A 144,179-nucleotide genomic window follows, 5' to 3' on the forward strand; every position below is an offset into this window, starting at 1 on the left:
ACAGATTAGAAATATGGATTTCACCCTTTGAGAGTGAAATTTACAGCAAATCCTCAATGAAATCCGCATGCAATGCAGTTGTGGGATTAATCTCCCCATTTCCTCCATTGTCAGCTGATACGATTCTTGCACTGCACTCGCATTACACCGGTATAATGCGAGTGCAGTGCGATGTTTCTCTCGCACCCATAGACTTGTATGGGTGCAAGTGAAAACGAATCGTATTCCACCCGCAGTATGCTGCGTTTTCTCTGTCCGATTAGGGTCCATAAAGTAACATAGGTCTGGGTGGAATGCGATTTTTTTATCGCATTCCACTCGCTCCGCATTACTCGCCGTGTGTGCTCAGCCAAATAAGAATTTGATCCCCTACCAACCATTAAAGAGTTCTGGCTCCCATTAATCAGTCAGACTCTAACCTCTACAACATGGGCAAGAGCAAAGAGCTTTCTAAGGATGTCAGGGACAAGATCATAGACTTGCACAAGGCTGGAATTGGCAACAAAACCATAAGTAAGACGCTGGGTGACAAGGAGCCAACTGTTGATGCAATAGTAAGAATATGGAAGAAATACAAATTGAGTGTCAATCGACATTGATAATGAGTAAGGTGAAAGATCAGCCTATAACTACATGGGGGGAACTTGTTAATGGTCTCATGGCAGCTGGGTCCACTGTCACCAAGAAAACCATTGGTAACACATTATACCATAATGGTTTAAAACAGGGGTGGGGAACCTTTTTACTGCCGGGGGCCATTTGGAATTTCCTACTAACCTTTGGGGGCCGCACAACATTATCAACTTGAAAAATAACCCAGCTATATTTGGTCAAACGATTAATTAACTCACCCCTACTGTGGAGGCAGGAGCTGCTTCTGTTTGGTGTGACTGTGATGTTCGGTGATATTGATCATCTTGTTTCTCACAGCTGCTTTTCTAGGTTTGTCTCGGTCTGGAGATGCTGGGGGCATATAGATCACAGGAGGGGCTGGGGTGCATAAATTACAGGAGACACTGGGAGTACACATCACAGGAGGGGCTGGGGCATATATATCAGTAGGGGGGCATGGACAGCCTTGGCTGTGACACAGACAGCACTAGGTGGCTGCACGGACTGCACTAGGTGGCTGCACGGACTGCACTAGGTGGCAGCACGGACTGCACTAGGAGGCAGCACGGACTGCACTAGGAGGCAGCACGGACTGCACTAGGAGGCAGCACGGACTGCACTAGGAGGCAGCACTAGGGAGACACAGAGACGTCTGGGGGAGCATAGACATCAACAGGAGGGCACAGACAGCAGTAGCAAGTTCAGAGCACTGGGGGGGTACATAGTACTGAGGGGTGGCACACAGCACTGGGGAGCACGGACAGCATAAGGGGGCACAGACAGCACTGACCGTGGCATGGACAGCACTGGTGGCAGCATGGACAGCATTAGGTGGTGCGGACAGCACTGGGGGGGCATAGACATCACCCAAGGGGTACAGACAGCACTAGTGGAGCACACACAGTACTAGGGGGTACACACTGTACTAGGGGGTACACACAGCATTAGGGGGTACACAGCATTAGGGGGTACACACAGCATTAGGGGGGTACACAACACTGGGGGGTACACACAGCATTAGGGGATACACACAGCATTAGGGGATACACAGCACTGAGAGGTACACACAGTACTGGGGGATACACAGCACTGGGGGGTACACAGCATTAGGGGTACACAGCATTGAGGAGTACACAGCACTTAGCGGGGGGGGCAGCGATGGGTTGCGCACTCACAGTGAGGGGGAGGAGTCACACACACAGCAGGTCCGGGAGGCTGGTAAATCTGCTGCAGCTCTTCTGTGACATATCGCAGTGTGCTGCTTACCCCGCCCACCAGAGCACACTAGCACAGGCCGGGGTTAAGCCTAGAATGTATGGGCTGCAGTCAGGTCATGGAAGTCAGGATCTGGATAGAGCCCGTACATTCTAGCATCTACCCTCAAGCCATCAGGCAGTGAGATTTAAAGGGCCGGCAGCCGGGAAAAGCGCGGCTGCTGCCAGAGCACAGCGGTCCCTGGGAATGTGCCTGGGGGCCGCATAAAAAGTCGTCACGGGCCGTATACGGCCCGCGGGCCGGAGGTTCCCCACCCCTGGTTTAAAATCATGAAGTGCCGGCAAAGTCCCACTGCTCAAGAAGGCCCATGTGCAGCCGGCACGTGTGAAATTTGCAAATGACACCTGGATGATTCTGAGAGTGATTGGGAGAAGGTACTGTGATCAGATGAGACAAAAATTGAGCTCTTTGGCCTGAACTCAACTCGCCGTGTTTGGAGGTGGAAACATTATGTTTTGGGGATATTTCTCTGCTAAGGGCACAGGATTACTTGACCACTTCAATGGAACCATGGATGGAGTCATGTACCATAAAATCCAGAGTGACAAACTCCTTCCCTCTGCCACGACATTAAGAATTGGTCGTGGCTGTGTCTTCCAGCATGACAATGACCCAAAACATACAGCCAAGGCAATAAAGGAGTGGCTCAAAAAGAAGCACTTAAGGTCATGGAGTGGCCTAGCCAGTCTCCAGACCTTAATCCCATAGAAAACCGATGTAGGAGCTGAAGATCCAAGTTGCCAAGCAACAGCCTCAAAATCTTAATGATTTAGAGATGATCTGCAAAGAGAAGTGGACCAAAATTCCTCCTGACATCACCTCATCATCAACTAAAAAAAAACGTGACTGCTGTGCTTGAGAACAAGGGTTTTGATACAAAGTATTAAGTCTTGTTTGCCAACGGGATCAAATACTTATTTCTCTCTGCAAAATGCGAATAAATGTATATAATTTATACAATGTGATTTTCTGGATTTTATTGTTAATAATCTCTCACTGTTAAAATTAAATCGACCCTTAAAATTATAGACTGTTCATGTATTCGTCAGTGGGCAAACTTACAATATCAGCAAGGGATCAAATAATTATTTCCTTCACTGTATGGTGAAATTTGCAGCAAATCTGTGACTAAGGGGGGCTTTACACGTTGCGACATCGCTAGCATCGGCTAGCGATGCAGAGCGCGATAGCACCCACCCCCGTCGCACATGCGATATGTCGCGATTGCTGCCGTAGCGAACATTATCGCTACGGCTGCGTCACACGCACTTACCTGCTCGGCGACGTCGCTGTGACTGCCGAACTATCCCTCCTTCAAAGGGGAGGTGCGTTCGGCGTCACAGCGACGTCACTAATCGGCCAGCCAATAGAAGCAGAGGGGCGGTGATTTGCGAGACATAACATACCGCCCACCTCCTTTCTTCCGCATTGCCGTCGGGACGCAGGTAATGAGATATTTGTCGCTCCTGCGGCTTTAAACACAGCGATGTGTGGAGCTGCAGGAGCGACAAACAACATCGTACCTACGGTCGACCCAACATTATGAAAATGAATGACATTACACAGATCACCGATTTGCCGCTTTTGCGATCGTTTATCGGCACATCTAGGATTTACACGTTGCGATGTCGTTACTGGCGCCGGATGTGCGTCACTAACGACGTGCCCCCGACGATATTTCGGAAGCGATGTCGCAACGTGTAAAGCCCCCCTAAGTCCCCATGTAAAACATACATTTTTTTTTTAATCCTAAACTATTGTAGTGGTTGACAACCATGAATTAGTCATGGAGACGAGACTGAAAAGCACCAGGTACGTGCTGTGCAGTCCTATTTTTGCATATGTGATGCCGCATGGCACACTTTAAATAAAAAAAATATTGTAGTGTAGGACTGCCTCAAGAGATTTGCCGTGACGTGGTGAGGTAGCTCGAAAAATTGCAATTTTTTGCCAAAAATCTCATTTTCTTTTTCGCTCCTAATTGGGAGACCCAGACAGTGGTGTATAGCTACTGCCTCTGGAGGCCGCACAAAGAACTACACTTAAAAGTGTAAGGCCCCTCCCCTTCTGGCTATACACCCTCCCGTAGGAGTACGGATTCCTCAGTTTTAGCTTTGTGCGCAGGAGGTCAGACACGCACGCATAGCTCCATTGTTTTTAGTCAGCAGCAGCTGCTGACTATGTCGGATGGAAGAAAAGAGGGCCCATACAGGGCTCCCAGCATGCTCCCTTCTCACCCCACTGTATGTCGGAGGTGTTTGTAAGGTTGAGGTACCCATTGCGGGTACGGCGGCAGGAGCCCACATGCTGATTCCTTCCCCATCCCTTTTTACAGGGCTCTGGGTGAAGTGGGATTTACTGGTCTCCAGGCACTGAGACCGTGCTCCATCTACAGCCCCTGGAGAAGATGCTGGATGGAGCGGAGTACATCAGGGACATGGCCCTGCTTCCTCAAGGTACTCTGTGTCCCCGTGCATTTGGCGCTCACACCGCAGCATGCTGGGTGTTGTAGTGCGCCGGGGGACATCAGCGCTACGGCGCTTGTGCCATGGCCTCATTCAGCTTCGCTGAAGCAGGCACACTTCTGGGAATCGGTCGCGCCGGCCGCTGGGACTGCGGCGCGGCTGGCACTTGTGGTGCGCCGGGGACTTCAGCGCGGCCCGCGCTTTTACGGCGGCCGCGCTGATAACTCGAGTCCCCGGCTTTTGCGGCCTGCTTCCGTTCGTTCCCGCCCCCAGACCTGCCAGTCAGGAGAGGGGCGGGACGCTGGCCACTTCTGGAAATCGGTCACGCCGGCCGCTGGGACTGCGGCGCGGCTGGCACTTGTGGTGCGCCGGGGACTTCAGCGCGGCCCGCGCTTTTACGGCGGCCGCGCTGATAACTCGAGTCCCCGGCTTTTGCGGCCTGCTTCCGTTCGTTCCCGCCCCCAGACCTGCCAGTCAGGAGAGGGGCGGGACGCTGGCCAGTGCATCAGCGCCGAGGGCTGGAGTCGTTTTTACATACTCCAGCCCTCACAATCGGCACAGAGGGGACACTGTTTCCCGCACTTTTGTTTGGGAACTCCCACGGACCGCCCCTCTCCACAGACGCCGGCAGCCATTCCTGCTGACACGCTGAGCTGGAGAGGGGAGCCGGGGAGACCCAGACAAGGAATTCTGCGCCTCTTACCCGCTATTCAGCGGGCGGTAAGCAGCCCTCAGGGCTCACCCCCTCTTGTGCCAGTAGTATTCTTAGTATTTTGTTTCTACAAATACTTGGTATTACATAGCGCTGGTCGCCCTTTGGCTATAGACTCTCTCACATTGCAGAGAGCCAGCAGCATGTCGTCCGTAAAACGCAAGGGTGCCAAGGCACAGACATTATATGCTTCCTGCACCGCATGTGGGACTTTTCTACCAGCAGGCTCCACGGACCCCCATTGTGTGCAGTGCTCGGCCCCTGCGGCGCTTGCACAGTCGGGACCTCTGCTGGACGTGACCCAGGGTGTACCACCTGTGAATGCTGTCCAGGTGACAGGAACTGAGTTTGCAGCTTTTGCTGACAGAATGTCTCTCACTATGTCACAAATTCTTGACACATTGCGAGCTAGGCCTGTACTTCAGGCCACGGACACTGTGCAATCATTGCCCCCTGGTCCCCCTCAGCTCCAAGCTCCGGGACGGGCATATACACCTCAGGGTGAAGACTCTGACTCGGACGATGGCCCCGGGCAGCCTAAGCGGGCTCGCTATGACGGGCCTTCACATTCATCTCAATGGTCAGGATCCCAGCGAGATGAATCTATGGGTGATGAGGCGGACGTAACTGATCAGGATTCTGATCCTGGGACCGCTCTCAATCTAGATACACCAGATGGTGACGCCATAGTTAATGATCTTATATTTAACATCAATAAGATGTTAAATATTTCCCCACCAGCTCCTCTTGTAGAGGAGTCAGCTTCGCAGCACGAGAGAATCCACTTCAGATACCCTAAGCGTACATTAAGTACTTTTCTGGACCACGCTGACTTTAGAGACGCAATCCAGAAACCCCACGCTTATCCTGAAAGGCGTTTTCCTAAACGGCTTAAAGATACACGCTACCCTTTTCCCCCTGAGGTGGTCAAGGGTTGGACCCAGTGTCCAAAAGTGGATCCTCCAATTTCCAGGCTTGCAGCTAGATCCTTGGTTGCAGTTGAAGATGGAGCGGCACTTAAAGATGCCACTTAAAGATGCCACTGACAGGCAGATGGAGCTCTGGCTGAAATCCATCTATGAAGCGATTGGAGCGTCATTAGCGCCTTCTTTTGCGGCCGTATGGGCACTCCAAGCTATCTCAGCCGGGCTTGCGCGAGTCGACTCAGTCACACGTGCATTTGCCCCGCAGGTAGCACCATTGACCTCGCAAATGGCGGCATTCGCGTCGTACGCGATTAATGCTGTTCTTGACACTACAAGCCGCACGGCAGTGGCGTCAGCCAACTCCGTTGTTTTGCGTAGGGCCCTGTGGTTGAGACATTGGAAAGCAGATTCTCATTCCAAGAAGTGCTTAACCAATTTGCCTTTTTCTCGTGATCGATTGTTTGGAGAGCGTTTGGATGAAATCATCAAACACTCCAAGGGTAAGGACTCATCCTTACCGCAACACAGACAAAACAAACCCCAACAGAGGAAGGGTCAGTCTGGTTATCGGTCCTTTCGAGGACCGGGCAGGTCCCAATTCGCCTCGTCAAAAAAGACTCAAAAAGACCAGAGACGCTCAGATTCTTGGAGGTCTCAGTCACGCCCAAAAAGGACAGCCGGAGGAACCGTTGCCAAGACGGCGTCCTCCTGACTTGCGGTCTCCGATTCCCACACCCGCGGTCGGTGGGAGGCTTTCCCACTTTGGCGACATTTGGCTGTCACGCGTCAAAGACCGTTGGGTGAGGGATATTCTGTCTCACGGGTACAGGATAGAGTTCAGTTCTCGTCCGACAACTCGTTTCTTCAGAACTTCTCCACCACCAGACCGAGCCGATGCTCTGTTGCAGGCGGTGGCCGCTCTAAAGGCGGAAGGAGTGGTGACCTCCGTCCCTCTTCAGGAACAAGGTCACGGTTTTTACTCCAATCTGTTTGTGGTCCCAAAAAAGGACGGATCGTATCGACCCGTCCTGGATCTAAAGTTGCTCAACAGACACGTAAAAGTCAGGAGGTTCCGGATGGAATCCCTACGCTCCGTCATAGCCTCAATGTCTCAAGGAGATTTTCTAGCATCAATAGACATCAAAGATGCGTATCTCCACGTGCCGATTGCACCAGAGCATCAGCGTTTCCTACGCTTCGTCATACACGACGAACACCTACAGTTCGTAGCGTTACCTTTCGGTCTGGCAACAGCCCCCCGGGTCTTCACCAAAGTCATGGCAGCAGTAGTAGCTGTTCTGCACTCGCAGGGTCACTCGGTCATCCCGTATCTAGACGACCTGCTTATAAAGGCACCCTCTCAAGAGGCATGCCAACACAGTCTGAAGGTGGCACTAGACACTCTCCAGAGTTTCGGGTGGATTATCAACTTTCCAAAGTCTCATCTAACCCCGACCCAATCTCTGACTTATCTTGGCATGGAGTTTCATACTCTCTCAGCGATAGTGAGGCTTCCACTGGACAAGCAGTGCTCGCTACGGACTGGAGTGCAATCTCTCCTTCAGAGCCAGTCGCACTCACTGAGGCGCCTCATGCATTTCCTAGGGAAGATGGTAGCAGCAATGGAGGCAGTCCCGTTCGCGCAGTTTCATCTGCGCCCTCTACAATGGGACATTCTACGCCAATGGGATGGGAAATCGACGTCCCTCGACAGGACTGTCTCCCTCTCTCAAACTGCCAAGGACTCTCTGCGTTGGTGGCTTCTCCCCACCTCATTGTCACAGGGAAAGTCGTTCCTTCCCCCGTCCTGGGCAGTGGTCACGACGGATGCGAGCCTATCAGGGTGGGGAGCGGTGTTTCTCCACCACAGGGCTCAGGGGACGTGGACTCAGGAAGAGTCCACCCTGCAGATCAATGTTCTGGAAATCAGAGCAATCTATCTTGCCCTGCGAGCCTTCCAACAATGGCTGGAAGGCAAGCAGATTCGGATTCAGTCGGACAATTCCACGGCGGTGGCATACATCAACCACCAAGGGGGAACACGCAGTCGCCAAGCTTTTCAAGAAGTCCAGCGGATTTTGACGTGGGTGGAAAGCAGAACGTCCACCATATCCGCAGTTCACATCCCAGGCGTGGAAAACTGGGAAGCAGACTTTCTCAGTCGCCAGGGCATGGACGCAGGAGAATGGTCCCTTCACCCGGACGTGTTTCAACAGATCTGTTGCCGCTGGGGGACGCCGGACGTCGATCTGATGGCGTCACGGCACAACAACAAGGTCCCAGTTTTCATGGCACGGTCTCACGATCACCGAGCGCTGGCGGCAGACGCCTTGGTTCAGGATTGGTCGCAATTCCGACTCCCCTATGTGTTCCCACCTCTAGCATTGTTACCCAGAGTTCTCCGGAAAATCAAGTCCGACTGCCATCGAGCCATACTCGTCGCTCCAGATTGGCCAAGAAGGTCGTGGTACCCGGATCTGTGGCATCTCACGGTAGGCCAACCGTGGACACTACCAAACCGTCCAGATTTGCTGTCTCAAGGGCCGTTTTTCCATCTGAATTCTGCGGCCCTGAACCTGACTGTGTGGCCATTGAGTCCTGGATCCTAGCGGCCTCAGGTTTATCTCATGAAGTTGTTGCCACAATGAGACAGGCTAGAAAACCATCCTCAGCTAAGATCTATCACAGGACGTGGAAGATATTCTTAGCGTGGTGCTTGGCTCAAGGGTTTTCTCCCTGGCCATTTGCATTGCCAATTTTTCTTTCCTTCCTGCAGTCTGGGTTGGAAAAAGGTTTGTCGCTTAGCTCGCTTAAGGGTCAAGTCTCCGCGCTATCCGTATTCTTTCAGAAGCGCTTGGCACGGCTTTCTAAAGTACGCACTTTTCTCCAAGGAGTTTGTCATATCGTTCCTCCTTACAAACGGCCATTGGAACCCTGGGATCTGAACAAGGTTCTCATTGCTCTCCAGAAGCCGCCTTTCGAGCCTTTGAAAGAGGTTTCCCTTTCTCGGCTTTCACAAAAAGTAGTTTTTCTTGTGGCGGTCACGTCTCTTCGAAGAGTGTCCGAGCTAGCGGCGTTATCTTGCAAATCTCCCTTCCTGGTGTTTCACCAAGACAAGGTAGTACTGCGTCCAATTCCGGAGTTTTCTCCCAAGGTGGTTTCTTCCTTTCATCTCAATCAGGATATCACTTTGCCATCTTTGTGTCCGCATCCAGTTCACCAATTTGAAAAGGGTTTACATCTGTTGGACCTGGTGAGAGCACTCAGGATTTACATTTCTCGCACGGCGCCTCTACGCCGTTCTGATGCGCTCTTTGTCCTAGTCGCTGGTCAGCATAAAGGATCGCAAGCTTCCAAATCCACCCTTGCGCGGTGGATCAAGGAACCAATTCTTCACACATACCGTTCTGCTGGGCTTCCGATTCCATCTGGACTGAAGGCCCATTCTACCAGAGCCGTGGGTGCGTCCTGGGCATTGCGGCATCAGGCTACGGCTCAGCAAGTGTGCCAGGCGGCTACCTGGTCGAGTCTGCACACGTTTACCAAACACTATCAAGTGCATACCTACGCTTCGGCAGATGCCAGCCTAGGTAGACAGGTCCTTCAGGCGGCGGTGGCCCACCTGTAGGAAGAGGCTGTCTGACAGCCCGTTCATGTGGTATCTTTTTACCCACCCAGGGACTGCTTTTGGACGTCCCACTGTCTGGGTCTCCCAATTAGGAGCGGAAAAGAAGAAGGGAATTTTGTTTACTTACCGTAAATTCCTTTTCTTCTAGCTCCAATTGGGAGACCCAGCACCCGCCCTATTTGTTCTTAGGGTTTCGTTTTTCGGGTGCACATGTTGTTCATGTTGTTTCTTAAGTTCTCCGATCTTGTTATCGGATTGAATTTGTTTTTGAAACTGTTATTGGCTTTCCTCCTCCTTGCTTTGGTACTAAAACTGAGGAATCCGTACTCCTACGGGAGGGTGTATAGCCAGAAGGGGAGGGGCCTTACACTTTTAAGTGTAGTTCTTTGTGCGGCCTCCAGAGGCAGTAGCTATACACCACTGTCTGGGTCTCCCAATTGGAGCTAGAAGAAAAGGAATTTACGGTAAGTAAACAAAATTCCCTTCTTTCAATAGTACAGTTTGGAATGTTGGTACTGTGCACACTTTGCAAAACACAATATTTTGAGTAGAGGTTGTTATTGTAGTGGTTGACAGCTTTTTTTTTTTATTGGGGAGAGGGAGCCTCATTTCAGGAAATTGTGGTTTGTCACAGACCATGAGATATTGACAATTCTTTTAAATATATTTCCGACCCTAAATACACTGTTGAGCCATGGTGCATTGCAGAAAGGCCAAATATGATGGATAAGATCGCTTCAAACTCTCAAAAAAATCAAACCTACAGTTTTTTTGCAACTTCACCATAAATTGTTGTTACGACGTACATACAGATCCAAGAAAGAAAATATATTAAAAGCTTCGTCCACAGGAGATGTATATCACCAGAATTAAAAAGGAATGTAAAATGCCATTAAAATTAGGCCTCGTGTATTGCAAAATAAAAGAGGCAAAAACCAGTTGAACATTTCAAAAAGACAATTTTTTTTTAGAGCTGTTAAAAGCAACTGTAAAGATAAAACCCGAAAATATGCCTGAATGGAAAGTGCCTGGCAATCAACTGGTTAAGGGAATGTCGTCACAAAACCTAGTGTGTGAAGTGTAACTATCATGTGTCAGCCGCTAAAATCTCCCTCCTCGCCATAGAACTTCAAGAGTACCAACTGCCATCTCCAATCTCTATCACCAACCACACATTTTGCATGTAACATGAGAATGAGGAGAACAGGAGGAATATTAGTCTGCTCCATCACTATATAAAGAAAACTATTCAAGAATCATGCAATTTTCACACTGGTCATAAAGTCTTACTAGACCAATGCTCAGACTGCGCAAAGCCGGCCCCCGGACAGACTGCGCAAAGCCGGCCCCCGGACAGACTGCGCAAAGCCGGCCCCCGGACAGACTGCGCAAAGCCGGCCCCCGGACAGACTGCGCAAAGCCGGCCCCCGGACAGACTGCGCAAAGCCGGCCCCCGGTCACACTGCGCAAAGCCGGCCCCCGGTCACACTGCGCAAAGCCGGCCCCCGGTCACACTGCGCAAAGCCGGCCCCCGGTCACACTGCGCAAAGCCGGCCCCCGGTCAGACTGCGCAAAGCCGGCCCCCGGTCAGACTGCGCAAAGCCGGCCCCCGGTCAGACTGCGCAAAGCCGGCCCCCGGTCAGACTGCGCAAAGCCGGCCCCCGGTCAGACTGCGCAAAGCCGGCCCCCGGTCAGACTGCGCAAAGCCGGCCCCCGGTCAGACTGCGCAAAGCCGGCCCCCGGTCAGACTGCGCAAAACCGGCCCCCGGTCAGACTGCGCAAAACCGGCCCCCGGTCAGACTGCGCAAAGCCGGCCCTCGGTCAGACTGCGCAAAGCCGGCCCTCGGCCTTTCTTGTTACAACTCCCCCTCTGTTCATCCATGTTCTCTCGCCTCCTTTCAGGTTTATAGACAAATGTACTTAGCATGTGACTATGACAACTACGCTCTCACACCTGTGTACTATACCGGTGTGTTATCTATCAGACTTCATCATTTTTTGCTCTCTCTATTACTTTGCTTTTGTTTCAAACTAGTACAAATAGGTTTGAATTAAATATCAAAAAAGCTGAAGCCTTTAAAATCTCCTACAAAAAACGTTTTTGCAAACTTGACAAGAAAAATAAATTACAAAAAAAAAAAAATAAAAAATCTTGGGTGGACATACAGTACAGACCAAAAGTTTGGACACACCGTCTCATCTCTAGAACAACTGTTGCGAGGAGACTTTGTGCAGCAGGCCTTCATGGTAAAATAGCTGCTAGGAAACCACTGCTAAGGACAGACAACAAGCAGAAGAGACTTGTTTGGGCTAAAGAACACAAGGAATGGACATTAGACCAGTGGAAATCTGTGCTTTGGTCTGATGAGTCCAAATCTGAGATCTTTGGATCCAACCACCGTGTCTTTGTAGAAATGGTGAACGGATGGACTCTACATGCCTGGTTCCCACCATGAAGCATGGAGGGGAAGGTGTGATGGTGTGGGGGGGCTTTGCTGGTGATACTGTTGCAGATTTATTCAAAATTGAAGACATAGTAAACCAGCATGGCTACCACAGCATCTTGCAGCGGCATGCTATTCCATCCGGTTTGCGTTTAGTTGGACCATCATTTATTTTTCAACAGGACAATGACCCCAAACACACTTCCAGGCTTTGTAAGGGCTATTTGACTAATAAGGAGAGTGATGGGGTGCTACGCCAGATGACCTGGTCTCCACAGTCACCAGACCTGAACCCAATCGAGATGGTTTGGGGTGAGCTGGACCGCAGAGTGAAGGCAAAAGGGCCAACAAGTGCTAAGCATCTCTGGGAACTCCTTCAAGACTGTTGGAAAACCATTTCCGGTGACTACTTCTTGAAGCTCATCAAGAGAATGCCAAGAGTGTGCAAAGTAGTAATCAAGCAAAAGGTGGCTACTTTAAAGAAACTAGAATATAAGACATATTTTCAGTTGTTTCACACTTTTTTAAGTATTTCATTCCACATGTTTTAATTCATAGTGTTGATGCCTTCAATGTGAATCTACAATTTTCAGAGTCATGGAAAAAAAGAAAACTCATTGAATGAGAAGGTGTCCAAACTTTTGGTCTGTACTGTAGAAGTAAGAAATCATGAAATAAAAACTTTGCGTGTGCCATGTTAGTGCTGGACAGACCATACTCAGACGTGCGCATAGCTTGTATACTCATCATCTCAATTATTCCGTAGCTTTAATTCTAGAAGTAGTTTAAACCAAACTCCAGAAACCATTAGCAGATCTAACAGCGTGGAGTATAAATACTGAAGTTCAAGAAATATCTGACAGGTACGTAGGGTTATAAAAGTCTACACGTTAGACTTGGGTGCGGAGCTGAGGGGGATCTCGTTGAGCTCAGTCCGCAGACACAGATACTCGCCAGTCACTGCCATTAGGCCGATGCACACAAACATCAGCAGCCACCAAGTGATCGTGCTGGGAAAGTGAGCGTTATATATCCAACACGCCAACATATGGAAAAGATGGACTGTCACAGTGAAATCCAGGCACTGCTTTCCCCTGCGGATAAAGTAAAGTAGTCCCAGCGCACAGGTTAAAGAGTTTAAGATGAAAGCCATCATTGTGATCCTCCCGTGCACAGAAGAGAAGCCCAAAAGTTCATAATTAAATAGCTGGTCAAGGGACGGGCTGTAGTGAACCAACAAGTCCAGTAATGCGATCCAGAGGCCCAGGCAGCCATAATAGACGAACTGCATCAATGTAATCTGAGAAATGATCAGGACGGGATCCCACACGTAGCTCCGGAACTGTCCGGCCATTCTCATAGTACAGTCTATACGCTAGGACGCAGGTGACAACCTCAGGAAGCGGCTGCTGGAAGAGAAAGACACAGTGTAAGAGCCATATACGAGAGGGTTATTCTCAAGATCTTCAATGGATAAAAATGCAAAGCGATTATAAAAGCAAGCATCTTACATCTTAAAAATCCTCTCTGTTCGCAAAAACATTTTGTAATTTTATAGTTTCCTACTGTTTTTCTAAGTTACTGGCCACCTCTGCAGTCTATCAGGGTTGGCCAGCCTCCTAGGAAATAAGCACAGCACTTACATCTTATGGAAGGCCTACTGATGAAAAAAATAATGAAACGTGCGTGGGGAGGCAGGGATGGACAGACTTCTACAATAACTTCACACTATATGTTTTTTGATTCAAACTTTTTTGCATTGATTCTGTACTCCTACTGAGTTCTTGCTTCCTATTTATGGCCTGTTCAGGAATTCGTTGTTACAGACCTAATACATTGTGTATGGGAAAATGCTAATTTTATAATTGGCAATACTGTGTACCAATCTTACTTTAGATAGGAATTGTGTTAGCGAGCTGTCCGGTCCCTGACATTGTGCAGCTATTGTATATGAATGTATTTATCTTGCAAGAAAAATTGTGAAAAAAAAATGTTTTTTCATGTTTTAACTTATTCAAATAAAATTGTACTTTTTAGGTCCTATGCTTGTGTATCTTTTGATAATTTCATTGACTTCATCTTATAGGCCAATTAATTCAATTCAAAGATGTCCAATGTTAATTATGTTCAAGATATTGCAGCCTATGGCCATTGTAACCTGAGGGACTGCTCTACTGTATTGGGTGCTTTACACGCTGCGACAGCGCTACCGATATATCGTCGGGGTCACGTTGTTAGTGACGCACATCCGGCGCCGGTAGCGACACCGCAGCGTGTGACCGAAATGAGCAACGATCAACGAGCGCAAAAACGTGTAAAATCGTTGCTCGTTGACACGTCGTTCATTTCCTTAATATCGTTACTGCTGCCGGTACGATGTTGTTCCTTGTTCCTGCGGCAGCACACATCGCTGTGTGACACACCGCAGGAACGACAAACATCTCCTTACCTGCGTCCACCGGCAATGAGGAAGGAAGTAGGTGGGCGGCATGTTACATCCCGCTCATCTCCGCCTCTCTGCTTCTATTGGCCGGCTGCTTAGTGACGTCGCGGTAACGCCGAACGCACCTCCCCCTTGAGGGAGGGATTGTTCGGCAGTCACAGCGACGTCACTGAACAAGTATGTGCGTGTGACGCTGCCGTAGCGATAATGTTTGCTACGGCAGCGATCACCACATATCGTTACGACGGGGACGGGGGCGGGTGCTATCGCACGCGACATCGCTAGCAATTACTAGCGATGTCGCAGCGTGTAAAGTACCCCTAGTTCTCTGCACTATTTTAAGACACTATTTTTCGTTTTTCATTTTAATGAATTGAAAAGTGACAAACAAATCACGGTATTCTCAATAGTATGTGGAGTAACAATACAACTAAGAAGCAGAGAAAACATTTTAAAGGGAACCTGTCACCACTTTTTTGCCCTATAAGCTGCCGCCACCACCACCGGGCTCTTATATACAGCATTCTAACATCCCGTATATAAGAGCCCAGGCCGCTGTGACAACATAAAAAACACTTTATAATACCTGCCTAACGGTCGCGTGGTGGGCCTTATGGGCGTCTCCGTTGTCCAGTGTCGGCGCCGCCTCTTTCGGCCATCTTCGTCCTCCTTCTGAAGCCTGTGGGCATGACGCATCCTACGTCACACACACACTCGCCGGTCCCGCGCAGGCGCACTACAATACTTTGATCTGCCCTGCTCAGGACCTGAATGCCGGCGAGTGTGGATGACGTTGGACGCGTCATGCACCGCAGCTAGAGGAGAACAAAGATGGCCAAAAGAGGCGGCGCTGGGACCGGACAACGGAGACGCCCATGTGGCCAACTGCGCGACCGTTAGGTAAGTATTATAAAGTGTTTATGTTCTCACAGCGGCCTGGGCTCTTATATACGGCAATGGTAGAATACTGTATAAAAGAGCCCGGTGGTGGTGGCCGCAGTTTAGAGGCCAAAAAAGTGCGACAGGTTCCCTTTAAGTCATATTGAACAGCAAAGCAACCTATTGTCCTATCTAGCCCCAGAAAGTACCAAGTCATACTCGATGGATCAGAGGGAATGGCTGGATACTTTTTGCATACATATGTATCCTCATAGCCTTTACATCCAAGTAGACAGAGTGTATTTATATGTAGTGAATTACTGCAAAAACTACTGGTTACATTCCATAGAAGGATCCATATCTTACCTGGCATCAGCTTCCGCTTGTTAACGAAACTGGCAGATATGTAACAGACCTTAAAAAAACAAAACAAAAAACATTAGTTTCCTGAATTTTATGCTCATTCCATGGATATAGGTTACCATGATTTGCCCTATACACTGCAAACACTCGCAGGTTCAAAACCCGTATGTGGAGTAAAATCTGGGGTAAATCACTTTGAAATGTTGATGATGATTTTTTTTTTCCAATTTCACTACTGGAGTGGTGCTTCTAATCTAATCCCCTGACCCCCGTCTTATACTTACTCATTCTCCCCATCTTCCTTTGGTATTGTCGCTGGTCGGTCTTTGGCAGTTTGTGACCTGCTGTCAGCGTCAGTGTTTCACGGACTTGTCAGAACTCAATACAACTCTATGAGAGCCTCGTTCTGGGTCTCATAGACTTATATTGAGAGCTTTTGACGGAATTTCTGACTTCAGGCCAGTCAAACGTTACAGTTACAAGATGGCGCTGTGGGACCAAAGTGACCCCCGGGGTAGGTGACTTAGATTAAAAGCACCACACCAGTACTGAAAAACCCCAAAACAAAACGCTGGAGTGGGGCTTTAATGAATCAGGAACATCAGACTCCAACAAGCTCCTTGTCAAGATCAGCAAGAATATCTCCAATCTTGATGAATCAAGGCCAATGTGTAACATAAAAATAGATGTGAAAAAAATATAGACTAAATTTGAACCTTCCTTTTCACAATTAAACAAAGAAAAATAAAGCATACATGCTTATGAATATATTTGAGTATAGCTGCATCCAGAAAAGTAGTAGATATAGGAAAATATAAAATTGCTTAACCTAAATGTCGAAATGCTAACCTTGCGGGTATTTTTACATTATAAAAGGAAGGTGTCATTTAACTACAAGTCGTCCGTCAAAAAAACAAGTTTGGCTATGTAAACAAAAAGAAAAATGTATGGCTCTTGGAAGAAGAGGAGGAAAAAATGAAAACTGTCTGTGTCTTTAAGAAGTTAAAGAGGAACAACTCCCTTCCTTATTAAATGATTATACTAAAAATCACAAAAGCGCTAACTTACTGATCCCAGAGGGTCTGAACGCAAGAACTACCAGCAGTGCTGTGATCAGGTTCTGCAGCCCCCTCTTGATCAGCGCCGCTCATTGCCAATTGCACTGATGAGCATGGCCGAGTACAGCGCTTGGTTTCTGTGTCCCATTGACTATACCTGGGCAAAGTGTGGGCAGCGGGCCACATCCGGCCAGTCAGCTGTTCCACTCCAGCCTGCGGATCGAGACCGCTGGAGGGCTGAAAACAGTGGCCCACGAATGCTGGAGGCGGTAAATACATTGGAGGAAGACAGAGCTGCTGCCGCCTTCTTCCGTGCACTGGAGACTGCAGCACAGCACCGGAGGAATGGGAGCAAGGTGACTATGTGTGAGCCTGTACAAAGGGGGCTATGTAGGGGCTCATACTGTATATAGGGGGTTATGTGTGGGATTCATACTGTATATAGGGGGCTTATACTATATAATGGGGGGCTATGTGTGTGGGGGTTTTCTAAGTGTGAGCTGTACAAAGGGGGCTATGTGGGGGCTCAGACTGTATATAGGGGGCTATGTGTGGGACTCATACTGTATATAGGGGGCTTATACTATATAATGGGGGGCTATGTGTGGGGCTCATACTGTATATAGAAATCTATTTAGGGGCTCATACTGTATATAGGGGGCTATGTGGGAGCTCACACTGTACATAGGGGCTAATACTGTATATAGGGGGCTATGTGGAGGCTCATGCTGTATATAGGGGGCTGTGTGTGGGCTCATATGGTATACAGTGGAACCTTGCTTAACGAGAACAATCCGTTCTGGGACTGTGCTTGTTAACCAAGTTACTCGTTCAGCAAAGCAAGATTTCCCATAGGAAATCATTGCAATGCAGACAATTCGTTCCACAACTTGTTAAATGTCCCATCCTGGTCCCCTATTGTGTCATTGCACACATGCACTAACACACACAAACACACACACGGGCTGTGTATCGGGTTACCATAACGACGAGGGAGGAACTTCCGCTGCCAGAGCCCTGACGTCAAAGGTAGGAGCCGCTTGCCTCTGATTGGCCAGCGTGCTGCCTTTGACTAGCGGTTATCAGAGAACAATAGAGAAGGGTGTTCAATTGCCGCGCCAACAGATCACTCACATGTTAAAAATAACATCAAATCTCAAATCTATCTATTTTTAACCTGACGGTCCTGAGGAAGGGAGCAGGTGCTCCTGAAACGCGTAGACCCATATGCAAATAAAATGACATTGGTCTTCATCATCTGAACGAGTGATCTGTTGGCGCGGCAATTGAACACCCTTCTCTATTGTTCTCTGATATCTGCCACTGGGTGGCTGCAGCCGTGGATCGTGGTTTACATGCACATATAGTAGTTGTGACTGTCACAACTACATCAGGTGAGCAAGTTTACTCCCCTTTCCCCACCCCATACATATCGGGGTAAGACCCTATTTTGCGCTTATTTGACCACAGCTCCTTTCTATATTTGAGTAGCGGTGACAGAGGAAGTTCCTGCTTCGTCGCTATGGTTTCCGATGCACAGCCTGGAGTGGAGCGGCGAACTACAGGACCCAGGAGGCCGCGATGGAACTTAAGGTACACATATTATGCTCACCTTACCTTCCGTTTCATCGCCGGCCTCCTGGATCTTTTAGTTCGCCGCGAGGATTCCTACCTCGTCGCGATGTACCGGGGAACTACAAGAACCATGAGGCCGGTGGTGGAACGGAAGGTAAGGTGAGCATAATACTGTATGTGTGTGCGTGCGTGTGTGTTTGTGCATGTTTGCGTGGACTGCAAGTGCGGGTCAGAGCGCGGTGGATGTACGGAACCGGAAGTGTGTGCGGTGAGGATTTTGCTCGTACAACAAAGCTTTCTTGTAAACAGAGTTACAAATTTACAGAAAGCTTTGCTTGTTAAGCGAAATCCTCGTTAACTGGGTTACTCGTTAAGCGAGGTTCCACTGTATAGAGGTTCATACAGTACATATGGCCTATGTACTAGCTCATACTGTATATAGGGGGCTGGGTGTGGGCTCATACTGTACATAGTGGCTCATGCAGTATATGGGGGCGTTACCATATTTAATTCTGTTCGATATTAAGTGATAATATTAATAGTGATAAATTAATGTTAAAAATAATCATAATTAATATGTTAACATGAATATTGAGCAGAATTAATTTCACCAAATTGGTTAGACTCCCACAACAGTTACCTGTCTCTCATGTGGCCCCTCGGGATAATGAATTGCCCACCAATGCCATAGACAATTAATGGATCGGGGGCTGAGCATGCAGACCTCTAATCTGTTTAGGGAGGGGGGGCAGCAAAGCCTGATCTGGTCATTGCTCTTGGTCCTATTGGTTGAACCCTCAGCAATAGGAGTGCTTGTGATTTTGGGAATAACCCTCTAAATCACACTTTTCTCAGTATATAGAAGCCAGGTATTTGTTCTAGATTTATCCTCCCCCCTCACTATAATATCACTGTAATGTGCATAAATGGAGTCTTAGGCTATGTGCGCACTAGAGATGTGAAGTTTCTCAAGAAACTTTCTCGAGAAACTTCTGGGAGTGAAAGATTTCCGGACCTCCGGAAAAAATCCGCGTCAAATCCGCATGCGGATTTGCCGCGGATTAGCCGCGATTTTCCCGCGGGTGGTTCCCTGCGGATTTTTGCAGGCTGTACTGCAGAAATCCGCAGGGTACCCGCGGAAATAATGGACATGTTCATTTTCTCGAGAAAGTTTCTCGAGAAAATCCGCATGCGGAAATTTCTCGAGAAAAATCCGCACCAGTGCGCACAGCTTTTTTTTTTTGCCATAGAAATTGCTGGGAAATGTCTGCACAAAGATTGCAGACATTTCTCAAGAAATTTCCGCGGCAAATCCGTGGGCAAATCCGCGGGTAAAAAGCTCTAGTGCGCACATAGCCTTACAAAGGCACGAATGTTGTGATCCGATCCCCGCTAAAGCGATCTCAGATGTTCAGAGTTTTTCCAAGAATTAAAAAAACCAAAACCCTCTGCATAGTGGTTCCCCAACACTCGCGTGCTTCCACTGGTCTTGTTCTGCAGCATTGATGTGCTGTGACCGCTGCAGCCAATCAATAGCCTCAGAGATCGCAGAGCAGTTGGGGCGTTACCAGGTGGGTAATGATTATTTTCACATTTTCTGCTCAATTTCTTCGAATCCTGGACACCTTCTTTAAAAAGGAGGTTTCCAGCAGAAAAAAACAAAAATGTACTATTTTGCAAAGAGCTCAAACTGATATAAAAAATAAATAAATATAGAGACGTCCACTCAGCGCCAAAGACGGCAGGAAATGCAGCGCGCTCCCCAATCACTGCGGCATTGCCAAGAAGGGCTCAGGAAGATCAGGGGGCACTGGGTGGGAATAAAAATGTGGGCAGAAATTGAAAACAACACCTGCTGGGCAGCCTCCTATCAGGGTGTAAGCTATACTGGCGTATGCTGCAAATAAAAGCAGAGATGCAGTGTAAAGCATGGGGGACAGCACAGCAGCCTCAATAGCTAATGTGACAAATAAACTACTTGGGAATTCGCGCTCTCTACAGGGCCCTGGTCAGACACTCAGCACATTTGCACTGATGGGTAAGGTGGAAAGGAAAGTGTGACCTGACAACACCGCACGCCGGTAACCAGGGGCACAGCACACAGCAGGCCGCCCGTAAGGTACGGTCCTTACAGGCCAGGACGGCGGCTCCTCACCATAATGTCCCCGCAGCCTCCTGTCAGCCGCTCCAGCGTCCTCCGTTTCCAGCCATCGCACCGGCCACACGAGTGCGTCACTTCCGCCCTTGCCGCCAGCTACAGCTCCGCGCCGGAAATGACGTCAGCCAGAACACATCGCCAATACTCCAGAATCACGTGTACAGTCCTCCCCTAATTCCTGACAATTCACCGGAAAATGACGTCATAGCATAACAGGAAGTGACGAGGACTGGCAAGTGAGGCTGACAGCTCGGACTGTTCCGCCCGTCTTGGCTCTTCCACTTCCGTCTTCGCCTGCGCAGCGGTTCGGCTTCTCCTCCTGGACGCGGTGGATGACGGGAAGGCGGATCCAGGAGGAGGCGGAGGCTGAGTGCTGCTTGTGTTGTTGCCGCTTCCTGGGTTCGGGGTTATCCGGAGGACTGGCAGCTGGAGCCGGACACTGGTCCATTACCACGTCCCCAGTGACGGAGAGTCGGGACTGTCCCGGGGACCGACATGAGCGGCAAGTCCGAGCGGTGCGGCCCGGGAGAAGGGGGCAAGGTGAGATCCGGCTGTTTACATCTGTGACTCCGTGTACACAACATGGCAGCTCTGACAACTTGTGCCCGTCACTTCCCCCGGGTCCCTGGTGCTGTCCCCGGACTCACAGCTGTGCACTGGGGCTCCAGCAAGTAAAGTGTTAATTTAAAGGGGTTGCACAGCACTAGGAGAGCAGCGCCGCCCCTGCCTGCAGGCTGTGTGTGGTACTGCAGCCCCGTTCACCTCCCTGGCTCTGTTGCATTGTTTAGCTCCATATCAGTGTCTCTGACCCGGCTATGTGACCCACCAGTGGACTGTGACCACGCAGGGGCCACTCTGTTACCGGCGACATTCTCCTGTGTCTTACACCATTGTAAGAAATAGACGGCCATGTATAGAGCTGGGGGTGACCAGGCCGAGCGCGGAGGTCTGCAGCCAAGAGCCCCAATCTACATATAGGGGACCCGACCCAGATCCCACTGCCTGAACCACGGCCGAGAATCTGAGACCGCCGACAGTAATGCAGCCAGGTAAGCTTACTCTGCCGGGATTCACAGAAAACATTTAGAAAAGCTGGTTGGGTACTATACGGCGGGCTCAAGAGACCGATCCCCAGCGGATCCTATCCCCTCCCCCTATAAGCACATATGTACGGAGGCATCTATCAGTCCAGAGATGAGGGGCAGGGAGCAGCCGCCAGGGATCAGGCTCGGACTAGTCCTGTGACACACAGTCCCCGGGCTGGAATGTAGGACTATGCCGTCTCTGAAACTCCACAGTGTTCCAGAATGAAACAGAGCTGATGTCTGATCTGTGCTGTCCAGCCCACAGGCTGCTGTCTGGGTCCCTATGGTAGGCCTGCAACACACATCCGTGCCGCCGGTACGTGTTTGGGACTTTTTGACACGTACCGGCGGCATAAGCACACGTGCACCAATGTTACCCTATGGTAACAGGCACACACATGTAAAGCCACATGGAACATGTGTCCGTTTGGTTTGTACGTGTGCGCGTTTTTTTTTACACGGATGACATGTCCGCGTGTCGCCGGCATCACGCAGACACGGACCCGCTAAAGTCAATGGGTCTATCTCTGCACTTACGTGACACGGACCATGTATGTGTGCTGTCCGTATGGTCCGTGTGGTTTTTTTTTTTTTATAACGGTTAAACGGCTCAAGACACACGGACATGACACGCAAGTTTCTCACGCATACACTGACGTTCAACACGCACACACAGCAAGCATACGCCATCACACTGATGTCATATGTACCGGAGAAACTGACATAAAAAACGGAACGTGAGACCTGTGTTTTCTGCGGATGTGTGTTTCAGGCCTTATATATACCCTGGACTTTTACCAGCAAAGACTAATCAAGAGTTTTATTTATTTTAGAAATTCTGCATGTTCCACTTTTTGCAGTGCACAGGATAAAATCCGCTGTGGAAATTTGCAGCATGAAGTGACATCTCGCAGATGTCAAATCCACAGTGCGGTTCAGCTTCTGCTACAGATTTTTTTTCTGTGGATATTTTCCAAAATTTCGGCCTCCTTCGGTGGTACTGTAAGGGTTTGGCTGGACGGTGCAGACAATGGTTTCCCGCCTGTGTTTGCAGCAGAATGGTGTCTGCACGTGTATATGGCCATTCTGCAGTTTTTTTTCTAGTATGGCAAGCAGCAGTCGTGATTGTTGTTGGGGTCTCAACAGTTGAACGCTCCATTTATACCACATTCTGACATCAGTGCATCATGGTCGGGGGACTGACTGCACGGACTGGCCCTAGACGGATGTGAGGCAGGTAAGGTCATATCTGGCCCCGGACCGGTCCGTGTACTGCAGTCTGCCCCCCACTGTGATGCACAGGGGGTGGAATAAGACCTTCTAGCGCTGCCTGATGGTTTTCTATTGTATGCTGAGGAAGTCCCCCAAGGGTCACACATGTACACTTGGGGTAGGTTCACATGACGTGTTTTAAACTTTGACAGAAGCGACAAATTTTCACAGAAGGAGACTCTTCAGACACAGCGTTTTTTTCCTCCGTATTTTTAGTTTTCTTTGCTGCTTTTAACTGCCGGTGGTATTTAGTTTTTTGTTTTACATATTTTACTGGTGTTTTCCATTTGCTGTTTATATTTTTCGTTTTGAAATGAAGGAACCGCTAGCAGTTTCTGAAGTAAAGGCGTCTTTTGAGCCTCCTCATTGACGTGTATTGTTAAGTATAGGACGTCTTTCGAGCCGCCCGAGGAATGGTCAGGTCACTTCTTTTTATCATTTGGCGTCTTTGGAAACGTGAAGCGGTTAAAAGATGCTCAAAAGCCTGAACATATGGACAGCAAGTCGTTTAAAAAAAAAAAAGTGTTTATTCTTTTGAGTATTTTTTCTGAGTGGCGGAATAAGCTCATAAATGGAGAAGTGTCTGTCTTTCCTTCTTGGATCCACATCTTGTTTTGGCAGAAAAAAAAATAAATCCTGCTGCAAAAGCTGCACGTGTGACTCCAGCTTCATGGTGCAGAGATGGAGGAAGGGGCCGGGGGCTGTAGAAGGAATTGTCCACCTCTCCTATGTCAGCAGGGACCGCATCAAATGTAATAATTACAACTGTGACTATTCTACACACTGCTTTTTTGGGTGGGGCAAGGGGGGGGTCAAGCAACAGGTGCTTTGCTCTGTAAATTGCCCGCTGGTTGGTACCAACCCTGGTTTGCAGGGTTCTAACAAATCCACTTTTGTGTGATTCCATAGGGAGGGTAGTCCAGCGCACCCTGCTATAAATTGGTTCTCATTACAATTGTGACACCAGGAATTCCCAACCTTCACTGACATTGTGGCGGTCTAATATTGGTTCTTTAGGGGTTTGGATATTGTGGGTCCGATGGCGCTGTACAGCCCTGAGTTCTGTTGGGCTCTGCACATATTTTCCTACTGGACGGGCCCAGTGATTGTCAATATGTTAGTACAAGAGCTATTCTACATGGCCCAATGCTAGTTTTCATGGCTGATATCTCCTCTTCCTTCCCCTCTGTGATCTGCGCTTGTCTACAATTTGCTCAGAACTGCAACATCTGTCTGAACATAGCCTAAAGGCCACTTTACACACGGAGATAAATCTGCGGCAGATCTGTGGTTGCAGTGAAATTGTGGACAATCAGTGCCAGGTTTGTGGCTGTGTACAAATGGAACAATATGTCCATGATTTCACTGCAACCACAGATCTGCCAAAGATTTATCTCTGTGTGATAGGGCCTTAAGGCTGCTTTCACACTTGCGTTCAGCGCAATCCGCCGCTATGGAGATTCAGCGCAATCCGCCGCTATGGAGAATAGCGCAGTCCGTTAACACACTGCGCTGGTCTCCATAGACTTGTCTCTCTCACTCTCTCCTCCTGACCGCAAATCTCCTTTCCCGACGACACATACAAAAATAACGCTAACTGTTCTTTCACAGGAATCCGTTACCTTTGTTAGCACACTGTTTGCAACGCATGCGTCACACAACGCACTGTGACGGGTGCCTCACAACTCAAGTGTGAAAGCACCCTTAGTAGTGCACGGTTATATAGCAGTCAAAAATCTATGGCAATATTTACGTTTTTTTGTCCTTGAACCCCACATGTAGCTTCCTTCAGTTGAGGGGTACATCCTGTGCCCATAATCCACGGTGTTCGCTCATACTGCAGATCTGCTGCAGCCCCCATAATTACAGCACAGACTGATGAAGGGTAGGGTGTAGTTATAATGCACCATTTAATTCCCATGCAGATCCCCTTTGTTTATGCCGGTGAATGACACTGTGTGCACACACCTTCTAGTATTATTTCCTACTTTCCATTGTATTTGTTATACTGTTGAATAGAAAATTGTCTTGGCGTCTGATTTGGCCGAGCGTGTAATATCTGTCATGTAATCTGTTTTCTGTCCATAAGCAAAAAAAAAATCTCCAGCTTTCTTACCTCCTCCAGCATCTGTGCATCCGCTCCCCATGCAGTGCCGCCCGTTCTGGGGCTCGTAGCCATGTCCTTTTGTATTGTAGCCAGTGTTATATTCTCACTTCAGATCACACTGGATCCTGGAGAGGATTTTTCGTTCCTGGAGCCGATGTCACATGGTTTTTCCATCATTACTTTAATTGGCTTTCGCACCTAGATATAGAGCTCCAGTAACAGAGTACATGTGCGGCACTGCTGTCTATAACATGGTGCCGGAGATCTGATCATTGGGCACCGCTGGCACAAGCCGCTCTGTACAGGCAGTATGGACACCTCTGCAGATCTCTGTGGATTCATTTTGGGGTCATTAATGCCACACTATAGCACTGGTAATATAACTTTTAATATTTTTATTAAAATGTAACAAAAAGTGACACCCAAATTATACCACAAGGTGTTTAGCACTAGAAAAAAATCCAAATTGTCCACCAGTCAGAGCCTATTCCTTCTCACTAGGCTCCCAGACCAGTATCACATGCACTAACGCCAAAAAGCAATATTAAAGTGACGTTGTGCAATAAACGGGTAATCCCTCCTTCACTCTTTTAAGGTGTCTGGTTACTGGTTATTACCTGGGGTAATGTGTGGTGTGTGAAAAATCCACCCCCCCCCCCCCATGAAAGGGAAGGTAATACCAGTTTAATAGTTATGTGGTGGGATAGTTGGTAAGCATAGATCCCACCGCTACCAATGAATGTATTTATCTCTTTAGCACTTTATCCTGTCCAACCACTCCCCTCCTTCACCCTTTTTATGCAAATGTCTGCAATGAATGAATTCTTGGTATAGTCAATTGTTTACATTCTGAATGCACATACACCTTAAAAGAGTGATACTCTTTGGGCATGAGTGCAATTATGAAGGAGGGATTGCCTGCTCATTGCACAACGTCACTTTAATATTGCTTTTTGGCATTATAGAGTGCATGTGATACTGGTCTGGGAGGCCTAGTGAGAAGGAATAGGCTCTGACTGGTGGACAATTTGGATTTTTTTCTACTGCTAAACACCTTGTGGTATTATTTGGGTGTCACTTTTTGTTACATTTTAATAAAAATATTAAAAGTTATATTACCAGTGCTATATTGTGTCAACATATTGGTAAATAAGAATCTACATCAGGTCATTAATGCCACACTGAGTCCTCTATGAAATCATAAGTAGCAGTAACATATGGCAGAGGCTTTACACTCCTCATGGTAAATATTTACAGTAAAGAGGAGACATTGTATACAAATAGAAGAAGCAACAAAGTATTCCTCCTGTGTTCTGACTGTCGAGCCCTCGCTCCTGGTGTCTCGGCTCCGTACATTTTTGGCTCGGAGAGAGAGGTGTGACTAGCAGGTGGCACCTGATCCTTCCTTCTGAAATATTCACTAGACTTGTAATTTTCCAGAGCGAGACACTGGAAAGCAAATACAAGAACTTGATCGGTTGCATTCCAAGCGGAAGTGGGCTTTTGTCTTCGGGCTGTAATTATTTCATTATAGAGGGGATTTTCTAGGCTGCACTATAAGGGGATTATTTATACGATGGTGGCGTTAACTCGGGGTCATACAAGTGTTTAATGCAGATTTAATCTGCTCCAAAAACTACCCACAGATTGCACTCATTGAGAAATCAGCTTGCCTTTTATAGGAACACCTGTTTTTCCAAATGTGTAGCCGGATCCCAAACGAAAACTGCGGCAGGTAGTCACACACAAAGTAGCCCCATGATATTGGGCCAACACTCATGTGGACCCCCTCATTTCCACACCGAGGGTCAGCTTTGTACCTGCAACATATTGCCCCACCAATACGTGACACGTTTATACTCAGGAAACCTGCTATTAGTGATGGGAGAATGCACAGGGCTGATACTCTTCACCATGGCCACCTATCCTATGTGCAGCGCCTGTTTTGTGCTGCAGACTCAGCTGACGGAGATTTAATTCTTGATACATTATTTAAGGAGAGAGAAAAAGGATCTGACCTTAGTTTACTTTTCTTAATATGTAAATGAGCTGTTAAGATTTATGGGCCAGACATAGATTCCCTGAGAATCTGCCTCCAGAGCTTATATTAAATGACAGGAGGTATAACCAGGGCTGTGGAGTCGGAGTCGGAGTCGTGGAGTCGGAGTCGGAGTCGGAGCTCATTTTGGTGGAGTCGGAGTCGGAGTCGGTATAAAATGCACCGACTCCGACTCCTAAAATATATAATAAATTGGGGACAGGAGTGCAATGCAGAATGTGCTGAATATTTTACTAAATAACAACATTTAGTATAATGCTTATATTTAAGTGAAAAATGTATTGTAGTATAATGTGAACATCAGACATTTAATTGTTTTTATGATACAATAATCAAGATATTTGGATAGAACATAAAATATTTATTGGAATACAACTTTAGAACACAAAAAAACTAATAAATTGTAAATATGTAATATATATAATATATATATATATATATATACAGTGTATATACACACACACAAGATATATATGTAATCTACTGTATATTACATAGTGTATTACATATTTACAATTTATTACAGTTTTTTGTGTTCTAAAGTTGTATTCCAATAAATATATTTTATGTTCTATCCAAATATCTTGATTATTGTATCATAAAAATTATTAAATGTCTGATGTTCACATACACATATTCATGTACTACAATAAATTTTTCACCTAACTATAAGCAATATATGTAGGAGTCGGAGCCGGAGCCGGAGTCGGAGTCGGTGCAAGAAAATTTGAGGAGTCGGAGTCGGAGTCGAAGGTTTGGCTTACCGACTCCACAGCCCTGGGTATAACCAGTGTGAGACATGTAGATCAGTCATTAAATGTTTCACGCTGGTAACCCTTTCATTTAGTATAAGCTCTGGATGCAGGTTCTCAGGGAGATATACCGTATGTCCAGCCCATAGAGCTCAACAGCTCATTTACATTTTCAGGAAAACCGTATATTTTTCTGGAATATGATGTGTCACCACAGATTCTTAATTGGATCAAGGTCTGGGCTGTCACTTGGCCTCTCCAATACATTTCCCCTTGAACCACTTGAGTGTTGCTTTAGCAGTATTCTTTGAGTCACTGTCTTTTTGAAAGTGCATTTCCATGCAAGTCTCAAATCACTGACAGACTGATACAGGTTTTGCTCAAGAATACCCCTGTATTTTCCACCATCCATCTTCCTCTTGATTCAAACCATTTTCCCTGTGCCTGCTGCCGAATTAGAGTCCCACAGCATGATGCTGCAACCACCATGTTTCACTGTGGGGATGGTGTTTTTGGGGTCATGAGCTGTGCTGATTTGGCACCAGTCATATTGTTTACCTTGATGACAAAAAAAATTTGTTTTGGTCTTATCTGACCACAGCACCTTCCTGCATACATTTGGGAAGTCTCCCACATGTCTTTTGGCAAAATGAAAACGAGCGTTCACATTTTTGGCAATAAGTAAAGATTTTTTTTCTTCTGACTACTCTTCCATAAAATCCGGCTCTATTGAGTGTACGGCTTATTGTGGCTGTATTGTCAGATATCTCTGCTTAGGAACTCTGCAGCTCCTTCAGGGTTACCTTTGGTCTCTGTACTGCCTCTGATTAATGCCCTCCTTGCCCAGGCTGAGTGTTTTGGTGGGCAGCCCTCTCTTGGCAGGTCTGTTGTGGTACCGTGTTCTTTTCATTTGATGATAATGGATTGGATGGTGTTCCGGGGATCACCAGAGATTGGGTTGTTTTGGTTTTTTTTTAGAATCCTCCCCAACTTGGACTTTTCAACAACCTTGTCTCTGACATGTTTGGAGACCAGCTTGGGGTCTTCATGGTGTTGATTTGGAGAGATCCTTGGGGTCTTCATGGTGTTGGTCTTGAGAGCTCCGTGGGGTCTCCATGGTGTTGGTTTGGAGAGCTCCATGGGGTCTTCATGGTGTTGGTTTGGAGAGCTCCATGGGGTCTTCATGGTGTTGGTTTGGAGAGCTCCATGGGGTCTTCATGGTGTTGGTTTGGAGAGCTCCGTGGGGGTCTTCATGGTGTTGGTTTGGAGAGCTCCGTGGGGGTCTTCATGGTGTTGGTTTGGAGAGCTCCGTGGGGTCTTCATGGTGTTGGTTTGGAGAGCTCCATGGGGTCTTCATGGTGTTGGTTTGGAGAGCTCCGTGGCGTCTTCATGGTGTTGGTTTGGAGAGCTCCGTGGCGTCTTCATGGTGTTGGTTTGGAGAGCTCCGTGGCGTCTTCATGGTGTTGGTTTGGAGAGCTCCGTCGGGTCTTCATGGTGTTGGTTTGGAGAGCTCCGTCGGGTCTTCATGGTGTTGGTTTGGAGAGCTCCGTCGGGTCTTCATGGTGTTGGTTTGGAGAGCTCCGTCGGGTCTTCATGGTGGTGTTTAGTTAGTGGTGCCTCTTTGTTAATGGTGTTGCAACCTCTGTGGCCTTTCAGAAAAGATGTCTATATACTGACAAACCCCAGGACATTTAGATTGCTCACAGGTGGACTTCCTCTCACTAAACGTGTGTCTTATAAAAGTAATTAGTTGAACTACAAGGTTTTTAGGGGCTTCATAGCAAAAGGGGTGAATACATATGCACATAGCAATTTTTTTTATTTATTTATTTTAGCCCATAAATATAATTGTCAGTATATTTCTCACTTCATTTCGCCAACTTAGACGGTTTAGTGCTGAGGCATCTCACAATTTGAATTTGAAAATTAATTTAACTCCGGCTGTAAGGTAACAAAATAGGTAAAAAGCCAAGGGGGGTGAATACTTTCACAAGACACTGTAGTTTACCATTGTGAGTAAATGTCCTCAATTTTATTATGTGGCTCTTATTTGTGATGTCCCCCCTTAATTCCCTGTTCTCAGTGCCGCTCCAGAGTGGGGATACGTTTCCTTACTCTGTTCTCTATTAGGGAATCTCTTCTTAGGAGAGATGAGGATTTATATAATGACATCAATCTATTGATTTGTACTTTGATTACACTACAGAAAGCAGAGGAGCGGATAGAGCGTGGTGACCGCCGCTGCCCTTTATTTCTGCAGTTTCACACGTCTCGGAGGAGGTCGGATATGTAAACAGAACAGTCAGTGACTTGGCCTTGGAGCCGCCCGGTCGTTCTCAGGCTTCACCTGCCTGTGTAGTGGAAGCATAAGGTCACGTGCACACATTGAGTAGTTGGAGAGTTTTATACCTCTGGATCTGTAAGGTCACGTGCACACGCTGAGTATTTGGGGAGTTTTTTACCTTAGTATTTGTAGCCAAAACCAGTAGTGGGTATAAAATGCAGAAGTGGTGCTCGTGTTTCTATTATTTTTCTTCTGTATGTTCCACTCCTGGTTTTGGCTACAAATACTGTAAAAAAAACCTCATCTCAAACTCAGCGTGTGCACGTGGCCTTACAGTTACTGAGGTAAAAACTCACCAAATACCCAGCGTGTGCATATGGCCTTACATGAGGTAAAAACTCACCAAATACTCAGCGTGTGCATATGGCCTTACATGAGGTAAAAACTCACCAAATACTCAGCGTGTGCACGTGGCCTTACATGAGGTAAAAAGTCACCAAATAATCAGCGTGTGCACATGGCCTTACATGAGGTAAAAACTCACCAAATACTTAGCGTGTGCATATGGCCTTACATGAGGTAAAAACTCACCAAATACTCAGCGTGTGCACGTGGCCTTACATGAGGTAAAAACTCACCAAATACTCAGCGTGTGCACGTGGCCTTACATGAGGTAAAAACTCACCAAATACTTAGCGTGTGCTCGTGGCCTTACAGTTACTGAGGTAACAACTCACCAAATACCCAGCGTGTGCATATGGCCTTACATGAGGTAACAACTCACCAAATACCCAGCGTGTGCATATGGCCTTACATGAGGTAAAAACTCACCAAATACTCAGCGTGTGCACGTGGCCTTACATGAGGTAAAAACTCACCAAATACTTAGCGTGTGCTCGTGGCCTTACAGATACTGAGGTAAAAACTCACCAAATACTCAGCGTGTGCACATGGCCTCAGAAGACCCCTGCTTCTGATCGTTTGTGTCATCAGGATTTTTTATTTCATTATAAGCTATGATGATGGGAGTACTAGTCCGGCCGTGGAGTGTTTTCTCTCCAGTGCCGTGTACTTTACATCCTGCGTGCGGCTCCTGGTGGAGATGTCTCCTGCTTCTTTGGGTGGGTGAGCGTTGGACGACTAATAAAAAATGCAGAGTGGATTCTATTACTGTCCTGTAACCGAGCACCCGGAGAGTCCTGTGACGTGATGGAAAACGCTATGGTCTTTGTTTTGTAGTCTGCGGAGATAATTGACTGGCTCCACATGGACACAGTGCGGCTGACTCCTCCACTATCTTCTGTGGTGGGCTGACAGGTGTATGGGATCTGGAGGTGTCGGCCAGAACTAGACCTATACTCAGTTAGTAAAATATGTGGCTTTACCTCATTTATCACAGCCTCTATGTACATCTGCATTGTGGTTTCTGTCATAGATGGTGAAATGCCCTCACTTTTCTGCTGAGACCCCCACCTATGCTGTGTATGACAGGCCGGCAGAGTTGCATTTGACCGCGTTGGTACCGTGTTTTTCCAAAAATAAGACACTGTCTTATATTTTTTTTGCCCCCCAAAAAAGCACTAGGGCTTATTTTTGGAGGAGGTCTTATTCTTGGAGAAACACGGTTGGGGGTAAGTTTACCCCCCAAAAAAGCAGACCCCCCGCACTTCCCAGGAGACTCATACTCACCAGACCAGGACGTCTGCGTGGTTCCCAGGTCCTCCTGTGATCTCTGGTCGGTGCTGCACGCCGTGCTACCCTGCTGCTAGCTGACACACAGCAGATCGCAGGCACACACAGCAGATCTCTCACATACACACATACACACACAGCAGATCACAGATATACACAGCAGATCACACACAGCCGATCGCAGGCACACACAGCCGATCGCAGGCACACACAGCCGATCGCAGGCACACACAGCCAATCGCAGGCACACACAGCCGATCGCAGATACACACAGCTGATCACAGATACACACAGCCAGCCGATCACAGGCACACACACACAGCAGATCGCAGATATACACAGCAGATCACACACAGCCATCACAGATACACACATCCGATCGCAGGCACACCCAGCCGATCGCAGATACACACATCCGATCGCAGATACACACATCCGATCGCAGATACACACATCCGATCGCAGGCACACACAGCCGATCACAGATACACACAGCCGATCACAGGCACACACAGCCGATCACAGGCACACACAGCCGATCACAGGCACACACAGCCGATCGCAGGCACACACATCCGATCGCAGGCACACACAGCCGATCACAGATACACACATCCGATCACAGATACACACATCCTATCACAGGCACACACAGCCGATCAGATACATATCCTATCACAGGCACACACATCCGATCACAGATACACACATCCGATCGCAGATACACACATCCGATCGCAGATACACACATCCGATCACAGATACACACATCCGATCGCAGGCACACACATCCGATCACAGGCACACACAGCCGATCACAGGCACACACAGCCGATCACAGGCACACACAGCCGATCACAGGCACACACAGCCGATCACAGATACACACATCCGATCGCAGGCACACACAGCCGATCACAGATACACACATCCGATCACAGATACACACATCCGATCACAGGCACACCCAGCCGATCACAGATACACACATCCGATCACAGATACACACATCCGATCACAGGCACACACAGCCGATCAGATACATATCCTATCACAGGCACACACAGCCGATCACAGATACACACATCCGATCGCAGGCACACACAGCCGATCACAGATACACACATCCGATCACAGATACACACATCCGATCGCAGGCACACACAGCCGATCACAGATACACACATCCGATCACAGGCACACACAGCCGATCACAGGCACACACAGCCGATCACAGATACACACATCCGATCGCAGGCACACACAGCCGATCACAGATACACACATCCGATCACAGATACACACATCCGATCGCAGGCACACCCAGCCGATCACAGATACACACATCCGATCACAGATACACACATCCGATCGCAGGCACACCCAGCCGATCACAGATACACACATCCGATCACAGATACACACATCCGATCACAGGCACACACAGCCGATCAGATACATATCCTATCACAGGCACACACAGCCGATCACAGATACACACATCCGATCGCAGGCACACACAGCCGATCACAGATACACACATCCGATCACAGATACACACATCCGATCGCAGGCACACACAGCCGATCACAGATACACACATCCGATCACAGGCACACACAGCCGATCACAGGCACACACAGCCGATCACAGATACACACATCCGATCGCAGGCACACACAGCCGATCACAGATACACACATCCGATCACAGATACACACATCCGATCGCAGGCACACCCAGCCGATCACAGATACACACATCCGATCACAGATACACACATCCGATCACAGGCACACACAGCCGATCAGATACATATCCTATCACAGGCACACACAGCCGATCACAGATACACACATCCGATCGCAGGCACACACAGCCGATCACAGATACACACATCCGATCACAGATACACACATCCGATCGCAGGCACACACAGCCGATCACAGATACACACATCCGATCACAGGCACACACAGCCGATCACAGGCACACACAGCCGATCACAGATACACACATCCGATCGCAGAAAACCACAGCCGATCGCAGACACACACACACAGCCGATTGCAGACACACACACACACACACAAACAAACAAACAAACAAACTCACATCACATCCAGCACTTACGGCAGCAGGGAATGAGAGCAAGTCACGTGTCCGGCCGCAGGTCCTGTTCGTCGCGCTGCACTGCACTGCCTCTCAGGATTCTCCCGGCAAGAAGAGATCGGTGTCACTGGATGAGGTGAGTGTGCGCGATCCGATGTTTGTGTGTATGTGATTTGATGTTTGCGTGTGTGCGATCTGACTATGTGTGCGATCTGACTATGTGTGCGATCTGACTGTGTGTGCGATCCGATGCTTGTGTGTGAGATCTGGTGTGTGTGTGTGTGTGTGTGTGTGTGTGTGTGAGATCTGGTGTGTGTGTGTGTATGTGATCTGATTGTGTGTGTGTGTGTGTGTGTGTGTGTGTGTGTGTGAGCTGATGTGTGCGGGTGTGTGATCACTGCAGGTCCTGCCGCTCAGTGTCTGGTGAGTGTAATTGCCGGGTGCCGCTGTGTAAAATGAAGTGTCCTGCAGTATTTGTAACCTTTTTAGCTGCACGGACACTTCATTATTGATCCGTGACTAGGGCTTATTTTCGGGGGAGGGCTTATATTTAAGCCTTTCTCCGAAAATGCTGAAAATCCCTGCTAGGGCTTATTTTTGGGGGAGGTCTTATTTTTGGAAAAACACGGTATTTCCTAGTGATCGGCTATCATGTACCATGTACCATGCGATGAATATATATTTCGCATTTAGAGCACATTGTAGCATTCCATATATATTCACAGTATACAAGCACCAAAAAGTGTATTAAGGCTATGTGCACACGCTGCGTTTTTTTGACGCTGTGTTTTTGTGCGTTTTTGGCTGCTAAAAACGTACAAAAACGTACCCGCGGCAAAAAACGCATGCATTTTTGCCGCGATTTGGTGCGTTTTTGGCTGCGTTTTGCTGCGTTTTTGATCTGTGTTTTTCTGCGTTTTTCCAATGCATTGCATGGGGGGAAAACGCAGAAAAACGCAGGAAAGAATTGACATATCCATTTTTTTTATTTCTTTTTAAGCTCAAAAACGCAGCTTAAAAAAAAAAAGTTGTGTGCGGACAGCAAAAATGAAAACTCATAGATTTTGCTGGGGAAGCAAAATCATGCAGTTTTGAGGCCAAAAACACCGCGTAAAACGCACTGTGTGAACTTACCCTAAAGGGGGTTCTCATCACACATTTATGGCGTGTGCACAGGATGTGCAATAAATGTGGATCCCATCCCTGAGTTTTCGGGTAGAGACTTTGTTCGCAGTAGTTGACCTTCACCTTTTGATCCAAAAGAAGTCGTCCACACTTCAGGTCCACAGTCGAACCCTTGACCACTTATGATTTAACCCCTTCCTAAGATTGGACATACCAGTGCATCCTATGTCAAATGTAGGTGTATGTAGCTGCTGCAGCGTGTGTTTACCTACTTAAGTGCTGCTGTCAATCTCTGACAGTGGAATTTAAGTAACGAAATCCTGGTGCGTCCCTCCTTGCCCCTTCGTGACACAATTGCTGGGTGTTGATGGGTTGCCTTGTCAGCCTGCTGGAAGCTCCCATTTCCGCCATGTTAGTGCTCCTGTGAAGCCCAGCTACAAGTCAGGTTTATGTAAAAAAAAAAAAAATCCCAAATTTTGAACTGACTTCTTTTACCCAATGCAGAACAAAGGAACAGGATGTGTCGTTGCTTACCAATTAATTAGAGAGTCAGCAAAGCAAAAGGTACTAAAAATTGTGGTCACAATTAAAAAATAACTTTTAATGTTTAAATTTTTAAAAAGATATTATACCACACACCATAAATGGTTGTAAAACCAACCAACTGACTGGAGCTAGTATTTAAGCTCCTATTACTACCCAGTCAAGGACACTGTATAACCAGTAGTAATGGTTCTACTGGAATAACACCAATTGGGACAAATAATTGTCCCATATGTGACATATAGATTAGTAATCCATAGCATAGACAGACATAAAGCAGGTGTGATCCCACTACAATACTGATGTTAGAGACCAAAATATTATTGTCTCCCAAATACTATACATTAAGCTACAAACTGCAGCAATCAATAACCAAAGACTTGTTTTTAGTTGTCCAGCGACAGGGGGGGGCACCAATCCGCCTCACAATACCCCTTGGCTGGCAACAGTCTGACCTGATGTTTTCTTAGACCTCCCCACGCGTTTCTTAATTTATCTTAATCCTCAGGGGACTGTGGTCAAGAAATTACAACTTCATTAAGGAGACGGACAACCAACATACTGTGTCCGGGCTGGTAATAGCTTAGCTTATTACCAGCCCGGACACAGTATGTTGGTTGTCCGTCTCCTTAATGAAGTTGTAATTTCTTGACCACAGTCCCCTGAGGATTAAGATAAATTAAGAAACGCGTGGGGAGGTCTAAGAAAACATCAGGTCAGACTGTTGCCAGCCAAGGGGTATTGTGAGGCGGATTGGTGCCCCCCCCTGTCGCTGGACAACTAAAAACAAGTCTTTGGTTATTGATTGCTGCAGTTTGTAGCTTAATGTATAGTATTTGGGAGACAATAATATTTTGGTCTCTAACATCAGTATTGTAGTGGGATCACACCTGCTTTATGTCTGTCTATGCTATGGATTACTAATCTATATGTCACATATGGGACAATTATTTGTCCCAATTGGTGTTATTCCAGTAGAACCATTACTACTGGTTATACAGTGTCCTTGACTGGGTAGTAATAGGAGCTTAAATACTAGCTCCAGTCAGTTGGTTGGTTTTACAACCATTTATGGTGTGTGGTATAATATCTTTTTAAAAATTTAAACATTAAAAGTTATTTTTTAATTGTGACCACAATTTTTAGTACCTTTTGCTTTGCTGACTCTCCAATGCAGAACAAAGTCCAATGTATCAAGGTATAACGTAATCCCCATCGCATGACCCCTGGGCTCCGTGACCTCTGAGATCCGGTGATGTCACGTCAACTTCCAGTTGACGTGACATCACCGCGGCCAGCCCCAGTCTTCCTGAGTGACTGGGCTGTGGGAAGAGTTTCCCATGACATCAGAGCCCAGAATCACTCTTGTTTGTGTCGCTCTGCAGCAAAGGTGGGAGCGCACGAGATGCTAGGCTGTGACGAGTGGTGATACGCTCATCACAGGGAGACTGGGGCCGCCTCGGTGATGTTGGGTGAACTGGAAGTTGACGTGAATCACCGGATCTCAGAGGTCGCAGAGCCAGAGGGGGGTCACTGCGTGGGGATGAGTGAACCACCATCGCGCCGCTCAGAGGCACTATTGCCAACCCAAGGTATTTGAGAGAAGCCTTGTTTCTGAATGTTATATCTATGTTGCTAGTAAAGCTAAGTAGTGAACCACCCCTTTTAAGGCTGAGTTCACATGTCCAGGAATCATCCATTGGAACAGATGCAAACACAACTTTCTTGTCCATTTTTGAAAAAAAAAATTAGATTTTTGCAGGATCAGTTTTATTAACATGGGAGTCTATGGATATCATCCATTAACAGATTGCTATTTATCTTCCATTTGAAACTGATCCAGTAAGGCTACTTTCACACATCCGGTTTTTGCTCTGCGGCACAATACGGCGCTCTGCAGAAAAACCGCAACCGTTTTTTTGGTTTTTTTTGCTGCCGGTTGCGTTTTTTTTTGTATAGACTTACATTAGTGCCGTATTGTGCCGCATGGGCTTGCGTTCGGTCCGGTTTTTGCCGGATACGGCAGATTTAGTCGATGCCGCGGCCGGATGGAACGTTGCCTGCAACGGTTTTTGCTCCGGCAAAAAAAAAAAAAACGCATCGCGCCGCATCCGGCCGCTGCGGTGCATTTTTCAATGCATGCCTATGGATGCCGGATGCGGCGCGATGCGGAAAAAAACGCATCCGGCCGCCGCATGCGGTTTCTTCCACTGAGCATGCTCAGTAGCGTGCCGTAACCGGAAAAAAACGAACTGGCCGCATGTAAAAACTTATGCAAAGGATGCGGTGTTTTCGCCGCATCCGTTCGATAGGTTTCACAGCCGGATTGAGCCGCACTGCTCAAACCGGATGTGTGAAAGTAGCCTAAGGAAAAAAAAAACCTGATCCTTTCCAAATGCAAGAAAAACGGATGGCCAAATAGCAATCTGCTAACGGATCCATAAACTCCCATGTTAAAAAAAAAAAAAAAAAGTGAAAAGGTTTTGGCCCCGTGTTAGCCAGTTGAAAAATTATTGAATGTTCTCAGTGAGAGGAACAAAATTATCTTGTGATACCTTTTAATGGCTAACTAAAATAAAGTGATGTTACAAAGCAAGCTTTCGAGACATCTCATGCCATGCCTGATGAAGGGACCTGAGATGTCTCGAAACCTTGCTTTGTAACATCACTTTATTTTATTTTAGTTAGAATTTTATTTTTCTCCGTTTTGAAAAAAAAAAACCTATACAAAATTACGGTATTTGTACCTACCTGGAGCATCATATCACCAGGTCATTTTTATTCAACAATGAAAATTTGAAAAAAACAAACTTGATAGAATTGTTTTTTTGCTTTAAAGGGAACCTGTCAGGTCCAATATGCACCCAGCACCACAAACAGTTGTGGGTGCATATTGCTAATCCCTGCCTAACCGTCCCTGTATCTAGTAGCATAGATAAAGAGATCTTTAGAAAAAGTATTTCTAAAGATCTTTTATCGTATGCTAATGAGCGAGGGAACTGCTTGTGGTTCTGGGTGCATATTGGACCTGACAGGTTCCCTTTAATATTTCTCCTCACTTACGTTACTTCATTTTTTTTTTTTTTTTCTCTCCGGTCTCATTACAATATATATCATAAAATAAATGTCATTCACAACCCGTCACACGATAAACAATCCTTTTGTACGGCTATGCTAGCAGGACAATACAAAAAAAAATAATTATGGACCGATTTATCAAAGTGTTTTCATCAGTTCTCCGTTGTAAAAAATTTAGAAATTTCCTGAAGTTTTTGAACAACTCAACTTTTTTGTGCCCAAATTTGGCAATTTTTTTTTTGTGGTTTTAGAACAGTCCTGACCAGCTTCTCCAAAATTGGTGAAATTCGGGCATGGCAAAGACTGCCTGGCAAATGTCTCAAAATCGAGGCCACTTTAGTAAATTTCGGCAGATACATTCTCTACTCCAGTAAATGACCACCGTAACGTTTCTGGTGGAGGTGCTCCGCTGTGCGCCTCTGAAGTGCATTCATGCATCTTTTGCCAACTGTGTCTCATCTGTCTTGGAAATTAAAGAGGGCTTTACACGCTACGATATCGTTAATGTTTTATCATCAGGGTCACGTCGTTAGTGACGCACATCCGGCGTCATTAACGAGATCACAGCGTGTGACACTTATGTGCGATCTAAAACGATCTCAAAAGCGGCCATAATTGTTTGCCGCGGAGAGGTCGTCCTAAAACCAAAAATCGTTCACCTCTCATTAGCGATGTTGTTCGTTGTTCCTGCGGCAGCACAGATCGCTGTGTGTGACACCGCAGGAGCGAGGAACATCTCCTTACCTGCCTCCACCGGCAATGCGAAAGGAAGAAGGTGGGCGGGATGTTACGTCCCGCTTATCTACGCCCCTCCGCTTCTATTGGACCCCTGCCGTGTGACGTTGCTTTGACATCGAACGACCCGCCCACTTAGAAAGGAGGCGGATCACCGGCCATAGCGACGTCGCAGGGCAGGTAAGCCATGTGACGAGGGAGTGCGATTTTGTGCGCGACGTGCAGAGATATGCCCGTGTCGTGCAAACGATGGGGGCGGGTACGCACGATAGCGATATAGTTACCGATATCACTACCGTGTAAAGTCCCCTTAAGAAGGAAAAAAAAAATGAAAATTGACTGTAACGAGAAGGGGTTAATGAGTTTTCCAAGGTGTAGAAATGTATTTTGGTTCTTTAGGAAAGTAATAATATTTTTATATTACCACATTTTAATCTTTTTCTCTTTTTACTGGAAATATATATATATATATATATATATATATATATATATATATATATATATATATATATATATATATATATATATATATATATATATATATATATATAAAAAGGCAGCCGCCTGAACTTTTGCCATTTTGCATTAAGGCGGGAGGGATCAGGGCCGGCGGCGAGGCTTCCCGCGGCTAAATACTCTCCGCACATTGAAGATGTGTCTGCGTCTGACTTGCCGCTTTCCTTACCCTGAACCTGCGGTGTTAATCTGTGGGGAATATGGTGGAGCCGCCTCCGTCGGCTCAGACTGCTTTCTTGTCCTACAAGTAATGTAGAATCCATTGAGGAGCTCAGCACTCCGGCGGGAGCGTTATGTAACGGAGCTGATCGCGTCCTCTGTGGTTTGTTTCACTGTCATTTCTACTGTGGATAAAAAGCTCTAAAAATGAGGCAACACTTCCACTTTATTTTTTCTCACCGGCGCGTTGGACGTGAAGTGATTTGTTGCTGACTGTGTGGGGATTGTGAGGATGAGTTGTGTAACTGGTTATTTCTCAATCACATCTCAAGACACATGGAGGACACCTACCGGTATGAGATGGTTAAAAACATTCTGTGCCCCGAATATTTATACTTTGTATCCAGTAAATTTTTATGCCTCGTGGTTCTCTATGAAAATGAGATTTTATTTAAAAGGTCATTCCCACAATCAAACATCATCTCCAATCTATAGGATAATGGATAACTCACTAATCACTGGGGTCTGACTTCTGGTACCTTCCACAATTGGCAACTTATCCCCCATCCTATGCCCCTTTCCTTTCAGTGATCAATGAGACTCCCGAGAAGCCGACCCCCCCCCCCCCCCCCCAGCGAGTTGAAGCTTATAGGAGTTTCTCCAGGGGCGGAGGTCTGAGGTGAGTGCATGCGGCTGGGAGCGGTGGTCACGCCGTGACATCTGTAGTGCCGGGTTCGGGCTGCAGATCACCCGTCCTCACCGCATGTCACCTCGGACCTCTGCTCCCGGCAGCTTCTCTTGTCAGCCTGGTGTCTCGGCAGTTCCTCTTCTCAGTGCATAGTATATGGGGGCACAGTATACAGTGGAGCACTATGCCAGCTGTCTTTGGTGACACTTGAGACATATATTAAATGAGAGAGAGAAAAGAGAGGGAACGCTTCAGTGAAGCTTCTTACTGACAAGTAAGTAGTGCTTTAATGTAATCCACTCACCTGGGTGTGTTGCGCTACAGGCACAACGGTTTGCCCCCGTAACGCGTAGTGTCCATCAGCTGCTATCTTTTAACCATAATAAATAGAACAATCTTTTAATCTCCTGGCCCATCTGTTTGATCAGCAGCGCACTCAACACCGCATTTTTTTTTATTTTTTCTTACCTCTAACTTTAGACATATTCGGATCACTTTGCAGTTGCCAACCAAATGGCTCCGCACTGTGATCCTAAAATTCATCTTCCCTTATCCTTCTGGAAACGCCCAGATAGGGAGGGGGAGGTGACATCACACACAGGAGAACAGATTCTGCCCACTTTTACTGCAGCTGTAATGTGAGCTAGTTCTATAGTAGGATTTCAGCAGCTGCTCCCCCTAGAGTTTGAGTGGAAAATATCAAACTTACAATTTTTTTTTTAATATTTTGCTCAATTAAAAACAAATAATATCTAAACAAAACATTAATATTTAACTTTTTTTTTAACACCTAATCTTACTCTTCAAGGGATTTCTCCTCCACTGCATTCCACCATTTCACTTTTCTGCTTTCTGAACTAATGTTTGAAATGGAACGTTTTTCGATATATACTAATTTGCTTATCTTTCCCCGTTCCAACTCTGCGGTCATGTGACCCTGCCGTCCCTGTTGCTCTGGCTTCCTCTGACGTTGCATTGATGGCTTCTGCTCCTGGCCGCCCGCGTTGGGCAGAACGTTTCAGGAATATGAGACTATTCCGACTGAGCACGTATGCATTAACTTCATCAGCTGCGTCAAAAAGGCCTCTCAATTGACGTCAATCTGACTTCTTTCCACGAATCCCCCCCCCCCCCCCCCAAGTTTTCAGACCGGATGGGTAATCTATGGACAGAACTGCAGAGGAAGCTATCAGAAATGGGACAAAATTATTTTTTTTTTATTAGATAAAATGTTGCACACTAGTTTAGAAAACGGAATCCCTAATTCCCAATGTTTACATTTGGGATTTTATTCTGGGTGTTTATATTTGTTCAGCACTGCTCACCTATAGGAGTTAGGCCCCATCACACACAACAAGATTGCTAACGAGATCGCAGCTGAGTCACAGTTTTGGTGACGCAGTAGCGATCCCGTTAGCGATCTTGTCATGTGTGACACCTACCAGCGATCAGGCCCCTGCTGTGAGGTCGCCGGTCGTTGCCAAATGGTCCGGACCATTTTCTTCAAAGGCGATGTCCTGCTGGGCAGGGCACATCGCTGTGTTATACAGATCGCTACTGCGTCTTTGGTAAGGTGACCTCTCACCAGCGACTTACCAGCGATGCCTATCAGGTGGAATCGTTGTCGGGATCGCTGGTAAGTCGTTGTGTGTGACTGGGCCTTAAATCTCTGTGCGCATGGTGCAGTTTTTGATGCATTTTTAGTGCAGTTTATCATGTAGGTTGTTGCCCAAATCTGCAGGTCTATCCTTATCCCAGCAAAGTCGATGAGAATTCTGAAGTGCTGTGCTCACGTTGCTTTTATTTCTTGCAGTTTTTGGTGCAGCAAAAGGAAGCATTGTCAATTTTTGTTTGTTTTGTTTTTGCCTGTATTTTTTTTTTTTTTTTTTTAGCCCTTCCAGCCATTGAATTCATTAAAAAAAAATAAACGCCCCCCAAAAATGCATAAAATGCATGCGTTTTTTGGTCCACCCTTTGGCCACAAGTTATGTTTTTTTGATGGGGAAAATTTCTGCACCATGCGCACATACCCTAAAGCTGACAGATCAGATTGCAAATAACATTGTGGCTCAGTGGTTGGCACACCAGGACCTGGATTCAAGTATATGTATTCATATACAGTGGCTACATTGGAATTTTATAGGTTGAGGTATACATCAGGGTGTACTTGCCATTTCTGTCTGAAGGTATATTATTATTATTTATTATTATTATAGCGCCATTTATTTCATGGCGCTTTACAAGTGAAAGAGGGTATACATACAACAATCATTAACAGTACAAAACAGACTGGTATAGGAGGAGAGAGGACCCTGCCCGCGAGGGCTCACAGTCTATGGGAAATGGGTGATGGTACAATAGGTGAGGACAGAGCTGGTTTCGCAGTGGTCTACTGGACTGAGGGCTATTGTAGGTTGTAGGCTTGTTGGAAGAGGTGGGTCTTGAGGTTCCTCTTGAGGCTTTCCACTGTAGGGGAGAGTCAGATATGCTGGGGTAGAGCATTCAATAGTATGGGGGAGGCACGGGAGAAATCTTGTACGCGATTGTGGGAAGAGGAGATAAGAGCAGACCAGATGTAAACAAAGCCTTAAAGGGTTTGTTCTGCATTGAGAGGTACACCCCGATGATGATGTTACATCTACACATACCTGTTGGCTTGCGTGCGCAACACAAAGGTACTCGCTTCTCCATGTGGAAGTGAGCAGTGCTGGAAAAGCCCTGTAAAGGTGCTGTCCAGCAAATAAATAGTTTTCTTAAAGGACCTCATTTAAAAGGAAAAAAATTTAAACCATACAAAACTCCTCTTCCGACACTTACCTGGTCCCCACCGGTCTTTACTTATGGACTCCTCTTGACATGCTGGAATTGATTATGTCCATTCAGCCAATTAGTGACTTGGGTGGGAAACTGCTATTGCCCATGTCTCATATGTCGAGATAGCGGAGTACATGGGGACTGGGAGCTGCAGGGTGTCGATGAGGGCGAATATCCATTCTCTAAAGTCTCAGCACTATAAGGAATGTTTTTCTTTACCTCCTTTACTGACCCCTGTTTTTTGTGTGAACATGTTGCGTTTTTGGATGCAGATTTGTCACAAAACCTGAAGGTCATCCTGATACCGGCAAAGTGAATGAGAATCCTGAAGTCTCAGGCACACGCTGTGTCTTTTCTCCTTGCAGATTTGGTACAAATTTAGGCAGTGCTCACATCAGCGGTATTTTGCTGCAAAACTGGATCCGGTACAAATACGTTTCATTTCAATACATTTCCAATTGAATCATGGCAAGATGCATTCACATGCGGTTCTGTATGACGCATGCAACCGCATGTGACCGAATCTTGCCGCGATTCCATTGGAAATGTATTGAAATGAAACGTATTTGTACCGGATCCGGTTTTGCAGCAAAATGCCGCTGATGTGAGCGCTGCCTTACATTTACAGCACTTCTATTCTTTGTTTTTGCTGCAGATTTCACCCAATGAATAGGAAAAGTTTCCACCAAAAATGTGCTACAAAAAAACGCATGTATTTGCCTTTACCTTTTTCCTGCCAAGAGTTGCAGAAATTCCTGCACCAAATACTTAGTGCGCGCATACCGTTATCTGACACCTGAGCTCTAATTCTGACATTTCACGTGGTGTCTATAAGGCTATGACCGCACTTTGCGTTCTCCTAATTGCAGTTCTAAACGCATGTTTTTGCTTTAATTGATTTAGCCAAAGTTGCCTTTTACAGAAATTTAGCGCTAAAATCGCATGCGTATTTACCGCGTTTTAGCCGCGTTTTCAACGCTTTTTCCATGCTTTTTCACCTGCGTTTTGACAGATGCGATTTGAACATCAAGACACTGCTAAATAAAGATTAAATAGTCAAACAGAATGAAAAAAGAGGAAAAAAAGCAAAACATATATAATTTTAGAATTAAGATAATAGTTATATTTAATGAAATTATTGCGGTTTTTTTAATATTTATTGAAAAAATAGCAAAATCAAAATTTTCTTTAATTTAATTTGTTGTACTATGTGTGTGTGTGTTTGTAAAGGGACATATTATTCCATTATTTTAATGCCAGAAAAGCATGCGTTTTTGAAGTCCAAAACGCATGTTTTCTGCAGCTAAAAAGCAGGAAATTTGAAGTTTCTTGGTTTTTGCCACTTCTCATTGACTTCAATGTTAGCAAAACGCTGCTGAAATGGCAAAAACAAGTGACATGCTGCTTCTTTGAGCGCATGGTTTTTGTCACAAAATATGCAAATTAAACGCAGCGTTTTAAAACGCAAAGTGCGGTCTGGAAATCTACATTTTCCATAGACTATTATGGAAAAGCAAAACGCATGCCTTTTGGCATGAAAACGCTGCAGCTCAAAACTGACCTAAAAAGCAGCTGAAACGCAGGTGGAAACGCAAAGTGCAGTCATACCCTAAAGGAACCTTTGCGGTACAGAACTTTTATATATACTTTGCCGGCTGTCCTTTGTGCTCACGGTGCAGATCTTTCCTTTGTACTCGGTGTGTGCTTGCTCATAGTGTGGTGTTCTGCAGTCTCGGGACCATTCATCAGGTAACATAATCGCTTTACCAGGCCTCCTTTGTCCGGTGGCAGCCCTGTGATGGGCCCCGCACAGTCTGTCTGGTGGGTTTTGTCAGCGCTGCCTCTTTGTAATGTCTTGGGCACAGTGGCAGTCCGGGAACACTTGCTTTGTCCGCAGAGCTGGAGAGTACGTGCCTTTTGTTCAGCGGAAGCTTTATTTGTTGCTGTGAATGTCTGCTGTGCGGGGCATTCACTTCTTTTGGCTGCAGACTTTACCCTTCCCCAAAATGCCAGCGTCTTTAGGCTTCCAGGCCTCCGACATGGCGGCATTACTCGCTGCTAAATCCCTGCCATAAACTAAGATTACACTTACGTTCTAATCAAATATACCGGTTTTCACTTGTCTTTTCTTCTGTGCATTGCTAATTCCAGACTATTGGAATAACGTTTCCATATGTATAGTACTTAATAATAATAATAATAATTTTATTCATTTATATAGCGCTGTTAATTCCACAGCGCTTTACATAAATTGGCAACTCTGTCCCCATTGGGGCTCACAATCTAAATGCCCTACCAGTATGTTTTTGGAGTGTGGGAGGAAACCGGAGAAACCGGAGGAAACCCACGCAAACATGGGGAGAACATACAAACTCCTTGCAGATATTGTCCTTAGTGGAACTAGAACCCAAGTCCCCAGCACTACAAGGCTGCAGTGCTAACCACTGAGCCGCTGTGCCGCCTGTCAGCCCCAGGCTTATAGGCTTTGATATATGGAGCATGGGAATCTCCTGAGCCTCAGTAGTATAGGCCCCAGATGTGATGGTTTATATGATGCTTAGTCCCTTTCCGGCTGGTATTGAAAGTGCGTTTATCCAGTAGGTAATCCTGACATTTTACAGGATGAAAACTGCATTTCCATCTGTATATAATGTGTGGGAGTGTAGCAAAATGTCGGAACGTGGCTTATGGACTCTTTCATCTCTCAGGATACCAGCAGAAAGTTTAAAGGGTTTCTGGAAACCACTCTCCCTTATTTTAAAAACAAATAATATGTGCTTCACTTACCCTCCCCAGGTCCAATGACACTTCTGCTTCTTCCAGTGTTTGGTTACCTAGCTCGAAGGTTCTTGCCATCAAACGTGTGCAGAGCGGCTGAGCTCCATTATTGGCCGCTGCACTGTCAATGTGACGTCAATAGCCAACACCAGGAGCAGCTGCGGAAACTCCAAGCTGGCCCTGGCCTGGGGAGGCTGAGAAAAGCACACTTGTTTTTTGTTTTTTGTTTTTTTAGTTTTTTTTATTTTTTTTTTTTTTTAATAAACAAGCTGCAGATGTTGGGTTTTCACACTTAACAAAAAACAGGGGCAATACTAAAAAAATGACAGTGCTCATCTCTTCGGGCCAGTACAGATGCTCGGACAGTCTCCATCCATTGGCCTTCCAGCGATGACAGAGGGAAAGCAGGACGATACCTCTGATTGAAGCCCTTCCAAAAAGGATTTCTAGAAATCCCCTTATGTCCTTTCTTTATAACATGTAACAACATAGGCTTGAAGACAACGGTCTCTTAATACTTCTGCATCTCCCCATTGAAACCAGTGGAACAAGGGTTTGTAATTCCTCATTGTGGGCCATGCTCATTTTTTAATGTACAAAGTGTATAAATTGTTATGGTGTGTGCATTGTTGATAATTTTTTACTGCATAACATTACCTACGCCAAGGGTATAGAACAGTGAACAGGGTTGTTCATTCATTTCCGCTGCAAGTTCACACAGACTTGCATGTTTATTTTTATTATATTAGTATATATTTTTTTATTTATTTTTTTTATTTAAAGGGTTTGTATGCTACTAAAACAACCCCTTCTTATTCCACTTTTCCCCCAGGTAAAATAAAAAAGCCTATTCTCTCCTCCGCAGCCGGCGCGGTTCCAGAGGTGCTGCAACTTGCGTACCCAAGGCTCATGTGACTTTGTGACATCACGCGAGCCCAACGTCCAATCAGCACTGGCTTCTCCCTCTCAATGCCTTTGGACACTGGAGCAATCAACAGGAAGTGAGTGGCAGCTGCTGCGCTCATTTCCTGTTTATTAACTCGTTTGTCCAAAAGCGGAGAGGGAGAAGCCAATGCTGATCTGACGCTAGGCTCGCCTGATGTCACAACGTCATCTGGGCCCTGGGAACGCAAGTTGCAGCACCTCTGGAACCGTGCCGGCTGCGGAGGAGAGAATGGGCTTTTTTTTATTTTACCTTGTGCATTAACTGTGAGGTGTCTGAGGAAGGGGCATGCTGGACTGCTATGTGTGTGAGTTTCTAGTCCTGTAATGTTAATCACAGGGTAATAAACCCTTTATTTTTTTGTAAATAATAGCAGACAGCCTGATAAGAGAAGCACAGTTGCTTTTTGTTTAACTCTTACAGCATGCTGTCCTCAGCTTACATAGCAGAAACCTGCTGACAGATACCCTTTAAGTCCATCTTTAGCTTTTGGGTCATTCCGTGTCAAGTGGACCAGTGGTCCCCACTCGACCTTCTCCGATTTTGCTGAAAATTTATAAGGATGTACATGTATATTTGAAAAGAGGTTCTGTAAATTTTTAGGGCCAGATCTCAAATATATTGGGCACTGTTCACCTTTCACTGGAGGCCCCCCCCCCAAGGCTGCGGCTTCAGCTAAGAGGATTTTGCAAACTTTGGCACATAGCCATTAGAGTTCTATACTGGCTATGATGCTGAAATTTGGCATCCTAGCTCAACTTTTGCTGCTAAACGCGATAAAATTATTACCGGCTACGACAAAACAATATTTCGGCCGCAATTTTGTGTCAAAGTAGCTTGCAAAACGCCTCGCATAAAATTTATGCCAAACTTTGCCCATCTATAACGCAAGACCAAAAACCAATAGGAACTGGTGCTTTACCCTGTACAACAAACATCTTCATGACTTTGCATTGCTGCAATATCACGGTCAAAGCATATGTATTTGTGGAAATATTCACACCCATATATGATGAAAAACTTAAAAAAACAGATTTTTACCTATTTTTAGGTCAAATTTCCAAAAAGGGTACCCCTAAAATATATTAATTCTGTTATCATTTGAAAGAGCACATTTTTCTCTACAAGGATCATTGGGGGTTTTTTTGGAGTCTCCATTTAAGAAAAGAAAAATGCCACTGAACATGGTGTTATGTATGCACGTAATGCATTGATTTTGTGTTTGATTTTCAGATTCTTATCACATGTTAGAGTTGTATTGTTGCTAGCAATGTCTATTATAATCAAAAACCTATAAACCTATTGACTATTGTTACATTTTAATGCATATATTATTTATTTTTTAGTGATGGAGAATGAAATTGATGACAAAAAGATTCGCATTTCAAGGGTGTGAAATGACCCTTCATCTTTCATTGCCCATGTAGATGGATCTGTCAGATCAGAAATACCTTTTGTGCCAATTGCAAACCTCCAGCCAGGGCAATACATTGCCTGCATTTACCATAGGAACTGGTGGATTGGAAATATTTCTGAAATTTCAGGCGACGACCATGATGCATTAATACATTTTATGCATCCTCATGGAGCAGCTAGCTTCTTTCACTGGCCTGTGAGAAATGATACATGCTGGATTCCCGAGCAGTCGATCATTGCAATAATTCCAGCACCAGCTGCAACAGCAATGGGCCGACAATACAGCTTCTCTGAACCGTTGCAAATTCAGCAACAATTCCAGACCACTTAGACTGAACATTATGGCTTGGGAACCAACAAAAGATACCCAATATTAGGCTTGGGATCCTAGGCAAAGACACCCACCCTCAGGCTTTGGAACCTGCGATAAAGAGACCACCCGCGACTTGCCTTGCACGGCTATCGGCCATGGCTCCTAGGCGATGGGGCTGCCAATTCTCGAAAGACAGAATTATTACAATTCTTAATAGGATTATAATACCAATTCTTAGGGAATTGGTTGTGGTATAACCACCATGGACCAACGCAAGGGATGAATAGTGCAGTTACCATTCATTGCGTATTAATAAATAACACCATGTTCAGTGGCATTTTTCTTTTCTTAAATGGAGAGACTCCAAAAAAACCCCCAATGATCCTTGTAGAGAAAAATGTGCTCTTTCAAATGATAATAGAATTAATATATTTTACGGGTACCCTTTTTGGGAAATTTGACCTAAAAATAGGTAAAATTCGTTTTTTTAAGTTTTTCATCATATGTGGGTGTGAATATCTCCACAAATACATATGCTTTGACCGTGATATTGCAGCAATGCAAAGTCATGAAGATGTTTGTTGTACAGGGTAAAGCACCAGTTCCTATTGGTTTTTGGTCTTGAGTTATATAGGGGCAAAGTTTGGCATAAATTTTATGCGAGACGTTTTGCAAGCTACTTTGACACAAAATTGCGGCCGAAATATTGTTTTGTCATAGCCGGTAATAATTTTATCGCGTTTAGCAGCAAAAGTTGAGCTAGTATGCCAAATTTCAGCATCATAGCCAGTATAGAACTCTAATGGCTATGTGCTAAAGTTTGCAAAATCCTCTAAGCTGAAGCCGCAGGCTTCGGGGGGGCCTCCAGTGAAAGGTCAACATGGCCCAATATATTTGAGATCTGGCCCTAAAAATTTACAGAACCTCTTTTCAAACATACATGAACATCCTTATAAATTTTCAGCAAAATCGGAGAACGTCGAGTGGGGACGATTTTTAAAACTGGTCCACTTGACACGGAATGACCCTTTTAATACTTTATTGGCCAACATTTTCTTTTGAGGACCAACTTGCATCTCTGTGGCATTGAGTGAACAAGCTTCTGCAGATTTATCAGAGCCTTAATCAACTCGTGCTTGCTCCTTGGCTGTTTATATTAGATAATTTCTAATGATACCTTGTGCCACAAACTTTCAATTGGATTGAGGTCTGGGGATTGAACTGGCCAGTCAATAGTAGCCACCTTGTTCTTTTCTTTCCCACTCCGGTAGTGCCTTAGCTCTGTGACAAGGAGCATTATCACCCTCAAATATGTAATCACCTGAAAATAAGGTGCTGAGCAGAAGGCAGCATGTTCTTACGAAGGATGTATCTTGTGTCCCTCATCTACTGTATTTTCAATTTCTACTTAGACAATGAGTAGATGGTGATGAAGAAGAAGGCCCGAAAGTGCTGGTGCTCTTGTTCTAGATGAACTTAGTGCCCCATAGAAATAGTTTTATAGGGGATGCCCACTAGATGTCATCCTCATCTTAATAGTTGTTGCTGCCTGGTGTGGAAAATAAAGGGGGGGGGGTGCATACCTACCTTTCGGCCGAAGCCACATCTCCAATCTTTAATTCTCTGGCTGTCTCCAGAGGGTGACCTTGACTGTAGCAAGCACAAAACCTACCCATCACTGATCAGCTGCAGCAGATACATTGGAAAGATGCAGTGGAGAGATTGTAGAGGCAATGTTGGTACCATAGGTAGATATGCACTTTTTTTTTTACATTTTTTTTTTCTTTTCTTCACCAAACTGCAGCGCATAAGGGTTTGGTCATTAGTGTTTATATTATGTTGTTGTATCTCTTTAAGGCTCTGTGCGCACTAGAAAATGGAATTGTCTTAAGAAAATTCCGCAGGCTCTGAAAGATTTCCGCATCCGTGGGAAAAAAACGCAAGAAATCCGCATGCGTTTTGGTGCGGATTTGGTGCGGTTTTTCTGCAGGTTGTTCCCTGCGGGATTTCACGATTTACATTAGTGAAATGCCGCAGCTACCTGCGGAAAAGAAGTGACATGCAATTCTTTTTGCTGCGGGAATCCCGCAGCAAAACCTATAGCTGTCAAAATCTGCCTAATGCGCACAGCATTTTTTTTTCCCCATAGGTTTTGCTGGTGAATCACTGCAGAAAGGTTATGAACATTTTCTGCAGCAAAACATGCAGCAAATCCGCGGTAAAATCTGCCGAATGCGCACAGAGCCTTAAAGAGGTAATTTTTTTTTTTTATTATGCACCATTTAAAGGGATTGTCTACTTATTTGACAATCCCTTCTGTTCTCACATGATTCCTCCTGTAAAATAAAGAAGCCTATACTCCCCTCCGTGGCCATAGTGGTGCAGAGTCTTGCTTGAAATTGCGATGCATGCCTCCGTCCAATCAGCATCGGCTTCTGCCTCCCCACCTTCTGACAAATGAGTGCTCACTTCCTGTTGTTTGTCCAAAAGCGGGGACAGAGAAGCTGGCGGTGACTGGACATGTGGCTCGCGTGATGTCACAGCGTCAAGCGAGACTCTGCACCACTCAGGCCACGGAGATGAATGTAGTCTTTATTTTAACTGGGAGAAACATATGGAATCAGAGGGGGTTGTCCTAGTAGTGGAGAACCCTTTTAAGGGTTTGTACTGGTTATGGACGCTATCCGCTATATCTATAGAGGTGCCGACTGATGGGACCCCATCTATCCCATGAGCAGGGCTCTGAGAGGCTCCACTAACACTGCCTGAGGTAGCAGAGTACAACACTCAGCTTTTTCCGTCAGTTCTATAGAGAATGAATGTAGCTTCGGTGTGCATGCTCGACAAATGTTGTGCTCTTCGGGCCACACTCTCGACATCAGTGGGCACCAAACCCCAGCAGTCGAGTGATTACGTATTCGGAGGCAGCAGTTCACCTGTACGATATATTAATGTCCAAGGCAAGAAGTGAGGCTATAAAAGGACGTTTCATGAGGATGCAAAATCCTGGTGTGAAGGGAGAGGACGTATTGTCGCTGCCCCAGACATGTTGGATTCAGATCTGCAGTAATTATAAATCTGGTTTAGCTTACACCAAAAAACCTTGGGTACGTTTCTAATACCACATCTAATATGTGTTCTAACACTTGCTTGATGAGGAGGTGTGGCTTAGAGGAAAGGGGTGTGGCTTGTCAGGAATTGGGACTTGTCCCTTTTTAAAATAATTTTATCATTTTTGTGTTAGCGTAAAAGCTTTTATTATTTTTCAGATTTGTACTGTACGGCGTACATCTCTGAATGTTATAGTTCCCCACCTGCATTCACTTCGAGATTATTTTCTCCACCTACACACATTTCTTTGTGGAGGAGATGATTTATTCTTTTATATGAGCAGAATCCCAATCTTCATCATGACCTATAATAATCGCTCGTCTGCCTTCTGGTCGTGCAGTGTTTTATGGGTTAATCTGGACGTAGAGATAGAAATTTATATGTAGATCATTGACAAATCCAACATTTATTTATTTTTTATTTTTTTTCTAAGAAACATTTTCTTTTGAGAGGCCATATCTTTAAAGTGAATCTATCACCAGGTTTGAAATACTTTCTTAGGCTCTGTGCGCACTGGGAAATGAAATTTCCTTGAGAGAATTCCGCATGCTCTCAAAGATTACCGCACCCGCGGGAAACCGCACCCGAAAACCGTATGCGGTTTGCCGCGGTTTTACCGCGGTATTATTCGCGGTATTGCCGCGTGTGGGTTGGGATGTGCTTTATTGCATTCAATGCAATAAAGCACATTGAAGAAAAAAAAAAAATACATTTAATTCTGATAGTAGATAGACAGAAGAATAGATAGAGGGATAGATAGACAGACAGATAGAGGGATAGATAGAGGACAGATCGCTGCATTTCCCACGGTCGGCAGTGAGTTCACATTACCGGCCGTGGGAAATGACCGGTAATTACCTCTGCTGTCTGCTGCTTTCATTCAGCGCTGTGTCTGTGACAGTTGCGGCTGGATGGAAGCAGTGCAGGACGCAGGAGCCGGAGCTGTGTGGATTACGCCGGAGCTTTGTTTAGGGGGGTTAATAAAATGGTGAACGAGGCTTGTTGGTTTTATTTAAAATAAAGGATTTTTGGTGTCTGTGTTTTTTCACTTTACTTACGGGTTGATCATGTCAGCTGTCACATAGACGCTGCCATGATCAAGCCTGGGGTTAATGGCGGTGGTTCCCCACCAACATTAACCCCTTGTATTACCTTGCCACCACTGCTACACGGTGGCAAGAAGAGCCGAGGACACTCCGGTACTGCCGCATATTGCATGCGACAGTCCCGGGGCAGCTGCGGCTGATATTCTCGGCTGCCGGAGGGGGAGTGAGGCGGGGGACATTAACCCTGCCCCTCTCCCTCCCCAGCCTGAGAATACCGGGCCGCCGCTGTGTGCTTACCTCGGCTGGACGGTAAATATGCAGTGGAGCCCACGTTCTTTTTTTTTTTTTTTTTCTATATTTCCGTTTTCTTTCTATGTGTCTGTGTCTATGTGTTCTGTGTCTGTGATGTGTGTGTGTTTACTCTCTGCACGGCTTCCTCTTCCTGTAATGACATCACTTCCCTGCAAAACCGCAGGCAAGCGATGCACATTACCGGAGGTAAACCGCGAAATACCGCAGGGAATAACGCAGGAAAACGCAGTGAACCGCACAGAATTTGCTGCCTGCGTTATTCCCTGCGGGATTTCACGATTACATTGGAGTCAATGGAGTGAAATCCCGCAGCGATGTGCGGAAAAGAAGTGACATGCACTTGTTTTTGCTGCAGGATTCCCGCAGCAAAACATGCAGCTGTCAAATTCCGCCCAGTGCGCACAGCATTTTTTTTCTCCATAGGATTTGCTGGTGATTCACTGCAGAGATGTTATGAACATTTTCTGCAGCGAAACATGCAGCAAATCCGCGAAAAATCCGCGGCAAAATCCGGTAAGTGCGCACATAGCCTTAGACCTGATGAGACTGGTGCCCTTACCTTGAAAATCGGTGTCAGAATGGCCTAATAATTCTAATGTTTACATGAACATTTATTGAGCCCAACTAAAAGGGGAGACCTCTGATGAGTCAAGTGTATTCAATCTACACCCATCCGGCCTGACTAACGGCTGCGGCTTGTACTGCGCAGTGTGAGATCTCAGCAGCAGCAGGGAGGAGGAACACTGAGGAGTTTTCTGTTAGGTTAGGTGGTGGGAGATTTAACAGTAGCAGAAGGTGTTTCAGTATCATCATTGCACATTGTGTGACTACAGACTACCGAATACTCAGTGTGTGTGTGCTGTTACTATTCCACGGTATTTCAAGTGCCAGCGGTTGATCACATGACTACATATATGTGATTTTGCACACTTGCGGTCACATGCCAACTAGACTCCTCCAATTCCATCAATTCTCTTTTTTTCATTGAGAAGCTGCAAATCGCATCAGGAATACCTGTAGTCTACAGTGTGACTGCACATATTTGTCCCAAGCCTGCACAACCCCTTTAATTTGAGCAATGTAAATCCATGAGATCTCGTATTATTCACCGTCAAGTTGGTCAAAACCTGCTTCTCAGATCTATTTTGTGAATAAACTAGAATTTCATCTATTAATGGAGAATGTTAGTTGGCACCTATTATCTATTTAATCATTGTTTAGGACCTTGAAAAATAAAACATATATATTAGAATATATATGCGGATTCCTTTATTGGACATACACTCAGTAAAATATATATATATATAATATATATATATAGATATATATATATATATATATATATACATATATATATATATATATATATATATATATATATATATATATATATATATATATATATATATATATATATATATATTTTACTGAGTGTATGTCCAATAAAGGAATCCGCATATATAATATATAATTCTACAATTTTACCAGAGAGAGATTAATATATATTAATCTCTCTCTAATAAATTAATATATATTATAATCTAATACATAAAGATGAGTGTATGTCCAATAAAGGAATCCGCACTGTAGCATTTACAATCAAGAAATTTTGCATAGACATCCCATGTGACTCAGGGAACGTCGTAGAATGTTTGGACGGGAAAATTTAACCCCGCGCTTTACAGTTACTCTCCAAAAAACTTGCCTCTATTAAAGTGAATGGAGCTGCGAGCTCCAGGCTATTAGTAGGAGCTCAAAACAACATTTGAGGAGCAAGGATTGTCCACAAAAAAACAGTGATTTCAATAAGTTTTATTTCTGAATAATTCATAAAAATATGCATATCAATGTTAAAATCAATAATAATAATAATAATGATGCTTCAACATGAGGGACGATATATAAGCAAAAATATAAAAATAACTATAAAACGTGCACCAAAGTATATACAAAGCCGAACTGTTTATCAAATTTAGATTGAATAACATAAAACAATGTATTCCAAATTTTTATATATATACAGGTTAAATATCCTTATTAAAACCTTCATGCGCTTATAAAAACAATAATTACTACTTTTTTTTAAAAAAAATTTTTAGGCCAATGGATAACAAACATCTACGTGTGACTTTATAAAAAATTAATAACAATAATACTCAAGGTAAAATAGTGTGTGAATCATGTAAAAATTAAGAACACACAATGTGCATAAGACTATATTACTCAAAAAATTATTGTGAAAATAGGGGTGAAACAATCACTAAATAAATAAAAAAAAAAAAAAAAAAAAAAAATAAGATGCAATGTGCAAAGTGCTGATTTTGATAAAAGTCACATGAAAATGTAAGACTAAAGCCTAATTCAGTAAAGATCTTTAAATATAAGCACAATAATGACCAAAAAGTCTCAAAATACAGAGTGTAATATACAGACCTGCAATTTAGATCGCATGAAAGTTGTAAGAAGGAAGAAACTAATCAGCCAAAATACCTTTAAAAATATTCAAGCCAAATGGCAAAAACCGATCTCAATAAAAGAAAAAAGAGCAGAATAAGAAAAATTCAGCTGTATATTACAAAATAATAAGCAGAAAAAGTTGTTAAATAAGGTGCCAAAGTGCTTATTCAGCTATTCAGCTGCATATAGCAAGATTAATTAGCTACAAAAAGTAAAGGTGCTAATGTGCTTACAAGTGCATATGCATACACAGGCTGTCAGCTCCGAGATCAAGAATAAAGATAAAGATAAAGATAAGCAACAAGGTGAATAGCAAGGCACAGTATAGTGTTCAGCTATTTAGCTGAATATAGCAAAGTTGCTTGGCTTAAAAAAAAAAAGGGGTGCTAACGTGCTTATAAGTGTGCATACATATAGAAACTATCAGCTCCAGAGTTACAAAGGAATAAGATGTCAGGAGAAAATATACAGAAAAATACGGCTTAGTGTTCAGCTATTCAGCTGCATATAGCAAGATTAATTAGCTACAAAAAGTAAAAGTGCTAATGTGCTTACAAGTGCATATGCATACACAGGCTGTCAGCTCCGAGATCAGGAATAAAGATAAAGATAAAGATAAACAACAAGATACGGCCAAGTGTTCAAGAAAGAAGGTGCTAAAGTGCTTAAAAGTAATAATAATGGTAATTACCAAAAGTGCAAGTGCTATACCGTCCCTCTACTCCGACATATGTTTCCAGTATTCTTCCTCAGGGAGCATGTCACATGCTCCCTGAGGAAGAATACTGTATTTTGAGACTTTTTGGTCATTATTGTGCTTATATTTAAAGATCTTTACTGAATTAGGCTTTAGTCTTACATTTTCATGTGACTTTTATCAAAATCAGCACTTTGCACATTGCATCTTATTTTTTTTTTTTTTTTTTTTATTTATTTAGTGATTGTTTCACCCCTATTTTCACAATAATTTTTTGAGTAATATAGTCTTATGCACATTGTGTGTTCTTAATTTTTACATGATTCACACACTATTTTACCTTGAGTATTATTGTTATTAATTTTTTATAAAGTCACACGTAGATGTTTGTTATCCATTGGCCTAAAAATTTTTTTTAAAAAAAAGTAGTAATTATTGTTTTTATAAGCGCATGAAGGTTTTAATAAGGATATTTAACCTGTATATATATAAAAATTTGGAATACATTGTTTTATGTTATTCAATCTAAATTTGATAAACAGTTCGGCTTTGTATATACTTTGGTGCACGTTTTATAGTTATTTTTATATTTTTGCTTATATATCGTCCCTCAGGTTGAAGCATCATTATTATTATTATTATTGATTTTAACATTGATATGCATATTTTTATGAATTATTCAGAAATAAAACTTATTGAAATCACTGTTTTTTTGTGGACAATCCTTGCTCCTCAAATGTTGTTTTGAATTTTATTAGCAGTGAATATTAATTTCAGACCTTGTTGTTAATTATTAGTAGGAGCTGTGATTGGTTGCTATAGGAACAAAGGACATTCATAGTATAAGAAGCGGATGTGTGAGGTAATATGATGTTGGTGGAGAGACAGACAGACAGACAGGCATAGACAGAGAAAGAGGCAGATAGTAAAAAAAAAAAAAAAAAAAGACAGACAGAAAGACACACGGGCAAAGAGACAGACAAGGAAAGAGACAAAGACAGATGGGGAAAGAGACACAGATAGACAGAGACTGGGAGAGAGACAGTCACTATCCCAGGTACTACAGCTAGTATATATGTGTATAATAATATTAATAAATATATATATTTTCTTTTTTTTCCCTTTTTATGTACAGTATTATTGTGTAACACTTTTTCGTCTCATTGTAGGTGTAATTTTGCTGCTGTAACCAAGACTTTACACCATGGAACCTGAAATCATACGAATGTACTCTTCATCCCCTCCTCCTCTCGACAATGTTGCAGACGACGAAGACGATGACGGGTTTGGAGAATTTGGAGGATTTTCTGACGTCAACCACTCTGGAATTGGTTTCGCTGACTTCGACTCTGTTGGTTATCCCAAGACTAGAGAGGACTTTGTACCATCCAAACACTTTTTACCCATACATGATTACACGGATAACGTAAATAACCTCTCCAGCCTTACCTCCATCAACGCCAGTGAGAACATCTCTGAGATTGGGATTTCTAAGAAGGGACCTTGTTCTGTGTTTGAGACGAACATCCACCACGACGCCACCCAATTTACTGTTGCTGCACTTGATAATAAAGGGAACTCAGGGGAGAATGCAAAATATATAAACTCAGAGACCCATCATACTTGTGTTGATAATGACGATTTAGTAAGTAGAAGTCAGGAACAAATAGTTAGTACGTGTAATGGTGAGAAAACGCACAGCCTGGAAAATCTGACTAATGGCTTTGCTGTAGTAGATGGCAACAACCCTCAGGGATTACAAGATCTGGACATTGTGGGACATTCAAAAGGATTTAAGTCTATCAGTTCCCACAGTACAGATTTAAGTATAGACTTTTCACCACCGAGCCCTGGAGATGACTTTGCTGACTTTGCTACTTTTTCAAGCAGGAGTCATGTAGACCTAGGTGAGGCACGGGTGCAAGCACCTAAAGGTTCACATGAAGGACAGACTCAAAGTATTAATGTTAGCAGTGAATTAAGTAGATTTGAACATGGCAGTATCTCCACTGCTATGGAAGTACCAGAAGATCCATTTCCCCAAGAAGAGGATGAAGAACCTGATCCATTTGCCGTTGATGATGATCCACCCCACGAAAAGGTGTTAACTGCACTAGAGTCTGATTTTTCCGATAGTATGCATTCACTGGATACCAAAAATACTTCAAATCTTACACAAAGCAGAAAAGAGGAAGAGCAGACTATTAATACAATGAGTTCTCTTTCTCTTGATGCGTCACTGGAAACGTCAAAAGATGTTAGAAATTCAGAACTTGACTCCGATATGGAAAGTGGTCACAGCGTGAAGGTTCCTTCACGTGAAGAGTTTGATGCTTTTGGAGATTTTGATGCTGTTCCTCCCGTGACGGACAAGGTCACGTTGGATAGAAAACCTATTCATGAACCTCTAGAACTCCCTGTGGAGGTAAATGATGAGGACTTTGGTCATGTCAAGGATACAAAGGTGGCATTTCAAGAAGAACAGGCAAGCGCTTCAGAAAAGATGTCTTCTGATAAGCCTTCTCAACAGTGGACTTCTGAGGAACCAGACGAGTTTAGTGATTTTGGAGGCTTCGTATCCTTGGCAAATAAAGAGGAATCAATTGTTAAGCAAGACTGTGATGACTTTGCCGATTTTAGTACGGCGGGTGGTATTCAGCAGCCTTCAGAATGGAGTGCGTTTGATGATGATGATGATAATCAGGCGGGAGGAGGTTCTTCCTCTTCTTCTTCTTGGGCTGCCTTTAGTGATCAGAAGATGGAGCCTTCTACAGAGACGGGTGATTGGCAGTCATTTAGGACGGATGTACCTTCCAGTACGGATGACCAGGTTGTAAATACACAAAGCATCGACCTCCCTGCAATTCATGTATCTGAAATAACGCTGGTTTGTGAAGATTCAACACTTGCCTTTCAGGTAATGGTTACAGCAGGGGTGGGAAATTAATATTCCAATAGGGTCCAGGAAAGAAGTAGACCACACACTCTGGATGAAAAGCCAAACGATCTTCTTTATTGTAAGTAAAGGTGCAGGATAAAATGCAGAAAGAGAACCAGGTGCAGGCTCCTTCACGGACGACGGCCGTTTCGCGTGTGAATCACGCTTTGACTGGTCCACCTGGATCGTTTGGCTTTACATCCAGAGTGTGCGGTCTACTTCTTTCCTGGACTGTGTATGGATCCTTCATGCTACATTGGCGAGCACCTCTGAGCCAGGATCGTGCGGTGCCTGAGCTGCAATCCACACCAGTGTGATACACCGCAAGGTAATGCTGTAGTGATGCGGGACTGTTCCTTCTCTACATTTAATATTCCAATAGGGCCACATGAGACCCTCACTGTTACCATTATTATATATTTTTATCACTTAACATTGAGCAGAATTAAGTATGTTGAGCAGCAGCTACTGCTAATACATGTTATGATGGGGCTTATTGTAAAATATCTTCTTACCCGGAGCAGCAGATCAAACCTTATAATTTACTGCTTCTTATAAAGTTTATAAATTATACGCTCCTGTTATCTAACCTGAAAGCCTAAACCATCTTAATTTATATTTCATAAATCAATATTACACATAAAAATAAGCAGCTTTATCATATATCTCATCAGACAAATCTGCTTCTTTCTCTGCTAGAATTGATCAGTCATCAGCAAAATTCACAGTTCTGGGGTAAAATCTGTATTCAGTGAAGACTTTCCCATTACTTATATTAGGAGATGGCAGCTGTTAGGCCCGTTTCACACGTCAGTGAAAAACAGTGACGTTTTTCACTGGCGTGTAAAACACGCACATGTCCCTGCGTGTGCCGTGATTCATGGCACACGTGGGTTGTCTAAGTGCAATCCGGGCTCCATTCTCAGTGGCCCGTGATTGCACTTAGAAAACAACTCACCTGTGCGCGCTCCCGCTGTCGATGGTGCTGATCGCTCCCACAGTGCAGCATCCGGCCGGCGGTGACCCCCGCAGCAGCTGCTTCCGGGTCGGCTGTGTCGCGCATAATGAATATGCGCGACAATAATGAGCCGGCTCAGAAGGAGCAGGGAGGACGGGCTTCAGAGGACGTCGCTGGACGCCGGGTGAGTAAAAATGATTTTTATTTTAAAAGCACGTTTTTTTTCTGGCATGTGTTTTTCACGGATCACACCACTGCGTGGTCCGTGGAACATCGGTGATGCCAGAAAACAATGGACATGTCTCCGTGCGGCAATCACGTACACGCGGGTACGCCGCACGGAGACACGTGCAGTGACAAATCACTGACATGTGAGCAGACCCATTCATTATAATGGGTCTGCGTATGTCAGTGATTCTGGTACGTTTTAAAAAAAAGCACAAACGTCCCAGAATCACTGACGTGTGAAAGGGGCCTTACTGATGAGATTCTATGTCAACAGGAGGAGGGGCGGAGATATACATCTAGCTCCTCCCTCCTCCCGTGATCCGTGCAGATTTTGCCTCAGATTTGAGAATTTTGATAGTGGCTGATCAATTCTGACCGAGAAAGAAGCAAATTTGCCTTTGTCTGAGAAGATATATTACAAAGTTGAATATATCCATGTGCACTATCGATTCATGAAATATAAAAAGTAAAACAATGCTTAGACTAAGTATAATTACGAAGAATCATAGCTGTACCTTGACTGACACGCACGCACGCACGTAGTTTGATGTCCGCATGCAGAATGATGTCCCCACAACACCCCACACATGCACATAGTATGATGTCCACTAGAGCACCCAACACACACACAATACATCACATTGGGGCCCCCCCTACACACACACACACACACACACACACACACACACACACACACACACACACACACACACACACACACACACAGCCCTCCTCCACACACATAATGTCCCCACAGCCCCCTCCACACACACACACACACACGTAGTATGATGTCCCCACAGCCCCCCTCCACACCCACATACATAGTATGAATCCCCACAGACCCCCCCCCCCCACATGCACATAGTATGATGTCCGTATCCACACGTGCAGTATGATGTCCCTACAGGTTCCCCCCCCCACACACAATATAATGTTCGCAAAGCCCCCAACACATACACACAGTATAAGGTCCCCAGAACTCCCCCCACCAATAGACACAGGATGATGTCCCACAGCCTGCCACCAACACACGCAGGATGATGTCCCACAGCCCGCCACCAACACACGCAGGATGATGTCCCACAGCCCGCCACCAACACACGCAGGATGATGTCCCACAGCCCGCCACCAACACACGCAGGATGATGTCCCACAGCCCGCCACCAACACACGCAGGATGATGTCCCGCAGCCCGCCACCAACACACGCAGGATGATGTCCCGCAGCCCGCCACCAACACACGCAGGATAATGTCCCGCAGCCCGCCACCAACACACGCAGGATGATGTCCCGCAGCCCCCCCACCAACACACGCAGGATGATGTCCCCACAGCCCCCCCACCAACACACACGCGCAGTGTATCATACAACACCCCGCCCCCCCGCATGCAGACAGTATGATGTCCCCAGAGCCCATGAACACATCCACACATAGTATATCCCACAGCCCCCCCACGTGTAGTCACACATTATATCCTACAGCCCCGTCACGCGCACACACACACACACACACACACACACACACACGCACAAGTGGTAGTGACCTGCCCACCAACTGGAGCGGTGCAAGAAGAAGCTGACCTGGTGCGGCATCGGATTACTGTCTTTTAGTATATCTAGCTGCAATTGTGCAGCTAGGCTCTCATTCATGCTGAGTTTAGTTTGGGCAACATGATTCCAGTGTCGGGTTCCCTTTAACAGAAACCCCCCTTCCACTCCAGATCTGATGAGTCGGGGCAGTCCACGTGCTTCTGCCGCTGTCCTCAAACTTGGGTTGTTTATTATGCCTTATAAGTAATAAAGATGTACAATTTTCTTTGTCGCTCCATTGGGAGACCCAGACCATTGGGTGTATAGGCTATGCCTCCGGAGGCCGCACAAAGTATTACACTAAAAGTGTAAAGCCCCTCCCCTTCTGCCTAGACACCCCCTGTGCTCCCACGGGCTCCTCAGTTTTTTTGCTTTGTGCAAAGGAGGCAGACATGCACGCACAGCTCCACAGATTGGTCAGCAGCAGCTGCTGACTATGTCGGATGGAAGAAAAGTGGGCCCATATAGGGCCCCCAGCATGCTCCCTTCTCACCCCACTCTTGTCGGCGGTGTTGTTAAGGTTGAGGTATCCATTGCGGGTACGGAGGCTGGAGCCCACATGCTGTTTTCCTTCCCCATCCCCCTCAGGGCTCTGGGTGAAGTGGGATCCTATCGGTCTCCAGGCACAGGAGACCGTGCTTCATCCACAACTCCTGTGGAGCCTGCTGGATAGGAGCCGGGTACCGTTCAGGGACATGGCCCTGCTACTTGGAGGTACTCTGTATCCCTGTGGGGACCGCGCACAGCAACACTACAGCTTTGCTCGGTGTGCTAGTGCACCGGGGACCGCGGCGCTGACCGGGTTAAAATGTGCCATTACACACTCAGCGTTGCTGAGTGTGTTTTATGTATAGGGACTGCCGCGCTGACCGCCGCTGCCACGGAAACACCGCGGCGCGGCTGGGACTTGTAGTGCGCCGGGGACTTCCGCGCTGGCCGCGCATATACGGCGGCCGCGCTTATTACTCGAGTCCCCGGCTTTTTGCGGCCTAGTTTCCTTTTCCTCCCGCCCTCAGCCCTGACAGGCAGGGGGAGGGCGGGAAGCTGCACAGAACGAGCAGCACTGAGGGCTGGAGCATGCTTTGCATACTCCACCCCTCTCACTGTGCACAGTGCGGCTCCAGTTCCCGCACTTTCTCGGCCACGCCCACGACTCCCTCCTCTCCTCAGGACGCCGGCAGCCATTACTGTCAGCTCCTCGGACGCAGCAGAGGGGGACAAAGTCTGGGAGACCCAGGCAGGGACTTGGGTGGCCTCACAACCGCTTGAAGCGGGTGGTAAGCAGCACCTGTGGTGCTAGCCCCATTGTGCAGTAGTGTAACTATACTGTATATGTTTATGGTATATACTTTACACTGTATGGTGCACAGTTGATTTCTGGCTATATACCCTATTGTGTTGCTCAGGGAAGATAATAGCATGGTGCCCACAAAAGGCAGGGGTGCCAAAACACAGGCTTATTATACTGCCTGCGCCGCATGTACGACCCCGCTACCGGCAGGTTCCACTGACCCTCATTGTATACAGTGCTCGGGCCCTGTGACACTTACTCAGCCAGAGCCTCTGCTAAGAAGGGCCCAGGGGGAGCCACCTGCTGACAATGTCCAGGTGACGGGGACAGAGTTTGCAAAACTCTCTGAGACTATGGCTAAGATACTAGAAGCCTTGCAGTACAGGCCGGTACCTCAGCACAGGGACTCTGTTGAATCTTTGTTCCCTGGCCCCCCTCAGTTGGACCAACAATGTCCTCCCGGGGTATCTCATAGATCCCAGGCTGAGGGTTCTGACACAGACCCCAGCCCCAGACCGACTAAGCGAGCTCGCTTAGATTTTCCCTCGACATCATTGTATTGTTCAGGGTCTCAGCGAGGGGAATCGCGAGTTGATGAAGCGGAGGTAGCTGATCAGGATTCTGATTCTGAGGGCGCTCTCAATCTTAATACTCCAGACGGGGACGCCATAGTGAACGATCTTATTGCATCCATCAATCAAATGCTGGATATTTCTCCCTCAGTCCCTCCAGCAGAGGAGTCGGCTTCTCAGCAGGAGAAATTCCGGTTCAGGTTCCCCAAGCGTACACCGAGTATGTTTCTGGACCACTCTGATTTCAGAGAGGCAGTCCAGAATCACCATGCTTGTCCAGATAAGCGTTTTTCTAAGCGCCTTAAGGATACACGTTATCCCTTTCCACCTGACGTGGTTAAAGGTTGGACTCAGTGTCCCAAAGTGGATCCTCCAATCTCCAGACTGGCGGCTAGATCCATACTTGCAGTGGAAGATGGGGCTTCACTCAAAGATGCCACTGACAGGCAGATGGAGCTCTGGTTGAAATCCATCTATGAAGCGATCGGCGCTTCTTTTGCCCCAGCATTCGCAGCCGTATGGGCGCTACAAGCTATCTCAGCAGGTCAAGCGCAAATCGAAGCAGCCACATGCACGTCCGCGCCACAAGTGGCGTCCATTACCACTCAGACCTCGGCATTTGCGTCTTACGCTATTAATGCTGTCCTGGACTCTGCGAGCCGTACGGCGGTGGCAGCCGCCAATTCGGTGGTTCTCCGCAGGGCCTTGTGGCTACGGGAATGGAAGGCAGATTCTGCTTCCAAAAAGCGCTTAACCAGTTTGCCAATTTCTGGCGACAGATTGTTTGGCGAGCGTTTGGATGAAATCATCAAACAATCCAAGGGAAAGGATACATCCTTACCCCAGCCCAAACCGAACATACCCCAACAGAGGAGAGGGCAGTCGAGGTTTCGGTCCTTTCGGGGCGCGGGCAGGTCCCAATTATCCTCGTCAACAAAGGCCTCAGAAAGAGCAAAGGAACTCTGATGCATGGCGGTCTAAGTCACGTCCTAAAAAGACCACCGGAGGGGCAGCTAACAAAGCGGCTTCCTCATGACTTTCGACCTCCTCATTCCGCATCCTCGGTCGGTGGCAGGCTCTCCCGCTTTTGCGACACCTGGCTGCCACGAATAAAAGACCGCTGGGTGAGAGACATTCTGTCTCACGGTTACAAGATAGAGTTCACCTCTCGTCCCCCGACTCGATTCTTCAGGTCATCCCCGCCTCCCGAGCGAGCAGAGGCTCTTCTGCAGGCGCTGCGCACTCTGAAGGCAGAAGGAGTGGTGATCCCTGTTCCTCTTCAGCAACAGGGCCACGGTTTTTACTCCAACTTGTTTGTGGTCCCAAAGAAGGACGGGTCTTTCCGCCCTGTCCTGGACCTGAAACTGCTCAACAAACTCGTAAAAACCAGGCGGTTCCGGATGGAATCCCTCCGCTCCGTCATCGCCTCAATGTCCCAAGGAGATTTCCTTGCATCGATCGATATCAAAGATGCTTATCTCCACGTACCGATTGCTCCGGAGCACCAGCGCTTCCTGCGCTTCGCCATAGGAAACGAACACCTGCAGTTCGTGGCACTGCCGTTCGGTCTGGCAACAGCCCCACGGGTTTTTACCAAGGTTATGGCTACTGTAGTAGCGGTCCTACACTCTCAAGGTCACTCGGTGATCCCGTACTTGGACGATCTGCTGATCAAGGCACCCTCTCAAGAGGCATGCCAACGCAGCCTCGAAGCTACCCTGGAGACTCTCCAAAGTTTCGGGTGGATCATCAATTTTCCGAAGTCAAATCTGACACCGGCCCAATCGCTGACATATCTTGGCATGGAGTTTCATACCCTCTCAGCGATAGTGAAGCTTCCGCTGATCAAGCAGCAGTCACTACAGAAAGGGGTACAATCTATCCTTCAAGGCCAGTCACACCCCTTGAGGCGCCTCATGCACTTCCTGGGGAAGATGGTGGCAGCAATGGAGGCAGTCCCTTTCGCGCAGTTTCACCTGCGTCCTCTTCAATGGGACATCCTACGCAAATGGGACAGGAAGCCGACGTCCCTCGACAGGACTGTCTCCCTCTCTCAAGCGACCAAAGCTTCCCTTCGGTGGTGGCTTCTTCCAACTTCATTATCGAAGGGGAAATCCTTCCTACCCCCATCCTGGGAGGTGGTCACGACGGACACGAGTCTGTCAGGGTGGGGAGCGGTTTTTCTCCACCACAGGGCTCAGGGTACGTGGACCCAGCAAGAGTCATCGCTTCAGATCAATGTTCTGGAAATACGGGCAGTGTACCTTGCCCTGAAAGCGTTCCAGCAGTGGCTGGAAGGCAAGCAGATCCGAATTCAGTCGGACAATTCCACAGCGGTGGCATACATCAACCACCAAGGTGGCACACGCAGTCGGCAAGCCTTCCAGGAAGTCTGGCAGATTTTGCTGTGGGTGGAAGCAACGGCCTCCACCATCTCTGCAGTTCACATCCCAGGCGTGGAAAACTGGGAAGCAGATTATCTCAGTCGCCAGGGCATGGACGCAGGGGAATGGTCCCTTCACCCGGACGTGTTTCAGGAGATCTGTTGCCGCTGAGGGGTGCCGGACGTCGACCTCATGGCGTCCCGGCACAACAACAAGGTACCGATGTTCATGGCACGGTCTCAAGATCCCAGAGCTCTGGCGGCAGACGCCTTAGTTCAGGATTGGTCGCAGTTTCAGCTCCCTTATGTGTTTCCTCCGCTGGCACTGTTGCCCAGAGTGTTACGCAAGATCAGGGCCGACTGCCGCCGCGTCATCCTCGTCGCTCCAGACTGGCCGAGGAGGTCGTGGTACCCGGATCTGTGGCATCTCACGGTCGGCCAACCGTGGGCACTACCAGACCGACCAGACTTGCTATCCCAAGGGCCGTTTTTCCATCTGAATTGTGCGGCCCTCAACCAGACTGTGTGGCCATTGAGTCCTGGATCCTAGCGTCTTCAGGGTTATCTCAAGACGTCATTGCCACTATGAGACAGGCTAGGAAACCAACGTCCGCCAAGATCTACCACAGGACGTGGAAAATTTTCCTGTCATGGTGCTCTGCTCAGGGTTTTTCTCCCTGGCCTTTTGCCTTGCCCACTTTTCTGTCCTTCCTTCAATCTGGACTGGGAAAGGGTTTGTCGCTCGGCTCCCTTAAGGGACAAGTCTCAGCGCTCTCTGTGTTTTTCCAGAAGCGCCTTGCCAGGCTTCCACAGGTACGCACGTTCCTGCAGGGGGTTTGTCACATCGTTCCTCCTTACAAGCGGCCGTTAGAACCCTGGGATCTGAACAGGGTGCTGAGGGTTCTTCAGAAACCACCATTCGAGCCAATGAGAGATATTTCTCTCTCACGCCTTTCGCAGAAAGTGGTTTTCCTAGTTGCAGTCACTTCGCTTCGGAGAGTGTCTGAGCTAGCAGCGCTGTCATGCAAAGCCACTTTCCTGGTGTTTCACCAGGACAAGGTGGTTCTACGTCCGGTTCCGGAATTTCTCCCTAAGGTGGTATCCCCCTTTCATCTCAATCAGGATATCTCCTTACCTTCTTTTTGTCCTCATCCAGTTCACCAATGTGAAAAGGATTTGCACTTGTTAGATCTGGTGAGAGCACTCAGACTCTACATTTCTCGTACGGCGCCCTTGCGCCGCTCGGATGCACTCTTTGTCCTTGTCGCTGGCCAGCGTAAAGGGTCACAGGCTTCCAAATCAACCCTGGCTCGGTGGATCAAGGAACCAATTCTCGAAGCTTACCGTTCTGCTGGGCTTCCGGTTCCCTCAGGGCTGAAGGCCCATTCTACCAGAGCCGTGGGTGCGTCCTGGGCTTTGAGGCACCAGGCTACGGCTCCGCAGGTGTGTCAGGCGGCTACCTGGTCGAGCCTGCACACTTTCACGAAACCCTATCAGGTGCATACCTATACTTCGGCGGATGCCAGCCTAGGTAGAAGAGTCCTTCAGGCGGCGGTTGCCCACCTGTAGGAAGGGGCCGTTTTACGGCTCTATTACGAGGTATTATTTTACCCACCCAGGGACTGCTTTTGGACGTCCCAATGGTCTGGGTCTCCCAATGGAGCGACAAAGAAGAAGGGAATTTTGTTTACTTACCGTAAATTCCTTTTCTTCTAGCTCCAATTGGGAGACCCAGCACCCGCCCCTGTTTTTGTATAACACATGTTGTTCATGTTGAATGGTTTCAGTTCTCCGATATTCCTTCGGATTGAATTTACTTAAAACCAGTTTATAATTTTTTCCTCCTTCTTTTGCACCAAAACTGAGGAGCCCGTGGGAGCACGGGGGGTGTCTAGGCAGAAGGGGAGGGGCTTTACACTTTTAGTGTAATACTTTGTGCGGCCTCCGGAGGCATAGCCTATACACCCAATGGTCTGGGTCTCCCAATTGGAGCTAGAAGAAAAGGAATTTACGGTAAGTAAACAAAATTCCCTTCTTTAGTTACCCTTAAAATCCGCATTTTTAAAATTGCTCAGCCCTGTTATTTTGTAACTAATTAGCCTTCATCATTCCATACATAATTCCCTCAAAAGAAATCTAGTTGGATTTACCCATGGTGATTATCTGTAAACTTAAGGCCCCCAAACACCATAGACTGACCCTCCCCACTGTTACTGGCGAGATCGGCCGACAGGTGTGTACAAGAGCCCTCAGCCTCTCCCCCAAAATATATTCATGCAGATAAGGATCTGACATGTCTGATTTCGGTCTGACAATCCTTTAGCTCTCGGTGGGAGAAGCTGCCGCTGGAGGTGTCTGAGAAAGAGCGCTCCAATGTATTGGGGAATCTGGAGAGACTGCTGTCGGCCGACTGATCGTTCCACTGACTGTTGTGGGCTTTATTGATGTCTGGTTAATATCCATCTGTTATCAGAACACAGATTTATAACGGTCATAAAGAAAAAGAATGAAAATATAAAAAATTACTACATGTGTAGAGTAGTCATCTTCTTTCTGATTCCTTAGATGCTGCAGTCACTATTGACTGCAGCATTTAAGCAGTTTGTTTAAATAGCCGGTGTGAGATGTTGCCTTCCTTTAATATCGGGCTCTCTCATTGATCACATGGGTACATCTTTAAACCCATACAACATTATGTTATGGTGCGTTGTGTCAAGATACAGAGCGATTGAGTGGAGGAGCAGCTTACTGACGATTTCCTAGTTGTGCTGTCAGTTTAGCGGTGTATTTTCCCCGGAGAACACAATATTCTAGATGAAGTATCATAAATTGAATTACAGTGCAGCCTCCGTCCATATAGACCTCATCGTGGTCTGAGCGTGTGGGGAGCGGCCTCGGTCCACCCTGAATTATTAATAAATATTGCAGAGCGTCCATCGCATGGCTGTATACAGAATATTGCTTACGAAGTAGTTTGTTTGCTGTGTGATAGGAAACATTACGTAACACTGTCTTACATGAACTGTGCTGTGATTTATGTTTTTCCCTTCATGTAGAACCCATTACTGAGTCGTCTAGAGCGTGTTCTCCTCGCCTGCTTTCTTCCCCCTCCTGTTGCCGAAATAGATGAGAAGATTTCACCTCTAGATCTTCTGCTATGCACAGATCAGCAGGAGGACACCTCAAAGTCTGCAACCAGGTAAGATAAAGGAGCCGTGCACCGACAAGAGCTTTCATCAGATGGCAGAGAAGTTCCATGCAGCGGCTCTGTCATCGCTCTGGGGTCCATTTATCACAAGGCTGATATTTTTAGACCAAACACTGCCATTAAAATGATGTGCCAGGATATGCTCTTTACTTTTTAAATGAAGTGGTCCCTCCTTGCTGCTATTTCACTTTATTCCATTGGTGTGAGAAAAGTAAGAGCAGCAACCCTGTTGTGACCACCACTTGGCTGCAGGGCTCACGTGGCATAACACTGCCATGCAGACCCCGACACAATCGGCACCAACATCGCCGGAATGGTGCCAGTGCGGAAGGTGGCTATATAATTATTTTTTTTTTTTTTTTTTTTTTTTTAAGTTTTATCTTACAAGGGGGGCTACTTAATTTAAAAAGTGGTTGCCTGGTTAGTGGGCAATCCCTGTAGGCTAAGCGCCCAGAAACATTGAAGCAGTGATATTCCCATTCTTGACGGTATCGAGTTAAAGAAGCTAGCGGCAGGGCCACCGCAAGAATGACGGCAAAGCCGCCGATAAAGCTGATAAAGTAAAACAACGGATGGTGTGTTCCTGTAGCGGCTTCTTCTGTGAAAACTCGGCGGTTGTGTACATAGCCGTAAAGGATTCAGTTGTATGAAAAAAAAAGTCTCACGACCACCTGCTTTCCCCTCCCCTGGTCCAGCGCTGATTCTCCACCGCTGCTCCCGGTGTCTGATATTGTCTACAGCGCTGTCATCATGTCAACAGCGATACAGGCAATCAGCGAGCTCGGCGGCTTGTGCCGTCAACTCAGGAGGAGACAGGCCCAGTTATTGGCTGTCGTGCTGTAAATGTGACATCAGTGCTGCAGACAATATTGGTCACCGGGACCAGCGATGGAAACTCCATGCTGGGCCTGGGAAGGGAAGCGTGCGTTTTTTTGTTTTTTGTTTTTTATTGTTTTTTTTAATATAGCATACTGTATCAAGGTAGAGTGGATTTCCAAAACAAGGAAACTTTTAATTGGGGCTGAAACAAAATATCAAGGTCTTGTACTATGAGAAGAGGGCCTCGGTCTTATACTGGCTCATGGGGAAAAAAAAGATCTCAGATTTTTCTGCTTAAAATTGCAACTGCACTTACACTAAGGATATGATGAAAGACGCATGTAAACACTATATATGGTGCATTTTTCTACGACCCCATTATTGCTGTATATTGGTGGTACACTAATGGATTAAACACACAACTTTAGGCACCTGTTTCGTATGAACCTGTATTAGGCCTCTTTCACACGTCCGTGAAAATCATGCACGTTTTTCACGGACGTGTCAAAGGTGAGTATTGCCCTCTGTGTGCCGTTTTTATGGCACATGTGTGTTCTCCGTGATAACACACAGAGAACGGGAACTTTCTACTCACCTGTCCCTGGCGTTGCTGTCCGTGGTGCTGATCTTCGGTCTCCGGCCCTGCCGACTCCCCGCTGCTGCAGTGGAGTGAATATGCAATGAGCATAATGAGGGGGGGGTCGGAAGCAAGTGACAGCAACAGCAGAAACAGCAGGGCTGTAAAAGGTGAGTATAGAAATTATTTTTATTTTACAGACACGTGTGTTTTCTCCGGTGCGTGTCATACGGATCACATTCGTGCGGTCCGTGTGACACCTGTGATGCCGGAGAATAACCAACGGACATGTCTACGTGTGGAGCGCACGGGCACACATATGCTCCACACGGACACACGATCCATGGCAAAACACGCACGTGAGTGCAGACCCATTGATTTTAATGGATCTATGTGTGCCTGTGTCTCCGACATGTGAGGAAATGTGAGGAAACGGACCAAACATGTACCGGAAATATGGACGTGTGAAGGAGGCTTTAGAAATACAGCAATACTATAGATCCGATGCTTATTTCTCTGAGGCTTGCATCAAATTCAATCCCTATTTCCCTGATGATGTCGCCAAGTTTGAGCCCTATTCCCCCTGCCGTGGCCATCGCATACGAGCCCTATTCCCCCTGCCGTGGCCATTGCATACGAGCCCTCTTCCCCCTGCCATGGCCATTGCATACGAGCCCTCTTCCCCCTGCCGTGGCCATTACATACGAGCCCTCTTCCCCCTGCCGTGGCCATCGCACGTGAGTCCTATTCCCCCTGCCGTGGCCATCGCACGCGAGGCCTATTCCCCCTGCCGTGGCCATCGCACGCGAGGCCTATTCCCCCTGCCGTGGCCATCGCATGCGAGGCCTATTCCCCCTGCCGTGGCCATCGCATGCGAGGCCTATTCCCCCTGCCGTGGCCATCGCATGCGAGGCCTATTCCCCCTGCCGTGGCCATCGCATGCGAGGCCTATTCCCCCTGCCGTGGCCATCGCATGCGAGGCCTATTCCCCCTGCCGTGGCCATCGCATGCGAGGCCTATTCCCCCTGCCGTGGCCATCGCATGCGAGGCCTATTCCCCCTGCCGTGGCCATCGCATGCGAGGCCTATTCCCCCTGCCGTGGCCATCGCATGCGAGGCCTATTCCCCCTGCCGTGGCCATCGCATGCGAGGCCTATTCCCCCTGCCGTGGCCATCGCATGCGAGGCCTATTCCCCCTGCCGTGGCCATCGCATGCGAGGCCTATTCCCCCTGCCGTGGCCATCGCATGCGAGGCCTATTCCCCCTGCCGTGGCCATCGCATGCGAGGCCTATTCCCCCTGCCGTGGCCATCGCATGCGAGGCCTATTCCCCCTGCCGTGGCCATCGCATACGAGCCCTGTTCCCCCTGCCGTGGCCATCGCATACGAGCCCTGTTCCCCCTGCCGTGGCCATCGCATGCGAGCCCTATTCTCCCTGCCGTGGCCATCGCATGCGAGCCCTATTCTCCCTGCCGTGGCCATCGCATGCGAGCCCTATTCCCCCTGCCGTGGCCATCGCATACGAGCCCTATTCCCCCTGCCGTGGCCATCGCATACGAGCCCTATTCCCCCTGCCGTGGCCATCGCATACGAGCCCTATTCCCCCTGCCGTTGCCATCGCATACGAGCCCTATTCCCCCTGCCGTGGCCATCGCATACGAGCCCTATTCCCCCTGCCGTGGCCATCGCATACGAGCCCTATTCCCCCTGCCGTGGCCATCGCATACGAGCCCTATTCCCCCTGCCGTGGCCATCGCATACGAGCCCTATTCCCCCTGCCGTGGCCATCGCATACGAGCCCTATTCCCCCTGCCGTGGCCATCGCATGCGAGCCCTATTCCCCCTGCCGTGGCCATCGCATGCGAGCCCTATTCCCCCTGCCGTGGCCATCGCATGCGAGCCCTATTCCCCCTGCCGTGGCCATCGCATGCGAGCCCTATTCTCCCTGCCGTGGCCATCGCATGCGAGCCCTATTCCCCCTGCCGTGGCTTTTGAATCCGAGCCCTGTGCCCTTGAGGTTACTGTCAAATCCGAGCCATCTCCCCTGAGGGGCCGTGGAATCCGAGCCCTGCTCCCCTGACAACGGAATCATTTTGTATGAGAATTGCACATTGTAAAAAAGACACAAAAAAAAGACAAGTTTCAAATCCATGTGACTTGATAATGATTTGCCATGTTAGACCATGATGCACAAACCACAGAGGGCGGCCACATGCAGACTTGGCAACGTTGAATTGGACTGATCCACGGGAAATATCGGAGAGTCAGGCTCTGATTTCATAAGCAAGGATGGTTGACCTTAGGGAGATCAACATCCAACACCGCGGAGACACCATCACGTGTTTCCCAATGCTGGCAGAAAACTAGCCAGGTCTTTCACCGGGAAGGAACAACCATGGGAAGGGCAGTCTCCAGTCAAGGAGACCACCTATGCCAAACATGGTATCCATCCACAGACAGCTGTTTCGGGGTATTAGCCCCTCATCAGTGTGGAGTAGGAGGGCACTGATGAGGGGCTAATACCCCGAAACAGCTGTCTGTGGATGGATACCATGTTTGGCATAGGTGGTCTCCTTGACTGGAGACTGCCCTTCCCATGGTTGTTCCTTCCCGGTGAAAGACCTGGCTAGTTTCCTTCCACTGTTGAGAAACATGTGATGGTGTCTCCGCAGGCTTTCTTGTTTAGGCTCTGATTTCAGCCCTGGATTTTCTTTATATTCGGCATATTCCCTTATAGAAATGGCTGATCAGGCTGTGTGCCTGTAGCAGTCAGGGATGAAGGCTTATGCAGCAGGCTTGCCTTTTGTGATTTGTTGGTAGTCTTCTGCTTTCTTGCTGCAGCGATTTTATTTTTTTTTTTTCTTCTTCAATCTTTTATATCTTGCATTAAACTGACTAATGAGAAGGTGGGGTCCGGACCGAGCATTTCCGTATTGTAAAGGCACGGCGCAGCAGATGTGCGATTGTGATGCTGTGTATACAGGGACCGGCCAAGCAGTGGGAGATCTAATGTGCGCATTTTCCACAGCTTACACACAGAAGTGCTGGACATATGGACGCAGCTGCAGGACATTCACGATGCCTACGGACTGAAGTACCAATGGGGAGGATCTCACAGCAACAAAAAGCTCCTGCGCTCCCTAGGAATCGACACCAGGAACATAGTATGTCAGTTGTTCTGCCTGTACTATTGTCTGTCTGTGCAAGCGTCGGGGCCGAATAAAGGCTCTATAGGGAAGGAGCAAGCCGCCTGAGTGACCCTGCTAACTAGCAGCTCCTTGGCTGACATCATGGCTTACATACAACGCTGGGGGTCAGTAATTCTTCACCCCTTTTTTATTGTCAGGGCGTCCATCCAACTGTGCGTTCTGCTGATCCTTTGTGTGGCATTAAATTGCCAATCTGGGCCTCGGCCACTTACATTTTCCAATAAAATCAAAGTAAAAAAAAAAAAAAGTAAAAGCATATGTAAGTTGGAATTGGGTCTATTAAATGGAAGCTGTCAGCAGAAATTTTGCTTTAAACCTAAAAGTTTTCCCTTCTGCAGCTCCTGGGCTGCATTCTAGCAAGGTTCCTATAGTTTTTGTGCCCCCTATTAGACCAAATTAAATACTTTATAAAGTTGTACTTTTTGGTATGGAAATCTTCTAAATTATCCCTGGGGGCAGGCTGTCTGGTGTCAGTTACTGTCCCTCCTGCCGGTTTACACCGTCCCCCAACGCTCCATTTCATACCTCAGGACGCCGCCCAGTGCGCCCGTGGTGTCCCGCGCATGCGCCATGCGACTGTAGCGGGACTGTGCACAGTGTAACCGCTGGTGATGTGTTGCGCAGGCACGAGATTATGGGCAGCGCTGTGATTGTCATCAGCAAGTGCCCGCCCATAATCTCGTGCCCGCCCTTTCCCCTCTGCCTCCAGCGTTCTGCGCAAGCGCTGGCCAGATGACCCGACATCACCTCTCATAACCGGTGCTGTCCTGCTCCGCTCCTCCCATCTATTTCCTGCTCCAGGGCAAGACTGGAAAGAGGTGACGTCGGGTCATCTGGCCAGCACTTGCACAGAACACTGGAGGCAGAGGGGAAAGCGCGGGCACGAGATTATGGGCGGGCACTTGCTGATGACAATCACAGCGCCGCCCATAATCATGCCTGCGCAACACGTCACCAGCGGTCGCACACAGTACACAGTCCCGGTACAGTCACACGGCGCATGCACTGGGCGGCGTCCTGAGGTATGAAATGGAGTGTTGGGGGACGGCGTAAATCGGCAGGAGGGACAGTAACTGACACCAGACAGCCCACCCCCATGGATAATTTAGAAGATTTCCATACCAAAAGGTCCAACTTTATAAAGTATTTAATTTGGTCTAAAAGGGGCACAAAAACTATAGGAACCTTTCTAGAATGCAGCCCAGGAGCTGCAGAAGGGGAAACATTTTAGGTTTAGAGCAAAATTTCTGCTGACAGCTTCCCTTTAATATAACGTTGAATAGCTTCTATTAAAAATGGAGGCAGTGCGTATGTGAGGGTAGTGAGGGTAGAAAACCCGAAGGGTTTCTCCAGTTTTAGCCAGCCAAAACTTTTTTTTTTAAATAAAAAGTTACAGGAAGTATATAGAAACCTGGGGCATCCATTGCTAGATCTCTGCTTGCTTTCATTGAATATATTCTTTTGTGCCCTGGTCCCGTGGTGGGTGCATGCAGCGTTACAGTATATCTTCAGCACAGTGTGTACATCGCATGAATGGAGCAAATTTGGAATAAACAACTTTGATTTCTAATGCAGGGCAGCAAGCAGAGATCTTGGAGGGTCTGTCATCCCTAAACCTATAATTTAACTAGTTAGGCCTTCAAATAGGAGTCTTGGCCCCTATGAAAATTTTATGTTTTTACTGTAGATTTGAGTTATTTTAGTTTTTATATAAAAAACATTTCTTTTTATTTATTTATTTTTTTAAGACATGTAACTGAGGGGCTTCACAGAGATGATTCTTTAGAGAGGCAGATAAGCATATGCTCAGACTAACCTGCATGTTTTAATTTCTTTCTGGTTTGCAGCGGCCGACTGCTGCCGTCTGTACTCGTGTGCAGCGGCCGACTGCTGCCGTCTGTACTCGTGTGCAGCGGCCGACTGCTGCCGTCTGTACTCGTGTGCAGCGGCCGACTGCTGCCGTCTGTACTCGTGTGCAGCGGCCGACTGCTGCCGTCTGTACTCGTGTGCAGCGGCTCTCCTCTGCTGTCTGATCTCGGCACCTATGAAAGTTATGTTACTGTAGATGTTAGTTATTTTAGTTTTTATATAAAAACAGCCATCTGATCTCGGGTGCAGCGGCTGCCCTCTGCCTTCTGATCTCGGGTGCAGCGGCTGCCCTCTGCCTTCTGATCTCGGGCGCAGCGGCTGTCCTCTGCCTTCTGATCTCGGGCGCAGCGGCTGTCCTCTGCCTTCTGATCTCGGGCGCAGCGGCTGTCCTCTGCCTTCTGATCTCGGGCGCAGCGGCTGTCCTCTGCCTTCTGATCTCGGGCGCAGCGGCTGTCCTCTGCCTTCTGATCTCGGGCGCAGCGGCTGTCCTCTGCCTTCTGATCTCTGCCGCAGCGGCTGCCCTCTGCCGTCTGATCTCTGCCGCAGCGGCTGCCCTCTGCCGTCTGATCTCGCGCGCTAAGGCTGCCCTCTGCCGTCTGATCTCGCGCGCTAAGGCTGCCCTCTGCCGTCTGATCTCGCGCGCTAAGGCTGCCCTCTGCCGTCTGATCTCGCGCGCTCAGGCTGCCCTCTGCCGTCTGATCTCGCGCGCTCAGGCTGCCCTCTGCCGTCTGATCTCGCGCGCTCAGGCTGCCCTCTGCCGTCTGATCTCGCGCGCTCAGGCTGCCCTCTGCCGTCTGATCTCGCGCGCTAAGGCTGCCCTCTGCCGTCTGATCTCGCGCGCTAAGGCTGCCCTCTGCCGTCTGATCTCGCGCGCTAAGGCTGCCCTCTGCCGTCTGATCTCGCGCGCTAAGGCTGCCCTCTGCCGTCTGATCTCACGTGCATTGGTCTCTAAATACAGAATAGTGAAAACTGCACTCCTGCGCACATGGACACAATGTGTGCCCTTGGCCCCTGCAGTGTTGGTGTGTGTAAAGGGGAATTACATCAGGCAGTGCTCCTAAACCTCCATAGTCAGTTACCATCAGGGGAAGGGCAGAGAATGGTAATTAAGGTGGCGGAACGGTGCACCGTGCTCTTAGGTGCAGACCCTCATTTACATATCTAATGGTTTTTATATAAGAATAATTTACTAAAATCTATTTAACAACTATGAATTTTATGGGGCTAAGTCCTCGAAGTGAAGTTCTAAATTGTTCAATTGCGGTTTTGCAGGTGACAGATTTTCTTTAACCAAAACGTGCGGCATTAATAATGGAAAATGGTAACTTTCTGGTATATTGAGAAACTAATTCCTTCATTAAAGGCATTGTCTCGAACAGGCAAAAAAAGTTAGTTTCTTCTTTACCTATATTAAAATTTCTAATTCCCCGATCATGAGATATCTGGTACCACCATCTCCAATTCTTGCTCACTTTTGATACTTAATTTTCTGTCGAGACACAAGTGATGTGTATCTGGCATGAAGGGGGCTGTGTCTGGATCATTTCAATAATTTCAATAGCTAAGCCAGCCCCCTTTTTTCTGTATGAATCGGCTCTGAGGCTATTGGAACCGGCCAGCCAGACCCGTCATACACCTCACTGGTCGCATGCCAATAGCTTCTGTGAGGAAATAAGGGCAAAAACGCTGGGACTGACGCCGATATCTGGAGATCGGGGCAGATTTCTTCAAGTATAATAGTAAATTTCACTTTTTGCATTTCACACTTTTATCCATTCGTGGCAAGCTGGACAGTGCCTCTAATCCTTGGAGATGTTCTTCTTTGCTTTGTGTAATTTTTGCCTCCTCAATAACGTCTTGTTTTATGGTTTTCAGCTCTTTACAGGCAATAAGAAGCAGCCTGTCATCGTCCCCATGTACGCAGCGGGTCTGGTAAGCCATGCTTCAGTAGTAGCTTGTCTGATGATTGCTATTGCTATTTTCATTTTTTACATCTTTGGATTGTAGAGGGTTTTATTGACACTCGACTTTTCAGAAGCAGTAATGTATGAAATAACCAGGGTGCTGATCTGGACACATTGTGGGTGGTGTAATGTGGAGTTCTTATCTAATTAGAATCCACTAAAGAAATCCAGGAGACATCATTATTAGGCCAGGATCACACAACAGTATATAAAAAAAAAAAAAAAAATTCTATTTTCAACCATAAAGTGATTTTTTTTCTATGTTACAGAATGGCAATGTATGCATAAAAATCAATGCCATGCTGTGGTATTCAATATATATATATATATATATATATATATATATATATATATATATATATATATTTTTATTTTTTTTTAAATGTTTTTATTTTTTCTCACCACCATAGACTTAAATTGCCGAGTTTCATCAAATTTGAGTAAAATTGCACCATGCTGAGGCTATTTTCACATATTCTGTCAGTGGGGAATAAAATGGTTATCTCCACTGCCTCATTAACCCCTACACAGCCTATGGCATACCCATACGTCATGGTTGGAAAGACGTATGGGTACGTCATAACGATCGCGTAGGTAGAGTAGCTGTGGAAGTACAATCACCACTGGGCGCTCGGCATAAGTTATAGTAGAGCTCCAGCTGGAATAGCCAGGGATGATCCTGCGCCGCCCCAGTCAGTTTAACCCCCTAAATGCTGCGATCAATAGCAATCACAGTATATAGGGGCGGGGAGAGGGAATTTGCTCTCCCATGCGATCAGGATCCCTCCACATGATCACCAGGGCCCGACCTCTGGGTCAGTCAGCTACGGCAAACGTTTTAAGCCATGCCAGGAGCAGGGTCTACCACGCTTCTGTCAGTGTCTCCCTGACAGATATAATGTATTGCAATACATTAGACCAGCGATCAGACTAATAAAATACATTATACCAGCGATCAGACTAATAAACGTTAATGTCCCATATAGGAACTAAGGAAAAAGTGAAGAAAACATAGTACAAATATTTTTTTAAAATACCAATAAATGCCTATATTTTTGTAAAAACAAAAACTATACAAAAAGAGTATACACATTTGGTATTGCTGCATCCGTAACAACCAAATGTATAAAACTGTCACACTAGTTAATCCCTTCAGTGAACACTGTAAAAAAAACACATCAAAAACTATCTTTTCATCATACAGCTGACAAAAAAGTGGAATAAAACGCAATCAAAAGTCCTATATAAATAAAAATTGTATAAACTGAAAGTCATCTTGTCTGCAAAAAACAAGCCACTATACAGCGCCATCAGTGAAAAATGAAGCTCTAAAGGGTGCTTTACACGCTGCGACATCGCTAGCGATCCCGTTAGCGATGTGATACGCCAGATCGCAGATGCCATCTGCCGAGATCGCACATAGGTCATTTTTATAGCGCCAGTCACATGTGCGATCTCAGCAGATCGCATCTGCGATCTGGTGTGTCACATCGCTAACGAGATCGCTAGTGATGTCGCAGAGTGTAAAGCACCCTTAACTCTTAATACAGCAAAGCAAAACCAATTTTTCTTTTTCGCTCTATTGGGAGACCCAGACAATTGGGTGTATAGGCTATGCCTCCGGAGGCCGCACAAAGTACTACACTTAAAAGTGTTAGGCCCCTCCCCTTCTGCCAATACACCCCCCGTGCTCCCACGGGCTGCTCAGTTTTTTGCTTTGTGCGAAGGAGGTCAGACACGCACAGCACAGCTCCACAGATTAGTCAGCAGCAGCTGCTGACTAGGTCGGATGGAAGAAAAGTGGGCCCATATAGGGCCCCCAGCATGCTCCCTTCTCACCCCACTTTTGTCGGCGGTGTTGTTAAGGTTGAGGTATCCATTGCGGGTACGGCGGCTGGAGCCCACATGCTGTTTTTCCTTCCCCATCCCCCTTAGGGCTCTGGGTGAAGTGGGATCTTATCGGTCTCCAGGCACTGAGACCGGGCTTCATCCACAACTCCTGTGGAGCCTGATGGATAGGAGCCGATACCGTTCAGGGACATGGCCCTGCATCTTAAAGGTACTCTGTATCCCTATGATGACCGCGCACGGCATCACCTCAGCTTTGCTGGGTGTGCTAGTGCACCGGGGACCGCGGCGCTGACCGGGTCTATATGTGCCATTACACACTCAGCGTCGCTGAGTGTGTTTATATGTAAGGGCTACCGCACTGACCGCCGTTGCCACGGGACACTGCGGCGCGGCTGGGACTTGTAGTTCGCCGGGGACTTTCACGCGACCGCGCTTTTACGGCGGCCGCGTTTATTACTACAGTCCCCGGCTTCATTGCGGCCTAGTTTCCCTTTTTTTCTCCCGCCCTCAGCCCTGACAGGCAGGGGAAGGGCGGGACGCTGCACGGAGCGAGCAACAATGAGGGCTGGAGTATGATTTACATGCTCCACTCCCCTCACTGTGCACAGTATGAGCGCCCGTTTCGCGCTCTTTCTAGGCCACGCCCACAGCTTCCTCAGCTCGTCAGGACGCCGCAGCCATTCCTGTCAGCTCCACCGACGCTGCAGAGAGGGACATATTCATGGGAGACCCAGACACGGTCTCTGGTGGCCTCACAACCGCTTAGGCGGCTGGTAAACAGCACATGTGGTGCTAGCCCCATGGTGCTGTATTGTATGGGTACATTATTTGTGTACTGTATATAATTTACACTGTATGAGCACAGTTCTTTCTGGCTATATACCCTATTGTGTTACTCAGGGAAAACTATAGCATGGCGCCCATAAAAGGCAGGGGTGCCAAAACACAGGCTTATTATGTTGCCTGCGCCGCATGTAAGACCCAGCTACAGGCAGGTTCCACTGACCCTCATTGTGTACAGTGTTCGACCCCTGTGACACTTCCTCAGCCGGATCCTCTGCTAAGAGGGGCCCAGGGGGAGCCACCTGTTGACACTGTCCAGGTGACGGGGACTGAGTTTGCAGCCTTTAAGGATCAACTCTCTGAGACTATGGCTAAGATACTAGAAGCCTTGCAGTCCAGACCGGTATCTCAGCAAAGGGACTCTGTTGAATCATTGTTCCCTGACCCCCCTCAGTTGGACCAACAATGTCCTCACGGGGTATCTCATACATCCCAGACGGAGGGTTCGGACTTAGAACCTAGCCCCAGATCGTCTAAGCGAGCCCGCTTAGAATTTCCCTCGACATCATATTGTTTAGGGTCTCAGCGGGGGGATTCTCTGGTTGATGATGCGGAAACAGCTGATCAGGATTCTGATCCTGGGAGCGCTCTCAATCTTAATTCTCCAGACGGGGACGCCATAGTGAATGATCTTATTGCATCCATTCATCAGTTGCTGGATATTCTTCCCTCAGCCCCTCCGGCGGAGGAGTCTGATTCTCAGCAGGAGAAATTTCGCTTCAGGTTCCCCAAGCGTACACAGAGTATGTTTCTAGACCACTCTGATTTCAGAGAGGCAATCCAGAATCACCATGCTTGTCCGGATAAGCGTTTCTCTAAGCGCCTTAAGGATACACGTTATCCTTTTCCCCCGGAAGTGGTTAAAGGTTGGATTCAATGTCCCAAAGTGGATCCTCCAATCTCCAGACTGGCGGCTAGATCCATACTTGCAGTGGAAGATGGGGCCTCGCTTAAAGATGCCACTGACAGGCAGATGGAGCTCTGGATGAAATCCATCTATGAAACTATCGGAGCTTCTTTTGCCCCAGCATTCGCAGCCGTATGGGCGCTACAAGCTATATCAGCAGGTCAAGCGAAAATTGAAGCGGCCGCGCCACAAGTGGCTTCCATTACCTCCCAGACCTCGGCAATTGCGTCTTACGCTATGAATGCTGTCCTGGACTCTGTGAGCCGTACGGCAGTTGCGACTGCCAATTCGGTAGTAGTCCGCAGGGCCTTGTGGCTACGGGAGTGGAAGGCAGATTCCGCTTCCAAAAAAAAGCGTTTAACCGGTTTGCCAATTTCTGGCGACAGGCTCTTTGGCGAGCGCCTGGATGAAATCATCAAACAATCCAAGGGAAAGGATACATCCTTACCCCAGCCCAAGCAGATCCTCTCCCAACAGAGGAGAGGGCAGTCGAGGTTTCGGTCCTTTCGGGGCGCGGGCAGGTCCCAATTCTCCTCGTCCAAAAGGTCTCAGAAAGAACAAAGGAACTCTGATGCATGGCGGTCTAAGTCACGTCCTAAAAAGGCGATTGGGAGCACCGCTAACAAAGCGGCTGCCTCATGACTTCTACCTCCTCTAGTAGCATCCTCGGTCGGTGGCAGGCTCTCCCGCTTTTGCGACACCTGGCTGCCACAAATAAAAGACCGCTGGGTGAGAGACATTCTGTCTCACGGTTACAAGATAGAGTTCATCTCTCGTCCCCTGACTCGATTCTTCAGATCTTCTCCGCCTCCCGAGAGAGCCGAGGCTCTTCTGCAGGCGCTGGGCACTCTGAAGGCAGAAGGAGTGGTGGTCCCTGTTACTCTTCATCAACAGGGCCACGGTTTTTACTCCAACTTGTTTGTGGTCCCAAAGAAGGACGGGTCTTTCCGTCCTGTCCTAGACCTGAAACTTCTCAACAAACACGTAAAGACCAGGCGGTTCCGGATGGAATCCCTTCGCTCCGTCATCGCCTCAATGTCCCAAGGAGATTTCCTTGCATCGATCGATATCAAAGATGCTTATCTCCACGTTCCGATTGCCCCAGAGCACCAGCGCTTCTTGCGCTTCGCCATAGGAAACGAACACCTGCAGTTCGTGGCACTGCCATTCGGCCTGGCAACAGCCCCACGGGTTTTCACCAAGGTTATGGCTACTGTAGTAGCGGTCCTCCATTCTCAGGGTCACTCGGTGATCCCGTTCTTGGACGATCTGTTGATCAAGGCACCCTCTCTAGAGGCATGCCAACACAGCCTCGACGCTACCCTGGAGACTCTCCAGAGTTTCGGGTGGATCATCAATTTTCCAAAGTCAAATCTGACACCGGTCCAATCGCTCACATACCTTGGCATGGAGTTTCATACCCTCTCAGCGATAGTGAAGCTTCCGCTGATCAAGCAGCGGTCACTACAGACAGGGGTACAATCTCTCCTTCAAGGCCAGTCACACCCCTTGAGGCGCCTCATGCACTTCCTGGGGAAGATGGTGGCAGCAATGGAAGCAGTCCCTTTCGCGCAGTTTCACCTGCGTCCTCTTCAATGGGACATCCTACGCAAATGGGACAGGAAGCCGACGTCCCTCGACAGGACCGTCTCCCTCTCTCAGGCGACCAAAGCTTCCCTTCGGTGGTGGCTTCTTCCCACTTCATTGTCGAAGGGGAAATCCTTCCTACCCCCATCCTGGGAAGTAGTCACGACGGACGCAAGTCTGTCAGGGTGGGGAGCGGTTTTTTCTCCACCACAGGACTCAGGGTACGTGGACCCGGCAAGAGTCCTCGCTTCAGATCAATGTTCTGGAAATTCGGGCAGTGTATCTTGCCCTGAAAGCGTTCCAGCAGTGGCTGGAAGGCAAGCAGATCCGAATTCAGTCGGACAATTCTACAGCGGTGGCATACATCAACCACCAAGGCGGCACACGCAGTCGACAAGCCTTCCAGGAAGTCCGGCGGATTTTGATGTGGGTGGAAGCCACGGCCTCCACCATATCCACAGTTCACATCCCAGGCGTGGAAAACTGGGAAGCAGATTATCTCAGTCGCCAGGGCATGGACGCAGGGGAATGGTCCCTTCACCCGGACGTGTTTCAGGAGATCTGTTGCCGCTGGGGGGTGCCGGACGTCGACCTCATGGCGTCCCGGCACAACAACAAGGTACCAACGTTCATGGCACGGTCTCAAGATCCCAGAGCTCCGGCGGCAGACGCCTTAGTTCAGGATTGGTCGCAGTTTCAGCTCCCTTATGTGTTTCCTCCGCTGGCACTGTTGCCCAGAGTGTTACGCAAGATCAGGGCCGACTGCCGCCGCGCCATCCTAGTCGCTCCAGACTGGCCGAGGAGGTCGTGGTACCCGGATCTGTGGCATCTCACGGTCGGCCAACCGTGGGCACTACCAGACCGACCAGACTTGCTGTCTCAAGGGCCGTTTTTCCATCTGAATTCTGCGGCCCTCAACCTGACGGTGTGGCCATTGAGTCCTGGATCCTAGCGTCTTCAGGGTTATCTCAAGAAGTCATTGCCACTATGAGACAGGCTAGGAAATCAACGTCCGCCAAGATTTATCACAGGACGTGGAAAATTTTCCTGTCGTGGTGCTCTGCTCAGGGTTTTTCTCCCTGGCCATTTGCATTACCTACTTTTCTGTCCTTCCTTCAATCTGGACGGGAAAAGGGTTTGTCGCTCGGTTCCCTTAAGGGACAAGTTTCAGCGCTCTCTGTGTTTTTCCAGAAGCGCCTAGCTAGACTTCCACAGGTACGCACGTTCCTGCAGGGTGTTTGTCACATCGTTCCACCTTACAAGCGGCCGTTAGAACCCTGGGATCTAAACAGGGTGCTGATGGTTCTTCAGAAACCACCATTCGAGCCAATGAGAGATATTTCTCTCTCACGCCTTTCGCAGAAAGTGGTTTTTCTAGTAGCAGTCACTTCACTTCGGAGAGTGTCTGAGCTAGCAGCGTTGTCGTGCAAAGCCCCTTTTCTGGTTTTTCACCAGGACAAGGTGGTTCTGCGTCCGGTTCCGGAGTTTCTCCCTAAGGTGGTATCCCCCTTTCATCTCAATCAGGATATTTCCTTACCCTAAATTTATCCTCATCCAGTTCACCAAGGTGAAAAGGATTTGCACTTGTTAGATCTGGTGAGAGCACTCAGACTCTACATTTCTCGTACGGCGCCCCTGCGCCGCTCGGATGCACTCTTTGTCCTTGTCGCTGGCCAGCGTAAAGGGTCACAGGCTTCCAAATCAACCCTGGCTCGGTGGATCAAGGAGCCAATTATCGAAGCTTACCGTTCGGCTGGGCTTCCGGTTCCCTCAGGGCTGAAGGCCCATTCTACCAGAGCCGTGGGAGCGTCCTGGGCTTTGAGGCACCAGGCTGCGGCTCAACAGGTGTGTCAGGCGGCTACCTGGTCGAGCCTGCACACTTTCACGAAGCACTATCAGGTGCATACCTATGCTGCGGCGGATGCCAGCCTAGGTGGACGAGTCCTTCAGGCGGCGGTTGCCCACCTGTAGGAAAGGGCCGTTTTACGGCTCTCTTACGAGGTATTATTTTACCCACCCAGGGACTGCTTTTGGACGTCCCAATTGTCTGGGTCTCCCAGTAGAGCGAAAAAGAAGAAGGGAATTTTGTTTACTTACCGTAAATTCCTTTTCTTCTAGCTCTAATTGGGAGACCCAGCACCCGCCCCTGTTTTTTTGTGTACACATGTTGTTCATGTTGAATGGTTTCAGTTCTCCGAGTTTCCTTCGGATTGAAGTTAAACCAGTTTATAATTATTTTTTCCTCCTTCTTGCTTTTGCACCAAAACTGAGCAGCCCGTGGGAGCACGGGGGGTGTATTGGCAGAAGGGGAGGGGCCTAACACTTTTTTAAGTGTAGTACTTTGTGCGGCCTCCGGAGGCATAGCCTATACACCCAATTGTCTGGGTCTCCCAATTAGAGCTAGAAGAAAAGGAATTTACGGTAAGTAAACAAAATTCCCTTCTTTTTTTCTATCAAATTGTTTTACGGTATAAAAACAGAAAAACATAAAAAAAGTATACCTGTGGTATCAGTGTAATCGTACTGACCTGAAGAATAAAGCTGTCATCACTTTATGACAGAGCGAACAACGCAAAAAAAACCCACAATCCCTGAATTGCTGTTTCTTCATGATTCTGCCTCACGCAATGCAGAAAAGAAAGTAATCAAATATTATGTGGCTCAAAATGGTACCAATAAAAACTCCAACTCATCCCACAAGAAAACAAGCTGTCACCTGACTCTGTTGGCAGAAAAAAAACAGAAAAACTATAACTTTTACATTTTGATAATGCAAAAAACCTTTATTTTGTAAAAAAAAAAAAACAAAACAAAACAAAAAACATTTTTTTTTCCAGTGTGATAGTCACCAAACCTAAATAACCTGTATATAATTCTGGTATCTCTGTAATTGTACTGTCCTTAGCAATAAGGCCGTCCTATCACTTATACTGCAAGGTGAATGGTGTAAAAAAGCCTAAACTAATTCTTCAACTGCTGTTGATTTTTTTTTATTCTGTCTCCCCAAAGATCGCAGTAATGTGCGGCTCATATTTATCCTGCGACTACGCTGAACGCTTACACCGGGGCATTACTTGTAAATCTCATAAAAATGTGATTCAGGCAAAATTCGCAACAGAAAATTCACTGTAATGAAGCAGAGGGGGTCCGTTAGAACTCCGGTCTGGCCTGTGTTCCGGCACTAGCCATCTTTTTAGGCATGCACAAAAGTGCGGTCAACAACAGTTTTTTTTCACCTTTAAAAAGAAAGACACCATTGAACAGAGTCCAGAGTAATTCTGTTGCCTCATTAGTGAATGGATCCATTGGGTTTTCACTTGAATCACATATTTTGCAATGTACCATAGATGGAAACCCTGTTGTAAGTACTCAGCATAGAGCACAGGATAAATGTGAACAGATCCAAAATGTCCTGGTCCCCAAATTGCCACCAAATAGCATTCAACTCAACCCACAAAAAAAGGCTCTGGAAAAGCACTAATGCCCAATGTGGTGTCAATTTGATGACTGCACCCCTAGATGAATTGATTGAGGGGTGTACTTTGTAAACTGGGGTCACTTATGGGGCATTTGCTTTCGTGGTAAGTCAGAATCTCTGCCAATATAACATGGCATCTGCAAACCATTCCAACTAAATCTGCACTCCACTATGGCGCTCCTTCCCTATTGAGCTTTGCACTGAGCCTTAAACGTAGTTTTTGACCACAGATTGGGTATTGGAAAATGCAGGAGAAATTGTGTAATGAATTGCATGACCCATTTTGCTCCTATTACTTTTTTTTGAAAATGAAAACCATTGGGGCTAAAACAACATTTTAGTGGGGAAAAAACAAATGTAAAAAAAAATATTTTAATATTCACAGCCCAATATTACTCAATTCTGCAAACAACTCCAGCCAATTTCAAAAAGTCAAATAGCACTCCTTCTCTTTCCATCTCTGCTGTGCACCCGAACAGTAGATTCCCACCACACATGGGATATCTGTATACTCAGTAGATATTGCACAACAAATTTTACTGTTCAATTTCTACTGTTAGCCTTGTAAAAAGGCAAACGTTGGGGCTAAAAACATTCTTGTAGGAAAAAATAACATTTTCTTTTTTTTCCTTCCACATTGCTTTAGTTCCTGTGAAGCACCTGAAGGTTTAATAAACTTTTTGGATGTAGTTTTGAACATTTTGAGGGGTGCAGTTTTTAGAATGATGTCAGTTTTGGATATTTTCTGTGACCTAGTTCTCTCAAAGTCACTTTAAATGTGATGTGGTCCCAAAGAAAAAAAAAAAAAAAAGATTTTGTAAATTTTGATGGAAAAATGAGAAATTGCTGATGAACCTTTTACCACTTTTAACTTCTTAACAAATCAGGATCTCTGCCCCTACGTTATGCTGCTCTCAGGTTAGGTGGCAAAAACCTGGTGACAGATTCCCTTTAACACGGGCAAGTCGATAAGGTGAAAACTGTTCTAGATGAAAATCCTTTGACCACCGGGTTCTCTGTGGTCATGTTATCACCTATGCACTGGATTGGCAGTGCGAATGCTCGTCCTCTGCTCCATTCACTTCCAATAATGCTGGCGTGTTCTCTGCTCAACTTTTTCCCTTGGTCAGTATAACAAGTGAATAGTGTGGTGGTCGGTGTCTGACCTGCTTACCCCATTATAAATGAGGATAAATCTGATTGGTCCCAGAGGTGGGATAACCAAATTTAGGCCGTGTGCACACATTGTGTTTTTTTCATGCGTTTCCGCAGCGTTTTAATGCAAAAATGCATGCGTTTTGATTTCCAGGCAAAGTCTATGGAAAATAGGGCTGGCTTGTGCGCACAATGCTTTTAAAAACGCAGCGTTTTTGGTGTAAAAAATTTGTCAAAATCTCTGCGTTTGAAGAAGCAACATGTCAATTGTTTTTACCGTTTTGGTACCATTTGAAGTCAATGAGAATTATCAAAACGCATCCTAAAAGAAATTTCTAGCGTTTTACATGCTTTTTTTGATGCTGAACGCATGTTTTTGGTTTTTTTTTTTGTTTTTTTTGTCAAAATCAAAGCATGCGTTTTTGGCATTATAGTGAGGTCAAGAGTTTTCCATTTGCCCTCACATCCATTCCGACTTTAAAAAAGAGTCAAACAATAATATTACTTTATTTTTAACATAATTATTAAATCTCATTAATCATTTTCCGTAAATTATCATTATAGTGTATGCTTTAAAGGTTATTTTTTTTGTTTTGTTTTTTTCACATTTTTTTTTTCCTACTGTTTGAATGTTCAAACTTTATTTAGTTGTGTATTTGTATTGAAAACGCATCTCAATTTAAGCACTGGAAATGCATGTAAAAAGCGGCAAATACGCTATAAAAACGCATGCGTATTTCTTGCGTTTTATGTGGTCAAAACCAAATTTGACAATAACAAATTCTGCCAGAGGATGCGTTCATTTCTGCAAGGTACTGGACGCAACGTGTGCACATGGCCTTACACTTATCCTCTAGACAGGTGATAACATACATGTTTTTCACCGAACAACACCTTTTTATAAATGTATTGAATTAATCTAAATAGATCTGTACAAAGATTGCAAGAAAATGATGAAATAGAAGATGTATGTATAAAGCAGACTCCTAAAAATGCAAAAACCAATCCCCTCAGCTGTATACAGTGAGCTGCGCTGTCTGCAGTACCGCAATGTACCACACACTGCCTTTGCCGCTTCCCCAGTGTATGGCCACAAGAGGGCGCTGATCACCACGTTACCAATATCCGCAGCGTTCTAGATGATTGTACCAATTCCTTCCTGTTTTGTTGTGTAATTGTGTTTTTCCTTATTGGTGTAGGGTATGCTGGAGCCCACCAAGGAACCTCTGAAGCCTTTATCTGCTGCAGAAAAAATAGCATCAATAGGGCAGTCGTCCCCTGGTCCTCCAGATGACAGTATTTGTTCCTCTGATCAGTTACAGGTACATACGTGTCCAACTCTGCCCTCATACCACAGACAGCAGTGATGTTTATGTCTTAATTTGCTTTATTATTGCTATTAGGCTGGACAGATAATCTAGCCAAAATCATCCATTTACTGCTAAAGCACCATAAATAGCTAAGGGCAGTGCGAGAGGTCAGAGGCTTTTCTGATCATCAAGGTATTTAACTGTATAGTGACAGCTGAAACTAATTTATGATCGACACTTTTCACTTAAGTCCAGTGTTTCACTAAGGCTACTTTCACACATCAGTTTTTTGCCATCAGGCACAATCCGGCAAAAACATGAAAAAACGGATCCGGCGTCTGTTGCCACCGCATCCGTTTTTTCCCCCATAGACTTTCATTAGCGCCGGATTGTGTCGGATGGCCTTGCGTTTCATCCGGTTTTTGCCGGATACGGCAAAATTTACTTGTCCGGCAGCCGGATGAAACGTTGAAGTGAACGTTTTTGTGTCCGGCAAAAAAAAAATGGATCGCGCATGCTCAGTATCACAGCGGATCTGTCAAAAAACTGAAGGAACTGATGGAAAAAACTGATGCAACTGGTCCGTTTTTTCGCCGGATCCGTCGCATCAGTTTTTTTGCCAGATCATACCTGATGCCAAGAAACTAATGTTTGAAAGCAGCCTTAGGCTGCTTTCACACCTCCGGTTTTAGTAGAGCCAGCCAATCCGGCTCTAAAACCTATGCAACGGATGCGGCGACAAAACCACATCCTTTGCATACGTTTTTGACATGCGGCCCGTCCGGTTTTTGCCGCTTGCGACAGGCTACTGAGCTTGCGCAGTGGAAAAAAACACATGCGGCGGCCGGATGCGGTTTTTGCCGCATGCATTGCAAATTGCGCCGGATGCGGGGTTTTTTTGCCAGGCAACGTTCCATCCGGCCGCCGCATCGGCTAAATCTGCCGCATGCGACAAAAAACAGAACGAAAGCCCATGCGGCACAATACGGTACTAATGTAAGTCTATGCAAAAAAAAAAAACGCAACCGGCGGCAAAAAAAATGGTTGCGTTTTTTCTGCAAAGTGCCGGATTGTGCCGCACAGGAAAAACCGGAGGTGTGAAAGCAGCCTTAGGCTACTTTCACACATCAGTTTTTTTTTGCCATTAGGCACAATCCTGTAGAAAAACTGATGCAACTGATCCGTCGCGTCAGTTTTTTACATCAGTTTCTTCCGTTTTTCGACAGATCCGTTATGATACTGAGCATGCTCAGTTTAAAAAACCCGCAATCCGTCGTTGAATTCCGTCATATAACGGATGCCGCCGGATCCGGCGCCCATAAGCTTCCATTATACAACATGCCGGACGGCGCCGGATCCGGTGTGGTCCAGTTTTTTGCCGTTGTCAAAAAACGTTCCATGCTGCTTTCTTTCCGGCAGCCGGACCAAGAAAGTTTCACCGGATCCGGCGGACACCGCATGCAATGCAAGGCCATCTGGCGCTAATAAAAGTCAATGGGGAATAAAACAGATAAGGTGCCAGATCCGTTTTATCTGCATTTCGCCGGATAGTGCCTGATGGCAAAAACCGGATGTGTGAAAGCAGCCTAAGTGGGTACCCCGATCTCTGTCATGAATAACTGAGAAGGGATTATCCCTGGAAGGTGCCTAAAATAAATGTCATTAAGGAATTTTATATATATTTATTTTTATTTGTTTAAAGAGAATCTGTCACCAGGTTATTGCTCCCCCTTCTGAGAGCAGTATAATGTGCAGACAGAGACCCTGATTCCAGTGATGTGTCACTTACTGGGCTGCTTGATGTCAATGTTTTCTCTGCTGCAGATCTAGCAGTTATACAGAGCTCATGAATATGCTGGACTACCTGCAGCACACCAAGTAGTCCTGTAATGATGATCTACTGCTGATTAATCAGCGATTTTATGAAAACTACCCTAAGCAGCCCAGTAAGTGACTTATTGTTGGAATCCGGATCTCTGCCCCTACCTTATGCTGCTTTCAAATACCTATTTTCCATTCAAAAGGATAATTTGTAATCCAGAAGGAGAGAACCTCCCACCAAATTATTAGCAACTCAAAATAACCATGGAAAGACCAGAGAACAAAGAGTTAATGGTTAAACAAATTTCTTTTATTGAAAAAAAAAAAAATCACAATCAAGTGCAATCGTGCGTAAAAACATGAAAACTGAGAACAGGAAGAAGGGTCTGGCATTAAAAGAAAGAAGTAAAGTTATGCTGCTCTCAGATTAGGTAACAAAAACCTGATGACAGATTCCCTTTAAGCTTAGAAGTCGCTGAATCTCTCTCATGGGACATTCAAGGGACTTTATCATTCCTCAGTGAAAAGAGAAAGTCTATTTTCCCCAAGTTCTCAGTATAGGCTTAAAAATGGGCAAAACATTTCCCAACTAGACCTTCTTTCAATGCCGCAGCAGAAATGTCACTTATAACCCCAATATGTGAGACGCCATCACTACGTTACATAAGTGATCTACATTAGGGGTGGAAGTAAGGACTGCGATACTTAGAGCTCGGATACATATGCTAACACACACACACACACACACACACACACACACACACACACACACACACACACACACACACACCCTGATTATTACTTTTCACGGTATTCTCTTATTTTTGGGGTCGCTAGCTAATGTGTGTCCTCTCATCCAGTTAAAAAACTTACCATGTGTTGGAAGCTGAGACTCAGGCTATATATGTATAATGTGGACCATTTTTGAACCTGACCCCACCCTTGTCGGTCCACATTATACATATATAGCCTGGGTCTCAGCTTCCCACACATGGTAAGTTTTTTTAACTGGATGAGAGGACACACATTAGCTAGGAACCCCGAAAATAAGAGAATACCGTGAAAAGTAATAATCAGGATTTGGTGAGTTGATGGGGACTTTGGTACATAGACATCCACACTTTGGGTTGGATTACACTTCTGAAATGTTCAGACGGGACCTATCTGCTGCTGACTGTCCACAGGGGAAAATCTACACCAATCACACTCTAAATTTTAGTGAAAATTTACCGCAGATTTCAAAGCGTGAAAATCCACATTATAAACCGACATGTATGGGTGGCATAATCCGTAGCTATTATTAATTTCCGCCATGGATTTTCTCTGTAGGGTGTTGATATTTTCGTAAAGTCTTGTCCGTGTAATAAACAGCAGATTTTTTGCTAGAATAATCCTGAAGGAACATTTAATGGGAATCTGTCACCAGCTTTTTGCCACCTAATCTGAGAGCAGCATTACGTAGGAGCAGAGACCCTGATTCCAGCGATGTGTCACTTACTGGGCTGCTTAGTGTAGTTTTGATAAAATCAGTAGCGATTGTCATGCTGCAGGTAGTCCAGCATATTCATGAGCTCTGTATAACTGCTAGATCTGCAGCAGAGAAAACATTGATTTTATCAAAATGACGGCAAACAGCTCAGTAAGTGACACAACACTGGAGTCAGGATCTCTGTCTCTACATTATGCTGCTCTCAGATGGGGGAGCAAAAACTTGGTGACAGATTCCCTTTAAGACATATCTTGCTCTTGTGTACATCCATATTTCGGGGAAGCTTTTTAAGCTTCTTGTATCTGCTGCTGTGCTTCTGATGCAATTGATATTAATTGCTCCACTGTTTCTTCCGCAGGAATCCCTCCCGCCTGTCCAGTTTGACTGGAGTAGCAGTGGCCTTACCAACCCCTTAGATGGTACGTCTCTCCGTAGAGCCTCTAGCAACAGAGCTAGACATAAGAAAGCTTCCGAGTCCACACAGTCTCCTCTCTGCTGACCTTCCCCCTGTCTTTTTAGTGATTTCTTGGGAAATTCAGGCTTTCTTTCTTCATCCTTTGCTCAGCATGAACCGTTAGATGAATGTGATATACAATGACGGGCTGTGAGACGCAATGTATTTTACAGTCTCCAGGCGGATTTGTGCCCGTACTGCCATCACATTGTACATGTTAAGTGGCATGTATCAGTCGGCTGCTTTATAATGTTCTCTGATCCAGTATTACATTATCATTTATATATCTTATTTATTTATTAACTATTAACCAGTTGAAGAACAAGGTATGTCCAGTTTGCTTCTTTCTCTTGATATCATTTTTACTATAGTCTCAGACTTTTCCTATATTCTCTTTACTAGTCTGCACCTTGCAACTCATTCTCACCTGTCTTTCACCTTCTTAATCTTTACTGCTGTCAATATCTTGCGCAAGTGACAGCGGAGTGGGAGAAAAGTGACGTCTGATACGCTTCTGGGTAATACACCTTTACCTGAACTCTAAAGGGATCCCCTCTCAGCCCATTTTTAGCACAAGTAGTAATGTGGATGTGTAGGTTTATGGTATAAAAATGTTCCCTTATGTTGACAGTTAATTTGCCAGTCATGAGAAATTTAGAATAAATGCACTATGCAGCACAAACTTGTCTGCACGCATTTTGTAGAAGCAAACTGATGGAATGACACTTCCATGAAGGCATTTACGTTTGATTTCTCATGACTGGTGCAATTGATCTCTGCAAAATAATTTTTTTTTTTTTTTTTTTTATTGAGGACCAGCCCTTGTCCAACCATACCCCTACATCCATTATTTATTTACTTGTCAAACTTGTATACACCGCTCCTCTCCAAAGACTCAGAGCGGCTCACAACATATAAATGCAAAATACAAAGTCTCCCTTTACAAATCCCTTCCTTATTTTTACAGCCATATTCCATGAAACTCCTGAACGTATAAAAGGCCAATCTTCCTATAGACAATGTTAGATATGTTGACAATATATGTAAAGCGCTGCTTATTTAATAGCGCTATATAAATGAATAAAAATATTTATTATTAATAATAATAATTTATTTTTTATTATTATTATTATTATTATTATTATTATTAGACATTCTTACCTTTTGTAGACAACCCCTATCCATTTGCAAATGGATATAGTAGAGGTTTGACCCAACTGGTGACTTGTGCCCTATTAATCATAGCAGCGGGAGACACTACTAACAATAGCTCCCCCCCCTACCCTGAAATACCCAGCTCATGCATAGTCACCCTATTGATTTCAATGGGCACAATGTAATACGTCCTCCAATATGGACAGTTTGGACTACTTAAACTGCAATATTCGCATACTAGAGATAACCAGATCCATTCCCGGCTTTAAAATTTGGAATTAATGAGGCTTTGAAAATCACGATTGTGGTGGATTTATTTCCATTCGTTCCATCTAAATATCAATAGTCCCAACCTAGAAACCATCAGCAAGTAGGACATCAGCTTAAGAGGCAACGATTTCCTTTTGTGCAGAAAGTGACACTAAACAGAAAACCACGTAAATTTCTAACCTCCAGCGTGTCACTAGCCCAGTGGTCTATAGGACACAGTGAATGCCGGACCATGAACGAAAGCCTGAATGGACTGCTGCTATATTTCCTCTAGTGTCTTTTTCTTTTACTGTTTTGTGATCTTTTATTCTGCTTTTAGTGTGTTAAAGGGAAACAATCCAGATTATTTCCACAACATTACAATTTTGCTATGCAGATATACTATTTATGTTGCATTGTACTTTTAACACCTATCCTGGGTGTTGATTGCGGAGGCCCCTACCAATCATTAATATGTGGGTCTGTGGTCCCCTGTTTTCCAAATTGGGCTCAGGAAGAAATTGAACGGCGCAACAGTCAAGAACGTGTCCTGCTATACAAAGTAAAACTGTTTCATTTTCTCCCTTCACATTTTAAGGAACTAAGGAACTCTGCTAGCACGGTTTTGCTATGTAATCTGAGAGCTGCATGATGTAGGGGCAGAGACCCTGATTCCAGCATTATAACTTCCTGTTCTTAATGCTTTTATTTTGTTACACTAAGGCTATGTGCGCACATTGCCTTTTTTTGTGACCACAAAGATGCAGCGTTTTTGACCGCAAAAAACGCACCCCGCGGCAGTGCGTTTTTGGCTGCGTTTTTCCAATGCATTGCATGGGTAGAAAAACGCAGAAAAGAATTGACATGTTGCTTTTTTTTTCTTTTTTCTAACCTCCAAAAACGCAGCTAAAAAAAAAGCACAGTGCGGACAGCAAAAATGAAAACTCATAGACTTTGCTGGGAAAGTAAAGTCATGCAGTTTTTTGACCAAAAACGCAGCGTGCGCACATAGCCTAAATGTTTTTTTCTGCTGCAGAGCTCAGAATACTGAGCCCTATACAACTCCACTCACACAGATTGGCAACTTTGTGTATATTGACAGCTGCTAATCAATGGTGAGGGCAGGGTTTCACTGAGCAGTTGACTAGGAGACATGAGGCATCTAGTCCTGTAGTGATGATTTCCTGCTCCTAAAACACTGATTTCATTAAAACAGCAACACACAGCCCAGTAAGTGACATAACTGGAATCAGTGTATCTGTCTCTACATCATCCTTTTCTCAGATGACATAGCAAAAACCTGCTGACAGATTCCATATAAATGCCCTTACTCATTTTTACGCATGCAGCAAGCACCATTGTGAGAAAAAGAGAACATGCATTTTGATTGATTAACTACAGAAAAAAAAAGAAAAGAAGAATTTATAAAGATATACATATGAGGCTCGACAGTACAACGAGAAATAGAATGATGACGAGGAAATAAGTGAAAAAGCTGAAAAAAAAAAGTTGTTTTTCTGCAAATAAACTAATGTTTTTGTGAAGACATACGGATGACTGAAAGCTGCAACCGCACATTTTAAGCTTCATGCTACGAGTGCAAGATGGAGCAGCAGAGTAAAGCTTCTCTGAAGAGGCCTAACTGACCAGGCATTGTGTATACAGCCATGCAGGCCCCAATGGGTGGATCAAGAGACATGACTTTTGTCCATTAGTTATCTAATGTGTTCGGGCACTTTAGATTTGAGGACCAGGATAACCCTGCCTTCCTTTTGAGGACCAGGATAACCCTGCCTTCCTTTTGAGGACCAGGATAACCCGTGCCTCCCTTTGAGGACCAGGATAACCCTGCCTCCCTCTGAGGACCAGGATAACCCTGCCTCCCTCTGAGGACCAGGATAACCCTGCCTCCCTTTGAGGACCAGGATTACCCGTGCCTCCCTTTGAGGACCAGGATTACCCGTGCCTCCCTTTGAGGACCAGGATTACCCGTGCCTCCCTTTGAGGACCAGGATTACCCGTGCCTCCCTTTGAGGACCAGGATTACCCGTGCCTCCCTTTGAGGACCAGGATTACCCGTGCCTCCCTTTGAGGACCAGGATTACCCGTGCCTCCCTTTGAGGACCAGGATAACCCTGCCTCCCTCTGAGGACCAGGATAACCCCTGCCTCCCTCTGAGGACCAGGATAACCCCTGCCTCCCTCTGAGGACCAGGATAACCCCTGCCTCCCTCTGAGGACCAGGATAACCCCTGCCTCCCTCTGAGGACCAGGATAACCCCTGCCTCCCTTCTCAGCTAGTTAAGCTATATATAAATATCAGAGTAGACATCATGGGCAGCATGGTGGCTCAGTGGTTAGCATTGTTGCTCTGCAGTGCTGGGGTCCTGGGTTCAAGTCCCACAATGGAAAACATCTGCAAGAAGTTTGTATGTTCTCCCCGTGTTTGTGTGGGTTTCCTTCTTGTACTCCAGGTTCCTCTCACTCCAAAGACCATACTGATAGTGAATTTAGACTGTGAGCCCCAATGGGGACAGTGATAATGTCTGTAAAGCGCTGTGGAATTAATAATTAGTGAGTCAAATAAATAAACTTCCTAACAGCATGATTTAGTTATGTTATTGGCTTATGATGCAGAGATGCTTTCTTAGAAGCGTTGTTTAACCCCTTCCTGCTACTTGACATACTCCTACGTCATGATATCTCCACACAGTCTGGATATTTCCACAGAGGTCAGGGGCATTATACAGCCAGCACCTTCCTCTATAGTCAGATAGGTCTGGTCATTGCTGTTTAATACCTTAAATGTCAATATTCTGGCTACCAAGTTTTTTTTAAAGGTAATAAAAAAAAAAATTCAGCTCATCCATCATACCATCAATAATAATAATAATAATAATAATAATAATAATAAATAAAAATAATAATAAATTTATTCACTTATATAGCGCTATTAATTCCACAGTGCTTTCCATACATTGGCAACACTGTCCCCATTGGGGCTCACAATCTAGAGTCCCTATCTATATGTTTTTGGAGTGTGGGAGGAAACCGGAGACCCCGGAGGAAACCCACGCAAACACAGGGAGAACATACAAACTCCTTGCAGATGTTGTCCTTGGTGGGATTTGAATCCAGGCTGTTACAGTAGTAACCACTGAGCCACCTTGCTGCCCCTTTTAAATTAAAGACGTTAAAAAAAAAAAAAAAAAAAAAAACATGTTTGGTATTGCCTCATCCATAACATTAAAAGTCCAATCTATCAAAAGGAAAGATAATTTAACCCATAAGATACATTCAACCAAAAAAAAAACAACAAATATTATAAAATAATAAATAAAATACTAAAAAGTAATAAAAGTTCAAATTGCGATTTTAAGATTTATTTTTTTTTTTTTATTTATATTGCTACAATTCTTCTAAAAATGCAGAAATTGCAATCAAAATGTTGAATGTATTTTTTTTTTTTTTTTTTTAAATGGAATAAAAAAATATTACAGCTTTGTACACAAAAAAACAACTCCTCACACTGCTCCATTGACCGAAACATGTCTCTGAAAACTGACACAAATCATCAAGTTTTTGCGGGTTTTTTTGTTGTTGTATTTTTTTTATTTTATTTTTTTGTTTTTCTACGAAGTTTAGAATTTTTTTATTTTTATTTTTAAAGCCTTTAATATACTAAAAAATAAATTACACAAGTCTGATGCTATTATGATTCTACTGACCTGAAGAATCGTGTCTCCAGATCATCGAATGGTTTTTAAAAAGAAAAAAAAAAAGGTGGAACTGTGTATTGTTTTTACATTATTTCATCTCCCCTTGGATTTTTTTCCCCCTGATTTTATCAACAAAAAATAGTTATGATTCTTGGCAGGAGGAAGGAGAAGTAAAAAAAAAAAAAATGAAAAGTGGCTCCTTCTTTTCCAAGGGGTTAATCCGTGCTCTTCGTATGTGTGAGGCTGCCCCGGGCCGGCGATGCCCGGTCACTGCGCGCTGTGCTGATACTCTGGGCTGTTTCCCTTTAAGTAGTAGAATCGTTTCTTACTTTAATGTTTACCAGAAAACTAAACTTTTACTATCCGCTGGAGAACGGGCCCCATGACCGTGAATTTCCGCTCTCTTCAGTGACTTGTCAATAATCATGTAAGATGTTGGTGTTTTCTCGCTGTAGATTATATGATAGTGATAATATGCATGTTTAAGTGTGTGTGTCTTACCCCCCTTTTTACACACAATACCCCCCATGCCCTGGCTTACCTTCTATACGGCTGAATATCCAACACGGTCAATGAATTTCAAGCTAGTGGAGGGTCTACTCTTCTGAATCTTGATTTCTTTGGACCCGTGGATGACAGTGGCTTTAACAGCACCACCACTATCCCAGGTCAGCTGAGTGTCAGAGTGTTGCCTTACAAGCATGAGCACCTCACTGTGGCTTTCCTACAAACAAGAAACCCGCTCTCGGTCCTGTTCCTTGTGTAATTCTCATCACTGTACCTTACAAGCACATTTAAGAATCCGATGCAGATCCCAGCTTCTACTACCGGAGAGGGGGGAGGGGGGAGGCTTGGGGTGGTCTTTAAAATCCAAGGTATCGTAACGCTAAGAAGGAGAATAGTGTTCTGTGCAATGCTCCTGTCCGGAATGTCTAAATCCTCACAATAAAGTCATGCAAGCAATATATCCCAGATGGTATATTGTTGTTTATTGCCATCAGGCGGTGACTCTCTGGTTTTGCATGTTCATGAAATGGTCTGGAAAATTTTTGGGCGTTGGTAATTATCCCCCAATTATAAAGGGATCCTCTGTGACTTGCCATTTGCTGCAGTTTTCGTACAGAAAATAGTGGAGCCTTCTAATTTACACCCTGCTGAGATATAGGGTCCCAGAGATCAGCTAACATGAGGGAATGAACAGCATTTGTTTTAGACTTTTATACACAAGAAAAAAAACAAACTAGCATGTTTTACGTGGAATTTTTATTTGATAAAGATCTGTGGGAAAATATGTAATCATTTCATTATTATTTTTTATTCTTTCAGTGGAATTTGGTATTTTTTGTATATAAGTATGTAAATAAATAAAATACATGTGTGTGTGTGTGTGTGTGTGTGTGTGTATGTGTATGTATTTATGTTTATGTGTGTGTGTGTGTGTGTGTGTGTGTGTGTGTGTGTGTGTGTATATATATATATATATATATATATATATATATATATATATATATATATATATATATATATATAATATATATATATATACACACACACACACATACACACATATTATATATATACACACACACATATATACACACACACAATATTATATATATATATATACATATGTGTCTCTGTGTGTATATATGTGCATGTGTATATGTATGTGTATATATATATATATATATATATATATATATATATATATATATATATACACACTGTATATAAATGTTATTGATATACTTTTTTTTTTTTTTAAAGGGAATTTTAACCAGGTTTTTTGCCACCTGATTTGAGAGCAGCATAAGATAGTGACAGAAACCCTGGTTCCAGAGATGTATCACTTACAGAGCTGCTTTCTGTCGTTTTTATAATGTTTCGCTAATAAAACCATTATTTAGCACAAGATTTCATCACTAGAGGACTAGTAAGTCTGCTGCCATATAGTCATTCAAAATTTCTGTATAACTCCGCCTGCTCCACAGATTGGCAGCTTTCAGTGTACACTGTGTATAGGCAGAAAGCTGCTAATCAGTGGTGTGGGCAAGGTTATACCAAGCTCAGCGTTCAGAGAACTGGTAGTTCTATAGTAGAAAAACATGATTTTATTAAAACTGAAGAAAGAAGCCCAGTAAGTGATACATCGCTGGAATTGGGTTCTCTGCCCCTATATTATGCTGCTCTCAGATGGGATTGCAAAAACGTGGTGACGTATTTCCTTTATAGGGGTTGGTCAGGCTTTTCATGAAAGTCTGCAGTCCCTCTGTGTGTCACTCTTTGTGACTGCAGACTTGTGAACCCTCACATGCTAGGCAGCAGGCAGTGTGAGGATTCTCCTGTGTCGGTAGTGAGACTGAGCAGTCCAGTGCTTGCATGTAAGTGATATGCATACTTCCAGCCACATTCCAACTAGACTTGTGCAGCCTCACTCAATACCATTGAATTGAGTGAAACCATAAATGTTTAGTCTGTATGTGGCCAGAAGTATGAATATCGCTCACATGCAGTCATATTACCATTCTTTCACCGGGTCCAGTGGCGAGTCTTCTGCTGCCTACAATTATCTGCACCATTGATGTCATGTCAATGCTGCAGGCAATCATGAGCGCAGTAGCTCATGCAGTCTACTCTGGGGTCGGCTTAGTTTACTTATTAGTTGCAGGAGCATGAACATGTAAACTGTAGCCAGCAGATGAAGGAGAGGAAGGAGGGGGGAGTTCTTAAAATGAAAGGCTATGTGCCCATAGCACAGTGTACCCGCGGATATATCTGCAGGTTTGTCCACAGGTTTCCCGCAGCAGCTCCCCGGAATCCGCAGCTATCCATTGCTGCGGATTCCAGCAAAATCTGCGGTAAACCTGCGGACATTCGTGCAACTTACCTGCGGAAGTCCCGGCCTCTATCTCCATAGTGGAGCGCCGGGATTTCCGCAGATATTTCCTCAGAAATAATTGACATGCAGTTACATGCGGCTGCGGGACATCCACAGCATATTCCGCAGCCACACATACCGCAGCATGGACACAGCACTCACCATGTTTTATAGGTTGCTGAAACCTGCGGATTTATCTAGAAAATCCATATAAATCCGCAGGTTTTCCGTGGCAAAATTCGCGGTTACATTGTCCCGTGGGCACACAGCCTTAACGGAAGGGACAAGCTGAGTTCTGATTGGTTGCTGTGAGCACAGTCTTGACTATGGTGTTTGCAGGCTAATGCCCCTACATACCTGCATGACTCGTGAAGCCACTGCTTGGAGTGACTTGAAGCAAGATGTCAATGTAGACACCGCTAACATTTTACTTGCTAAACGAAAATGCTGCAAATGTATAAATCCTGGAGTACAGTGGAACCTTGGATTATGAGTATAATTTGTTTCGGGAGTGAGCTCTAAAACCAAGTTACTCTTATATCAAAGTGACTTTTCCCATAGGAAATAATTCAAACGCAAACAATTCGTTCCACAACCCAAAAATGTTTACTATATTTATACAAACTTATTACAGAAATATAAAATAATGTCCTGTATTCATATAAAATTATCACAGTACACTGATACAAAATACGGTACAGTAAAAATCGTATAAAGCAAATTAAACCGTTCGTTAACTTGCAGTAGAATTGTTGGTGTGCGGGAGGTACAATATAAGCAATGTGCTGCACTGGTTAGCCAAAAGAGATACAATACTGTATCCACAAATGCAAATTGATAGACATGCTGTATAGTATATACTGTAGTGTATAAAGGTATATTGTATAAAGTATACAGTACATATGTATAGAAAGTTACCTCCAGAGCATATCCGAGCGTGATGAAAGAACGGAACAGGAAGTGTGCACGGTGAGTGTTTGCTCTTCTTGCAAATCATTGCTCTTAAACCAAGTTACAACTTTTTAGAAACCTTTGCTTGTCTTGCAAAACGCTCTCAAACCGAGTTACTCTTAATCCAAGGTTCCAAGCCAAATAGTTAATTTTTTTTTCTATTTGTTTTAAATATACCACAATTTTCTTTGTATTGTCATGGGGCGCCCGTATATGTCATACACAATGGGGACTGATCTGTGACTGCCGGGTGTGATTGCTTGTCTTTGGATCTGCCACATTACAGCACATGTCATTTTAGCATCCACATCATGTCGGTATAGTCAGCGTTCTGTGTAACCCACCAGGATTAAACATTGTCCATCGTCATGTCACCTCCGTGCACTTCTAAACTCTTTTTATCTGCCTAAAACAGAAATCATTTGGTGCTATGCATGTATTTAATCATCCAGTGCTGGCTCCATGGAGTGTAAATGTATATAACGGTCATCGCTTAGGCGTTCCACATTTCCTATGCCTATGATAGTAAGCTTTTTCCTCTCAGTTATATCACATGGAGTGAAACGCGTAGATCTTTAAGGTCCATATATAGCGGTTTATACAATGTGATTAAAGTGTATATATCTTATCCCTGTGTTACGTCTTCATAGTAACATCATCTTGGACCGAGTCTTGTAATATAAAGTATGTAGCAGCGGAGTAAGATGTTCCCCTACATTTTTAATATGCCCTGAATGGGTTTAAATGGATTCTAGAATGACAGACAAGCATTTTCCATGTGTTACATGTGGATTTTGCAGTGAATTGTGCAGCGGATGTCACCATTACAAGGGCACATCCACAGGGGACGTATACGCAGCAGAAAATCTGGATGGAAAATCAATTGTGGATGAGATTTTATGGACACGCCGCAAAGAAAACCCACATTGTAAATTGCCTGCTCCTGTGGATTTGACATGACCATTTATGCTGTGGGTAATCCATGCAATGCCTGCTGTATATCTGCCGCATTAGATCCGCATCATTTGTTGTAGTTGTTGTTATTGGGAAAATTTCACAGCAGATGTGTCCCATGTGGATGTCTCCTAAGGGGGTAAATACGGCTTCAAAAAATCTGCAGCATTTATACAACACAATAGGCATCCTGCGTATTAGAAAGCCTGTAGCAGGCTGTGACTTTCCATGCAGAAGTCCTCCACTACATACTGTGTGAATTAGGTTTTTTAAAGGGCCCTTCCACTGCTATTGTAAATTGCTGCAGATTTTTCACCCAAATACCTCACTTCTGAACATTTCCTAAATCCAATAGTTAGGAGTCAGATTTTTTTTCAACAGGAGAAAGCTCCTCTCTCCATCAGATGTCAGCAGAGATCACTGATTGCCAGGCATCCATGCATCCATTAATATTCAATGAGTCTCCTCTTTCCCAAATTTGACAAAAGGCATTATGGATGTGCATATATAATATATTGATAAGATAGATAAATCGGATGGGAGCATAAGCATTGATACACTGACGATTTTGCAAGTTTTCCCACCTCCAATGAATGGAGAGGTTTGTGTGAATTTTATCATAGGTAACTTCAACTGTGACAGACAGAATAAAAAAATCCAGAAAATCACATTGTATGGTTTTTAAATAATTAATTTGTATTTTATTGCATGAAATAAGTATTTGATACAATAGAAAAACAGAACTTAATATTTGGTACAGAAACCTTTCTTTGCAATTACAGAGGTCAGACGTTTCCTGAAGTTCTGACCAGGTTTGCACACACTGCAGCAGGGATTTTGGCCCACTCCTCCATACAGATCTTCTTCAGATCTTTCAGGTTTCAGGGCTGTCACTGAAGAACATTGATTTTCAGCACCCGCCAAAGATTTCACAGCACAACAAATAAACACTTTTTGTCTGCTACTTGGCAAAAACCATGTGCGCTATACTAAATCGAATGTGCTGAATCCAAATCTGAAGTTAGTTTTTTTGTAGCACGTCAGGATATTAAGTTATTCCAATTTTTGTGAAAATTAAAATAAGCAATTAATAAAGATACAGAATCGTTATGTCCCACAGTTTCACAACATGTATTATCATTTTTATTGAAAAAGAAGTATAGGTAAATAAACCAAAAAACTTAAAAATCACTTATAGTAGCTTAAGAAATCGCCTTGAACTCAGCAGAGTACTTTTAAAAGTGCTTCAGGCACTTGCTTTTGCGCTTGTGAGTGGTCCTAGTGGACCGTTGCAAAAACCAGCAGTAATCGCCCATCATGTTGGGGTTAAAGCGACCTGGGTATCTTTTTTCCATAGTAGAAATGTCCTGGTGGAATCTCTCACCATGTTCGTCACTGACATTACCCATATTTGGAGGAAAGAAGTCAAGATGTGAATGTAGGAAATGCATTTTCAATGACATTCGGGCACCATGCATTTCGTATGCTTGAAGCATATTGTCTATTAGTTCAGCATAGTTTTCTGCTCTTTCGTTTCCAAGGAAGTTTTGAACTACTACTATAAATGCATCCCATGCACTTAGTTCAAGTGGGGTGAGTTCTTTCTTGAAGATTTCATCATGGATTAGTTGGTGGATTTCAGGACCAATAAAGATTCCTGCTTTGAGTTTAGCCTCAGTTTTCAATGCACTAAACTTTTCCTTCAGATACTTAAATCCATTCCCTTGACGATCCATTGCTACTACAAAATTTTTCATTAGTCCTAGTTTTAGTTTAATGTGAAGAGGTGGAAGATAAACTTTAAGTGGATCGACAAGTGATTCGTGTTGAACATTGTGCTTACCAATCTTATGTTCATCTCTATTGGGCCACCGTTTAATTTTATAATGGTTGTTGTCATCTCGACTGTTCCATAGGCACAGAAAGCACATATGCTTAGTGTAACCTAACTGCAAACCAAGGACTAGTGCAACAACTTTGAGGTCAGCACAAATGTTCCATTGATGTTCTGAATATTTAATCAATTTCAGAATGATCTGCATAGAAGCATAGGTCTCTTTCATTCCAACCGCATGTGCAATGCCTTCAACAATGCCTGAATAGGCGTATGGCCTTTTCTAAGTATAACTCAAAATCTGGACGTGCTATGCAAATTCTGAGTTCATATTTGGAATCAGCATGTTCAAATTAGTAAAGAACACATGTTTTACCCTCAGTAGCAAAATCATTGTTGTGCTGTTTCTATAGCTGGAGTCTGGCTAGACCACTCCAGGACCTTGAAATGTTTCTTATGGGGCCACTACTTAGTTGCCCTGGCTGTGTGTTTAGGGTCATCATCATGCTGTAACCCCCATGGCTCCAGCACAGGCTGCTCTGGTGGTATCCACTAGGACTGAAAGATGGTAGATGTCAAATGACTGTACTGGGAATACTGCTGCAGCCAATCGTAGATTTTATCAGTCAGGCAACTGAAGAAAGAGATTGCTTCTTGTTGGAGACTACTGCAGGGGCACGGAGGGTTGAAGATGATGAGTAGTGTTGAGTGAGTAGTTAACTTTTCGTACTCTCTATGCTGTTAGCGAGTACTGTTTGCTACTCTCATATTCGTTACAAGTAGCGGGCGCAATGTAAGTCAATGGGAAATACTCGCGAGTAACCCAAAAGCCATACTATTTGCTACTCGCACAAAAAGTACGGCTTTTGGGTTACTCACTACTTAGTGGGTATTTCCCATTGACTTGCATTGCTACTCGCTAATGGCATAGCGAGTATGAATAGTCAACTATGCGCTCAACACTAATAATGAGGTATAGCTTTCATTATTTTATTATAATCCTTGCCTTTGGAGGAGTTTTGTTTTTTTTTTGTTTAGGGGGGTCATATAGCCATTTAAAAAAAATATATATATAATTTTATTTTACTTTTTTTTTTAAAATAAAATATATTTTATTTAAAATAATAATTTTTTTTAAAAAAAATATATATATTTTATTTAAATAGATATATTTAAAAATTAAAAAAAATATATATCTAGCCATTTTATATATAGCGTTTTAAATAAAATATATAAATTTTATTTTTTTTTTTTTTACTAAATGGTTTTCGATTCTCAAAGTTATCGTTTTAACTATTACCTTGCTAGTCAGCTCCTCTTACTAACATGTTTACTAACTCTACACTTTTTCAGTCTTTAGGAAATTCTGGCCACTTTGGGTTGTACTAAAAAAAAAAAAAAAAAAATCTACTCTGGCAGTCTTTTGGGGAACCCTGCTAACGAAACATGAGACGTTAAGTCGTCAAATATTCTTCCAGTGGTTTCCAAACTAATTGTCTAACACACAGAAAACATTTTACTTGTTTCTGGGAAAGTCATTTGTTGGAGCTTGCTGAACATTTGGGAGTGGTTTTGCCCTTTGTGTAGTGACCATGCCTCGGAACGCACAGGCTGACCTGAAAAGTACAATCATGCCAAAACAATAATTCGGTCTACTGCTGAGTGCCCAAAAATCTGTCTGAACAAAATGGTTCTTCAGATATCACAAGCACACGTACATTGTCAATAAGATGAATATCCCTATGGTCGGCTTGTTCTGGAAGTTCCCAGGCATGTGATAGTAGCTGGTGGTGCAGTGGTGGCTTTCCAGTTTAGTTGTATCACGGTTTCTATATTTCTGTGTTTAAGTTTGGATTTGGTGGCTTTGCAGGTGATTGGTGTTTAATCTCTAACTTTCCTTTTCGACATGCTCATCTAAGAATCCTAAAAATAGAGGGTAGAAGACATCTTAGGACAGTGGTCCTCAAGGGCAGACTTACCTTCCAAAATGTAGAACCCCATGTTTAAATTCAGGTTTTTATGTTAAGCTTATTTTTTCACATTTTTGGTAAGTTTTTATACTATATCACAATCTGTCTATATACAAAAAAAAATATTAGAAATTTGGACAATTTTCACACTGGTCTCTGAACTATTCTAACCTTACTGTACTTTCAGGAAGGCTACATGTACATTAGCAGCAATAAACTGATTTGAGAGCCTATCGTTTGCATTGTATCATCTAATGAGCGTATGCAAAGGTGATTGTGAAGGGAGGGGGAGAAGTGTCAGCTGTACATCACCTTTTGTAAATTGTGGATCCTGTGTTATCAGCTGTGTGCAGAGGTGTTTACCTGTCATTGTTATCCTGCCTCTGATGATAATGAGACTGCTGAAAAGTCATTGGTAAAGAACAGGAACTATGGGCCGATTTAATCAAGAATGGTGTTGTTCACGCTGGTCTTGATGAGGGGAGCCAGCTGGAATCGGATGCTGCTGATTTAGGGCTCTTTCACATGTCCATGTTTTCAGTACATGTGATGTCTGTTTTCACACCTACTAGACACATGTAAACCCGTTGAAATCAATGGGCTTGCACTCATGTCTGTGCTTTGACATTGACACTGTATCCATGTGGAGCACACGTGTGTCAGTGTGCTACACACGACAACAAATCCAATTTTTCTTCGGCAGTACTGATGTCACACAGCCTGCACACTGATGTGATCCGTGTGACATGTACCGGAGAAAACGTTTGTCTTGAAATAAAGTAATTTTTATTTATTTTTTTTTATACTCTCCTGTCTCCAGCACTGCTGTCTTCTGTGCTGCTCTCACTTGCTTCTGGGGTCTGCTCATTATGCTCATGAATATTCACTGCACTGTGGACCCGGAAGCAGCAGTAGGCGGGAGACAGCAGCGGTGGGGACAGGCGAGTATTGAAGTTCATGCTGTCCGTGTACACACACACACACACACACACGCACCTTTACCATGGACTGTGCAAAATGTGTGTATATTGTACAGACATATTTAAGAGGCCCAATGAAGAGGTGCCCACCTGTTCATGAACCTGGAGGGTCTAAAGGGTGCTTTACACGAGACGATCTATCACTGTTTTTGTGACGCACATCCGGCATCACTTGCGACGTCGGGCTGTGTGACACCTCCGAGCGACACAGTATTGCTCACAAATCGTGAGTCGTGTACTCGTCGCTCGGTTTCATAATCTCGTTTAATTAAAATGGCGCCGGTTGCTCATTGTTCCCGGGGTAGCACACGCCGCTCCGTATGACACCCCGGGAACGATGAACAGCAGCTTACCTCCATTCTGCGGCAACCGCCGGCTATGCAGAAGGAAGGAGGTGGGCGGGATGTGTACGTCCCGCTCATCTCCGCCCCTCTGCCTATTGGCTGGCGGCTGTGTGACGTCGCTGTGACGCCGAACGTCCCTCCCACTTCAGGTAGTGGACGTTCGTCGCCCACAGCGAGGTCGCTCAGCAGGTAAGTACGTGTGACGGGGGTTAAACAAGTTTGTGCGCCACGGGCAGCGATTTGCCCGTGACGCGAAAATGACGGGGGCGGGTACGATCGCTTGTGAAATCGCACTCTCGGTCGTCCCGTGTAAAGCAGGCTTAAGCGTCATATGCTTCCGTACGCTCCGTAGCAGATCTCACTCCAGTCGGGGACTGAAGTGAGATTTCTGCTATAGAGCATGCCACAGCTCATCATGAGTTACAGAAGCTGTGACGCTTGGACCATTTTGTCAGAGCTGGGAGAAACCAATAAAAGTCTCAAAATTTACGGACAAATGCAAGTTGCCCCCAAATTTTGCAGTAGAATTCTGGCATGACAGTTTTGATGAATCTGGCTTGGTGTCTAAAATCGCCCCAGGGGCCTGTGAAAAAAGTGCAATATTTTTGATTATTTAATTTTTTATTTTATTTTTTTATACAGATTGTGCTATGATAAAAAAAACAAACATTGGTGATGTTTCTTTAAAAAAAAATATGTGCAACACAAAAACCTGATTTAAATGATAGGTCATTTTCTTATTCTATATTCCCTTTAAGAATGGACTTAGTTACTTTTGCATTAAAGTACAGGTTCATCTTTAAACATACAGCTCTTCCCTAGTATATATGTGTTATTGAAGAAGCGTTCTTTTTTTCATATTCTCTAATGAGAAGGCTAGTCAGGGGAAAGATGTTGTACCCCTTAGTAGTCTAAGGACTTGCATCGCAAGCTCAGAGCCTAAGGAAGCCCATCCATGTGATTGCTCTATGTATATTAATATAGAATATTTAAAGGAGTAGTCCTGTCTTCGATATTTCTGAGATCGGACGGGTCCTTGACTTGGAAATGGAGATGCAGCAGTGCTTGTGTGGCCCTTTCTAGTTACTTCTGGGAGCTACGACAATAGCTGGGCAGTATCCCTTGCATTTACATTAAACGTGTGCGAGGGGAGTACCCCTTTTTGGTAGAGTGTAAGGACAGCTGCATTCCCCCCCACCCCCCGTCATTTCTTGAGATTCGAATCTGGCCCCATGAAGCTCAGTTGATCACTTCGCCAACCTCAAAAGAAGAAGGCTGTCTTCGTGGGGTGAGACTTTTTAAAAGACCATCCTGGGAAAACTAACTTGAACGTACACCTTTGGTTGTAGGCCATTACTAAACTCCGGTACTTCCTCCAGATTCCTCCTCTGAAGACCTTATCACCTGACCTGTCCCTAATGCTTCAGCACGCTTGCGTAGTAGCTAGTAGTAGAGTTACAGTAGTGGTCCAGTGCGTGTCCTCAGCACACTCCTTTAAGTATCTGAGTGTCTTCATTGCTTCTTTATAGGCCTGTGTCAGCACATATACAGCGGTTTGATGCCCTTTTCAGCTCTATCTTTTGCATTACATTTGTATATATATAGCTCTTCCTTTCTTGTGCCTTACATATATGCAGTATAAATTTGTGCTATAAGTTGGTAAATACCTACTGAAAGGACACCATTGCTTCCATTATTGGGATGCTGATACCGGTCACTCTTGCATATTTGCAGGAATTGCCCATTGAATGCTGGTACTGTCTCCGAAGTGCTCAGATACTTAGAGGAGTGTGTGGCGTGGTGTGTTTTTGTGACCAGTGAAGTGACTAATCTCCGTCTCTGCTGACTTCTTCCATCACTGATTATCATTTTATACTGAAAGGTGTGGATCCCGAGCTTTATGCACTGACAACGGCAAAGGTGGAATGCTCCAATGCCAGCAGCAAGGTGACTGATGCATTTGCAAGACTGATGTCCACAGCAGAAACCACAAGCACATCGGCAAGGTAAACTCCTAGAAACATACAGGTCCTGACGGGCAGTCAGTAGTTTCATGTCACTACAATACAACATTGCTTTAAAGGGAACTTGTCACCATGAAAATGCAGGCACCATGTTATAGAGCAGAGTAGATTCATATACAGCTTTGTATGAAAAGATTCAGTATAACCTGTGTTTTTAATCATTTAAACTTCTGCTCTTTGTGGGATTATCAGTCCAGTGGGCGGTCCTATCAGTGATTGACAGCTATCTCTGTATACACACTAATTTGGGATTATCAGGCCAATGGGTGGTCCAATCAGTGACTGACAATTTCTTTGTATAATGTGCATACAGACATAGCTGTCAGTCACTGATAGGACCTCCCACTGGACTGAAAATTTCAAATCCGTGTGTATACAGAGATAGCTGTCAGTCACTGATAGGACAGCCCACTGGACTGATAATTACAGAGAACTGTGCATACAGAGGTAGTCACTGATGGAACCATCCACTGGACTGAAAATCCCAGATAACTGTGCATACAAAGATGGCTGTCTTTAACTGATGGGACCACCCACTTTAGTAATAATCCCAGATAAGGGTGTATATAGAAAGAGCTGTCAATCGTTGATAGGACCACCTACTGGACTGATAATCCCAGCTAAGTATGTATAGTATGTATGTATCTAAGTATGTAAAGCAATAGCTTTCAATCACTGAGAGGACCGCCCACTGGACTTATAATTGCAGAGAACTGTGCATACAGAGCTAGGTAGTCACTGATAGGACCATCCACTAGACTAAAAATGCCAGATAGGTGTGCATACAGAGATGGCTGTCATTCACTGATGGGACCATCTGCTGGACTGATAATCCCAGATAAGTGTGTATACAGAAAGGGCTGTCAATCATTCATAGGACCGCCCACTGGACCGATAATCCCAGAAAGAGCAGAGGCTTAAATGGTTAAAATACAGGTTATGCTGAATCTTTACTCCTAAAACTATATATCAATCTGGTGCCTGCAGATTAGACTGCTTTTTCATGTTAACAGGTTCCCTTTAAGTGACTTTCTACTTTTCAGACTTTTCAGAGCCACTTGCAACAATGATTAAAATCTGATTTACATTTTATTTTTGGGCCTACATTCTGGTACTGGTTCATTTGCACAACATCTGAAGGTCCCCGTACACATGAGATAAAAGCATAACATACCGGCTTCATTATATATGACTGTCCTTCTGATGTATATGTGGGTCTTCTGTTAGATGGGAATTTAGTTGCCGGAACTTATTGTTTGGCAAGAAGACAAGGCTCTCATAGAGAAAATGCGAACGCTGGGCAGAGCACTCCTCTATATGGAGAAGTCTCCAGATTGAGAGTTGTCGGGCAAACAACGGTTTGTCTGATTGCTTATGCCATAGAGTTAAGGGGAACCAGGGGCTGCTCGTATAATAGCACTTTTATTTTCTGAAGTTGTTCTGGTCTGTAATATTTGCAGAATATTAGAAGGATTTTTGTAAGATAAGCAGATTATTTAGTGCCTACCCTCTGGGACCTGGAACACCAATGCCAGTAACACCTACACACACACCTAAAATGCTAGTTCCCACACCACATTAGGGTGCACTGCTAGTCAAATAAGCGGACGGCTACCCAGTGGGCAGAGCCTGACCAGGGAACTAGACAGCCTGGTGGGAGTGGACAATAGTCAGTCAGAGAGTCGAGTGGTGCACAGTGAAGTGCACGGATGTGCCTTGAGCTGGGTCTGTGTAACGGTGACCCGGGGGCACAGGAGAGAGGTCGCCAGGGCAGGTACATCCAAGTACCGCTGGGACCAAAGCTCGCACGGGGCACAGGGCCCTAGGTCAGGCGACAGTTTCAGACGGCCTGGCAAAGTCCTGCACAGTGGAGGGACCTGCATGAACTTCACTGATCTACAGATCCAGGGGCATTAGCAGTGAAGCAAGGATTGGGGTTCGGACACATACCTCCCCACAGGGTCCACACTGCCAGCCGTATGGGCGACACATAACCGCTGTATGTATACTACCTTTCAGTAGTCAGGGAGGTGGAGCCTCTTGTCCGATGAGTCAAGGTGGTCATGCCATGTGGCTTGGGCTACTCTTCAGAGCACAGGGTACGTCACCTCAAGCCGGCTCACAATCCTCCTTTGACAGGTTGGCAGCTGCCGGCAGATTCACTGTGCACCAATCAAGCTGGGAAGAGTATACTATACCCCTTTCACTGCGCATACATCAGTACTCAGGAAAAAGGGCACATGGGTCTATATTCGACAGTTCGAAATAACGTACCCTGTCCTCAATGGCCTCAATCATACCATACGAGATGTATTTTGCCACCATGACTCCCCTGCCGGTTGCCTCCTCCTTGACTCCAACATGGTAATTTGCATACCGTGATTAAACAAACTAAGAAAAATTAAAAAAAAAATAATAATCCGGCTTCTAATATAACATAATGAAAAACAAGAGTGGTGCTCCAACGATGGTGGTGAATAAACCTAAGGATAAGGGTCTCTTTACATTGTAGACTTCTGGCTGCAGAGTCACCGAATCCGGAGGAGCCATCGGTACCTCCACATTCATTATAGAGTGTGGCTCATTTGGGGGGGTTACTCTTACATTAACCACTCGTGAGATTTTATTTTTATTTTTTTCGAGGAGCTGGTACTCTCCTCCCGCACCAGAGCCAGGTGCGTCGCATCGAATCTAACCTTGTTGCTGGTTTCTATGGCAACCGAGAAAGTGACTGACTTGTACAGATCTTGTACAGCACGGCAGGATTATGCATCCAGACAGGGAGCCTGCCGCTGATGACCTGAGCAAGGGCTGCTTATGTAAACCAGCGCTCGCAGTCATTTCTACATATGCTAATTGTGGCTCCGACGTGAAGCCCGAGACTGTCCCACGGGAAATATATTATAGTCTGTTTGATCACATGATAACAAAGGCAGAAAAGGCGTAAGGAGACTGCTGAGGAATGCACGCATGCATGTCCTCCTGTGTCTGCAGAAATCTGCAAAACATCTTCCATCCGGCATTAACTGTTTGTGCCATTATTCTACTTCATTGCAGCTATTCATTAGAACGCAGCTATTACAGCCTTTTTTTACTTTAATTCTTTTTTTTGTGTTTGCAGAAATAGAGGACAAATAAGTTAATTACATAAAATTGTTACATTTCTTCCTAATAAACCACAAATCAACATTTTAACTCACATCAATAATGCACATAGTGTACGCAGGGGTTTTTCCTGCCAACACTGGGGCGTTTTTCTGCGGAAAAAAAATAAAAAAAAGCACTGTGTAAAGATGCAGGTCCAGGTTTTTTTTTTAAACCCCTTACTACCTCCACATAGAAAGCTGCACATGATTACCTATTTCCCTGCAGACACTGCAGGAGGATTGTCGGATCACAGTCGTCAGAGTGACAGCTGCTTTTTGTTTGCTTGACGTTTTATGACGTCCATATACTGGACCTGTACACAAGGGTTGTCCTAAATAATGAAATTCTGCCCCCCTGCAAGCACCACAAGGGAAGCTCAGCAGCTTACTAAAAATGTTGTATTGTGTTTAAGGCAACAAGGGTTGAACCCAATCCTGAAATACAAATTTTAGCTGCTGAGCTGCACAGAGTTCGATTGGCCAGAAAACGTATAGCTAAACCTTACAGATTTATGTACTTCAAGATGAAAGTTCATGAAAAATGGCACAAACAGTCACTATGTGTACGCCAAATTCCCTGATATTATTCATCTCCAGAGAGGAGATAAATTACAGGCTACAGTTGCTGCTCATAGATATCTATAGAGGAAGAAGGAAGTGTGTGTGTGTGTGTGTGTGTGTGTGTGTGTGTGTGTAGATCAGTGGTTCCCAAGCTCCAGTCCTCACGACTCCCAGCAGGGCATGTTTTCAGGATTTCCTTAATATAGCACAGGTGATGCCTTGATAATGATTCCATCACCTGTTCAATAGTAAGGAAATCCTGAAAGCATGACTTGTTGGGGGCCATGAGGACTGGAGTTTGGGAAACACAGGGATACATAGAGCGAGAGAGGGTGTATGTGCTATGAGGGATAGTGGTGCAGGGTCTTCATTGCGAGCCTTGTATTGGAGACAGCACAGCAGCTAGTCTCCTGCGCACGCTCTCCCTTTTTCGTAGACTTCTATGCGTATCTGTAACCTGATCTCTCAGTGAGGCTAAAAAAAAAACAAAACAAACCTATCTCTTCACAGATTTAATTAGTGAATTCAGAGACCATCAAATCAGTAGAGGATAGCTGGAGTCTGATAGGTGGAAAAAGAGGCATTTTTTTTATCCCCAAATAGGGTGTATTACAAAGGTTCTTATTTTAGCTTCTTTTATGGAAAGTTGTTTATGATTGGAGGTACTTTAAACAGGGAATCAAAGTTCTGTATAATACAACTGATACCTATACAAATATATTGCAAATTAAGTGGAAATCTTGGAGTTCTATAAACACCTAGTTTGTTGTCTAGACAATAGACACTTGCAATTTTTTTTGTATGTAAAGGGTTCAGATCGATGGGGGGTCCGACACCTGGAACCCCCAGACCAGCTCACTGGCCATAAAGTGGGAACACCACAGCGCCGTTCACGGTCTAGTGGCTACTCTTGGGTACTGCACTTGATTTTTATTGAAAATGCCGGATATTTCATCCGTGTATTGGAATAGCTTTGCTCTGCCCTGTTTGGTTTAACCTACTATGTGTTTTACCTCTTTCCTCACAGGAAACCTAGAAGGGACGAGAACCTTAGTGACGAGGCTGCGAAAGTCATCGCCAGCCTCCCCGACCTATCTTTCATGCATGCCAAGGTGTTGATGTTCCCAGTCTCATTAACACCTTTAACGAGTTCTCAAGACAAGGCTGATTGATTACACAAAACAAAAAACTACGCAAAATAATAAAGAATCCAAAATCCATTGGATGTTTTATATCCAAACTTTTTAAAGAGGATGAAAGTGTTCTTGCTTTTTCATAAAATCACTTTGGCTGATTTGTCGGTAAGCAGCACTATTAAGGGTATATACACTCTGATGTAAATTTCAACACTGAATACTTCATTTATATGAAAAATCTTCAAATTAATTTGTATATAAAGGCTAGAGGAAATGTTTTCTTCTTCTTCTTTTTTTTTTTTTTTTTTTTTTCTTTTGTGCTGGGTACATACACTGGGGGATCCTTTCTTACAAAAAAAAATCAAAAACAGACAGAAGTGAACATGCAAAACCTTCACTGCCTGTGAGCCTGTCGTGGTGACTAATATATATATATTTTTATTTTTTTTTGCTTTTGCTCCCGGTTGTATTGAAGTTGTTGTACTGTTACATCTAAATGTTCAGTGTTTTGCGTTTTTGCTTTTTTTTTCTTTCTTTTTTTTTTTTTTTTTTTTTCTGTGTGTTTTTACCTTTAAGTTTTACAGAGGTGGAGCTGATTGCAGAATCGGGCTTTAGGAGCATTGGATCTTTTAGCTGTTCTCTTCTGCAACTTTAGTAAATATACGTCTCCATTGTTTGCTATGCGATCACCAGTATGGCCGCCATTATTGTTCCCAGAGTGGTACATATGTAGCACTGGGAGATCTTGAAGCACTCAATGATGGGGCTGATTGCACTTAGTAATATAACCGATCACTCCAACACAGGCAGCATTTTCTTATGATAAAGATGCCAAGATTTCAAGGCCGTTCATAAATAGGCTAATGTCTGATCTTTGGTGAGCGTTTTGGCAAGGAATAAGCAAATGCACCTATTGTGCAGACTCTGTTAGCAGCACATTTTCCTGTGTACACAGAGGATGTGCGCCAACAAAATGCAAACTGTATGGGGACCATATGATCATAACGACTATTTGGCCCCACGCATTCTGCATCTTCCTATGTAAAAAGGCCTTAAAAGGAATGTCAGTTTGTTTATTTTTCAATTGCTGTTTATTGTAAATTTGACTCTACACAGTTTATATATTTCTAATGCTGTATCTGCGCACACATATTACAACATAGAACTTCACAGGGTAAAGCGAGTGGTGGCTTTTTAGGACCTAAGGCCACTTTACACACTGCGATATCGGTCCCAATATCGCTAGCGTGTGTACCCGCCCCCATCTGTTGTGCAACACGGGCAAATCGCTGCCCGTGCTGCACAACATCGCCCAGACCCGTCACACATACTTACCTGCCCGGCGACGTCGCTGTGCCCGGCGAACCGCCTCCTTTCTAAGGGGGCGGTCCGTGCGGCATCACAGCGACGTCACTGAGCGGCCGCCCAATAGCAGCGGAGGACGTAACATCCCGCCCACCTCCTTCCTTCCGCATTGTGGCCGGGAGGCAGGTGAGGAGAGCTTTCTCGTTCCTGTGGTGTCACACGGAGCGATGTGTGCTGCCGCAGGAGCGACGAACTACATCGTTACTGCAGCAGTAACGATAATTGAGAATGGACCCCCATGTCACCGATGAGCGATTTTGCACGTTTTTGCGACGATGCAAAATCGCTCATAAGTGTCACACGCAACGGCATCGCTAATGCGGCCGGATGTGCGTCACAAATTCCGTGACCCCAACAACTCCGCATTAGCGATATCGTAGCGTGTAAAGCCCCCTTTAGATGTTTTCCACTACTTTTACATTGATGGTAGGCTAGGTCATCAATGGCCGGGGTCCGACACCTGGCTCCCCTGCCAATCAGCTGTTTTTAGTCCCCTGTGGAAGCAGGCGGCTGGAAATGCGCCATTCCGGAGCTGTCATTTCTTCTGATAGCGGTAGCCGGGTACTGCTGCTATCAGTTGATGGGGCAGCTCTGGAACTGAGCATTTCCGGCTGCCGGAACGAGAACAGCTGATCGGCAGGGGTGCGGGGTGTCGAACCTCAGCCGCTCAGACATCTAAGGAGAGACCATCAATGTAAAAGTAGGGGACAACCTCTTTAAAAAAAACAGAAAACAAATTGACAGAGAATAAGGACATTAGTAAATGACACTTATATCCTTATATACAGGGTGGTCCAAAAGTAGGTGGACAGTATGTGTAATAGGGTTAGCAAACATGGTGTAAAGTGAAACTGACTCAGTTGCCCTTAGCAACCAATCAGATTCCACTTTTCATTGTTCAGACTCTTTGGAAAATGAAAGGTGGAATCTGATTGGTTGCTAAGGGCAACTGAGTCAGTTTCACTTTACACCATGTTTGATAACCCTATTACACATACTGTCCACCTACTTTTGGACCACCCTGTATAGTATTTATTCACCACTTTTGTAATTTTGTGCTCTCCGCTGGCACAAAATTACTGTCAGTATTTCGACTGGTGGTGTGACAGGAGATCATGACTTTTGGCAGGAAAAATGTTCCCTCATCATTCACCTGACCACTGCTGCCAATGATTAGACTCAGCGGTTATACGCCATGCATGCACAGGAGACGCCAGTAATTAGCTGTATGGTCCCGATGACCGACGAACTGGACATCATTGGTTTCTGTCCCGACAGAACAGCAGAGCCGTGTGGCATTTTAGTGGAAAATATTGCTATATCTGCCCCCTACTCTTCCAAATGATGACGTTTCTGAAAACCCCCTTAATTTCACAGTGTAAGAAACATATCCATACATCTCCCTCCTTGGTTTTCACCCCTATATCTGTCAATAGCCAGGTCTCCTAAAAACAGAGGTGGGACAGAGGACCCAGAAGCGGAAGTGCAAGTATCAGGACATTGAGCACCCGGTATCCCCATTCCCCTTACATTGTCCAGATTATATAGTGAAAAGAAAAGGGGAATAATTTATAAAATAAAGTAGTCAATGAGCGTGTATACTTCCAGGAGGTCTAACAGAGGAATGAGATTATGCAGCGTTATAAGAAAAGCTACTCCAGAAATGTTTTTTTTTTTTATAGGAAATAGAAGTAATTTGTAAAACAGTCGCATTTGGATTATTCTGATTTCTTATTAACGTAGCAGAAGAGATCACTACAAAGATTTTTTTTTTTGTGTTTTTTTTTTTTTTTATCCCCCCCCTTCCTTCCCCGATGCTCTACAACCCATTCCTTGCCAGGAGTAATGGCGTTGGCGGCATTACTCTCAATATGCTGTCTGCCAGGACAGGTTTTATTACAGGGTTTACAATGAAACCATCCATTAATGACCATCCACGCGTCTGTCCTGCTCCGTTTTTGTCTGTGTGTTTTATAAAAAATACAATTGCATTTGTCTGAGGCTTAATCGGCTTCTTGATTTGGGTTAAGAAGGACCAAAATAATATGAATGTGTTTCTGATTACTGTTCTTATTTAGTTTTATTTGTGTCTATTGTTGTACCACTATTCTTCTTCTGATTTGCACAGTGTAAAAAATAAAAATTAAAAAAAAAGGCATAATCATAGGTTGCTATGGTTTAGGCTGTACATACATTGAAGACTTTGGGATGTAAATTTATGGGAAAATTCCTATGGAAAAAAAAAATTGATCTGTAGCAGCAAGGTCCAAGTGCATGCCCAAGTTTTTTTGAAATGTAAGCGTGTACGATTTCTTTTAGCTTATACAGAAATAAAAAAAAAATACTAAATAAATTGTCGCTGTCGTTTACTTGGTCTGTAAAGTACATGATCCGAACATGTAGAAGAATCCACATTTATTACACTGGGTTTTATGTTATGGTCATACAAAACTCTGTGAGGGGGTGTCTTCTATTTCGTGACTTTTTGAATTTATATTTCGTGAATTTTTTGAAAATTGCAAAACAGATAAACGTTGCCTAATGCATCTGTCACCGGAGTATGAGCATGCTGTCATTTATATAAATTCTGAATTTGGCATGGCTGCCCCAAACATCACCCACTACAGAGAAAGCTCAGGGAAGCCACTGCTGTCGCTCACCAATGAGAGAGGTGTCCAAACCAAGTGAGCATAGCAGTGAACTCATCCTCTTGGCCACACCCAGGATGCACAGAGCACCTTAATTAGCATATTTTGATTAAACTTCAGTATCTGCAGAACGAAGGCTGTGATTGGAATGGTAAAGGTGAGATTATTATAGCAACATTTATTCCATGGCACTTTACAAGTGTATACGTGAAAACAAGTACAACAATCATTAACAATACAATACAGACTGGTACAGGAGGAGAGCGGTCCCTTGTCCCGAGGGCTCAGTCTACAGGGAATGGGTGAGGGTACAATAGGTAAGGACAGAGCTCGTTGCGTAGTGGTGTACTAGACTGCGGGTTACTGCAGGTTGTAGGCTTGTTGAAGAGATGGGTCTTCAGGTTCCTCTTGAAGCTTTCCATGGTAGGTGAGAGTCTGATATGCTGGGGTAGAGCGTTCCAGAGTATGGGGGCGGCACGGGAGAAATCTTGTATGTGATTGTGGGAAGAGGCGATAAGAGACGAGTAGAGGAGATTGGAGGTTGCATGCAGGTAAGTACTGGGAGACTAGGTCAAGGATGAATGGAGGAGAATGATTGTGGATGTCTTTGTATGTCATGGTTAGTGTTTTGAACTGGAGGCTTTGGGCAATGGGAAGCCAGTGAAGGGATTGGGGGCTATATTCCCTAGAAGGTGGTGTCCTTAGTGTATACTGTCAGTTTGGGCTGAAATGGGCGTCACACAGACAGCATACTGATGTGATCCATGTGACATCAGTGTGACACGTACAGGAGAAAGCACAGATCACATAAAAATAAATAATTTTTATACTTACTGGTCTCCGGTGCTGCTGTCTCTGCCTCTGCTGTTACTTCCGGGCCCACTCATTAAATGAAACCAATCACCAGGATTTTCGTATATAAGGTAAAGCCAGTGCTATACTGGCACTATCAGGCTGATTCTATACATACCTGTAATGATCAGCTCGGATGTTTAGGTTTTGAAATCCAAGAAAGTGAAGTTTATAAAATGAGCAGCTTCTTGAGTGACAGTTGCACTGGAGCAGATCATATATTCATACTTATCCCCTCCCCCTGTTAGAATTAGCATAAGTATTATACAAACGACTCACTTTGTCTAGCAGGACCTGTGGAGATATACCCATGTGACCAGAAGGGGGCGGGGCCTTAGCCACCAAAGTTAGATCCCAGGTCACATGGGTATGACCTCACCACAGTTCCTTCCATAGACAAAGTGAGTCGTTTATAATACTTATGCTAATTCTGACAGGGGGAGGAGATAACTATGAATATACTAGAAGGTGGCCCCATTCTACGCATCGGGTATTCTAGAATTTACGTATTGTGTAGTTCATGTATGATTTTTGTTATATATATATATATATATAGATGTTGTTGTGTGTAGTTACCAAGTGTTTGTGTAGGGCGCTGTACATGTTCTGGCTGTTGTCTGGGTGTGGCGGGGGGTGAGAGCGGTGTTGTATGTGTTGTTTGTGGAGCGCTGTGTGTCTGTAGCATTGTGTGTGTGTTGCGCGGTTTGTGTGTGTGTGGTGTGTTTTGGGGGGAGGTATGTTTTGTGCAATGTGTGTGTTGTGTGGTATGTGCGTATATTTGTGTGTGCCGCGGTGTTTGTGTGTTCGGTGTTGTGTGTGTGCAGCGTTGTCTGTGTGTGTGGGTGTCTGTGTAGGGCAGTTGTTTGTGGTTCCCAGTGTGTGTGTGGTGTGTTGTTCAGTGCGCGCGTGTGTGTGTGTGTGTGTTGGGGGGAGGTGTGCACTTCCCATCGTGCTCCATCCCCCATGCAGCGCACTCCCCATCGTGCTCCATCCCCCATGCAGCGCACTCCCCATCGTGCTCCATCCCCTATGCTGCGCACCCCCCATCGTGCTCCATCTCCCATGCTGCGCACTCCCAAACGTGCTCCATCCGCCATGCTGCGCACTCCCAAACGTGCTCCATCCGCCATGCTGCGCACTCCCAAACGTGCTCCATCCGCCATGCTGCGCACTCCCAAACGTGCTCCATCCGCCATGCTGCGCACTCCCAAACGTGCTCCATCCGCCATGCTGCGCACTCCCAAACGTGCTCCATCCGCCATGCTGCGCACTCCCAAACGTGCTCCATCCCCCATGCTGCACCAGCATCAGCCTCTCTACCCGCAGCATCAGCCTCTCTCCTCCCAGCATCAGCCTCTCTCCTCCCAGCATCAGCCTCTCTACCCGCAGCATCAGCCTCTCTCCTCCCAGCATCAGCCTCTCTCCTCCCAGCATCAACCTCTCTGTCCCCAGCATCAGCCTCTCTCCTCCCAGCATCAACCTCTCTGTCCCCAGCATCAGCCTCTCTCATCCCAGCATCAGCCTCTCTCATCCCAGCATCAGCCTTTTCTGTCCCTAGCATCAGCCTCTCTCCTCCCAGCATCAGTCTCTCTCCTCCCAGCATCAGCCTTTTCTGTCCCTAGCATCAGCCTCTCTCCTCCCAGCATCAGCCTCTCTCCTCCCAGCCTACCCTAGCCTCAGCCTACCCCAGCATCAGCCTCTCTCCTTCCAGCATCAGCCTTTTCTGTCCCCAGCATCAGCCTCTCTCCTCCCAGCCTACCCCAGCATCAGCCTCTCTCCTCCCAGCCTACCCCAGCATCAGCCTCTCTCCTCCCAGCATCAGCCTCTCTCCTCCCAGCATCAGCCTCTCTCCTCCCAGCATCAGCCTCTCTCCTCCCAGCCTCCCCCAGCCTCAGCCTCCCCCAGCCTCAGCCTCTCTCCTCCCAGCATCAGCCTTTTCGGTCCCCAGCATCAGCCTCTCTCCCAGCCTACCCCAGCCTCAGCCTCCCCCAGCATCAGCCTCTCTTCTCTCAGCCTCCCCATCCCAGCCTTCCCCAGAATCAGCCTCTCTCCTCCCAGCCTCCTCCAGCACGCCGTGCTCCTCTGCCGACACTCACAGATCCGATCGCATACACTCACACACACTCACACACACCCGATCGCATACACTCACACACACCCGATCGCATACACTCACACACACCCGATCGCATACACTCAAGCACACACGCATTGACGATATTGCACATACGCGCTCACACTCACAACATCCGGAGATACCACATGCTTCTGGCCATGTGATCCTCCGGCAGGTCCTGGAAGCTCACAGCACAGTATCGCCGCCGAGAAGCAAGCGATATCCCAGGATGTTGTGAGTGTGTGGATGCGATGTGATGTGTGTGTGTGAGGTGTGTGAGAGTGAGTGTGATCTGATGTGTGTGTGTGTGCTGTTATGTGTGTGCGTGTGTGTATGTTCCGCCGCTGCAGGACCTTGATGCGCTGGTAACTATGCTACCATGGTTACCAGCGTATCTCATCCCCCGCTCGCACGGGAGCCCACACCAGCATACGCCGGCCAGCCCCAGCAATGCGAGGGTATGTGTCGGCTGGTTTGGCGACGTACGCTGATGTGGGCTCCCGGGGGTACAGTACTCGCCTGTGAGTCGTGGCTCCATGACCGTGTCGGTTCGGGGAATGCGTGTGGGGGGCGGGGCCAGAGCTAGCGTGCATTGCGTGAGGGGGGCGCGGCGTGGCCGAGTTGCCAATGCCTGCAGGGTGCCGGGGCAAGAGGCCAATCTGTGGGGGGGCGGAGCCTGGGCGAGCGGCCGGCCAATCCGTGTGGGGGCGCAGCCTGAGCGAGCGGCCAATCCGTGCGGGGGGGGCGGGGCCATGGCGAGCCCAGCGGCCAATCAGCTTTGTGTCACCGTAAGGACACAATTTTGGAGCAAGACAGACAGACAGACAGACAGAATAAGGCAATTATATATATAGATTATCTGCTCCTCAGCTGCTGTCACTCAAGAAGCTGCTTATTTTATAAACTTTAGGTTTTGAAATGCAAGAAAGTAAACATCGGAGCTGAGCACTACAGGTATGTATAGCATCAGCCTGATAGTGCCAGTATAGCACTGGATTTAGGTTATATATGAAAATCCTGGTGATTGGTTCACTGTAAGCTCTTTGCATATTCACTGCACTGACTGACCGCGGACCCGGATGTAACAGCAGCTCCGGAGAAAGGTAAGTATACCAGCTCCATACTATCTGTGTGCTATCCAGATGTCACACAGCACAAGGACAGCACATGTAACACATACACACGGACAGACACACCCGCACCACGGACCGTGCAAAACATTAGTGTTTTGCATGGATGTGTAAAGGAGGCCTAAACTTTTTACTTGATTTAATGAACAATATATCATATTCTCATCATTATTATTAGGCCTAAGCCAGACGGCAGGAAAATCGGGCCAAGTGGAATGCAAAAACACATTGCATTCCACTCGGACCAATATTAGCCTATGTCCCAGCACCCATGAGCGATAATTTTCTCGGCTCCAATCGGACCGAGAAAACAATCGCAGAATGCATTCAAGTGTATGGAGCGAGAGAAAGATCGCACTGCACTCGCCAGTAAACCGCGAGTGCAGTGCGAGAATGGCCATAGCTGGCTACGGAGGAGAGAGGGAGATAATAATTTTATTCATTTATATAGCGCTATTAATTCCACAGCGCTTTACATACATTGTCCCCATCCCTCCCCCTCCTCCGTGCCGGCCCGTCCCCCGCAGCTGAGGTCCGATTGCACGATCGGACCTCAGTCGCAGTTACACTCGCATAACACTCAGCTCCTGCTGTGCTGCCAGCGCGAGCCGAGTGTTATGTGAGTGTAACTGCAACTGAGACATCTCGAGCCATGGCAACTTGATGGATGAACGCTCTGTAGGAAGATCGCATTGCTGGTCTTCCTCTTCACCTTGTTCCTTCTATTCTTCTAACCATGATGTCCTTCTCCAGTGATTGCTTTCTTCATATGCTGTCTCCAAAGTAGGCAAGTCGTATTGATGATCTTTGCTTCAAGTGACATGTCTGGCTTGATTTGTTCCAAATTTAATTTTTGCTCCATACAGTATCTCAGTGTTTAATAATGTAAAGCTGTTAAATGTTTTCACTTTAAGTGGTTACATTGCTTTGTCACTGGTGTTTATTTTTTGTTTTTACTACTTCACCCCCTGAGTTGTATCATTAATTTATATTACATGCCTGTAGTTGTAAAAGACGTACCATTTTCTATTCTCTGCATTGTTCCATTTCTCTTCTGGTGGTTGTGACCTCCCAGATGTCTCCAGTGTTTGCATAGTGGACCAGAAGTCACTTCTCAATGTATGCTGGAGAGCCAGGACAAGATTCTTATGGACTTGCATTAAAAGCATGTTACCATTGGTTGTGGCTTCAGGCCAGTCAGGACCTGTGGTCACAAGATGGTGGAACAGCGCCAGGAAGCGCAGAAGATGGTGATAACTATTTTACTATAGCTGAAGAACAAACATTAGTGAAATAAGAAAAACAAAACACCAGAGTAATACTTTAAAGGGAATCTGTCACCAGATTTTTACCTCCTAATCTGAGAGCAGCATAATGTAGAGACAGAGATCCTGATTCCAGCGATGTGTCACTTACTGGGCTGGTTCCTGTAGTTTTAATAATCTCCAACTGAAAAATCCATTATTTTATCAATAAACCTACTGCCAGGTAGTTCTCCGTATTTATCAGCTGTGTATAACCCCTCCTCCACCACTGATTGGCAGCTTTCTACCAATATATAGTGTGCACAGCTGCCAATAAGTGGTGGGGGCAGGGATATACAGAGCTCAACATTCAAAACTGCTAGACCCGCAGCAAATAAAACTGATTTTATCAAAATGACAGCAAACCACTAAGTAAGTGACACATCGCTGGAATCGGGGTTTCTGCTCCTTCGTTACGCTGCTCTCAGATGCGGGAGCAAAAACCCAAAGACAGTCTCTTTAAAGCTCTCTAATAATTTGCATGCCTTCCATACTGGTAACAAAAATATATATAAATATTTACTCTTGCCCATTTTAGTCCATGGAAGCGTTCTCATAGTTCTAAATAGTAGGGGGGGTTTTTTGTTTTTTATTTATTTTTTTTGCAATTCATACATGTAAGTTAAGTAAATTTCACAGTATAAATGTGAACTTAGCCTTTGTCTGGTTGTTACTGTGCAAAATACTGTTGCAGCCAGTAGAGGGTGCTGGTTCTTTGTTACAAAAAGAAACAGAAATTCCACATACAGGATGGGGGAGAAGAAAAAAAAAAAAAGAATCCTAACGAAAAATTTGTTTTACATTCAGAACATATCAGATTGAATATATATCTATACAATTCTATCTACACCCCACAATTGTGTGATCATTTGTCTATGTCCTCATTCTCAAGAGACTTTTTTTTTTCCTCCTTTTTTTATTTTAATAAAATTGTTTGCTCCGATCTCTCCCTATGTGGATGTAGTTACATGCTGTGCGCCGTCTCTGCAGCCTCCTGATGTAAAGTAACCACGTGTGGACAGAAAGTGGATAAATATTTAGTTTTATATGAAAAATGGAGAAATGTTCTATTCTATTGCTATTTTTTATATTTTTACTATGGCAAAAAATCCTTGTATAAAATATCAATATTTTACCAATAAAATATATCCCCTTGATTTTAGAAATTATAAATATATCGCCTCATAATGAGTTACTCATAGTACACAATGTTTCCACAAAACAGTGCAAGAAAATACCAGAAATGCCAGAACAATAGTGCGCGTATCTCTGTAATGGATACATGATTACTGATATTTTTTCCAAGTGTTGCTCCTGCAGCTCCCGTTTCTGCTTGCATATTTTATATGCAAATGATACTTGGAAAATTCACTCTAAATACAATACCATGGAGTCCTGCGATGCATATACAGTAAGCGGAGAGTTAGGCCTTGTGTGCACTAGGCGTTTTTGCCGCGTTTTTAGCGGCGTTTTTTACCGCGTTTTTGTGCTGAAAACGCAGTGACATTGCTTCCCCAGCAATGTCTATGGGTTTTCAGAAGTGCTGTCCTCACACAGCGTTTTTTTTGTAGCTGCGTTTTTGTGGTGACCACAAAAATGCAGCATGTCAATTATTTCTGCGTTTTTCACCCATTGAGTTCAATGAGATGTTCAACAACGCAATGAAAAACGCATATAGCCGCGTTTCTATGACTAAAAACGCAGCTATAAACGCAATGGGTGGGCAGTATAGTGACGTGTACAGGAAGAGGATTCCTTCTGTTGGTAAACACAGAAGCATGAATCCTCCCGGTACCGTCACCGCTGCGTCCACCTCCCGTCCTGTGCATGTCAGCTCCGTGCGGCGCCATGTCTGGGCGGGAGGTGGAGGCAGCGGCGAAAACAAAAGTGAACAGTAGAAAAAAAAAATGTCATATATACTCACCTGTCTGCAGGGTCCCGGTTCCATGCCCGCTCCCAGCCCCTGTCTCGGTACCACCGCTCTGGCTGTGTGCAGTCTCCCCGGGGCAGGACCTTGCTTGCAGGACCTAGCGGTGGTCACCTGATGCAGTCACCTGACGCATCAGCTGATCGTAGTCTCGCCGGCTTTTTCGCGCCCGGCCGGCTATCAGCTGATCCTGCCGTCAGGGGACTTCATCAGCTGATTACCAGCAGCTGCTGCAGCGATCGGACGGGATCAGACTCCTGTCCAATCGATCGCTCCAGGAGCTGCCGGTACTCAGCACAGCACATAAGTGAGTATTATTTTTTTTTTTTTTGCACCGATGCATCAGCTGATTGTATAATCGGCTTTTATACAATCAGCTGATGTGTGATGGGATTCAGGCACTTGATCCTGACACATCATCAAAGCAAACCGATCAGATGATATTGGATCTGGATTGGACGGCGCGGGACCCTGACCCAGGATTACTGCGGAGGGGGGTTCTTTATTTCAATAAAGATGGAGTCACTAATTGTGTTGTGTTTTTATTTCTAATAAAAATATTTTTCTGTGTTGTTTTTTTTTTTTATCATTACTAGAAATTTATGGTGGCCATGTCTAATATTGGCGTGACACCATGAATTTCGGGCTTAGGGCTAGCTGATAATATACAGCTAGCCCTAACTCCATTATTACCTAGCTAGCCACCCGTCACCAGGGCAGCTAGAAGAGTTGGATACAGCGCCAGAAGATGGCGCTTCTATGAAAGCGCCATTTTCTGGGGTGGCTGCGGACTGCAATTCGCAGTGGGGGTGCCCAGAAAGCTTGGGCACCCTTCACTGTGGATTCCAATCCCCAGCTGCCTAGTTGTACCCGGCTGGACTCAAAAATTAGGCGAAGCTCACGTCATTTTTTTTTTTTTAATTATTTCATGAAATTCATGAAATAAAAAAAAAGGGCTTCTCTATATTTTTGGTTCCCAGCCGGGTACAAATAGGCAGCTGGGGGTTGGGAGCAGCCCGTACCTGCCTGCTGTACCCGGCTAGCATACAAAAATATGGCGAAGCCCATGTCATTTTTTTTTTCTTTTTGGGCAAAAAACTGCATACAGTCCTGGATGGAGGATGCTGAGCCTTGTAGTTCTGCAGCTGCTGTCTGCTCTCCTGCATACACTAGTGAATGGAGGATGCTGAGCCTTGTAGTTCTCCAGCTGCTCTCTGCTCTCCTGCATACACTAGTTCTGCAGCTGTCTGTCTGCTCTCCTGCATACAATGAACATTTTGAAGAAGGAAATGACATCAGACTTTTTTTTTTTCATCAACAATCTTTAATGCACTGATTAAAAACGCAGTGAGCAAAAACGCAGCAAAAAAAAACGCACCAAATCGCGGCAAAAACGCTTGCGTTTATGTCGCGTTTTTTAGTCGCGGGTGCGTTTTTTGAGACAAAAACGCACATAAAAACGCAGCATGAAAAAAACGCCTAGTGCGCACATACCCTTAGGGACTTGTGAGAGTTAGGGACTTGCAGTGCGCAGGGCTAGGGCTATGTTCTCTGCATTGGAGCCTCCATGGCAGATTTAATGGAAACATTTTTGCAGCGTTGCTGCACTACTGTTTATGAGAAATTAGGGGGTTAGTGGGGTTCTTCGTGTGATGCGATGAAGCAGAACAATTGAAAAATGCAGATGTGAACATAGTCTAGTCTAGAGCTCCTGATTCACAAAATCAATGTTCTGCCTGTGATCTAGTGAGTGATTACATCAGTGTAGGAGCCGTTTTAAAGGCCGCTTTACACGCTGCGACATCACTCAAGCGATCTCGTTGGGGTCACGGAATTTGTGACACACATCCGGCCGCTTTAGCGATGCCGTTGCGTGTGACACCTATGAGCGATTTTGCATCGTCGCAAAAACGGTCAAAATCGCTCCTCGGTGACATGCCCCCCTATTCTCGAATAACGCTGCTGCTCGGTGTACGAAGTAGTTCATCGTTCCTGCGGCAGCACACATCGCTATGTGTGACACCGCAGGAACGAGGAACCTCACTTTACCTGCGGCCGGCCGCAATGAGGAAGGAAGGAGGTGGGCGGGATGTTACGTCCCGCTCATCTCCGCCCCTCCGCTTCTATTGTTCAGTGATGCTGCTGTGATGTCGCTGTGGCGCTGAACGAACCGCCCCCTTAGAAAGGAGGCGGTTCGCCGGTCACAGCGACGTCGCAGAGCAGGTATGTGCGCGTGACGCTGCCGTAGCGATAATGTTCGCTACGGCAGCGATCACACGATATCTCATGTACGATGGGGGCGGGTGCTTTCGTGCTCGACATCACTAGCAATTGCTAGCGATGTAGCGTGTAAAGCGGCCTTTACTCTACTCGGCTTGCATCAAAAGTCATTAATGTTACAGATAATGAGGTTCACTATTCACCCTGGACAATAACTAGATATTCATTCAACAGGGACAATGAGGTGATGCTCTAAGCAAATCCTGCACAACATACTGCTCGTGGCCCGCTGCCTAAGGATGTTGTACGGCCCGCTGAGAACAGGAGACTCCGGCTCTCATTTCTATATTTATGTATATTCGCATCTTTCAGATGTGAATACATTGAACACGTTGGCTCAGGGATGGGAGCAGAACAGCATTCATGAGCCCCTACATGTAGCAATGTGATGAGGTCATCACGCTACTGCTGTTGCCGGCACTACAGCACAGAGGTGGCGATGACTTTGGAGGTGAAAGCAAGCTCTCCAGGAGAAACTGAAGATTATATATCCAGTTATAGGAGGGGGTGGGGTTGGTGTTAGTGTTAGGGAACCTTATGGGACACAGTAAGCAGAGGGTAATGTGTCGGGGACATTATGGAAAGGGGCAGTGTGGGAGCGACATTCCAAATAGGAACAGTGTGTGAGGGGATATTATAAAAGGGGCAGCGTCTGGTTGACATTACGGAGAGGGGTAATGTGGGGAGGGACATTACGGAGAGGGATAATGTGGGGGAGAATTACGGAAAGAGGCTGTGTGGTGGAATATTATGTAGTGAGCCAGTGGTGGGATATTTTGTGCAGGAAGCACAGTGTGAGCCAATTCCTTTTTTTTTTTTCTTTCAGGGCTGTAGCACTGTAGCAATTTTTAATTTATGGGACAGAATGATACTTTTCTTTTTAAGGTACCATGTTGGGAAGCGCTGCTGAAGTGCGGAGAAGAGGGAAGTTTGCAGAGACAAGCTGTGGACATGGAAACTCATCATGTCAGTACTATGGCAAAAGCCTTGGAGGCAAAAGGGGTGTCAATGACATCAATCAGAGATTGTTACCTATAAGGTACCTGGGTGTAAATAGTTTTGTGATACTCCTTGCATCTCATCAGTCCTGTGGTTCCTGTATGGTCTAAAGTCTGATGATGGGTAGTAACTAGAGTTGAGCGAGTACCTAACTATTTGTACTTGCTATACTCATAACGAGTACTGTCTAAGGCTATGTCCGCACTTTGCATTCAATTCCGCAGCGTGTAAATCACTGCCTGTGCGTCTCAGAACGCAGCCAAAAAAAGCTGCGTTCTGAGACGCATTCGGCAGAACGCAAAGTGCGCACATTCCTGGAGAGAATTCATGCGTTCTGGATGCTTTCTTTGCCATAGACAGAGTGGGAAAAGCATCCAGAACGCACATTTTTCACAGTGCGGTCCCACTCTGCTCTGCTGCATCCCCATAGACTTGCAGCAGAGCCGAGTGGGACTGCACTGTCATGGCTGGCTGCGGGACAGAGCCACGCGATCAGAATGAACTCGGATGTACTTCACCCGACTTCATTGTGATCGTGCGGCTCTGTGCGTGTGCCGCGGCTTGATTTGCGGTCACACGTGAAGGACTCACCTGTGATCGCAAATCCCCTGAGTGACTGCAGTGAGTCGCGCGATCAGCTGTGCTGTCACTGAGGTTACTTGCGGCCACCACTCTCAGGTGGAGGACTGCAGCTGTGGCCGCGAGTAACCTGAGTGAAATCAGCTGTGCTTTCACTCAGGTTACTCGCGGCCACAGCTGCAGTCCTCCACCTGAGAGTGGTGGCCGCAAGTAACCTCAGTGACAGCACAGCTGATCGCGCGACTCACTTCAGTTGCTGCATGGAGCTTACAGGAGCGGCTGTGTTCTACTGCCGCTCCTGTCAGCTTCCGATGTAGCAGAGCTGAAAGCGTCGTGGGACCTTGCGTGGATTACGTTGGACCTAGAGTTGTTTTTGAGGGTTTAATAAAGTGGTGAAAGAGGGTGTTTTTTTGTCTTTCATTCCAAATAAAGAATTTTTTGGATGTGTATGTTTATTTACTTTAACTTACAGGTTAATCATGGAAGGTATCTCGAGAAGACGCCTGCCATGATTAACCTAGGACTTAGTGGCAGCTATGGGCTGCTGCCATTAACTCCTTATTACCCCGATTACTACCACACCAGGGCAATTCGGGATGAGCCGGAGAAGTCCCAGGACTGTCGCATCTAATGGATGCGGCAATTACGGGCAGCTGCTGGCTGATATTGTTAGGCTGGGGGGCTCCCCATAACGTGGAGCCCATCCTGAGAATACCAGCCTCCAGTCGTATGGCTTTACCCTGGCTGGTATCCAAATGGGGGGGGAGGACCGCACGTCGAGTTTTTTTTTTCAATTTATTTATTTTTTTAACTGCTCGATATAGACACGCCCACCGGTGGCTGTCACTCAGCGTGGGGGCGGGACTGACTGCAACCAATCATAGGCGCCGGAGGGCGGGGGAAGCAAGGAATACGTGATGGGTTAATGAGCGGCCGGCATTTTCAAAAGAGAAGCCGGCCCAGTGTGAACGCCATGCAGCGCCGGTGATCGTGGATCGGTGAGTGTGAGAGAGGGGGTGGGAGAGAGAGACCGACATGGACAGAGAGAGAGATGGAGACATAGAGATAAAGAGAGACAGACCGAGAGAGAGAGACCGAAAGACCTGCCTTTGTTATGTTAAATAAAAACATGTGGATCGCAAAAGTAATGCAATGCAAAAGCACTGCTTAGCATTTTGGTAGCGATTTTGTACAACTCATTGATTTCAATGGGTGTAGAACGCTGAAACAAGGGCAAAAACAATTGACATGCTGCTTCTTTGAACGCAGAGTTTTTGCCCAAAATTATGCAAATTAAACGCAGCGTTTTGAACAGCAAAGTGCGCACAAGAAATTCCCATTGACTTTGCTTGGACATCAAAACGCATGCATTTTGGCATGAAAACGCTGCAGTTCAAAACGCTGCTGCAAAGCACGTAAAAAAGCAAAGTGCGGACACAGCCTAATACTCACGTATTCATTCTGAATAGCGTGTGCAATGCAAGTCAATGGGGAATACTTGTAAAGTAACGAGTAATCCAAATTCCGCACTATTTGCTACTCGCACGAATAGTACGGCATTCGTTCTGGTTACTCGTTACTTTGCGATTTTTTTTCTCATTGATTTGCATTGCACATGCTATTTGGAATGAATACGCGAGTAGTAGACAGTACTTGTTATGATTATAGTGAGTGCGAATACTGTAGTTAGGTACTCGCTCAACCCTAGTAGTAACAACAACTCACAGTATCTTCTTACTATTACTAAGGACATACTAGGAGTTACATGTTCACATGATACAAGTGTATATTGGGCTGACCTGAAAGTGCATTTGATCACTGTACTAAGCTGGGTGATGTATTCCTGTACTGAAAATGGTTCTGGTGATGTATTCCTGTACTGACTGTGATTCTGGCGCTGAGTTCATCTACTGATGGTAGTTCTGATCATGTAGCAATCCATAATGTGCTTCATGTTACAACTCAAATATACTCACAACTTTGTTGTGAGGTTATGAGGAGGCTTTTGTTGAGTTTATGTTCCAAAAACTTAGTATAAATTTGGACATGTTCTCACTGATTTTTTTGGAGCAGAAGCTGAGAAAAAAAAAACCCTCTCCACGTGCTTATGGTAATGTATTCATGTAAGTACCCCTTTGAATTTTTTTTCGACCCTTCAGATTGGTTCAGTATGACAATGTGGCCCTTGGAGGGAAAAGTGTTGTGCACCCCTGCTCTACGGATTGAAGACACCATGGCTATATGTGCACATGGAGTTTTTGAGGAGTCTTGTGGAGTGGGTCACCTTAAGAGCTCATGCGCATGTAACTGCTGAATAATCTGCAGCGATTTGACAGCACATGTGCGCTTCAAATCGCTGCAGAAACACTGCATAATGGATGCAGGGTTTTTTTTTTTTGTAGAAAAACGATTTCATGTGCTCTGGATGCTGCCCCCACCATAGACAGAGTGGGAGCAGCGTCCAGAACGCACGGAATATTTGACATGCTCATTTTATGAACGCACGGATTTGGGTCAAAATTTTAGCACCCAAATTGCTGCGTTCATAAAAACATCATGCGAATGTGTCATGCACAATCTTCATAGATTGTGCAGGGGATGCAGGACGCATGCAGTTACGCTGTAGTGCAATACGCAGTGTAAATGCATGCAAATACACAACGTGCGCACGAACCCTTAAAAAAAAACAAAAAAAACCCTGAAATATTTCTTCAAAAACGCTTGAAAGATTCTTCCTATTCCTTTATATTGTAAAACCTCTTTGATGGTAGTAGGTTTAGTATTTTGAGCTTCAGCTTTTCAAAAATGCCTGGTGAGAAATAAGAAAAGGGATGTACCATAACTTCTTCATGCTGATTCTGAAGGAAGCCTCTCAAAACGAAGAACTCTTCAATCAAAAGGATGCAAAAAACCATTAGGAAAAAAAAAATCTTCCACCCCTCTTAAAAATTCTTGAATACTGCTCCAAAAAATGAAAAACTGCTACAAAAACTCTCCAAAGAGTGAGCGTTTGCTGAAGCAGTTTCCGCTTTGAAAGCTCGTTATTTGTATCACCTGATTAAAACGCTGACTGTCCCTAACTGAAGTAAGATTTCTTGCATAAGATATACCACAGCTCGTCATGAATTAGATGATTTGTAGTGTCACGCCACCGTCTTACCCCCAGCTCTTCCCATTTTGGTGGAGCTTGGAGAAACTGGTGTAAAAGCATCACAAACGTTTGTGACTTCTCAATTATGCCAGATTTTTGATGAAATTGCCTTCATAAATTTTAATCTATGTGCCTTAAGTTTTATATGCACATGAAGTTTTTTTTAATAATAAAAAAATTCACGTTTTCAAGCAGAATCTAGTTTTAAAAAAACTTCTGTTTTGGCGGCTTTTTTTTTTTTCTTTCCTTTTATGTGTCCACGGTAGAATGTATCTGCGGATTTTTCTGCATGAAAATCCGCGACTTTCGCGGCAAATCCGCACCTTATTTTTGCCGCGGATTTACCGCGGATTTTGATGCGGATTTTTTTTTTTTTCCCCATTCTATACCCAAAATCCGCACCAAAATCCGCAACAATAATTGACATGCTGCAGATTTTTCCGGATCAAAATCCGCGGCAAATCCGCCGCTGAAAAATCCGCAGCATGGACACAGCATTTCCAAAATGCCATTGAAATGGCTTGGAAGTGCCGATGCTGCAGATTTTCGGAAAATCCGCGGCAAATCCGCGGCAAAATCCGCGCAAAATCCGCAGCGTGTCTCCTGAAGCATTCTTTGCAACTTTTGGATTGGACAGTTAGAATCTTTATCAAAGAAGTGCCATGAATGTTCTTCTTTCCAACAGGCGTTTTCAAAACAACTTCAGGAAGAATAAAAAAAAGCACAAAAAACTTTCATGAACACAGGAATGAATTTGGAATAGTTTTCCAAGGGTTTTTGAAGCTGATTGAACACAGGATTTTGGAGAGGATTTGTACCAGATGAGTCTTTTCAAAACCTCTGTGAATATTGACTGTTACCACTCAAATAATGAATGCTATAAACAATTCCTTGTGTTTTATCATAGGGTAGTCACATACAAACCACAAATTACAATTACAGTACATTGCCCCAAATCAAACTCTATGTGAGTGGCAACCATGTTGTGCTACATGAATGAGGAGACGGAGCTTCCCCTGGTAAGACCAGCTGCTCGCTGGGGATTAGACGAGTCAGACACCTGTCAACCGATTGTAGTGCAAGGTTTGTTTCATAAAGGGGGTAAATAAAGCCTCACCGTATGGCAACCTTTTCTTGGTATGGTTCAGTGTATAAATCTCTGGTAACAAAAATCTTTAAGAAGAAAAAAAAAATTAACCCTAATCGAACACACTTTTATTATATGGACAAAAGTTTGGGAAACCTCCACATTACACCGAGAGGAGCTTTTTTGACAACCCATTCTACATCCATAGCCATTAATATGGTGTTGCTCCCCCTTTGCATCTATAACAGCTTAAACTTTAGGGGGAATGGTTAAAATATTTTGGAAGTAATTATGGGAAATTTAGCCCTTATAATAATAATAATAATAAAAAAAAATCTTTATTTCAATAGCGCCAACATATTCCGCAGTGCTTTACAATTCAGGAGGATCATATACAAACAAGCCCTTTTATCCAGAAGAGCATTTGCGAGTTCAAACACTGATGTTGAAGAAGAGGAACGCGTTCACAATCTATGTTCTAGTTCATGGGTCCCCAATTCCAGTCCTCAAGGGCCGCCAACAGTGCATGTTTTCAGGATTTCCTTAGTATTGCACATGTGATAATTTAATCACCTGCACAGTTGATGATTCCAACACCCATGCAATGCTAAGGAAATCCTGAAAACATGCACTGTTGGCGGCCCTCGAGGACTGGAGTTGGGGAACCCTGTTCTAGTTTATCCCAAAGGTGTTGGATAGGGTTGAGGTGAGTGCTCTGTGTAAGTGGTCAAGTTCTGCTACACCAGACTCCCACAGTCATGAGATTATGGACTGCTTTGTAGAGCAGGGCACAGTCCTACAAGAACCGAAAGGGATCTTCCTACAAGGTTGGAAACTTCCTCCACCAACACTTGTGTGGTGCTCGAAAAATGGAAACCCATGGCAGTTTTTGTGCTGATGTTGATGCCTCTGGAGGTTTGGACGCTGATGTTGGAGGAGAGGACACACTCACAATCTCCATTCTAGTTTATCCCAAAGGTGTTGGATGGGGATGAGGTCAGGGCTCTGTGCATGTGGTCAATTTCTGCCACACCAAACTTCCACAGCTATGAGATTATGGACCTTGCTTTTGTACAACATGAGTCATACAGGAATTGAGTCCACTGTTCCCACAGTCATAAAGGAACTGAAAGGGGTCTTTCCACTGTTTCTACAAGGTTGGAAGTCTCTTCCACCAACATTTGTCTGCTGCTCAACCATGGAAACCCATGACAGTTTTTGTGCTGATGATGCCGCCGATTGTTTGGATTCTGATGTTGAAGTAGAGGCCGCGCTGTTAATCTCCATTTTAGTTTATCCCAAAGGTGTTGGATGGGGTTGAGGTCAGGGCTCTGTGCAGGTGGTCAATTTCTGCCACACCAAACTCCCACAGCCATGAGATTATGGACCTTGCTTTGTACAGCGGGACACAGTCATACAGGAACTAAGTCATCCCACAAGGTTGGAAGCCTCCTCCACCAACGCTTGTGTGGTGCTCGACTGTAGAAACCTGTGGCAGTTTTTGTGCTGATGTTGATGCCTCTGGAGGTTTGGACTCTGCAGTTATGAAGTCAGTGGAGCGTTGGTGACTTTCATGCCGTCTGCTCCTCAGCACTTGCTGCCTTGCTTTATAATTTTATGTTTACCATTTCATAGCTGAGTTGCTGAAGTTTCAAAATGCTTTGACTGTTCAATGTTACCTTTCACAGTTGGTAGTTGAGTATTTAAGAGGGAAGAAATGTGACAATCTGACTTGTCACATCGGTGGCATGGATTACAGGGCCACACTTAAATCTGCGACTTCCTAAGATGGCGCCATTCAGTCATAAATGTTAGGAAAGGCAGACGGCATGTTGGGCCACCGGATCTTCTACACTGTGGGCAATGGTACTGAATGAAAAATCTAAATTCCATGGTTAATTCTTTCATACACAGGCCACTATTTATTCATTAAGGTTGGTGTTTAAGACAATCTTTTCAAGAGAGCGCTGGAGTACGATGCACCTACTTCTATAGCGTTCGTCTCTTAATGAATTATGCGCATTTCACGTCTGCTGTGCTCATTCCCCAGAGACATTACTCCAGCCAGGAGCTGCAGTACATTTGTCATATCATTCTGATTAGTTTGTTGGTTGGGCGTTGCCATGCCCTTCCCCACCTGTTTTAATGGCGCTGGCCAGCATGGGTGTAAAAATGCAAAAAGTTGCAATGTTGTTGCACAATAATTTTTGAGACATTTCAAGGTGGTTTATGGCAGAATTCTGGCAAAAATACGGTGACAAACTGGGGCTATAATGTATAGGCGGGCAAAAAGGACTAAATAAATAATTTTATTAAACTCAACCCCTGAGTTTATTCCTCTCCCAGGGCAGTCAATCGTAATGCATAAAAAAGGGGACCTGGACCAAACACCCAAATTTTTACACATTGATCTACTGTGAAAAGCAATATATTCAAAACTGGACATGAAAAACTAAGTTAAAGGTTGTCCACTACTGTTACATTGATTGTTTCTCCTTTAGGTCATCAATGTCTGATCGGCCATGGTCCTACACCCCGCACCTCCGACGATCAATCTATCACACATGGCCCACCCCGCAGTACACTACATCTATTTTAAAAATTATTTTAGAAAATCGTGGCAAAAAAAGTGCAACTGCATATTATGAACATGACATTAGACTGAGCAGATTTTTTTATGCACAAAAAAACCACAGTGGGAAAATATGCATTTACACTGTGGTAACATGGCCTTAAAGGGAATCTGTCAGTAAGATTAATTCTTCTTCAAATTGCATATATGGGTATGTAGGTCTTTGAAAGTTTAATCCTGTGACACCTTTTATATCTTCTATCTGTTGCCACTTTCCAAAATAATCTGCGCTTTATTCACATGCAAATGAGGAATTTATAGCTGTGTCATGTCTCTGCCTCCCAAGATTGTTTCACTGCCCAAGCTTCTTTATCTTAATTGATAGCTCACTGTCTGATTTACTTGACTGGCGCCTGATTTCATACAGTGCGCTAACATTCAAGCAAAAGAGACTGGTGCTTAAAGGGAAAACATCCTACCTCAGGAGGCAGAGGTGCGAGAAAGGCTCTGTCATGCTCAGAGCGGCTATGTGCCCATGCTACGGAAAATGTGCGGATTTTGCCGCGGATTTCTCGCGGGAAAGCCGTGGATTTTCCAGAAATCTGCAGCACAGCTACTCCCCAGCCATTTCTATGGCATTTGGGAAATGCTGTGCCCACGCTGCGGATTTTTCCGCAGCGGAAATCGTGCGGAAAAATCTGCAGCATGTCAATTATTGTTGCGGATTTTCGTGCGGATTTTGCCTATTCAATTGAATTAAAAAAAATCGCAAAATCCGCAACAAAATCCATGTCAAATCCGCGTCGAATCCACGTCAAATCCGCACCTATGAAAAGGTGCGGATTCCGGGAGAAAGCTGCGGATTTTGATTCAGAAAAATCCGCAGATACAGAGTCCCGTGGGCACATAGCCCACACACACACACACGTGCACACGCTGAGTATTTGGTGAGTTTTTTACCTCCATATTTGTAGCCAAAACCAGGAGTTGAACAATCAGAGGAAGAGTATAATAAAAACACGGTTTTGGCTTACAAATACTGAGGTAAAAAACTTCCCAAATACTTAACATGTGCACATGGCCTTACAGATACTGAGGTAAAAAATTCACCAAATACTCCGCGTGTGCACGTGGCCTTACAGATACTGAGGTAAAATACTCACCAAATACCCAACATGTGCACATGGCCTTACAGATACTGAGGTAAAAAATTCACCAAATACCCAACATGTGCACATGGACTTACAGATACTGAGGTAAAAAACTCATCGAATTCTCAACATGTGAACGTGGCTTTAACATTTGTATATCGATTAAAAAGTTTAGTTCTCGGGAATGCAGAAACAGATAGAAGATATAAAAGTGTTGATGAATTTAGCTTTCAAAGAGCTGAATGCCCATAAATGCAGAGGGGTTTTTGGGAGATGGGTTCATCTTGCGAACATATTCCTGTTACAGGGAATGTTTCCCCAGTTTTTTCCTCCCCCATCTTGAGCAGCATAATGCAGAGACCCTGATTCCAGCAATGTGTCACTTACTGAGCTGTTTGCTGTCATTTTGATAAAATCAATGTTTTCCCTGCTGCAGATCTAGCAGTTATACAGAGCTCATGAATATGCTACCTGCAGCACGCCAAGTAGTCCTGTAATGATAACGTACTGCTGATTAATCAGTGATTGTATCAAAACTACGCTAAGCAGCCTATTAAGTGACACATCGCTGGTATCATGCGCATGCGGGCGGCACGGTGGCTCAGTGGTTAGCACTTCAGCCTTGCAGCGCTGGGGTCCTGGGTTCAAATCCCACCAAGGACACTATCTGCAAGGAGTTTGTATGTTCTCCCTGTGTTTGCGTGGGTTTCCTCCGGGTTCTCTGGTTTCCTCCCACACTCCAAAGACATACAGATAGGGACTCTAGATTGTGATCCCCAATGGGGACAGAGTTGCCAATGTATGTAAAGCGCTGTGGAATTAATAGCACTATATAAATGAATAAAATTATTATTATTATTATTATCAGGGTCTCTGCCCCAATGTTATGCTGCTCTCATATTAGGTGACAAAAAACGTGGTGACAGATTCCCTTTAAGGAACTGCATGGCTTACCTACAACATGACTTGTTGATGCCATTACATGTCCATACTTTTACACGGACCATGTGAAAAACACACAGAGACATGTCCTTTTTTTTTCTGTATCGCTGATGACAAGGCCAATACAAGTCTATGGGTCTGTGAAAAGCACCTACAGCACACAGATGGCATCCATGCACTGTACGTATTCAACATTGAAAAGTATAGAAGCGTCATCATGTATTTATTGATCCATTTGTGAAAAACACTGATGATGATGATGGTAAAAATGGACACACGGCCCGTACACTGACTGATCACAGTACAATTTTTTTCACATATGTGTTTAAATATGGACGTGTAAATGAGGCCTTAGAGATAATGTTATATTACAAGTGCATCTCAATAAATTCAAATATTATAAAAAAGTTAATTTATTTCAGTAATTCATTATAAGAAGGAAACACATATATTACATTACACACAGAGGGATTTATTTCAAGTGTTTATTTCTGTTAATGTTGATGATTATGGCTTACAGCCAATGAAAACCCAAAAGTCATTATCTCAGAAAATTAGAATAATTACCACAAAACTTCTGCAATGGCTTCCTAAGCATTTAAAATGGTCCCTTAGTCTGGTTCGGTAGGCTACACAATCATGAGGAAGACTGCTGACTAGATGTCCAGAAGGCAGTCATTGACACACTTCACAAGGAGGGTAAGCAACTAAAGGTCATTGCTAAAAAAAGCTGGCTGTTCACAGAGTGCTGTATCCAATAATATTAATGGACAGTTCAGTGGAAGGAAAAAGTGTGGTAGAAAAAGGTGCACAAGCAACCGGGATAACCGCAGCCTTGATAGGATTGTTAAGAAAAGACCATTCAAATATTTGGGGAAGATTCACAAGGAGTGGACTGCTGCTGGTGTCAGTGCTTCAAGAGCCAGCACACACAGACGTATCCAGGACATGGTCTACAAGTGTTTCATTCCTTGTGTCAAGCCACTCATGACCAAAAGAGAATGCTAGAAGCATCTTACCTGGGCCAAGGAGAAAAATAACTGGACTGTTCCTCAGTGGTCCAAGGTGTTGTTTTCAGATGAAAGTAAATTTTGCATTTCATTTGGAAATCGCGGTCCCAGAGTCTGGAAGAAGAGTGGAGAGGCCACAATCCAAGCTGCTTGAGGTCTAGTGTGACGTTTCCACAATCAGTGATGGTTTGGGGAGCCATGTCATCTGCTGGTGTAGATCTGTACCGCCCCGCTCTCGGCCGCAGCCGAGCCGCTCGGATCCGGGCTCGTTTGGTGGGTGGCTTGAGTGCTTCCGGACCCGGGGGTCACGTAGCTCTGAAGGGAGGCTGGCGCTACGTGAGGGGTTTCGGTGGGGAGGTTCACGGCCGGGGCCATGGTGTTTAGGGATTTAAGTTCGTGACGCCACCCACGGGTTGTGGTGAGTGTGGAGACCACCGCTGCCGTTAACTAGGCTCCCGGGGACGGTGTTGTGCAGCCTGGTGTTGACCCCTCCGTGGGCAGGGGGTGATGGTCCCGGGGCCCGGAGGTTGCGAGGTGCGGGCGTGTTAGTGCGGTGCGCGGCCCGAGGGCGCTGTTGTGCTCACTATGACAGATACACCGGAGTCTCTGGTAAACCAAAAGGATGGTGATCGGTGCCCGCAGCCAGCTGCATCTGGTCCCCCACCCGGTTCGGTGGTTCCTGCCTTTCTCCTGCACCTCGTTTTTGTAGATTTTGACTGCCTATGCTTCAGCGACGGTAGTCCGCTCCCCGGCTTTGTGTGTGCCAGGAGAGCCCGTTTGCCCGCAGACGCTGGCCCATGGGATCTCTCTGCCTGAGCGGTGGCTTTCTATCCCCCTCGTTGGGCTGTTGTCTTCAGTCGGGACTTGGGTGGGAAAGAACCTAAGGTCCAGACCCCAATCAGTGAATTTGACTCGGTCCAGTGGTTTCTGGGCCTCGTTCTAGGTCTGAGTACCCCTCCTGGTACTCCGGTTTCCAGTCGGTTCCCCGGTTCAGTACCGGCGGGCCACTACCCTGTCCCGGTCCCGTACGATTCCACCAGCCATCTTCCCGGCTCCTGCAGGCGGCAACCACCGTCTGTCTCCTGGCCACAGGGTATCCGGGCTACGACCCAGATCCCTGACAGACGTTTCTCCTACTCAACTACTCTCCTTCACCTCCAAAATTGATCTGTTTGTGTTTTTCCCGCCTCAGGCTATCCGAACTCCTCGGTGGGCGTGGCCAACCACCTGGCTCCGCCCCCTGGTGTGAACGTCAAGACCTGAGAGGGGTGACTCAGGGTTTTTAGGTTGGCTGCTGTTACCTTGTTAGGGGACGGGTGTTTATGCAAGGGCCTGTCTGTGACTACCTGGCGAGTCCAGGGTGTCACAGATCCACTGTGTTTTATCAAGACCAAAGTCAGCGCAGCCGTCTACCAGGAAATTTTAGAACACTTCATGTTTCCCTCTCCCGACAAGCTTTTTGAAGATGGAAATTTCATTTTCTAGCAGGACTTGGCACCTGTCCACACTGCCAAAAGTACCAATACCTGGTTTAGTAACCACAGTATCGCTGTGCTTGATTGGCCAGCAAAATTGCCTGACCTAAACCCCATATTTGCATTTCATTTGGAAATCGCGGTCCCAGAGTCTGGAGGAAGAGTGGAGAGGCCACAATCCAAGCTGCTTGAGGTCTAATGTGAAGTCTCCACAATCAGTGATGGTTTGGGGAGCCATGTCATCTGCTGGTGTAGCTACACTGTGTTTTATCAAGACCAAAGTCAGCTCAGCCGTCTACCAGGAAACTTTAGAGCACTTCATGCTTCCCTCTGCCGACAAGCTTTTTGGAGATAGAAATTTCATTTTCCATCAGGACTTGGCACCTGTCCACACTGCCAAAAGTGCCAATACCTGGTTTACTAACCACAGTATCACTGTGCTTGATTGGCCAGAAAACTCGCCTGACCTAAACCCTATTGAGAATCTATGGGGCATTGTTAAGAGGGACACCAGACCCAACAATGCAGACGAGCTGAAGGCTGCTATCAAAGCAAGCTGGGCTTCCATAATACCTCAGCAGTGCCACAGGCTGATCACCTCCATGCCACACTGCATTGATGCAAAAGGACCCCCAACCAAATATTGAGGCATTTACTGTACAGACTTTTCAGTAGGCGCCAACATTTCTGAGTTTATAATCATTATTTCAGTTGGTCTTATATAATATTCTAATTTTCTGAGATAACGAGTTTGGGGTTTTCATTGACTGTAATCCATAATCATCAACATCAACAGAAAAAAACACTTGAACTAGAGCCCTGTGTGTAATGACTCTATATAATATATAGGAATAGATCCCTCTGTGTGTAATGACTCTATATAATATATGCATTTCTCTTTTTGTATTGAATTACTGAAGTAAATTACGGTTTTCCTTTGAAGTAAATTAACTCTTTGATGATATTCTAATTTATTGGGATGCACCTGTATATTATTGTCCACAGCCCATTATGGTTTTCTGACAAACCGATTCAGTTTTAAGCAAATTTATCAGACTGATAGGTAAACAGATTTTCACTTTGTATTCCATGCACTACATTACTTTTATATACAGTATGCCATAGAATATGTTGTTGAGTGGATTTTGACGGGACGAGGACCTGCCCGATGTCTTGCACAGTAGTTGCTCTCTGCCTGCCCTTGGTCAGATAAGTTTCCCTGATCCGTGGGGTGCAGTTTGTACCCGCTTATTGTGAAGGATGAATGTGTTAAAATATTTTCAGCTGTCACTTTGTGACCAGTTCGTATTTATAGCCGTATAAACTAAAATAAAGGTTTACCACATGACCCGTAACTAAACTTCACAAGTGAATTCGGCATAACATACTGGGAGAAGACCTATAAATAGGCCCTGCCATAGTAACCAGCCACGTACGAGGTCTACCCCGGCCCTTCATCAGGTTCCCTGTCATGAGCAGCACGTGCCCGGGAACTTGAGACCCTTGTAAAAACTTCACTGTACGATCTTGAAGTAGTACACAAGTGGCACAAACATTTCCCCAACTCACAAAAGTCTCTGAATAAATTCCTTCCTAATGGAGCGGGTCGTATTACAATCCTCACTTGTACATTACTTGCTCTGTAAGAACAGAGCAAAGATCCAAACACAAGGATGTGTCATCTGCCATGATAAATGTTAACTAAGCTGAGCTATTAGGAAAGAGAAAAAGAAATCTGGAATTAATTTCCAATACTGTAATTTCATATGTTTTCTTTTTATTATTTTTATAGCTGTGTAGTTAGAACATCCATATTATACTATATGCAAATGTCTCAATTTCCAGAGATCAAATCTACATGTAAGGTCGTAAGTCATAAATTTGTGTTTCACGGTTCAAGTGTGACCGGGGGCCTCCAGACCAAAACTCAGCGGCTTCCTAGGCTTATATCAGTCTCTTGAGATTGGATCAGCAAACCCGCGGTCTGTCCACACTCAGAGTGTGAAATATATATGCATGAAGTCTGCTGTCCCAGAATTGTCCCACGCCTACCATAAGCCTTTCTAATACTGTTGTCCTATGTGAAAAATGGGCCTGTGGGCCAGAAATGACAGCTAACGTTCCCTTGGAAAAACATCACAGAAAAAGGATCAGCCATTACTAACACAAGACTAGATTACCAATGCACTACCAGGAGACAGCAGCCCCCATGATAAAGGTGGGGGCAGCACAGGTGTGCTTTGGGTCACTGTCATGCTGGAGGACCCATGATCTTTGACTCAAACCAAGTTTTCTTACACTGGATAGGACATTTCATTCTAAAATCTCTTGAATCCTGTGATACGGTCGAGGCCTCCTGTACCAGACACAGCAAAACAACTCCACAGCAGTTTGGGTCCTCCACCGTGCTTAACTGTTGGCAGGGTGTTATTTTTCTTCTAAGATTCATTGCGCCGTCTGTAAACAAACTGTTGCTTTGCATTACCAAAAAGGTCTATTTTTGTTTGATCTGTCCTCATAATATTTTCTCAGAAGAATTGTGGCTTGTCAAGGTACT

General features: G+C 45.4%; 2 protein-coding genes across 4 annotated transcripts; one reads left to right on the forward strand and one right to left on the reverse strand.

Moving 5' to 3' along the window:
- Window positions 1–12,813: 12,813 nt before the first annotated feature.
- SYS1 (SYS1 golgi trafficking protein) lies at window positions 12,814–20,812 on the reverse strand. Of its 2 annotated transcripts, none has more exons than XM_075339261.1 (3): window positions 20,536–20,812; window positions 15,751–15,799; window positions 12,814–13,468 (listed from the first exon to the last, which is right to left on the reverse strand). In XM_075339261.1, exon 3 carries the CDS (start codon window positions 13,420–13,422, stop codon window positions 12,946–12,948), a length of 477 nt encoding a protein of 158 aa, XP_075195376.1. In that variant the 5' UTR covers window positions 13,423–13,468; window positions 15,751–15,799; window positions 20,536–20,812; the 3' UTR covers window positions 12,814–12,945. The 2 variants fall into 2 exon arrangements, with proteins under 2 accessions (XP_075195376.1, XP_075195375.1); XM_075339260.1 differs by having other exon boundaries at window positions 12,814–13,471.
- Window positions 20,673–117,212, forward strand: AFTPH (aftiphilin). 2 transcript variants are annotated; one of them, XM_075339258.1, is made up of 10 exons: window positions 20,673–21,078; window positions 57,802–59,549; window positions 69,652–69,794; window positions 74,226–74,361; window positions 78,151–78,207; window positions 89,260–89,382; window positions 93,039–93,099; window positions 98,841–98,924; window positions 110,050–110,173; window positions 114,926–117,212. In XM_075339258.1, exons 2-10 carry the CDS (start codon window positions 57,837–57,839, stop codon window positions 115,068–115,070), a joined length of 2,586 nt encoding a protein of 861 aa, XP_075195373.1. In that variant the 5' UTR covers window positions 20,673–21,078; window positions 57,802–57,836; the 3' UTR covers window positions 115,071–117,212. The 2 variants fall into 2 exon arrangements, with proteins under 2 accessions (XP_075195373.1, XP_075195374.1); XM_075339259.1 differs by lacking the exon at window positions 98,841–98,924.
- Window positions 117,213–144,179: the final 26,967 nt, after the last annotated feature.

Source organism: Anomaloglossus baeobatrachus, chromosome 3 (genome assembly GCF_048569485.1).
Source record: "Anomaloglossus baeobatrachus isolate aAnoBae1 chromosome 3, aAnoBae1.hap1, whole genome shotgun sequence".
NCBI classification, from domain to species: domain Eukaryota; kingdom Metazoa; phylum Chordata; class Amphibia; order Anura; family Aromobatidae; genus Anomaloglossus; species Anomaloglossus baeobatrachus.

Coding starts and splice junctions, on each gene's coding strand:
- SYS1 (XM_075339261.1), bottom strand. CDS start 13,422: ATGAGAATGGCCGGACAGTTCCGGAGCTACGTGTGGGATCCCGTCCTG.
- AFTPH (XM_075339258.1), top strand. CDS start 57,837: ATGGAACCTGAAATCATACGAATGTACTCTTCATCCCCTCCTCCTCTC. Junction 93,100..98,840: donor CCTTACCAACCCCTTAGATG/GTACGTCTCTCC, acceptor ATGAATTTCAAG/CTAGTGGAGGGTCTACTCTT. Junction 98,925..110,049: donor CAGCACCACCACTATCCCAG/GTCAGCTGAGTG, acceptor TTATACTGAAAG/GTGTGGATCCCGAGCTTTAT.